Below are 144,179 nucleotides of genomic sequence, written 5' to 3'. Positions count from 1 at the left end.
GGTTCATGAGGGGTGTAATACACCCCATTCTAGAGGCTTCAAGAAGGGGCAAGAGCCCACTTGAAAAACTATATAAGGAGGCCTCTAGGAGGGGAGAAAGTTGTTCAATTGCTTGAGAGGAAGGCTCTCCCACTCTTAGAGGTTCGGCCACCTTGAGAGAAGAGAAGAGAAGAAGGATAGGCGCAAGGAAGAAGAAGAAGAAGGGTTGAAGGAAGTTCAAGACAAGCAAGCTAGAAGAGAAGGTGAGTTCAAATTGAGGGTTTGTGATTCAAAGATCTTTTGTAATAAATCATTTGTAGTTTCATTCTCTTTTGATTTGAATTCAGTTTCTTTATATATTTTCTTTCTTCTTTCTCCTTGTTTCCATTCTTCCTTGATGTATTTCAGCTTGTAAAATTTCAGTTCAGCAATCTAATTCTTTTGGATTCATTCAAATGGTCATGTATTGTACTTGAAGTTTCTTGAATAAGGGTGTGATTGTAGATCAATTCGGCCAACTAACCTTCAAAACTCAGATCTGAATTCTCAGATCTGAATTGCTTGAAAAAGAATTCAGATCTGAAATTTTTAGATTGGCCGAATTAATCTACAGCTTGGAATTTCTAGAGTGCTTGAGAGAGACTCTAGGAATTCAGATCTACTATTCAAGAACTGAATTGAGTGCAAGGTTAGAGATAACTTGCACAATTCAGTTGGTGATCAATTCAGATTTGAATTGATGCCTTAGAAGTGTTTGAAGAAATGCATGCATGGGGATTAGATTCTTGCTAGAGATAGAAGAACCGTCACTCATGCATAGGATGAACATGCGCTTGAGAGAGGCTGTTCATGACCTTGGGGTTTCACCAAACCAAGGCTCAATCATGATTCATTCGAATGATCCAAATTGATAGATTGCTGAATTCTAAGATTGACATTTACTGCTTATTCTTCTAACCTGAATTGAAGGCAATTGGACCAATGATTTAGATAGATTTTAATTTAGGATTTCTTAGCTTTCATTAGAGTTTAGATTTATTTGTTGATCAGATAAGAAGTGCTTAATTTAGTATTGGTAATTGTTTCCTAAATCCTCGTGGGAACGATACTTCACTCTCTACTTTATTACTTGAACGACTAGTGCACTTGCTAGTGTCACAATGAGCAACAGGAATCTTTGAATGTACTACCAATAATCTGATAGTTAATGTAGAATGTTTTATTCGAGCTACACGATTTTCCAGCACACTATGCACATACGCCCTATGGCATAAACACTATGTAAACTGCACTACACAGCCGCACAACACTCATCGCACAACACATGCGTAGCTCAGAACAACTCACTAACTTGATTGATCTTCGAACGTCCCGAGCCCACGACGCGTAGCTCGGCTATGTATTGCCGACCAACTTTACTTGGTTGTCCACGGCCCGAGCCTAAGGTGGAGAAGAAATGCCCCCGCCCATTAAGGCCAGAGGACGGTCATTAAACTCCACTCACTCACTGACTAACAATCGGCCAGAGCTAGCCGAGGAATGACCAACCCTCGAAGGGCACCAAAGGCTCTGAAGACCAGAAACTGAGCATCCCGGAGATGAGAGCTCGGAATATACTCCGGCTCCACTAGCCGAAGATTGAAGATCTCGGCCAACCCTAAACCTCAGCCAAAGCAAGGTCGAGGAGCCAAAAAAAAATTGATGTATGTATGCACACAAGCTTAGAACAAAAAGTTTTATTAAGTTAAACAGTCAGTACATTAGATGAAAGCTCAACATATCGAGCCATTACAAGTACAAGAAAAATAAAGGAACCTACAGCTCTCCAATCCTCGATAGGGTGATCAGTGGTCACGCCACTGCCCTCACCATCTTTACCATCCTTGTCCCCGTCAGATTCCTCATCAATAAGATTATCCGAAGCAGGTGGAGTGTCAAAGTCATATGCCTCCCAAGTCCGTGCAATCTCGCTTAGCTTTGGGCAGTGACGCAGAACCGCATACTGGTCCATCTCTTGTCGAATTTCCACCGAGGCCTTGTACCGATCTACCGTTACCTTGGCGGCCTCCTACCTTAGCCACTCCTCCACCTTCAGCTCAGCGATCCCTTGCCTCAAACCATGGACTATGTTCGCCTGCTCAGCCAACTGGGCCTTCAACTTCACCACCACCTTCTCCAACATGGCTGAGCGCTCCCCTGCCACCCGAAGCTTGGCCAACTGAGCCTTCTATCGCAAGTACTCTGAGTGCTCTATCTCCTACATTCTCCACAAGTGCCAAAGATGGTCAACCATAGCTATTGTCGAGCACGCGTTCTGTGAACATCAGAAGCATCCTTAGCATGAAAAAATCTACTTAAAAGCAACAAGAGTGAGTACGAGCTTACCTGAGTCACTGCTTGAATGAGTGAGCATTCCAAGGCGCTGCTCCCAGTATCCCTAGCCTCCATGATGTATCCTGTAATCATCCCATGAAGCAATTGCTTAGGAACCCCAAGGGTCTTTAGCCCAACCCAGCTACAGATCGACCAGCGCGACACATGGATGTTCGAGCTACTGCTCCCCACCTCAGTCTGCAAGGGAAAGGTAGCTCAATGAACCTCTTCGGGATCCATGACAACAATGTCCTCATCATCATTTCCCTGCCGCCAAACTCTTTTCTGCCAACAGGATGCCCTCTCAGAAGACCTCAAAGAAGGAACTGCCTCGGACGGACTTCTTGTTGTATGCTAGCCTGGTTCTGCCTCTTCCGGTTCGCCCTCATCTGACATACAATCTCCTCCTTGCTCGCCATTTCTACACCTACACTGCGAAAACATGACAATGAGTACATGATCAGAGAAGCAAAGAATATATAAGTAAACAAAGCAACGGAAAGGATAGACCGGCCACCCTACGCATCAACCCGGCGAGCATCAACATCTCCAAGCATGTGTATACAAGTACGTCTATCTCATAAATCATGATCAGAGCCGACCTCTCCTCCCAGGTGAGTGCAGACCATAGAGGTTGTGGCACTCTCATCCTCTTCTCTTGTAGCACAGTCGAGAAGAGGAAGCCCCTAGGACAATGCACAAAGAAGAAACTCTCCTTTCAATGCTTCACAAAGGAAGGGGCTCCGACCAACACCTTGACATTCTTCCTAGTTGAGAAGTAGTAATAACTCTAATGGTTAGGTTTCAATTGGAGGAGGAAGCTCACCATACCCAAGGTCAATTTGATGTCACGAACCGCATAACAAGACATGAGGTCAAACAAAAACCTAAAGGAGTTCAGCATCAACTGCATCGCTAATACTCGGTACCACCCAAGCACCCCGGCGATCCCTTCATTTAAAGTAAACCTCCGCCCAGCTTCTGAACTGTTCTCATACACACATATCCCGTTGGGCCAAGCATCTGTTGCCAACTCGCCGGGCTGCGAGCACCTCATCCAAAATTCCTTGGGGATGTCATACATAGCTCGGATCCAATCCATACCCCCAGGGGTCAAGACGTAGGGTGTGGTCCCAAACCGATGACTAGCTCACAAGGGAAGCTCTACTTCTACCCTCGAAGGACCAACCTTGGCCTCTTTAACCTCGGTAGCCTAGAAATTGCTAACCCCTGACTCATAGTCAGAGTCCCTAGAACCCGAAGAAGAACTAGAACTAGAAGAAGAGTGGGGGAATGAGGAAGGCATCTTATCGAGCTAAAGAACAAGAAATTAGAGCAAAAGCCAAGCAATGCCAACAACACCTCGCTAAGAAATCCAACCAACTCCTTTTGCAAATGACGAAGGAGAAATGCCCGTCCACTCCTTCTTATAACCTCTGGGAACGCGAATCAACGCCAAATCAATAGTAGGGATCGAGTGCCACTTTGAAGAAGCTTGGTAAGACCAATTGACGCGACAGTCACAACACGCGTATAGCCTCGAGAACCGAAGTGACAACCTTGACATGCAACATTCAAAACATTAATTTCCTTGATTCGCCCTTCAACACCGGTCCAACCAACGCCACGGATGCCCAGGGTTCACCCAGGACCACCGGTCCAATTAACTCCTCGGGTCTCCTTAGGACACCTAGCAGTAGACACCGACCAAAGGAAGACGCGTCGCGCCTCAACTGGGCACCCCACTCTTCAACTTTGGAACTAGGAGAGTGGTGTTCGAATTCCAAAATTTCAAGTACAAGTTCCTCAGACAAAGTGCAGAGACTCCAACTTTGTAGCTCGGCACCTCTAAGGCCCCCAACGTCGGAGCTCGACACACCATGGCCAAGCATCACATTGGCCCCAACTCCAAAGCTCGGCCTCCCACCAGCATAAGAAAGCCCTTCCTCGGCACCCGACCGAGCTAAGCCTTTGACTTTAGAGCTCAGCACACCATGGCCGATCATCATAGTGGCCTCAACACCAAAGCTCGGCCTTCCACCGGCATCAAAAAGCCCTTCCTCGGAACCCAGCCGAGCTAAGCCCCCAACTTCGGAGCTCGAGACACCATGGCCGAGCATCACAGTGGCCTCAACACTAAAGCTCGACCTCCACTAGGAATCAGAAGCCCTTCATCGACACCCAGCCGAGCTAAGCGACCATGCACAGTCAAGGAACGAAGATCCCTTCCTCGGCTCCACCAGGAAGGCAAACCTCGAAACTCAGCTCGACACCTCGGCATCCTGCCGAGCTACACGACCATGCAACACTTCGGCTGAGCACTCCTCCTCCTCGGCTCTAGAACTCAGGGAGTGGTGTCCGGATTCTAAAGTTGGAATTCTTGTAGTTGTGTAGTCGACGATTGAAGGACTCCCCGACAACAGCCCACATTGCGCAAACCTCACATTCTTGCAAACACCGAGGAACATCAAGTGGACTAGACACTCAACCAGACTTTAACTTGGAGTTCCTCAACCGAGGAACAAGGCATCCAGCCGTGCTACACCTCGGCCGAATACTTCTTGCCTCAACTTCAGAACTAGGGGAGTGGTGTTCGGGTCATGGCTGAGCTGGTCCTGAGAGACATGTGGCCACCCAGTCATCATCCAGTCAGCCCGGCCACGTCGGCTTAGCTCAGCCAGCTTCACGACATGCATGGCCTCTGCGACATAGGTTGGGCTACGCTATTACTGTGGCCCCCCATCTTATCCTCTCAGCCACATCAGCTACACGTCACAAAGATAACTCCGCCGAGGAATAGGACTTTATCCCAAATACCTCAGCATCCAACCTCATCCCAACAACCCCAGAAGCCTAATCCAACCAAGACACGGACCTTCGGCTATAAAGAGATACTCCATGCTCAAGGTAAAAGATTCCAACTTCTGACACCCATACTACTATTCTACTCAGACCAGCATCCCTATAGCTCGGTCCAGCCATCCATCACCTCCTACTGACTTGAGCATTAGAGTACCTATCCGGGGATAAGTCCTTGGGCGTCTAACTTCTCCTTTCTTGATCACAGGTCTTGAAACACAGCCTCATCCTTGTAGCTTGGCACCACCCTGTTGGCAAGGACTATCTGGTTGCTTTCCTCAGTTCGTGCACCACCTCAGATTGAGCAACATCGGAATTAAACATTTTTAATTAATATTATCTATCAAATTTACTATTTCAAACATAAAATATAATAAACATTATAAAAAATAGGAAATTTTGGTAAAATAATTGGTTCAGGTCTAAATCGGCTTGGTACAAGCAATTACCAGAGCCAACCCAACTATTAATCAATACAAAATTATGGAACCATAATCAACATATAATCAGTTCGGTTCAATTTGGGCGGTCGGGAAAACCCAACCCATTTACAACCCTAGATGACATCTATGTCTATTTGTATGCAAGTATGAATCAAATACAAATTTTGCACTTGATTCAGTTTTGCATCTATTGGTATGTAATTATTTGCATTCATTGACAATGCAAATTTTTGCATTTTAAAAGACTTAAGCACACCCTAATCACCCCTGTGGTTTTAAAATCTCTTTTACTTTTTATTTTCTTTCAATTTTTCAAAAAGAATCATGTTTCTTCACTAAACATGTAGAAAAACATGTTATTGGGTGGTGGGTATTAGCTAATACAATGATGTAAAGCCCGTCTCTAAACATGTAGAAAAACATAGAAATTCTTAAAGAGTGATGTTGACTTACCTTCCATCTCTAGATTCTCTACCAACTCCCATGTCGACAAAACTGAAAATTGAAGAGGGGTTCCAAGTTTTGTGAAAACTTCTCCCAGTTTAATTAGACCAACTTCCAACATTCTCCCACTTTGGTCTAAACGAGGGTTTATTTTTTAAAATATTTTGAAAACAAATCTCTTGGATTGTCAACTTTAAAAATAACTGTTGATTGCGCACTCCAATTTAGAAAAACATTCACTCATTGTGAGAAATAATATAACTGATGGAATTCCAGAATACAAGCAAGAAAATTACTACACCATCTAATTGGCGTAGGACCGGTTACAATGTCAATACACCTAATTCTCAGGGATTGGATCAGATTCAAATTAAAGTATATTCGAATCCAATCTGACACTATTTGTGTCGGACTCCATACGATCGGATCTGATAAGATTTTATTTGATTCGGTCCGACTTATTTTATTTAAAATTTAATAAATTATTAAAAAAACTAATTTAAATAAAATAAAAACAAAAAAACAAGTATTTTTTAATTATTTTCATCGGGATGATCCATATTCGACCAAATAGGAATTAATCCATCCCTACCAACTCAAGTTCAAATGCCACTGTATAGCTAGAATTTTAAATATATTAATCATGCCATGCATGGGTCCAAACCATGTCTTATAATAGGACACAATCGTCATTATTTCCATACACATGTACGTGCACCAATGCGGATAAAGAAAAATGAATAAGAATAATTAATTATAAATTAATGTGATCATAACAAGTGTCAAAACTAAGTCATAAACATCCTTCAACTAGTCAAGAAAATCAAAGTTATCCTCTCTCCTACAATAAGATATATAATCTATGTGCTTTAACACTTTTTTTTTCAAGGTTTTTAAAACCAATCACGACAACGAACCGGTCAGGGGTCTGGTTCCCGGATCGAACGATCGGACCATTCTCACAAATAAATAAATAAAAAATAATCAAAATCGTTGAATGGTTCAAATGGTTCAACTGCCTGGGTCAGTGGTTTGCTGACCAAATAAATATTTTTTGACAAAAAATCCGATTTTAAGAAAAAATAGATCCAATCACCCCGGTTTTCCCAGTCCAACTGTCCGGTCCAATCCGGTTTTGAAAACCATGTTTTCTCCCTTTGGTTTGCATACTTGATTTGTGTCTGATTCTATTATTTTACACTTTTTCCTAGATTTCTTGTGCTTGATATACCCTATTTTTGACTCTTAAATTGCCAGATGTGCTCCCTCAGGTTTGTTATGTTGGATCAATTCTCTCCTCCTCTTGGGAACACATGCTGATAAACTCTGTCATCTTCTACTTCTCTTTCTAAACATTAAAAGTAGTCTTGAAGATGTCAAATTGCTTAAGCAGAGATGTGATGATGAAATGGATCATAAAGGAGTCATTGGCTTCCATGTCTAGGGTCTTTAATTGGCTTACAATGTTTGACATCTTCATAATATGCTCTTGCACACCACTGTGTTCATCATACTTCATGGTTACCAATTGAGTCATCAGAATGCTAGCCAATGATTTGGTAGATGATGTAAAGTTCTATTTAATTGTTTTAAGATATACTCTTTGGCTAATAAATAAAGATTTCTCTTAATATACATCAGGCCAAGCCTATTTACATTTCTCATGAATCATATTCTTTCTTCTCCTCTACACCACTGTTCTCAATGGGCTTTGGAGGTGCATCCCAAAAGCCCAAATCCAAAGTAGCAATGCCAAAGTCAAACATGATTTCATCTTTCCAATCCAAGAAATTTGATCTACTTAAGGTCCTCACTTTGTTAGATAAAATTCCAAGTGCCATAAGCCACAAAATAAACAATTTAATTGATGGGGATATCAATTAAACTTATCTAACAATCTCTCCTTTGGGCTAACATTACCACATGTAAATCTCTCACTAGTGAAAGAATTATCACATTTGGACTGACTAGTTATAGATGATCTAATTTTCAAAGCATCTACACCTTTGGGCATAAGATACTTCTCAATCAGATTATCTATATTAACCATCTCAATCCACCTAATTGGACAATCTCAACGACTCACCTTCGAGCTTTATCATTGTTTGTCTCAATCAAATGCCAAACCACAATACCTTATCTTTAATAACTATCACTTGCACTTAAAACTACAAGATACTCCATGGATGTGTCACTTTAGAATCTGTTTGGCATCAATGTTGTTGCTAACAGTGACACATCAGCACCACATTAGAAGAAATGGTGCTCTAAGTCACTCTTTGGAAATCGAGAACTTGTGGTTTGGAGCAACGTCGAATTTGGCATTTTCTCATATCACGGTTCATTACTGCCAATGAGGACATGATGTAGACTTCTTATAATGAGTTCTAGTGCTGGAAACAAACATGTAGTACTGATACCAAACAGAAAGTGTTGTTGTTGCTCCACAAAACATTCAACCTGACAACAATGTTTCCAAACAGAACAAAAAAAAAAAAAAAACACATCAGCAACAAAACGATGTTGTATCTGCAGCATCGATGCCAAACATATACTTAGTGATTAGACACCCACTCAAACTCAAAATAGCTACAGTAATGGGGCTTGTCAAAAGATATATTTATACATTGCCAAAACTAGCAAAAACAGTGAACCGATGCCCAAGACAATTAAAAAATCCATGATATTTTATCAGAACATAAAACACATTGTTAGAAATCTGTGGGAAAATTTGGGGTCAAAATAGATTCAAGAAGTTCCTGAACCGACTAGTCAAAGATTTGAATTTTAATAAACCAGGCTGTTCCAGTGTAAATTAAAGTGTGGGTCCCACAAAGATAAATTAAAAAAAAAAACAAAAGTCAAACATACTTTTGTCCCTTAATGTTGATCAAAACGTTTAGAAACATATGCATATTAAAATTCAAACTTAAATATCTTTATCAAATATGCTGTAATGTAACCGAACGTCGGTTTTTTTAATGATAAGAGCAAGGGGCGGCTCTAACATGATTTGAAAAAAATGACCGGGAAACGGAACCGTTTAGGCCATTAGTTTTTGGGTCAATGGTTTGATCGTTCGGATCAAATGGATGGCTCATTCTAACAATAAAAATTAAAAAAATAATTAAAAATAAAAAAAAAACGGCTAAAAATTGTTGAATGAGTCGATGGTTTAATTGTGTGTCCAGATTAGCAGGTCATTGATCAATTCAACCGTTTTTTGCCAGGGACTGGGTTTGAGATAAAACGGAACTGGTTGTCTGGATGGTTCCCGAACTGAATAGTCCGACCTTCCGGATCAACAGCAATTGAAAAAGTATGGGCTCTAATACCAATTGTTAGCTAATAAAATGGCATAAAGCTCATCTCCTAACATGAAGAAAAACATAGAAACGATTAAAGAGAATGATGGAGACTTACCTTCCATTGCTACCCAGTCCCATGCAAGGTTCAAAGTATCTATATGTATCATATCGAGAGCTTCCCGATATGCCCCTATAGAGGGTGTATTGGAGTTTTGACCGGTTCAGGGGTGGACAGACCTTAAACTGACCCCTATGAACCAGATTTAAAAAAAAAATACCTATACACCTCTACCGGCTTATGAGACGTATCAATATTTTGAACCTTAGACCCCTTTGAGAAGGGGTCTTCAAGTCTCTTCACTGCTCTCTCTTGCGCTGAGTGATGGGTTCTCTCTTGCTATGCCAAACTTGCGGGGAAGAGTTGGGACCCTTCCCCATTTATAGAGATAGAAGAATCCATCAAGAATTCCTCTTCTCACTAGAATTAGGACTTTGGGCTCTGGGTTGCTCACTTTGAATGGAGCAATCTAAGTTTTGTGAAAACCTCTAGTTTAGACCATCTTCCAACAGTGGGCATATTGGAGTGCATCTCCTCTCAGCTCAATGTCCTCCTCCAGCCATCAGCAGATGCAACATCTTGGTAATAAGTGGTCACCGCCAAAATACCGCTCATGGTTCCCAACATTGGTTTGCAGTTACAAATCTGATTAAGATAGTTGTTCAACAAGCTCCAGAGACTACCATGTTGAGTCCCAAGAAAAAAATAGTAAATGATGTAGGCGCATTTGGCTCGCCTATACAAGGTTCACACGTGTCAAAAATAGAGGGCACTAGTATAGGCTCACCATGAGGACACTTAAGTTTACTCGACACGGACCAGGCGGACCCAATCACAGGGCGTCGCCTGGCTCTGGCAGAACATCTTGTCAAGCCCTTGTACAGCTCGCATCTGGACCATTCAAGCCTAATTATCCCCTGGCAGCTCCGACTATAAATGCAAGGCACCCCCCACAAGGTAGGGGATTCGAAACCTTTGTGATCTCTAGAGATCTCTCTCCTCTAAGGACTTAGCGCTATCTAAGACCTCGTCTAGACCCCTCGGATCCAGACTCATTGCTTACCTTGGACACGTACTAACTTGACCGTCGGGGTCCTCTTCTCGGGTTATCACCCGAGGCCTCTGACATCTCCTCCCTTGCAAGTTCACTACTGCGAGAACTACACTTTGTCGCCCTTCTCAGTACTAGCCCTCGGCTTCTACAATATTCGAATGAGCGATTCGCCTCGGCCTCGACTCGTCTCCCCTAGACTTTCAAAGCCTTTGGCCTTCCTTTAAAGCTTGGGAGTGAATTTACTTTGTTGCACTCGGCCAAACCGAGCATCAACAATTGGCATCGTCTATGGGAACTGATGCTAAGGCAATCCCCTAAAACACTACAAGCTCAAGATCTCCTAAGCTTCAGACACCATGCTAGGAAGAGCCAAGAACTCACAAAACCTGGTCACAAATGAACAGTTTCAGGTGGTCCTCGACGGCCTAGAATACCTCGCACAGCGCGCGGAGCAAGTTTTCCCCCAGGCAGGAGGTCCCTCTCGAGGCAACTGCCCCACTGGAGTGCCAGACCACCAGGGCCGAGGTGAGCATGTCGAGCCCCCAACACTCGGCCTAGACGACCCCCAACGGGTCGAGACCACCAAGTCCGGCATTAGCTGACCTGCCAGCCCAACACAAAGAAATGCAAGACATCCCAACCGAAGAGAGGAAGAGCCAGCATGGTCCAAAAATAGCTGCAACCTTCTGAACAACACCACCGCCGCAAGAGGGAGAACCCCCAGGATGAAGGCGGGAACCTCGGCCATCATAGCACCCACTCATGGGCCGAGGGTCAATGTCGTGCCTCTCCCACGCCAGTCTCAGACCTCCATGATGTCTTGAACAACCGTCGCGCCAGACGGGAGGCGTGCGGTCCTGCCTCGGGGCATTTTGGAGTTCGTGCCGACCCTCACCCTGCCCACGAAGACAGAAACGAGTGCAAGCTCCAACCAACCCTCAGACTGCTGAGCTGCAAGATGAACTCGAGGCCGTCAAGGATGAGGTCTCCCTCTTTGTAATGCCTCTATTTTACCCTCGAGTTGTAGTAGTGAGCCACCCGTTGTTGATAGGCAGCCACCCTTACTTGTGCTTGCTCTCAGGCTTCTTCCAGTAGGTCTAGGTTTGCTCTGAGTGCTTCAATGTTCTCGGCTTTGTCATATGCTTCAATTTAGAGAGCTGTCTGGCCAATCTCTACTGGAATAATGGCTTTTATACCGTAGGTCAGGCCGAACGGGGTTTCTCCCATGGTCGTCCAAGGTGTGGTCCGGTCTGCCCAAAGCACACTGCTTCACTCGTCAGCCCATAGGCCCTTAGCTCGATCGAGTCTAGTCTTCAATCCATCCAGTATAGTTCTATTGGTGACCTCACCTAGGCCATTTGTTTGGGGGTAGCCCACTGAGGTGTACTGTTGCTTGATGGCGAGAGAGGCGCACCATTCCCGGAACTTCGCGTCGTCAAATTGCTTATCGTTGTCGGTGGATAGCATGTGGGGGAAGCCAAAGCGGCAAATAATGTTCTTACAAAAGAAGCTATGAATTGCTCGAGCTGTGATGGTAGCCAGGGGTTCAGCTTCTACCCACTTAGTGAAGTAGTCCATGGCGACGATGAGGTACTTCCTAGCCCCCGTTGCTTGAGGAGGTCCATCCCCCATTTGGTGAAGAGCTAGGGGCTGCTGGGGGCCGAGAGGGTTGTGGCTGGCTAATGGCATAAGTTGGCAAGTCTCTGGCATTGGTCACACTTCCGTACCAGATCGGCTACGTCTTTGTGGAGGGTCAGCCAAAAGTACCCCTTCCTGAGTGTTTTTTGGGCTAGGATTCGGCCATCGAGGCGGTTACTGTAGATGCCTTCGTGAATTTCTCGGAGCACGTACTCGCCCTCCTACTGATGATGGCATTGGAGGTAAGGCAAGGTGATGGATCTTCTATACAACTTCCCTTCCAACAAGGTGTAGTGGGTTGCTAACGCCAGAGTCGCCTGGCTTCATCCCTGTCATCAGGCAATCGTTCTATCAATAAGAAGTTGATGATGGGGTCCATCCATGATGGCTCGACCTCCACCGGGAGTACTTGGGCTTTTTCTATGGAGGGTCGAGGTAGCTTTTCCACGCGGACAGTGTGGCCGAGGGTTGCATCCAAAGTGCTTGCCAACCTAGAGAGGGTGTCGACTCTTATGTTCTTGGCTCGTAGAACTTGTTGCAGGGAAAAGTGTTGGAAGTGGTGGGCTAGTTCTTGAACTTTGGCGAGGTACTTGGACATGCTTTGCTCTCTGGCCTCGTACTCGCCGTTAACTTGGTTCACCACCAGTTGTGAGTCGCTAAAGGATACAATGTGTCCAGAGCTGAGGTCCTTGGAAAACTACAATCCAGAGAGGAGGGCCTTGTACTTAGTTTCTTTGTTAGATGTCAGGAAGTAGAACCTTAGTGCATACTCTGTGACCGCATTATCTGGGGTGAAAAGAATAAGGCCCGATCTGCTTCCTTTGGCGTTGGACGAACCATCATCAAAGAGTTTCCACTTGGGGTATTCCTCCTCGGTCGGGTAGTCCCCTTCAGCATTTTCGGGGCTCGACAGAGGGTTTAGCAAAAGGTGCATTCTACTACGAAGTCAGCTAGGGCTTGTGCTTTAATGTGGGCCTCGGCTAATACTATATGTCAAATTCAGACTGCTTAAGGCGCCTTCGTTGGATGAGCGACTCTATCTCATTCTTCAGGTCATAGCAGTTCTCTGTGTGGTGGCCAATGCCGCGGTGGTACTTGTAGTACTTCTTGGGATATCCCATTCTAGGGTTCCTTTTCATCTTCTCAGGCCATTTCATGAACTTCTCCTCCTCTATCTACATCAGTATCTACATCCGGGCGGAGTTGAGTGGTGTGTATTGGTTGTAAGCCAGGGCCGAGGCCAATGGCTTCTTGTTGTCCTTCCTGCTGTTGTTGTTGTGGTGGTGGTCTAAACCCCTAGCTACCATCACAGCTGGATCAATTCAGAGCTTCTTTTGGAAGAACATTATTTTTTGCTTCGGCTTCCCCCACATGCTAGTCACCGACAACGGGAAGAAATTTGACGATGCCAAGTTTCGGGAGTGGTGCGCCTCCCTCAGTATCAAACAGCAGTACACCTCGGTAGGCTACCCCCAAACAAGTGGCCTAGCCAAGATCACCAACAGAACTACTTTATATGGACTAAAGACCATACTCGACCGAGCTAAGGGCCTATGGGCTGTTGAGCTAAGTAGTGTGCTTTGGGCATACCAAACCACACCTCAGATGGCCATGGGAGAAATCCTGTTCGGCCTGACCTACGGTATGGAAATCGTTATCCCAAGAGGGATCAGCCAGCCGACGCTCCAAATTGAAGCTTACGACGAATCCGAGAATAATGAAGCACTCAGAGATAACGTAGACCTTCTAGAAGAAGCTCGAGAGCAAGCACAAGTAAGGGTGGCTGCCTATCAACAATGGGTGGCCCGCTACTACAACTCAAGGGCAAAAGAGAGGCACTACAAAGAGGGAGACTTCGTCCTCAAGAAAGTCATGGTCCCCGAGCCAGGTGTGGGTAAACTTGGTCCCAACTGGGAAGGCCCCTACAGAATCAAGAACGTCATCGGCCCTAGCACCTTCCACTTCGAACACTTAGGTGGAAGACTCGTCCCTTGGAAGTGGAACTCGGAGAACCTCCAAATGAAGCGTACAACCTCTCCCGAGGACCATGCACTCGAGCTAGACCGTCACCAAGGCACATAGCTAGCAGTGAATACCCTAACTTAGCACCTCGCCAAACTAAAATGCATTAAGACGACTGAGACATCGCATGCCTCGGCGAAGGATGGCCTCTTGGTTGTATATACATTGCGAATTAAATAAACGACAGCTCCAACCAACTCGATGGTTCACCTCGGCCCGAGACCCCCGACCTCCCTGGAGCACCACCTCGGCCTCGTCGAAGTAATTTGGTAGACCACCTTGCCCTAGCCTAAGTAAACACTTGGGAGAAAAACAAGCCAGGCAAGTTGCACCTTGGTCGCAGACCTTTGCTTCGGCATCGGCCCCCTCAACAATCTAAAGCGAGCGTGTACCTAAAGTGAGCCATTACAAGCCATTTTTTTAATTGTGATCTCTTTGTTGGGAGGGGCAGAGGCCTCTCGAAAGAGAGAGAGAGAGAGAGAGAGAGAGAGAGAGAGAGAGAGAGAGAGAAAGAAGGAGAGAACACCATACAAAAATTGCTCTGAGTTCATTCATTCATCTTGTAAAGCATTTATAGAAAAATCTTTTCTATGGCCTCAACGGTAGAGCACATTTACATCATAAAAAAGAATAAACAAAAATAGGAAGAACCCCCACTAAGCTTCGTCGCCATCCGGGGGGAGGGTAGAGTCGTCAGTAGCCTAAGTCTCTTCAGGGGAGCTAGGAATCTCCTTCAGCCCCTCGACGTCAAAATCAGGCGTCACCTGCAAGAGGGCCTTCTTGGTGTCCTCGATGCCATCCAGGTACAATGTGGAGGCATACTCCACGAGGGCCTACTGGTATTCGAGCAACTTCTTAAAGGCCTCCACCGCCTTAGTCGCTACCTTAGCCACCCGCTTTTCCATCTTGTTCGATGCCTTAGCAACCCTCTTCTCTACCTCGGTCGCTCGCTTCTCGGCCTCGATAGCCCACCCTTTGGCTTGGATTGCTCGCCGTTGAGCCTCTATGACAATGCTGTCATGGTGAACTCTCTCATCTTGCTCCTCGACAAGGTGGGCCCGCATTTCCTTCAGGTCGGCCTCCATCTTTGTCCGGAGTAGCTACTTATCCTTGTAGGCCTTCCTAAACGTGTCTCGCTTGCCCTCAATAGTGGTGACAGCCGCCTGGAGCTTCTCCTTCTCCTTCTCAAGCCTGCCCAGGTGCCCCAAAGTAAGGCTCCTCCAGTCTTCCAAACCGAAGAAATGGAGATAGACCTGCAACAAGAATCATCAGTAAGGACTACAACAAAGAAAGAACCAAAAGACGAAGCATGAAGACAAAAGCTTACCTTGGCCAAGTGATATAGCCCCGTGCCGTGGACAAATTGAGGCTCACTCTACATCATCCAAAAGTGATCCCTCGAGAGGATCGCCCCGCTCACCAGGGCCTGGCCGACCCCATCTTCAGTTATCGAGTCCCCCTTGCGATTCGACCACCGAGGAAGGAAAACTTTGGAGGGTTGGTCGGCTTCTCCAGCAAGCTCCTATGCAAACGCGAGGACGGATAAGGGCCCGCAGGGTACCCCTTGGTGGGAGGCTTCTTTGTCGCGGCACCCCCGGCAGGACATTCACCGTGGGCCGCCTTCTTCGATGGCTGCTCTCTTAGGGACTCCTTGGCAAGCCACTTCTTACCCGCCTCAGCCACCTCAACAGGCTTCATCATCTTAATCGGCTTCTTGGCCCCCTCAGCTGGCCTTGTTCCCTTGTCTCCTCGGCCTATGGGTACTTGTTGTTGAGTGCCCCCTTGACGGGGACTTGTTGTTAAGTAGCCCCTTTCGTGGGGACCGATGCCCCCTCACGGGCACGACCTCGGCAGGCCTTCTCGGCATCTGCCTCCTACTTTCTTGCTCACATGGGCCTTCTGCTTGGTGCAAGCACTCTCCAGTGGCAACTTCTTGGTGTCCATCGGCACCTCAACAAAAGGAAGACAACGAATCAGTACCACCAGACGAGGAAAAATGGAACGTGTAAAAAAGCTACGAAACCTCTCCTACCGTGGGGGGCAAAACTGAGCCCCGTGAACACTAGGGGAAGCTCCTCCTCCACCAAAAGGCTTGGCCTTTACTGTCTCCAGCATGATTAGGTGAGCCATAGCTATAGCCTCTTTGTCCTGAAGCGGAGGGGGACACTTCTCAACTATCATGCAGACCTCTCCCCACTTCAACCTAAACGACCAACCTTCGGGGCAAGAGATGAAAAAGAATTTGCCGTTCCAGTTGTGGACTAACATGGGGTTATCGACAGGTCTCCCCCTCCGTGGCTGAAGATAATACATGTTGGCCTCGGAAGAGTGTTTTCTCTGCACAAACATGGCATGGAATAATTTTGGGGTCAACTCCACGTCCAAAAGCCGAGCCCAACCAACATGGCTACTATGGTCCTAATGGCATTGGGAACGAGCTGACTGATCGTGATGTCGTATCACTTCAGCAGCTCAGAGATTAAAGGATGAAGAGGGAACATAAGGCTAGACTTGGTCCTAATGGCATTTTGAACTTTTCAAAAAACTCAGACTTGTGTCTCATTAGGTACACGTAACCATATCGTGAAAAATCATTTGTAAAGGTGATGAAATACACGTGTTGATTTCGTGTCCTAACACTCAGGGGAACACATACATCAGTATGTATCAGGTCAAGTGTGCCTGCAGATCTTTCAGGTTTATCGTCAAATGGCCGCGTAGTCATCTTACCTTGGAGGCAAGGTTCACAAGTGGGAAGATCTTCTACAGTTAGAAAATCCAAAGGATCATTCAACACCGATATGGCCAAGTCGATAATGCCAGAAGCATGTGGGATTTACTGTATCATGAGTCCTTTTCTTGGGATTTTCAACCGACGTAGTTTTGGTTAAGTTAGTTTCCAGAGAATGATGTAGAACATAGAGACCATTCTCCAGTTCCCCGCTGCGATGAATTGGTTATCCCGTTTAACAGTATTCATATTACTAAAATAAACAGTATATCCATCAGCACACAGTTTAGAAACAAAAATTAAATTTCTTCTTAAGTTTTGTATATAAAGACAACATTTAAGTGCAAACACTCCTTCTCTAAAGACTAATTCTATGGTTTCTATTTCCAGAGCTGCAACACTTGTAGTCGTTCCCAAAAATAGGGTCACTTCATCTTCAGTCAATCTTCTACTAACTTTGAACCCCTGCAGTGAGTTACACGCATGAGTTGAAGCCCCGGAGTCAACACACCAAGACACAGAACTAACTAACATATTAGTTTCTATGACACAAGTTTCGATGTTACCTTTCTTAAATTGCAGGTAGGTAGGACAGTTCCTCTTCCAGTGGCCAGTCTGCTTGTAGAAGTGACAGACATCAGATGCCTTGTTCTTCTTATACTTCTTAGGCTTGACAGCTTTCTTCTGGGGCTTCTTTGCCTTTCTCTTTTTCTTGCCTGATTTGTTAGCTTCAGCAAGCATAACCACAGGCTCATCCTTCTTGAGTAGATCCTCGGCCCTCTGCAACATATTGCTGAGTTCCTAGACGCTGACATTCAGTATATTCATGTTGTAATTCATTGTGAATGCATTGAAGGAAGAGGGCAAAGAATTTAGGATGGCATCCACTTGCGTGCCAAGATCTAGCCCGGACCCAAGGGCTTTGAGTTCGTTAATATAGCCCATCATCTAAAGACAATGGTCATGAACTTTCTTCCCTTTAGACATCTGCGCGGTCATGAACAGTTTCAGGACCTTCTATCGAGTAGAACGGTTCTGCTCTTCATACATTGTCTTTAGACTGTCCAATATGTCCTTGGCTAGTTCGATCTGATCGAACTGCCTCTATATTGAATTGTCCAGTGAGGCAATGACAAAGCAACAGGCTAGAGAGTTCTTATCCTCCCAATCTTTGTAGTCCCTCTTACGGGCCTCAGAAGCCCAATCATCCGAACGCTCCGGGGTAGGATTTTTCACTACCTTATCTAACTTTTTGTAAGTTAGGACCAGCATAAGATTTATGTACCAGTCGGCATAGTTTGGGCTCTTAAGCTTGTTATCGTCTACAAGCTTTGCGAATTGACCGTTTTCCATTTTCTAATAAAACAGCAAAGATGTTACTCCACAACCTTAGTTTGATTCATGTTACCTACGTAGATATGGTTTTTAATCTATGTTATATTCCCATTTATTCATCTTTGAGATTTCCCTCCTTCCTCAATGACATAAATGATGAAATGTCTCTGGAAATGTGGAAAATCACATGGGGTGCGTGAAGCCAACTGTTTCAGCTACATAACCCCACCACCTTTCTGTGACGGATCATATCCACTCATCGAATGAGTTTTCCTTTGGCCTCTATCAGACAAGGTTCAGAGCCATTTTCAGGTAAACATTTCTGTCCAGTGAGTGCTCACCCATCATATTCAGGTTACGCCAAGGTACCGTGAGAGAGTTCCCATTTTCTGGTGAAGCCCCTCCCACATCGGTCTATGACGCCCCTATCATCTTATGAAACACTCTGACAGATCCAATAGCAAATGGATAGCCCAATTTTATGGTGTGTTTCCTCATTACTGAAGGACCCATTATTATGCTAATGACGGAAGGCCTTTAGAGAGTCCATCATATGGATCTCCCTATCACATGCACTCATATTTGCTGGAGGGAACAAAATTACGCCCTAGTTCTAATTTTAGGTCAAACCAGAGTGGCTCCCACTGACTTTCTTAAAGTCAGATTTTTTGTGGGCCTTAAGCGGCTAAGGTTTCCATGCGCATCCCTTTCAGGATTGTGGGGCCCACCAAGTTAGGAGGGGTCATCCAATGACCTTAAGGGACACCATGGTAATGATGTGCATTCAGCCATGGTGTACGCAAGAGCCACTAACCAGTCATCATAGGCCAAGTGCTTATGGCCCATGGTCGCAGCACATCAAACATCCAAACATCACATGTAAAGGAAGAATTGATCCAATCAATTAATTGTTGTAAAGCCCATTGAACATCCCATTTAAAATTCCATAACATTAACAATTAATGTCGACTAGGTATATGGGCTGAATCGCAGTTAGCAGTTCGTCCCATACAACTTTTCTCAAAAGTGTGGGCTTTTATAGTTTTAACCATTTAAAACTGGGCTTTATAGGTGGCCGAACTAATCCCTGTAATTGAACATCAGATTTGGAACAGAAAGTGTGAGAAAAATGGACTGAAAATAGTCCCCTTCGAACCTTAGATTCGGTCCAAACAGTTTTGGTCCAATCTAGTCCGAAATAGTCCGAAACTGATTTTCAATTCAAGAGTTAATCCATGAAAGATCTTAAATTAATTAAATTTGATTTTAAATAATCACAAATCAAATATAGACTGTTCGCACCACCTACAAAACAGAGGTTAATCACTAAGGTTGCAGTTTCACAAACTGCAAATCGCAGAAAGCGATTTCTCCATCTGCAAATTTCTAGCGCCGCCTTCTTCTTCTTCTTCTTTAATCAAGAAAATAAAAGAAACAAAAATCCTATTTCTATTAATTAATTACATTCTTGATCAAACCCTATACATTCAGTCTAGAAAATAAAAAAATATATTTACAAACCAAATAAAATAAATGAATAAAAAGGAAAAAAGGGTGCTCAGACCATCTGCACCAAATCTACACTGTGATCTCCAGGTTCGAATAGTCCATTAAATCAAAATAAATAAAGAACAGTTCTAAATAAATTTTGGATTTAACAAAAATTAATTTGAGATCAATCGCCCTTAACAAGAAACAGTTTCTTGAAATAAAGAAAACAATCTGCACAAATCTTGGCAGAACATCTTTTATCCATCTGCGCAGGTTCAAATCTGATTTTCTTTTGGTTCAAGATTCGAACATGTGGCTCTGATACCACTAAAAGAATGGTAGGATCCATCTAATGGATGCCATAAAGATTGCAGAATGGGTGGGCGAATTTCAAAAAATTTTCTTACCTTCTCTCAGCTGGGAATCGTATTCCCTAAATTTAGAATACAATATTCAAAGATCTTACTTGAACCATAATCGAACCAGATCTGAACCAAAAGGGAATGGATGAATTATACATAATCCAGATAAGCAGTATCTCCCAAAATTGGTGTTCACGCCCAAAGAGGACACCAAGATCCGTTCCTGTTGAAGATGACACATCTGTATATGGAACGGAACCAGCGGAGTGCGTCCTACACACTAGATCATTCTCAAGAATCCTCTAGAAACTCTGAGCACCAAACCTTTTTCAGTATTTTCTACAAGACTGATGTCAAGAATTGATTTCTTGATTTCTTTCTTCTTCAAAGATCGAATCTTCCCAAAAAGAATGGCAGCGGTTGGAGGAGAACTCTTGGGACGAAGATGGCTGAATTGCTTCTATTCTCTTCTCTCTGGAGTGTGTATGAGATCTAATCTTAGTTTGCAGGATGATTTCTTGCTAACAACCCTAGGTTCAAAATTTGATTATTATCTCTTAGGGTTTCTCCTCTCTTTTCTTCTTGATTAAGAAACCTCCTAATTAGGAGTTATCCCAATCCAAATCATTATTTGGATAGGGGATGAGGTCAAAGGCCCAATCCTTTTGCTAACTCTAATCCCAGATTCGCCCCATAGATGGGTAATCACATCAGCCCAGCTCGAAATGGGCTTTTGGCCCATTTAGTGTTCAGTGCTTAACTAGTTTCCAATCTGTTGCCCAGTTGGGCTTCTTTGTATGGCGTGGGACCCAAGCATTGATCTACACACCAGCCACATGGGTTCGACCCAGTCTTTATTACAAGGCCCAGCCGAATTCACTGAAAAAGCTCAGAGAACCCCTGAGCCCATCACAAGGACCCTATGGGCCCAACACTTACATTCAGTGGTCCCTAGGTCAAGCCATCTTATAAAAACCCAAGAACTGTGGGCAGGTGCAAGATTAGCCCATCAAGTATTATCCTAAATGGTCTTACACTTAACCTCTCAGCCCTTAATGATCAAGCACTGCCCGACAAGAGAGGACATCTCCCTCGGCTGCAAGGAACAGTGTCACACTCTCCACTCACATGGATCCCGGGAATTAAAACCATTTGCAAACATTTTGAAACCGCGTACAAATATATATATATATATATATATTAATTTTGCAAAACAAAATTCCAACGATTCAAATCAGCTGCCGGCAGTTTGGTTTCCATCAGAGAGAGTGTCTTCCCGATCATTACCTTTGTCCGACAAAGGGGCTGATCCTGTCACTATGATCACCCACTCAGATGAATTCTCAGACTATCCCAACATACCCAGGTTTTGATCCCCGCTAAGGATCTCGCTTATTGGCATATCAAAGACAGCCTCATCCGACACCTAGTGAAGTGTCATAATCGAGTCTAGGGGTCAGGTGTAACTTTCTAGTTTTGCCCATCTGTCTCCAAGGTCCAAGGCAATACTAGAAATCTAGTCCGGTTCAAGGATTCGAGTAATCCCATACTGCATGTGCCTTGGGTCTTACCCTGGTGGTCGAGACAGGCCATCCCAACACTTGGTGGCACACCAGTATCAGCCTTGGCAGGATAAATCTCCCCAGACTTATCCAATGGCTGTAAACATTTAAAACTAACACGAGTCTCTATAAGTGTCTAGTTTTAGGGTCTTATACAGAATTATACCAAACAACATGAATCAAACATGCACTTTATTTATTTACATTAAAAATCAAAAGTACATCAAATCGGATTGAAGCTAAGGGCATACAAAACTGTCTAACACTAAGTAGGTTGTAACTACTAACTAGGAACTAACTACTAACTACTAAGTCGGTTCGGTTCGGGTCGGTCTCGATTTTCACATATGAAAACCGAAACCAACCCGAACCATCGGTTTATGATTTTTTACAACCCAAAACCGACCGGTGTTGAAGAAAACCCGGCCGACTCGGGTTGGGTCGGTCCGGGTTGGTCGGTTTGGTCGGTTGGGTCTTCTTATGAACAACCCTATTGCTTCCTACCTTGCTCTTTCCAAGCAAATAACTTTGCCTCCATTCTTTTTCTTTTTTATTTTTTGAGAATACTTCCATTCTTTTTCTTTTTTTTCTTTTTTGAGCATACTTCCATTCTTTTTCATATGTACTAGTAAACATGAACGTGAATTTGCACGTGACAGTATCTCTAAGACAAAACTATTTATAATTCATGGACAGTTTTTGAACAATTATAAGTGGGCATTTTTTAGACAGTTATAAATGAACAGTTTCTGGATAGTTATAAATGGACAGCTTCTAAAATGAGAGTAAAGGAAGGGTAGAGACATTGCAACTTAAAAATGCCCACTTCCATGTAACTGACATGTTACCCATTTTGGTCTTCTCAGATAAAAATATACTTAAAAAGACTTGCCAAACAACCCCTCTTAACCCTTTAAGAAGACAATTTCCAAAAAAAAAAAAAAAGCCATAAAATTTTGGTATGATTTGAGCCCAAAACCCCAAACCCATTTAATGAGAAGGAATGGATCCGGAATATGTCTAGAGACATTGCAACTTTGCAAGGTGCCACCTAGCTGGTTGGTAAGGTCTCCTATGATCGTAGCGGTGATTTGGGATCGAATCCCACCTGCACCTGGGTTGGGGGATGGGCTACCCCATTGTGTAGCCCTTCAGACGATATATATAAAAAAAAAATGTCTAGTGACATTATTTTGAGCGCATATAAGCTTAAATGTCACACTAGAGTTTGCATAGTTGTAATATTCAGGGTACACCACAAATTCACGAAACAATATGATGGCCTGAAGGCCTCATTTGCAGTGCGAATTTCATTTACACGGGCTTAATTTGGGAAGAGAATAAATACAAAAATGTACATTGTAAAACCTTGTATCTTGTATTTTTAAACTTTGTATTTACACTATGCATATTTGCATTTGTATTCTGTTCAAATAGAAGTAGAAGGAAATTGGTGTACATTTTGCATTAGTTTTAGGATGCAAAACTTGTACAGCCAATAAATGCAAATTAGACAAAAGAGTAATTTTTGTATCAAGTAGGAGGGTAAATCATAGTTACAAATAAACGAATGTAAAACTGAAGTGGAGGCTAAATTTGCACTGCAAACAGAGCAAAAATTAAGTCATTTGTGCTACAAAATTTAGTCATTTTGGATTCATGAATCCTGAAGCAAGTGGGTGGTGTTTCTTATATTTATCCAGATGGTTCATACTTTATATAAGCTATTAAAATATATGCTTTTATCCTTAACTTATTTATAGCCATATGACTCGTGTGAGCTTTAGATTTAGTGTTATTGATGTATTAGTGGGATTTAAGGATGTTGAAGGATCGGGTTCCGTATGGGTTTGCCTCAACCCTAACCCAACCTTCCAATGTTCCCACCAAACCTAACCTGACCCGGCTAACTAACATATAGTTTCCAAACCCACCCCAACCTTATAGGGCTATAGGGTTCAACATGATACCAACTTGACTTAATCCACAGCCTTTCAATTGTACTTTTTATAACACATTTTGAAAATTTAAAAGCCTTTAATTTAAGTTTGAATGTGGTTTATGGGCTCTAAGGTGTCATTTCATAGTGAAAGAATAAAGCATGAAAATAAATCCTAGACTTTTAAGGCTATAGAATAGAAGCCATAGAAAATTACAAGAATGCCCATATATGTAAGCGTATAATGATCCAACGGGTCGGGTCAGCCAAACCTAACCCAACTCAAACCCTTGGGTTAAAAAAATTAAATCCCTAACCTAATCCTGCATTTGAATAAACTTAAACCTAACCCGACTTTATAGGGTCTGGTCAAGCCGGGTTTACCATTTAACCCAATTAACTGACCTGGGATTAATGAATTTCTTTGTTGTATCCATACATATCTTATCATTGTAGCAATTTTGAATATTCTTTAGTAATAACAATACTTCAAACATTTACTTCCACTGTTGAGCTATTTTCCAAATTAAAGACTAAAGAGTGAGTGTCTATAACGCTCTCTTCCTCTAGACATGTCTAGGAAGTACAAGGCAAACTCTGCAATTTCCGAGTTAAATAGTTCTGGTAGTGACTGGTGAGATTTCCAACGACGAGCAGAATTGTAACTGATGTTCGGTTTATATACGAGTGTTTCTATCGTTGTTATAGTGTGCTGAACAGACTGAAGCAGGGAAACCACTTGGCATACTTACTGGGTTAATTCTTAATCGCCTTTCATCTAGCATGGAGAACGGACAACTGTTTGCTCAAAATACTCATATTGTTTGAACTTTGAAGGGCTTGAGAATGATTTCGATTTTCACTTTCTTCCAAATTTGTTTTTAAATTTTGGCTTAAACCAGTGGCAATGAACTTTTAGGCTGTGTTTGGTTTGAAGGAGTAGGTTTACCTTTTCTTTCAAACAAAACACAGCCCTTACTGAAAGTGGGTATGAATTTGTGAGGAAAAGGGAGAAGCATATCTTCACCAAGAGAATGACTGTAGTGGAAAGATACTCTTATGTTGAAATTCTTTGCAAGGTTGAGTGGACAGATTTTTCCAAAAAGTGGTATCAGAGGCCCAGAGCCTAACCCATTTGAAATTATGAATAAGCAGATCTGCGGATGACCCATTTGAGATTCTAAACTGGAAGCTTTAATTAACAAACATGAGAACAGAATAATATACCTTCCTCAACTAATCAACAAACCCAAACAAGCCTGAACATAGGGCTCAGATTTTCACGGAATGAACAAACAAGGTAATGAAATTGGCCATCTCACTATTTCATTTGGACTAATAAAACACCACATGAAGAGGCCACAAACGTCCACATACATTCATTCCTCACCTTTAAATAGTGCATCTAGACAGGCCCACCATGTTTCATCTACCTGGAAAAAAGGATTATGGTTTCTTACAAGTTTCATTGGATTTTCTATTCTCTGGCCCAAAATCAGCTCAATTTCAAAGAGTAAGGAGGGGGGAGGGGGGAAGACAGGAGGAAAGGGAAAAAAGAAAAACAAAAACAAGAAACGCTTCCTAGACTCAACAAAGATTACAAAATTTTTCAATTACCTTTTGCAGAAAGAATCACCCTGTAACCTCCAAAATAGCCCCCGTAAATGCTATCTGTATAAATTTCAACGTGAACAGGGAGAAATTTTATCTAAACTATCAGCACCCAAACTCCATTGTTAAGTGGTTGAACCTCCAACAGTGTCTCAACCTCTATATCCTAGAGCCTGGGCTTGAAGGTTCTGATTGTCCTCCAATAGGCGGTCATATTCAAGAAGTAGGTCCTCGGCTTGTTTCTGGAGTGCAGTGACATGAGCTTCTGCAGATTGTACTTGTTTATCCTTCTCTTCACATTCTAATTTTAGCTTCTTTATATTTTCTGTCAGACTAGAGATTTCCTCCTGAAGCAACTTTATTTCCTCGGAAGCTTTCACTTCTTTCTCTTTGAGCTGCAGGTGGTCTTTATGAAGCTTCTCAACTTCCTGTTTGGAATACCGAGCTGTGGTCCTCAACCCTCCGAGCTTTTGAAGATAGTGATGTAAGCGATCAATTACAAATCCAAGAAATAGGGAGTAGCCTACAAGATAAAAGTTCAGCATTTAGAGCTACATGATTTAGCTAAAACTTAAGAAAAATCTCAGCCAGAAAAGAATAGTTATGACCACCCATAGGCTTTAAAGATGGGTCTTCTGAGCTCTCCAGCTACATGCTTGCATGCAAATGTCTTGCAGGCTTTTTAACATTATCATATAGGCTAGACTAGACCCAGAATGAGGCTCATATGAATCACACAATCCTCATTAAAATTCTATGAAATAAAATACCATTATCTTTTTATACACAAAACAACAGGGAGCATAAAGAGAACATATTGAAACTGCAAAATCCCAAGACACATGCTCACAGCATGAAAACAAACAATACAGAGAGCCAGCTGATCAATAGCTAGAAGATGGTACCATGGAACCAAAGGAAATTAACCAACAGGACATAAAACTGGAATGCTCAGTGGGTCACGGTTTTACTGGTTAACAGGGTGGTTGGCCCATTCAAACCATGGTTAACCAGGATCCAGGGAGGTCACTGGGTCACCAACAGGTCACTGTTCAACCATCCAGTCCAGTCCAAGTCCTACAACACTGAAATTAAGCTTCAACCCAATCAGCATTTGCTAATTTGTTTATGTACTTTGGTCTTTAAAAACAGTAGACTTTTTTTTCAATATTTGCCCAAAGTCCATATGCATGGAAAACTTTACATATTGAGGCATTGAGGATAAACAGATCTGGAGCACATCATTCCACCTAAGTGGTAGAGAATTCGTCATTTTGAGGGTAGATGAATCTAACACCAGTACTATAATGACTACCGTTGGTGGTGCAATGCATACTAGCACATTTCACTTCCTATATCTGAGTAAAACAGAAAATTTAATTTAAGAAACATAAAATAATACCTTAACATATTTAGTTGCCACAAGTCAGCAGAACAAATTGTATTTATTATGGACAAAGAAAGGAGAGAAAAGCTTTCAAACAACATTCAGAAGTTATCTAGCAAAAGATTTTTTTTGATAATAAAGAAATTTTTTCATTAAAATAAAAAGAGAATACAACAAATAGTGATAAGAAATCACCAGGGAGGGCAAAATATACTAGAACACTAACAATCCAATCCAAATAAGGAGTCATTCAGTAACACCAAATGCTCCTCTGAAGCTGAAAAGGTTAAATTCCAGCAGTTAAGGGCTGTTCGGCAAAGCCTCCCAATGCTACCCCCTCCCCCAATCACCAATATTTCCTCTGACTGATTCTGCGAAATGGGTGCCTCTGAATTTGACTGGAGGTTTTTAATGAAAATTTTGGACATTAGTGCCTAAATATATTACCATATTCTTTCTGTTAGACCTTGTATATCAAACAATTAACACCCTTCTCTGTTATCTCTCCCCCTTGTACATTGGCAGTGAATGAACTCAAACCAGATCATCAGCAACCAAAAGTTTCTTTCTCTTTGAGTTAATATTTAAATCCCCCTCTCTTCCTCTTCTCTTCTACTTTCTGCAGCTCCTACCTTCTTTCACATTTGAGAAATATCTTTTTTTTTTTATATCTTTTGAAGGGCTACACAACGGCGGGGTTGCCCATCCCCCAACCCAAGTGCAGGCGGGATTCGATCCCAAGTCTCCACTACGACCACCAGGAGACCTTACCAACTAGCTGATTGGCACTTCGCTTCACATTTATCCACTTGAACCAGCAGAGGATTAATCAAGCTCTAATCAATCAAACAATCTAATGATTAAAGCTCTCCTTTTTTACCATTAATTCACAAAAACACTCCTTGTTTAGTATATTTTTATCTTATTGCCATACATAATATTTTTTTAAATAATTTTTATTGAAATTTTATTTTTATAATTTTTTTAGTGTTCTTATTGATTATTTGTTTAATTTGCTGTGCTTTTTAATATTTTTATTAATTTTTAACATATTTTCTTTTATTACAATTAATATTTTTATTTAACTTTGTATTTTATAACATTTTTTATTAGTTGTTTGTATTTTGTAATGGTCAACGATAATAGCATCTAGGATGAATTCATTCTGAGTAAAATTGTAAAATAAACATTTCTCAGAGGTCAAAGCATTTAGATCACCAAACAACTTCACTGCATTCAGAAAAGCAGAAAAGTAAATTTACCTAGGTTTGAGCTAAGAGCTTTTCCAGAGATTTTCTTACTTTCCAATGATTAGAGCTCAGATTTACTGAGACTCCTCAAGGCCACCCTACCTGCCTATCTACCTCTCAAACCCATGAAGCAAGAATAATCCAATATCACAAGGACAACCCCCCCCCTCCCGCTAACATGGTAAATAAAGACCAACAATCCCTTTTTGACCCCCTAAGACCTCATATTCTGCATCTTCCCCTTCAAACACATGATCATTTCTACGTCATAACTCCTTCAGATTGTAGTCATAACATCCTATATCACTTTAAATTTCTCTCCTCCCTTGTCATGCCTCCATTTTTTTTATTGGTGTTATTATACCTACATTCACTTCCTTTATATACCTCCATCCACTATTCAACATCAAAAGGTTAATTAAAGTTTTGGTAAGAAACGCAATTTTGCAACATAAACTGCATAGTACTAAAAAAATTCTTAGGTATAAGAATATGTCATTTGAGTGGTTTCTTCAATAGCAAGCCCCTGACATATTTGTGGTTTTAAGTAAAAAGCCCTTGCAATTTAAATGGTTGATACCAGGAATTAAAGAACACAACAGAAGAAAACCAAACAGAATAACTCACTACTGGACTTGTTACTACTAAAAATAAGTAACTAGGCTAAATGAGATTTGATGCACTTTTTTTTTTTTTGCTCCATGGGGCTACACAACAGGGGTTGCCCATCCCCCAACCATAACCTCCCAAACCCTGGTGCAGGTTCGATCCCAAGCCTCTTCTACAACCAGCAAGAGGCCTTACCTACCAGTCAGTTGGCACCTTGCGAGATTTAGTGCACTTTTCACATAAGCTATTTAACTTAATCATTTCTTAAAGACCTGGTTTCTAAAATTGAACCATCCTCAACATGCCTATAATAAAATGCAAACAATCAAACTCTTTTTTAATCAGCAAACAATCAAACATACGACATTGATAAAAAAAAACAATCAAACATACGACCACACTTTTTTCACACTCAAACTGGCTGGTTTGAGAAGAGTTGAAGAATATCAAGTATTCACCAGTGTAAGCTTGGCATCCACATTAAATACTGCATCTAATGGTTCCTGAGATCAGCCAATTGGCTGATTCTGTGGATGGTTGTCTAACTAGAACCGGGATAGGATATTTTGATCTTTATAGGGGATTTACATCTGGATTAACTTCTGCCAGTATTTTCTCAACTTGTGTTGACAGGTTAGCCTATTTTGGCCTGTTATTATTTTATATTTATGTTTGTCTTTCTTATTGGGCTTAAGCCTTATTATTTTAACTTTATGTTTTATAGTTGTAAGTTGTCATATGGTGGCATTGACATAAATTGCCTCTCATTGATTTTGAATATAAAAGTGAGGAACTAACTATGTCCACAATCTGTTCTCTCCCATTCTTCTTCTTTCTCCTGTTTCTCTACTTCACTCTCGTTTCTCCTCTCATATGCTGCCGTAAACCCTTCTTTTAACTTAAATACACAAGATTATTAATCGGAAGAGTTATTACTGACTGACAACCTCTTAAGTTGCCAGTTATTGACATTCTTAGTTCCACTCATTTTATATCTAAGGTGGGATGTACTCTCCATCATGTCTTATTTTAATAATTTTGCAACTATGTATCCCAAGAAGAAAAAAAAAGGAATAACGATATCAACCATTGCCAGTTAATTATTCTGAATATCCTGGACCATCATACTCAAGGTATGTCTCCAAGTAAGCAAATTGAATACTCAAACCATATTCCTGTTCCCTCTTTTCAAATCATTCATTTGGGTAGTAATAGTTAACATTTTAAAAGCTGACCTTATTTCCTACCCTTTTGTTGCAGATATTTGGCTTTATTTTTTTTCTTTGTTTGGGTGCAGGTGGACTTTACAAATGGAGCTTAATATGCTATTTGATCCATCCCTGTTTACTAGGTCAAATGAAGGATAATGCGGAGATGTGTCCGAACAGCCATGATTGGACAATCTGGGAAGAGAAGAATGCAAGAATTTTTCTCAAACAAGAAATCAGGATTTCTGTGATGGTTAGGGTGAACCACTGGATCAAAAGACTTAGGAACTATTTTCCCACTTTTCTTTTGATGATATTTGGAGAAATTTGGAAGCAATTGCTAAAAAGGTCTAATAGAAAGGACAGAGTGGAGGTTGTTTGGGTACCACCAATTGAAGGCTTTGTTAAACTGAACTTTGATGGGAGTAGCCAAGGTAATCTGGGTCCTTCTGAAATAGGAGGGATTTTGAGAGATGGAGAAGGTAAACTTATAGCACTCTTTTCTGGCCCTGCGGGTATGGATGACTCCCTCAAAACGGAACTACTTGCTGCAATTCAAGAGATGTAGATTGTTTTTTTTTTTTTGATAAATGAGAGTAGTTTTATTAATTCAAAAATTAGCATTACATTCAGCCTAGGAAGAGGCACGAGGTGTTACCTCCCCCTAGGATTAAGTCATAAACACTAAACAAACACAAACCTGAAACACAGTTACAAAGTGGCCCAAAACAGATCTCCCCTTGACACCCCTTGCTTGGCCAAAGAATCAGCCATTGCGTTTGCTGATCTGCTGCTGACCCACTGAAACCTGACTGACATATTCCTTGTCAGCCATTTAACTTTCTTTAACAGATCCCTGTAGCCCCAACAAGCTGTCTTTGGACTTGTCAACCAGCCCACTACTACCTTGGAATCCCCTTCTACTATCAAATTATTCACTCCAAGTTGACTGGCCATCTGTATACCATGTACCGCTGCTAGTATCTCTGCCCTTACAGAATCACCAACACCCACTGGTCCTGAAAAGAAAGACAACATGTTGCTATCTTTGTCTCTCAGAATCCCTCCTATTCCAGATGGGCCTGGGTTACCTTGGCAGCTACCATCAAAATTCAGTTTTAGCACTCCATCCGGTGGGGATTCCCATTCAGCTTGTGATTTGTTCTTTGTGGAGATTGTAGAAGCCACTGCTGCCCAGTTTCTCCTCAAGTCATCAAAGGAGTAACCCACCAACAAATGTGAAGATTTCAGCCACGAGACTGTCCTTGCCATTATGCATTCCTTAATTTCAGCAAGACTTCTTTCCTTTTCTTGAAATATTCTAGCATTTCTCTCCTCCCATAAAGTCCACAAGGTAGCGGCTTTGATACATTTCCACAATAGCTTCCCTCTTTTTGTCAATCTCCCAAAGGCAGCCGGAATGAACAGCAGCTTTACTTCGGAGGGCAAGTTCCACCTGCACCCAAATAGTGAAATAACCCAGTTCCAAATATTGGCAGCAAAAGAGCACGATATCAGTAAATGGTTACAGTCCTCACCCTTCACTTTACACAAGAAGCACCAATTTGGGGACAAACACAAGTAAGGTTTCTTCTTTTGCAAGTTTTCCACTGTATTGATCTTACCCAAGTAGGCTTTCCAACAGAACACTGCTATTTTAGGAGGAATGGCCCTTGACAAAACCTCTTTAACAGGGAACACCTAAGAGGAGGGGTTGGAGCAGAGGGCTTTAAAGAAAGAAGCACAAGTGAAGGAGCCAACCAGGGTTAGAGACCAAACCCTTTTATCCGGGTTAGGGGGTCCAGGCACACTGAGTCTAGAAGCAACAAGAGCTCTGAAACACAAAGAAGTTCTTCATCCTTCAACCCTCTTCAAAACCCAAAATTCCAGTTTAAATCCAAAGGGCGAACCGGGGGGAAAGGAACCATGAAATTGATTTCTTTTTAAAGAGGGAGATGGAATAGAGAGAAGGAAAGCGGTCTTTTAGGGGTTGAGTTCTCACCCAAATATCTTCCCAAAAAAGAATGGAGTTTCCAGAACAAGCATCATACCTTATAAATCTGAGGAACTTTGGGAAAATGGTTAATGAATCCAGAGTCTATAATTTGGTGCTACAGGAGTGAAATGAAAAACTTACATGACTAATCAGGAATATGAATTTGAGGATACAATGGGTGAGGAGATCAGAAAATGGGATGGCAATGCTTTGGCTAAGCAAGGGCTGAATAGGTCTTTTTTATCCAAGGCATAATTGCAATTTTCTTTATTTCCCGTGCCTCTCTAAGGGATGCTTGTAAAGATATTATATTAAGTCTGTTAATAAAATTTAAGTTACTTATCAAAAAATAAAAATAAAAAAGAAATGATATGCATCATCACTGCCCTATCTCAGTTCAACAAGAAACATGAATCTCACATCCATAAAAAATGCTTCACATAGCTGGAACCAACATTGAGTGCTGGCCCTTTTTCACTGTTTAGGTGTAAATCCCAAGACAACTAATTCTTGCACAGAACTCTTTCTTCCTTTTTCTTCTCTCTTTTCTTTCTTCCATTGTTATCTTCCTCTTTTTACTCTCAAACATCAAGATCAACAAATGCAGCTTGACAATGGAACTATAAAAACAACTGGGCTGATCAAACAGGGGTTGTGATCTGTCAGAAAGACTGTTGACATCATTGTCCATACAGGTGAAGTCAGCAGCCATACAGATGAATTGGTGAAGACGAAAGAGGAACCCTACATCTTGATGAAGATCAATTTTGGATTTTTAAGTGGTGGTTTCAAGGCAATCTGAATCAATCTAATCGTTATTTTTTCAGTTTTTTATGCAAAAAAAATACAGGAAATGCAGTCTCTTAATGTATCAGTACATTCTCGTTGTTGATTTATTTTTGGGGAATGGCTCCTACAAATATTGCTTCACCTGATATTTATTTATGGTTGAACAAGACAATTCTTGTATTTTTCTAACAGGCCAGTGTAGTGTACTTAGGTGGCATTTGATAACACTTTTCAGACCTCTGAGGTCTGAAAAAGTTGCTTTTCAGATATTATGGACATTTGGAATCCGGTCTGAATATGGGTCTGAAACTCCATTTCAGATCTGAAATCAAAAGAGGTAGGCCAGCCTCTTAACGCGGCTGGCGTTTGATACCCCCGCAATTCCCCGCAACCATCTGTTCAATGATAAGGAAGAAGACGAACAACAATCTGGGCGTTTGGAAGAAGAAGAAGAAGAAGAAGAAGAAGAAGAAGAAGAAGAAGGGGAGAAAGGGGAAACAAAGAGAGTTTAGAGGGAGAATAACCGGAGAGAGGACAGGGGGAATACCGCCACCCCTATTCAGCCTTCGCAACGAGAACGATGATCAACAATGCCCAAAACCGATCCGCCTCAGCTTAGAACGTCCTCCCATGCAGGTGCGATTCCGGGAAGAGCAAACTGGTGTTGCTGGGATCGGCCAATAGAAGTAAACTGATTAAAACTACCGCCGCAGTTCCCCGCCACTCTCTGTTCGGTGATAAGAGGAAGAAGACGAACAACAGATCTGGGCGTTTGGAGGAAGAAGAACCAAAGAGAGAGAGAGAGAGAAAGAGAGTATAGAGGGAAAATAACCAGAGAGAGGAGGGGGAATAGGAATACCGCAACCCTTGTTCGGCCTTCACAACAAGAACAATGATGAATAGTGCCCAAAAGGCCAAAACCGATTAATTTTTTTTTATTATTCATTTGTTATCTTTTTTAACCTTAATTGTGTTATTTTATAATTATTAATTTTTAATTAGTAATTATTTTAAGTTTTATTTGTGTAAATTATTAATTATTAATTATTTTTTAGTCATTAATTATTTTTTTAATTTTAATTGTGTTATTTTTAATTATTAATTATTTTAATTTTCATTAGTATTAATTACCTTAATAGTTTTTATTAATCATCAATTATTTTTAATAATTTTAAATGTGTTATTTATTAATTTTTTATTTTTTATTTGTATTATTTTGAATTTCATAAATTATTTAATATGAAATAGTACAAAGTGAACTCAAAATTATAAGATAGTCTGTTTTGGGGGTAAAATAGTAAAAGCATTGAATTTCAGATGCTGAATGGTTCATCCAACACAAACAACCTTACCTATTCAGAACATCTAAAATGTAGAAAAGCATCATAGCTCTTATCATTAAGAACAAGGAATACCTGTGTGTGCATAGGCTAAAGAACCATTGCCTGAGGGAGTAGAAGTTGTAGTAGCAGACTCTAAGTGGCTAACGATACGACCACACTTCTCATACTCTACTCTAGCAGTTGTAGCCTACAAGTTGTTCCCCCACAAACTTCTCATCACAAGGCCCTTTCTCAATCTCAGATGAGGTGGCTACATTAGCATTGCCACTTTTCCCGCTCCTATTCTTCTTGGCATTATTATTATTCTTTAGTCAGGGAGGCCAAAGCTCTAGATGTAGCTCCCAACAAGTGTCCTTCCTTAAGCTTCTAACAGTACTCACATGCAACATCTTTCTTCTCAATGGAACTCTTTGGCTTCTCATCTCGACATTGGCGAAGTCATTGACCAAGGCTTCTGCAATCTGAACCTACTCCTACTCTCCTCACTACTAACCATAGCATAAGCTTGAGATAGGGCCACCTCATCCTTTGCTAGAATGTTTTGTCTAATAATATTGTATTTGGGGCTGAGTGCAGTAAGGAACTCAAAGACCCAATTCCTCTCCATCAACTTCCTATGAGTCTCAGCATCTTTAGTGCATCCCTACACAATAGTCTTCATCAAATCAATCTCTTGCCAAAGAGATTTCAGCATTGAAAAGCATATGTCTAAGGTCTTCCCCTGTCTTAAATTATTCACATCATTCTTTAGTTTGTAGGCCCTACACCCTAGCAACATTCAACTTCTTAGAACAAGACTCTCCTCACTACTAACCATAGCATAAGCTTGAGATAGGGCCACCTCATCCTTTGCTAGAATGTTTTGTCTAATAATATTGTATTTGGGGCTGAGTGCAGTAAGGAACTCAAAGACCCAATTCCTCTCCACCAACTTCCTATGAGTCTCAGCATCTTTAGTGCATCCCTACACAATAGTCTTCATCAAATCAATATCTTGCCAAAGAGATTTCAGCATTGAAAAGCATATGTCTAAGGTCTTCCCCCTGTCTTAAATTATTCACATCATTCTTTAGTTTGTAGGCCCTACACCCTAGCAACATTCAACTTCTTAGAACAAGACTCCATAACACTATCCCACACTTTCTTTGCAATATCCATCCATATGTAGTGTTAGCTTATATGAGGTAGCATGGAATTTACTAACCAATTTACAACTATGTAGTTTTCCCACATCCATCTCTCATAGGCAGAGCCATCCTCCGTGGGTTGCTTCTTACTCCCAGTGATGTACCCCCATTTCCCTCTACTACAGACATGGATCCTAATTGACTGAGACCATGCCAGACAATTGGTTCAATCTAACTTCATTGTGGATGCTACCCCTAACAGAGCCTCCACAGAACCTCCCTAGCCAAACCCAAGAGTCTGTAGCTTGTTTTGTCTCACCTCTAGTTTGCTTCATTACCTAAACGAAAACAAACAAAACCTAGGGTTTCACAAAATCTAACAACCTAGGAGAAAGGGAGAAAGTCTAGCCACTCCTACTAGGAACTCCAAAATCCTTCCCAAATTAAATAGATCTCAATAGAAATCAAGGAACTTCTCTTCAAGCCCCAAGTGCCAGCTCCAAACTGTCTCTAGAACCTTTAATTCAATTTCTCCAGTTAGCTAGAATTTTTGGGAAAATCTTTAAGAATCTGTCTTGATCCTCAAACTTTGATTGTATTCTTCTCCAAAAGCCTCCTCCAACTGGACTGCATAAGCTATCAATCAATCAGCCAATCAATTCTCCATACACACTATGTATGGGCCTAAAGGAAGAAACCTAAAAGGTGGGACCTTGCTCCAATACCAAGTTGTAAATCACACCTGTAATGAATTTAAAAATAAACCAGAAGAAAAGAAGGTGGAAAAAGAGAGAGTTCATAAGGAGAAGAGAATGGAAGAGGAAGAACGAAGACAGCAGATCAATCCTCTCTTCAGTCCCCTAAAAGACTTCTATTAAACCCAATTGTAATTCAGGTACAATTACAAGGGTGGCCTCAGTGGGGCAACTCAATAAGATAATAAAAGAAAACAAACTGGCCCATAAACCAAGGCCCACTAACTAAACAAAACACATCATTAAATGCACAAATAAAATAAAAATATTAAGACCCATTTAGCCCATTATCTCTACAACCACCATGCTTCCATAGCCAATGTCTCGCAGCTTCACACTAGGCAGCTCTCACTCTAATAGCAGGAAGCCCTCTCCACAATGGCTCATACTTTGGTGGGAAGTAGCCCTTTCTGTGACAGCTTTAACTCTGCACCAGATAGCCCTCTCTGTTATTTGAACTTGAGAGTTGAGATATGGTGGTAGGCTTTGATACCATTTGTTACGTACTTGACCAATACACCGAAAGTCTTAAGACTATTTAAACACATTAAACTAAGTCATTTAACCTTTTAGGAATGTAACAGACACTAAGCAGACCAAGGTTGGAGTTTATAGCAAGCATGCTAGAATTATAGGATATATACTTTCCAACTTGAGGGGGAGTGTTAAGAGTGGTTGATTGGCAGTCGATATGTCTTCTCTATTTTATGTTATTACCTTTTTCTTTATTTACCCTTTATGTATTAGTTCTATTTATCCTCTTTGGTAAGTGTACCTTCGGGACATGGACAATTAAGTCGTTTATAATTGTAATATAGGTAAGGGCTAGATTAGTCAATTTATGTAATATCACCAAAGTAGGGTACAAATGTAATGCATGTCGAAGAATTCAGAAACAATTAATCAGAGAAAAACAAAATTTATAGAAAAGAGTGAAGAGAAAATCAAATCATGGTGCTAATGATGAGCCCCCCCCCAACCCCCTCTTACATAGTTGTTGGAAATATGTTAAAGTTACAAAAGTGCCCTACTAAGGCCGCAGTAACAAAAGACCAATAAAAAAACTAAAATAGGCCCATGGCCCAACAACTAACTAAGAAACATAAGAAAGACAAAACAACTAAAACAGCCAATAATCCAATTTCTATTACTACTTTGAACACTCCCCCTCAAGCTAGAATTGCCTGAAAAGAAACTTGTAGCCTTTCAGAAATTTGTTTGATATGCTTTTTTTATCACCAAAAGAGAATTTAGTTTTTTATTAAACTGAAAAACAGATTACAGTTTTTTTATCTACTCTGCACTCCAGAGTATTACAATATACAAATAAACCCAGATTATGTAGCTCAACATCCCACTGTTGCAATACAGCCAGCTACAATTTAGCCCAAAATAGAGTAGCTCTATCAACTCCCTGCTTTGCTAGAGTATCTGCCAGTCCATTTCCTGTCCTTTTAACCCATCCAAAAGTAGAGTCATATCTCTTAGCAAGAGAATCGATCTCCCTGAATGCAAATCTGTACTTCCATTGTTCTGCTAATTTCTCTGGCTTCTATTTGATCGGCTAATTTCAGGCCTTGTAGAAGTGCCACTGTCTCTGCCTGAACCGAGTCTCCATACCCAATTGGTCCTGAGAACAAAGCTACAATTTCCCCATTGTGATTTTGGAACACTCCCCCTATTCCCGCTCTCCCAGGGTTTCCTAGGGAGCTGCCATCAAAGTTCAGCTTCAGTTTATGTGGTTTTAACCCATCCTAGTAATCTCATTATGTATTCCCATCTGTGTCACTTCCATCCATTTTCTCATTATATCATTTATTGACATTTCTTTGAATATGTCAATAGTTTTTACCCAGTGTGCAGATCTGATTTTGATTGTTTACTTCCTCTCTTGACCAGTTCTTCTCATTGAAAATCCTTTCATTTCTTTCTTCCCAGATGGTCCAAACTACAGCTGCTCTTGTTACCTTACATAAGCATTTCGCCCTTTTTTTCTGCAGCCGCATAGAGTTAGAGTTGAATAAGCTAACCACATCTTGTGGGGTTCCCATCAACAGCCAAAGAGTGAGGAAAAATAGTCCCAAATGCAAGATACAAAAGAGCAAGAGATTAGTAGATGAGGTAGGGTCTCACCACTAGCCAAACAGAGGATACAAACATGAGTAGAGAGGCACTTAACTGGCCTTCTTTTCTGTAGCAAGTCACAGGTACCAACCTTTCCAAGGAACACTTCCCAACACAAGGTTTGCACTTTAAGAGAGATTGGCTTGCACCAAATTTCTCTTACCGGGAAAGTCTCCCCCAAGAGATCTGAATGGGTAAGGGTGTTGAAAAAGGAGGCACAAGAGAAGTGACCATCTGCGGATGGAGACGAAACTCTCATGTCCATAGAATTTTGATCCAAGAAGACTTGTTCCAAATTTGAAAGCAAAAGGACTAGGGATTCACATTTGTTGTCCCTCAAAACCCTTCTAAAGTAGAGGTGTAAAGCGGGTCGGACCGTGTCGCCCATGGCCCACAGGCTAGCACGGCCCATATCTATCTATTTATATAATATTATATATATATAAACAATCGTATACATCAAAATTCATATATCATAAAAATTTTAAGATTTTTTTCAATTTTTTTTAAAATAAATAGCTTTGACCCGGTCCACGACCTGGTCGGGCCTAAAGGCTTGGCCCACGGACCAGCCCGGCCTGTGGCACGGCACAGCACGGGCCCGTGCAGGCTCGAGCCAGGCTAACCCCCCAAAATATCCCAGGAGAGGGAGGCACAACCCGAAATGGCCCACAGGTCGTGCCGTGCCGGCCCAGCACAACCCGTTTTACACCTCTATTCTAAAGCCAAAGTCCCAGTTTAAACCAATCTCTAAGAGTAATCCAAACATAGCAACAGCCTCAGTCTTATAGCTTGACAAAGTATAAAGAGAAAGGAATTGTTGTTTAAGGGGTGAGTCCCCTAGCCAAAGGTCTTCCCAAAAAAGGACTTTGTTTCCACACCCCACATCATACCGAATATAATTAAGGAAAGAAGCTAAAAAATTGTTTTCCAAGGGAAAAAAGAAGTTGTCTAAGGTGCTAGTTTTGCATCCCAGCCATTGTTCGCTACACCATGGATGCTTTCAATTACCTAGTTCCACAACCTTTCACTTTCCAGAAGAAATTTCCAAAGCCATTTTCCCAAGAGAGTCGTATTCCTCTTAACCAGATTTCATACGCCAAGTCCTCCTTGGTCCTTGCCTTTACATACTCGTTCCCACTTTACCCAATGGTCTTTCTTTTCATCTCTTGGCTCCCACAAATAATCTCTCATTATTTTTTCCAATTGCTTTACAATTTTTACCGGGATTCTAAAGGTGAACCGGTAATAGGTGGGAAGGTTGGCTAGAGTGAAATTTGTTTGATATGTTTTGAAGGGCTATACAAGGGGGGATAGCCCATCCCCCAAACCAAGTGAAAGCAGGATTTTTTCCCAAGTCTCCACTATAATTAGTAGGAGATCTTACCAACTAGTTGGTTGGCACCTTGCATAGCCTTTCGGAAATTTCATCGAACACGTGTAATGTATAAATCATCTTCATGTTGTAAACACTTGAACAAGTCCGCAACATGCACCATTAAGTATCTTCAACTGAAACAAATCAATTTATGATGAAAGAATTGTTAGACAATTTTTGTATGCCCTTAGCTTCAATCTGATTTGATGTACTTTTGTTATTTACTGGAAATAAATAAAGTGCATGTTTGATTCATGTTGTTTGGTTTAATTCTGTGTAAAACCCTAAAACTGGACATTTATAGAGACTCGTGTTAGTTTTAAATGTTCACAGCCGTTGGATAAGTCTGGGGAGATTTATCCTGCCAAGGCTGATACTGGTGTGCCACCAAGTGTTGGGATGGCCTGTCTCAGCCACCAGGGTAAGACCCGAGGCACATGCAGTGTGGGATTACTTGAATCCTTGAACCGGACCAGATTTCCAGTATTGCCCTGGACCTTGGAGATAGATGGGCAAAACTGGAAAATTACACCTGACCCTTAGACTCGATTCTGACACTTCACTAGGTGTTGGATCAGGCTGCCTTTGATATGCCAATCAGTGAGATCCTTAGCGGGGATCAAAACCTGGGTATGTTGGGGCAGTTTGAGAATTCATCTGAGTGGGTGATCATAGTGACAGAATCAGCCACTTTGTCGGACAAAGGGTAATGATCGGGAATGCACTCTCTCTGATGGAAACCAAACTGCCTACAGTTGATTTCAATCGTTGGAATTTTGTTTTGCAAAATTAATATATTTATATATATATGTACGGTTTCGAATTGTTTGCAAATGGTTTTAATTCCCGGGATCCATGTGAGAGGAGAGTGTGGCACTGTTCCTTGCAGCCGAGGGAGAGGTCCTCTCGTGTCGGGCAGTGCTTGATCATTAAGGGTTGAGAGGTTAAGTGTAAGACCATTGAGAATAATACCTGATGGGCTAATCTTGCACCTGCCCACAGTCCCTGGGTTTTTATAAGATGGCTTGGCCCAGGGACCACTTAATGTAAGTGTTGGGCCCATAGGGTCCATATGATGGACTCAAGGGGTTCATTGAGTTTTTCAGTGAATTCGGTTGGGCCTTGTAATAAAGGCTGGGCCAAACCCATGTGGTTGGTGTGTAGATCAATGCTTGGGTCCCACGCCATACAAAGAAGCCCAACTGGGCAGCAGATTGGAATGTAATTAGACACTGAACACTTAATGGGCCAGAAGCCCATTTCGAGGTGGGCTGATATGATCACCCATCCTTGGGGCGAATCTGAGATTAATGTTAGTAAAAGGATTGGGCCTTTAGCCTTATCCACTCTTGGAGATCAAATTCAAATTAGATTTGAATCTGGTAACCTCCTGATAAGATCAGGAGTAAGCTAACTTTATCTGCAGATAGGATTAAGATTATCCCCTATCCAAATACTGATTTGGATTGGGATAGCTCCTAATTAGGAGGATTCTTAATCAAGAAGAAAGGAGGAGAAACCCTAACCAAGAAAGAGAAATATCAGATTTCGAACCACCTTGAAGAGATATAGGATATCTCCTGCGAATTGAGATAGGATCTCATTCATACTCAAGAAAAAGAAAAAAAGGCAGTTCAGCCTTTTCGCTTTTAGAGTTCTCCTCCTGCCGCCGCCATCTGTTTTTTGCAAGATTAGATCTTTGCAGAAAAAGAAAATCAAGAAATCTGTTCTTGACATTAGTCTTGCAACAAAGACTAAAAGGATTCAGTGTTTAGTGTTTCCAGAGGATTCTTGTGAAGGATCCACTGTGTAGGACACACCCTACTGGTTCTGTTCCATCCACAGCTGTGTCATCTTCAGCAGGAACGGATCTTGGAGCATTCTTTGGGCGTGAACACCAACTTTGGGAGATACTGCTTCTCCGGATCAGGTATATTCCTCCCATTTATCTTTTGGTACAGATCTGGTTTGATTACGGTTCAAGTATGATCCTTGAATATTGTATTCTAAATTTAGGGAATATGATTCCCAATTGGGAGAAGGTAGGAAATTTTTTAAATTCGCCCACCCATTCCGCAACCTTTATGGCGTCCATTAGATGGATCCTACCATTCTTTCAAGAATCACTCTCACTCCCCGTCTTGTAATTGTTGGATCTGATGCTCCTCCAGCCATCAACTAAATGTATGAACTCTTACCAATAAAAGGAAAAAACAATAGTCCCCGCAAACACTCCAAAGGCTCAGGAAACTTCAAGATTCAATATCCCTCATTCTAAAATGGTTGGAGCAGACCAGAAATACCTATGCACCACAGCAGATTCCACCCAATAAATTGAACAAAAAACTCTTTGATTCTCCTTGATTTTTTTAGCCGAGTTTCACGACTTCTCTCTTGAGACTAACCAACCTTCAATTAGTTTTCCAAATGTTTTAATGGTTCAGACAAGTTCTGTTCTGAGAGAGAGAATAAGTTGTCGAACTAGAGAGATTAACTCTACTAGTTGACCATAATCTCTATTATATTATAATTAGGGTACAAGGTCAAATATGCCCCTACTTAAGTATGGGGCAAGTAAACTAAAAGAGCCAAAACAGAATTTACCATATTATCACATAACTTAAAACATAATGAAAAGACTAATCTACCCTTACTCGACCAACTCTAACACTCACTCTCAAGCTAGAGAATATATGTCATATAATCCTAGCTTGTTACATATATAGTTCGCTCTCCCTGAACTCAAAAACAAACTTGCCCATTGATCACCTGAACTCACGTGTTCTATGCTTATCTCTCCAGTAAGGACTTTCTCCCTCACAAAATGGCAATCAACCTCTGTGTTTTGTTCTTTAATGGAAAACTAGATTAGATAAGATGCGGATTGTAGCTTGGTTGTCACAGTACAATCTCATAGGTTTGCTCATTGAGAATCCAACCTCTTGCAGAAGATTTTTCAGCCATACTAACTCACATGTAGTGTGTGTCATGGCCTTGTATTCAGCTTCAGCACTACTCCTTACCACAACAGACTGCTTCTTACTCTTCCATGTCACCAGATTTCCTCCAAGAAACGTGCAACCTATAGTAGATCTCGTGTCAGACACCGAGCCTACCCAATCAGCATCTGTATACCCAACTATCTCAAGTCTTCCTCCTGGTTTGTACAATACCCCACAACCTGGAGCTCCCTTCAGGTACTGTACAATTCTAAGAACTGCATCCCAGTGAGGTACTCGGGGATTGGGCATAAGCTGGCTCACCACACTAATAGCAAAGGAGATGTCTGGTCTTGTAATGGTTAAGTAGTTCAACTTCTCCACTAACCGTCTATATCTTCCAAGGTCATCAAATATTTCACTTGCATCGCTACTCAACTTAGCACTTGGTTCCGTGGATGTTTCAATTGGTTTCGCACCTAACAATCCAGTTTCATCCAACAGATCAAGAACAAATTTTCTTTGGCACAAGTTAGCACCTTGTTTCAACTTGGCAACTTCAATGCCCAAGAAATACTTTAACTTCCCAAGATCTTTTGTTTGAAAATGGTCTTGCAAAAAGGCCTTTAGTTTGTCAGTCCCTAATCTATCACTGCTAGTTATGACTATATCATCCAAAAAAACCACTAATAAAATCTTTTCGGTTTCAGAATCATAGTTGAATACTGAGCGATTGACCTGGCATTGTTTCATTCGAAAATTTTTCACCATTTCACTAAACTTCCCAAACCAAGCACAAGGAGATTGTTTCAGCCCATAAATTGCCTTTTTTCAAACTACACACCTTACCATCCTCCCTCTAAGCAACAAACCCTAGTGGTTGCTCCATATATACCTCCTCCACAAGGTCACCATGGAGGAAGGCATTTTTAATGTCAAGCTGAAACAAAGACCAATCATACATAATTGCCAAAGAAATTAAGACACAAACTGAACCAATCTTAGCCATAGGGGAGAAGGTTTCCATATAGTCCACCCCATATAACTGAGAATAACCTTTAGCAACTAGTCAGGCCTTCAACCACTCCACACTACCATTTGGTAAATATTTAACAATATACACCCATTTACAACCTACAACATACTTACTCGGAGGAAGAGTGGTGAGCTCCCATGTGTGATTGTGTTGAAGAGTAGAGAGTTCCTCCTCTATTGCACGACGCCACCCGGGTGAAGTAAGGGCCTCCTAGACATCCTTGGGTATAAATATAGAGGACAACAGAGAAACAAACTGACAATGTAAAGTGGAAAGGTGAGAGCCAAAAACATAATTGGAAATGGGATGTAGAGTACAACTACGTTTACATTTACGTAAAGCAATGGGAAGATCAAGTTCAAAAGGTTCTGGGACAGGAGCAACTACAGGATCCGCAAACGAGGTGGAAGTCGGAGGAGGTGTCGGTGTCTATCGATGAGCATACAACTACGTTTACCTTTCCGTAAAGCAATGGGAAGATCAAGTTCAAAAGGTTCTGGGACAGGAGCAACTACAGGATCCGCAAACGAGGTGGAAGTCGGAGGAGGTGTCGGTATCTATCGATGAGTATACACGTGCCGGATCGGTGGTCGTTCAATAGGAATATGCACTGGAGGAGGTGAAGGTTCAGACATAACAAGAACAATTGGAACGGGATCACCAACTAGAAGAGAAAGAGGGATCAATGGTGGAGAGGACGGTACATCAGGCCCCAAGAATAACAGTACGGACCCAAAAAAAGTGACATCAGGGTAGACAAAAGACTTTTGAATGATAGAATTGTAACACTTATACTCTTCCTGGGTCCGAGAATAGCTAAGAAAGATACACTTAATAGAGTGTGCATCCAACTTGTCTAAACCAGGGCTCAGATTGTGAACAAAGCACACACACCCAAAGACCTAAGGAGTTAATGGAAAGGGAGACAAAGTGGGGAACAAAATAGAAAAGGGAGATTGTGTTAGACAGTTTTGTATGCCCTTAGCTTCAATCAGAATAATGTACTTTATGAGTTTATTGTAAATGAATAAAAGTGCATATTTGATTCATGTTCCCTTGGTATGTTTTTGTGTAGTACCCTTAAACTGGACACTTAATGAGACTCGTTTAGTTTAGAATGTTCACAGCCAGTGGGTCGGTCTGGGGAGACCTATCCTGACAAGGCTGACACTGTGGCGCCACCAAGTCAGTTGGGGTGGCCTGTCTCAGCTACCAGGGTGAGACCCTAGGCACATACAATGTAGGATTAATTGAATCTATGAACTGGACCAGATTTACAGTATTGCCCTAGACCTTGGAGATTGATGGGCAAAACTGGAAAGTTACACCCGACCCCTAGACTCGATTATGATACTGCACTAGGTGTCGGATTGGATTGTCTTTGATATACCAATCAATGAGATCCTTAGCGGGGGTCAAAACCTGGGTATGTTGGGACAGTCTGAGAATTCATCTGAGTGGGTGATCATAGTGATAGGATCCACCCCTTTGTCGGACAAAGGTAATGATCGGAGATGCACTCTCACTGATGGAAACCTAGACTGCCGGCAGCCGATTTCAACCGTTGAGATTTGTTTTGCAAAATATATTTTATATGAGATATAAAAGTATATATATTATGGTTTCGAAATGATTTGCAAGAAGGTTTTAATTCCCGGGATCCATATAAGCAGAGAAAACAACACTGTTCCTTGCAGCCGAGGGAGAGGTCCTCTCTTGTCGGGCAGTGTATGATCATTATGGGCTGAGAAGTTAAGTGTAAGACCATTGAGGATAATACCTGATGGGCTAATCTTGCATCTACCCACAGTCCCTAGGTGTTACAAGGTGGCTTGGCCCAAGGACCACTTAGGGTAAGTGTTGGGCCCATAGAGCCCATGAGATGGGTTTCAGGGGGTGCACTGTCCATAACAGTGTATTCGGCCAGGCCTTGTAACAAAGGTTGGGCTGAACCCATGTGGCTGATGTGTAGATCAATGTTTAGGTCCCATGCCATACAAGGAAGCCCAACTGGGTAGCAGTTTGGAAGGCTAAGTGAATACATAACCTTAAATGGGCCTTAAGCCCATTTCGAACTGGGCTAATTTGATTAGTCACTTAAATGGGCGAATTTTGAGATGGATCATCTGATAGGATTGGGCCCAGACCCTATCCACTTAGAGAGTCCAAGATCTAAATAAGATTTAGATCTGGAAGCCTCCTAATTAGATTAGGAGATGGTTGATCTGATCTGCAGATATGATTTGGATCACCAACTCCTAATGGGATTAGGAGCTAATCCCTTTAAGATTATAAAAGGAGGAGGGGGCGGCAGCCTTTTGATATGCAACCAACACATTCTTGTCTTCAAAGCTGAGATCACAAGAAGAGAGAATTTTGCACCCTGCGAATACTCTCTTGCCACCTCCTTCCTGCAGCCGCCGCCTCCAGCAGTTTGATCTCCTACTTTCTATAGAAGTAATCAAGATTTGATCTTGATATCAATCTTTTGGGGAAAAAATTGATTGGAGCTGTATTCACAAGCCATCCTATTGATTCTTGCGAAGGGTCAAGTTCTTTTGGAAGAACACTGTTGATTCTGCTCCACCCTACACTACGCCATCTTCAGTGGGAGCAGATTTTGGATCCTTCATTGAGCGTGAACACCTCCACTGGGAGATATTGTTTCTTTGTATCAGGTACATCCTCCCTCTTACTCCTTTTGGTTCAGATCTGATTCAGTTTATGGTTCAAGAATGATCCTTGAAAATATGATTTTCTAAATAGGGAATGCGATTCCCAGTTGAAGGGAGAGGAAAAATTTTTGAAATTCGCCCCCTTATTCCGCAATTTTTGGGCGTCCATGTGATGGATATCCTATCCCTTCAGACTGACCATGAAGGATGAAGGAGGGCATCCAATTAATAAGGAAACAAACAGTAAACACATCACTCCAAAAACGTTTAGGAACGTTCATATGATGAAGAATAGACCGAGCAGTCTCAAGAAGATGATGGTTCTTTCGTTCAACCACCCCATTTTGTTGAGGGGTGGATGCACACAAAATCTGATGAATGATGCCATGTTGTTCCAAATATTGTTGAAATGAAGTAAGAAAGTATTCGCGACCACTATCTGAACGAAGAACTTTTATTGGAATGCCAAATTGTGTATGTATTTCAGCATGGAATTTTTGAAAAATAAAAAACAATTCACTCATTTCTTTCATTAAATAAATCCATGTCATCCTTGAACAATCATCAATAAAAATGACAAAACACTTGTAACCATTATAGGACACCATGTCATGATTTGGGCATCTTCTTGTTCCTAGTCATCAAACCCTGGAGATTCGGGTGATGGTTTATCCTCCTTCACATGTTTCACCTTCCTCTTCGCCTTGAGAAAAGCTTCCACTGACTTGGCCCATGGCACATGATTTTCACCATTAAGTTTAATTGATGTCATTTGCACACCTAGATAGTCTGAGGGAATCATCACACCAAATTTCTTATCACTACCACCATCTCCAGTTGCTGCCATTGTGTTCCCCAATACAATTTCTAATTCTAAATTATCAACCACTAAAAATATACTACTGTCAAGTCAACACTACAGCAGTCTCCACATCACTTACAGCAATCTCTCAACCAGCCACAATCAAAGAGCTTGATGTAAACCACCATTCAGACACATTCGGCCACTCTTTTAGCGCCACCCCCCCCCCAAAAAAAAAAAAAAAATTCACACCGCTACTGATAACTAACCACCATTACTGTTACTCAGCAACCACCAAGAACCCTCTTGAAACTGCTTAGTAGAGGATCTAGAACACCACAAACACCAACCACTAGGGCTGTCACTCATGGTGACAGTAGTATTAGAACTACTAACCTAGGGCTGCCGCACCTTCCTAACACCTGTAATGAAGATTGCGGCAGTCCTGGATTACCAAAAATAACTTTCCGCAGCCTTCTACCTGTGCACCTTAGATCGCAGCCCAAAAAATAAGAAAAGAAGAAGAGGAGATCGCAGGTCCAAGTACTTGAAACCGCAGCCTTCTTCTCCTGTATTTAGTGCTCTAATACCATGTTTTAATGGTTCAGACAAGTTCTGTTCTGAGAGAGAGAGAAGAAGAAGAAGAAGAAGCTGTCGAACTAGAGAGATTAGCCCTACTAGTCGACCATAATCTCTATTACATTATAATTAGGGTACAAGGTCAAATATGCCCCTACTTAAGTATGGGACAAGTAAACTAAAAGAGCTAAAACAGAATTGCCACATCATCACATAACTTAAAACATAATGAAAAGACTAATCTACCCTTACTCGACCAACTCTAACACCAAAAAATTCTCTAAAACCAGGCAATTCAAGAATGAATAATATCTCCACCAATTATCAGCCAACAAACTAGGAACTCACACCCCCAAAACACTGTATGGATAGTCCTATATGAGTCAACACTAAATAGAGAGAGGGGATAGGTGTTTGCCCCCTACTTTACAAAAAGTCTTACCACTTTATACTTCTGTAGAAATATGCAGGTGACTAAACAATGCTAAATCACCATATAGAAAATAATCTCCAGTGACCATAAAGCAGATCTCTGATTTTCCTTTGATTTTTGGACAATATCTCTAAGAAACAATCCTAGGCATCAAAAATTTCTAAAACAAATCTCAAAAAAAATCTTCTAAAAATCAGGCAACTTAATGATGACAGATGATTACTTTTTTTTATCAGCAACACAGAAATGATTCATTAAACTAAAAAATCAAGTACAACAAGTTGTGGGAAGACGAAAAGTCAACAGAAAACCCACTAATTACAACAAGCCCCAAAAATAGCCCAAAGGAAAACCCACTAACTATAACATAGCCCAGAACATAAATTGTCTTTGTAAATTACTATTTTAGGATACTAATAGTAATTTACAAATTAATTATTTATAGTAATTCCCATAATTACTATTCATAGTAGAATTGTGACATGCTATTTGTAGTAAAAACCAGATCTAAGAACATGAGAGCAAAAGGACGAAGATATAGAATAGGGAGATCAAACTAACAGGTCTAATAAGAGGAGATCAGAGGCACCAATGAAACTAAACAAAAATTAACAATGAACAGAAAAAAAGAAAGAAAAAATACCAAAAGAACCTAACAATTCAGATCAGACCAAAAAAAACTTTAGATCTAATCAGTATCAACATATTCATCATCATCAGTTTTCTTTTTCCTTGCGCTGATACCATCTTGTTGAATAATTCAGACACAATTAATCAAAGAAATAAATAAAATCTGGTGTTAAAAGAAGAGAATAGAAAAAAGAGAAGAATAAGGGGAAAATGAAGAGAAGAGTGAAGAGAAAATAAGATCATGGTGCTCATAATGACCCCCTCCCCACTCTCTAATAAGTTGCTGGAAATATATTATAGTTACAACTTACAAAAGTGCCCCTAATTAGGTGGCAGTAACAATTAAAGAATGACCTATAAAAAATTAAACATGGCCCAATGACAATATGTCTATAAACTAAATAAGAAGCATGAGAGAAAAAATGGCTAATAAATCCACTTCTAGTACTACTTTTAGCAATAATTATTTTTATTTCTTATAAGATTAGTAACAAAAGAAGTCTCGCCAACTGAGAAATCACTTCTTTTCTCCCATTTGGCAGTTGGGAGTTGGGATTTCTTATTTTCTGCTATTCCTTCTCTCATCTTTGCTTACAGAATCAAAGGAATCAGGCCTGTTGCACAGAAACTAAAAGTTTTAGTTTCAAAAGAAAAACATTTTTGGCTCAAAATTCATTCAAATAATGACTCTTGGAACAGAATGTTAACCAAGCATAGTCTTTGTTTCTCAAAGCTAGTCTATCGCACTGTTGTAAGACTCAGACTGGACTGGATTTTCAGACCATAAAACCTGGGAACCAGAAGGCATTCTGGTTTTTACCAGTAAAAAACTGGCAAAACCATTGAAAATCAACCGGACCTAGACAGTTTTCACAACCCACATGGATAACTAAATCACTGGATGCCTTAAATTCCAATTGAAAGATTTAAACTCATGACCTCTTGGCTCTCTCTCTTTGTACCCTTACCACTTACATTAAAAATCAAGGCTAACCATCTAGCAACCACTTTCATGTGATATATATATATATATATATAAAATCCGCAGTCAAGCCATATCCCAACAAGAATTCCGGTTTTGTGTTTGGTCTGAGTCTTACAACACTGATCTGTCCTTTTTTAATGGATTAAAGAAAGTATGTCCTTAAGGCTTGCTTTACTGAAAGAGAAAAAGGTTAGGCTCTAGACCGATAGAGAAACCCATTGAGCCTAATCATAAATTAAATTCAAATGAAAGTGAATTATTAGAAGGCAAATGAAAGCTTCAAGGCAAGTGGGGAAACTGTTGTAACTATCACTAACCAGGCTGGGTATAACTTATGTAGTAATGCTGAAAGGATGTTGAGGTACAAGAAATCTTCGCCTAGAAAAGGCCTACTCTTTGCCAATCATGGTAAGTTTCGGGTATAAGTATATATGGATGTAGATTGGGCAGGTATGTTAGATGATAGAAGATCAATCATCAATATTTGGTTATTGTATCATTATTTGGTCACATGAAGTAAGAAGCAGACTATTGTAGCCAAATCTAAGGCTTTAGCACATTGAGTATCAAAATTACTTTGAAGATTTTGTTGGCAAAGATGGAAGTATTTATGGATGTCGAATGAGATTATACTGTGACAAAAAGACACAGATCAATATAGCACATAACCCAGTCCAACATGATTGTACCAAGCATGTTGAGGCATATATGGGTGTCAATCCCAAGATAAATCATCGCACACACAACTTTCAGTCTCCCTTTCTCTTCTCTGATCGTTTTTTTTCCATTGTTTCCTTCTTTTTACTCTCAAACCTAATCATTGCAATTGGCAGTCCAGTATTCATTTTCTTGTATAAACTGCAAGCAGATGGGTGGCCAGATCCCAGTTTCCTAAGTCAACTTACATGGCCAGACTGATTTTTATAACCATGGGTCAACAGCCTTGAGACGCATCACACAAATAGGCACAGAACAGACATGCCACTTAGAAATTTGTGCATGTGTGTATGTGGAGGCAAGATAGGAGGGAAGGAAAGAAAATGACTCTGACTTCCAGAACCTCGTTCTGATTCAGCACAACTACATCTGCCACCAGCAAAACAGATCACCCTCAACCACTTGATACAAGAAATGTAGGTTCCTGGAACTAAGCCAAGTTTTCATTGCACATTGATTCATTGGACCCCCTTCAAGACAAATTATCTCAACTAGCAGAAAGATAGATGTGTTGCTTGCCCATCCATAAAACTGTGACTCAAAATGTACTTCAACCACATATTGTTAGAGGTTATGCCTTGATGTTACCCAAGATTTGATCTTTAAGGTCAAAGCACAGATCATTCTTTTATATTCATGTTTCTGTTTTTTTTACGTTTCTTTTATATTCGCATTGCTGTGTTATTCGAAAAAAAATGCTTCTTTTGACATTTGGTTAACTTATACAGGCTTGATGGAGCAAACCTGTTCAGCTGATCTCTGAGGACACAGCATGTTTATTCCCAGCAGTGATTACTCAATGTAAAGGATATTACATTTCTTGGATCAATGACAGATCAACACTAGCCTCATTAAGATATTGAAAAACAGATAAATACAAAGAAGCTTCAGTGGATATTGCATCACCAAAAATAGGACCGGAGCTGACACGTCACTTAAAGTGGAAGGGGGAAGAAAGAAAAGAAGAGAATGATTCTAACTTCCAAAACCTCCTTTCAATTCAGCACCAGCTTCCACCAGCAAGCAAGATCAGCTTTAGCAGCTTTTCTTTCAAGTTTATAAGATGAATTATCCTAACTAACAAAATTATAGATGCATTGTGCACCACAGTATTCTTAAAACCATGACTAACAATGGACTTCAACTGAAAATTACTCGGACGTTATAACTTGACTTACCAAAGAAAGATGTCATAACTTGATGATATCCAAGATATTGACGTTTAAGACAATTCCAAGGTGCCGTTGTACAATGAAGACAAATCGTAGACCAAATTATGATTGCTAATTAGTGTGTAGAGAAGAGTAGTAAGAAAGGATTGGTGTGTAAGCTACACTTAGAGACAGCTTATGATATGGTGGATTGGTTGGTTCTAGTGGAGAGGTATTGAGTTAGTTTGGGTTTGGTGTGAGATGGTGTAGATGGATAGCAGGATGTATCAAGAGTTGTCATTATTCAATTTTGGTGAATGGAGTTATAAGATATTTTTTTCCAGCTATAAGAGGATTGAGGCAAGGGGACCCTCTGTCCCCTTTCTTGCTTACCTTGATAGCAAATGTGTTCAGTAGGTTTTTTTTTTTTTTGATAAATACATTCAGTAGGTTATTCAACAAAACGAATAGTGGTAACTTGATCGGAGGGAGGGTAGGTAGGCAAGAGGTGGTCATAACATATTTACAATTTGCATATGACATAATCCTTTTCTGGGAAGGGGGAAGTGAGGAGGAAATACCAAACTTCATAGGAGTTAATCAAAAGCTTCGAGCAGATGACTCTTTTAAAAGTAATTTTAGGGAAGAGTTGTATGGCTGGGGTTCATATAAATGAAGGTGATTTGAGATAAATTGCAGGCTTGTTAGGGTTTGAGATAAAAGGGTAGCCAATGACATATTTGGGGGCTCCCCTTGGGGAGCAATCCCAATGCTGATGACTTTTGGAAACCTGTTTTGGACAGATTTACTAAATTTTAGTTAGCCATATGGAAGAGAAGTTATATTTTATTAGAGGGAGGACTACACTAATTAGATCCACAAATGCTAATTTGCCAATTTACTTTCTCTCAACTTTTCATATTCTTGTGAAGATTGCAAGAAGTATCAAAAAAATCATGAGGGGCTTTTTGTGGGAGCCAAGAGAATCCAAAAATGATCACTTAGGAGTAAGGACATGTGTGAGCTAGGAACTGGAAATCTTTTTTTTATCAGCATAGGAATTGGAAACCTTATCCAAAGAAATACTGCTTTGTTGGGAAAATGGCTTTGGAAATTGTTAATAGAAGTGTTATGTTCTCGGGGCCAGTTGGAGAAGGAGACTCCCTGAGAGCAGAAGTGTTAACAGCAGTCGAAGGCATTCAAAAGGCAAAGCTAATGAACATTCAAAAGCTATTTGTGGAAGGAGACCCCAAACTGGTGATTAGCTGGTTACAAGATTGGGGGGGGGGGGGTTGGGGGGGTTAACAGCGGCTTTTCAACAATAAAAGGAAAAAGATCAGGTGGCTAACCATAGATATGGAAATAATTGTGTTGGGTGGGTTAAGAAATCTACTAATTCTGTAGCAGATGCCTTAGCTAAACAAGGGGTGGAGAGAGATTCATTATTCTGGGCACAACTGTAAGGGATCTGATTGTATGGGGGAGAGATAAGAGGTTTTATCTCTCACAGTCTGACTGTATTTAATGTTGTTAAAGTTTGACCTGCCCTAGAATTCTGTCTTGTTCGTTGAATGTAAAGTAAAGTAGGAGAAGAAAGAAGAAGAGAGAAAGATAAGGAAAGAGAAAAAGGTTGGTTCAAATTAGAGAAAGATTCATCTTCCTAGATTCGGCCAGACCTGTTATTATATTATTAACTAAATGGAAAAGACTTAAGTGCCCTCCTTTAAGTAAGAAGCACTCGAACTAACATAACAATACACATCAACCTTCTCAACAAGTACAAAGACCAAAATACCCCTTCACTAACACCACTAACACTCCCCCTCAAGCTGGTGAGTAACACTCCCCCTCAAGCTGGTGAGTAACACTCCCCCTCAAGCTGGTGAGTATATATCATATAATCCCAGCTTGTTACATATGTAGTCCACTCTCCCCCGACTCAAACCTTTTGTAAACAAGTCTGCCCACTGGTTTCCCGTACTAACATATGCAGTTTCTATCACCCCATTCAGCACATTCTCTCTCACAAAATGACAGTCAACTTCGATGTGCTTGGTTCTTTCATGAAACACTGGATTGGAAGAGATATGAATTGCTGCCTGATTGTTACAATAGAGCTTCATTGGAGTACTGATGTCATATCCTATCTCCTGTAGAAGGTTCCTCAACCACACTAATTCACAAGCAGTATGTGCCATGGCCCTATATTCTGCTTCTGCACTGCTTCTTGCCACAACTGTTTGCTTCTTACTTTTCCACGTTACCAGGTTACCCCCCAGAAAGGTGCAATAGCCTGTGGTGGATCGTCTATCAGACATAGAACCTGCCCAATCAGCATTGGTGTATCCTTCTACTACCAGTTTTCCACCACTCCTGTACAGCAAACCACGACCAGGAGCTCCTTTCAGATACCTCACAATCCTTAGCACTGCATTCCAATGTGGTACCAAAGGTTTCTGCATGAACTGACTCACCACACTATCCGCAAATGAAATATCTAACCGAGTAATGGTTAGATAGTTTAGTTTGCCTACAAGTCGTCGATATCTGCCAGGGTCTTCAAATACTTCACCTATATCACTGCTTAGCCTCGTATTTGTTTCCATAGGTGTCTCAGCCGGTTTAATACCCAACAATCATGTTTCTTCCAATAAATCGAGCACATATTTCCTCTTACACAAATTAATGCCATGCTTAGATCTTGCTACCTCTATGCCCAAAAAGTATTTCAACTTGCCAAGGTCCTTTGTTTGAAAGTGTTCCTATAGGAATGCCTTCAATCTGTCAATGCCCATTTTGTCATTCCCAGTCACAATGATATCATCCACATACACCACCAATATTATTTTGCCTGCTGAAGAGTTAAAACTGAAGACAGAGTGATCAACTTGGCACTGTTTCATACCAAACTTCTGTGCCAAGACCCTCTTTTGAGAGCGGATTGCTAAATGAGGCTCAACGCTTGGATGATAAGGGGAAAACGGAACCTTGGAAAGAGGAGCACCAAACCAGAACTTGAACATTGGGCATGGGATCAATGTGACGAAAGTGGTCGATCACTAGTCTCCAAACCAGGATACTTTAGGAGGGGGAAAACGACAGAGCTCCAGAAGTATTAGTGAGTGTGAATCAAGCCTAGGTTGCTCCTTGCAAAACCCCACTCTATTGTCGAATTGTGAAACCCAGCTATTTGTCGAGTTTCCTTCTTCTTCAATTCCAAGTACGCTTGTGCTTTCAGGTTTTGGTACTAACCTTTGCTCTGCCCCTGATGTTTGTCTTTCAGGTCCTAGACCTACATCCTCGCTGCTTGCCCATATTCCTGAAGGTGACAGAGTAAGTAGTACAAGGGAATCACAGGAGGAAATTGAGAGAGAGGAAAGGGTATGGAAGATAATAATGGAAGAGTGGAATGAGCTGACTGGAGTAGAACTAGAGAAGGAAAAGGAGAATCAAAACAAGGAAAGCTGGTTTAAAGTAGCTGAAGAAGAGGTGGAGCATGAGATGTTGAAGGAGAAGCACGGAGAGGAGAACAGAGAGAGAACTGGAGAGGAAAATAGAGAGGAAAATAGAGAGGAAACAGAAGTAGGAGAAGAAAAAGAAGAATCTCTAGCTGAGTTTATAGGAAAGTTAGGGTGTAAATTAAAAAATCCAAATGAGCTGAAGGGGACAAAGAGTTTAGTGAAGTTGAGAGGTTGAAACTGGATGTAGAAGGGGACAGAGTTTAGTGAAAGGAAGGGTAGGGGAAGAAGAGGAGGAAGATAGGGTAGAAGGTCTTAGGGGGATGGGGGCAACTTAATTTGAAGTAATGAAGATTGTAAGTTGGAATGTGAGAGGCTTGGGGAACGCAAGAAATAGAGCATTAATAAGGAGGTAATAAGGAGAGAAAATCCAGATATTTTCTTAATCCAGGAATTTAAGCTCATGACCTTTGATAGGAGGTGGGATAGAAATGCGTGGAGAGCAAATGGCCTTAGATGGGCAATGAGCCCCTCTTGGGGCTCCTCCGAAGAGATAGTTACTCTATGGAAGGATGAAGTTGCGGAGGGGTTGAAGAATTAATCGGCAGATTCTCAGTTTCTGTCAAATTCAAACAAGTGGAAGATGGGGTTGAATGGGTCCTAATTAATGTTCATAGCCCTAACAGTTACAGACAGAGAACTGAGTTATGAGAAGAACTGTGAGCCATTAGAGGATTGTGGGAAGGGCCCTGGTGTGTAGTGAAGGGATGAGAGATCCATCATATGGATGGCCAAACCCTACAAGAAGGTTGGGAGAAATTTCAAAATTTTCTCTCTCTCCCATCTAGGAATCACATTCCCTATTTTAGAAAACTGCATTTTCAATGATCAATCTTGAACCAAACCGGAACAGATCTGAAACCAAAAGGAGGAGAGGGATATACTTAATACAGAGTAACAGTAACTCCCAATGAAAGTGTTCACGCCCAAGGAGAAAACCAAAAACTGCTCCCACTGAAAATGACACAGTGTGAGGTGAAGCAAAATCAACAGGATGGCTCTTCAGCAAGAATGTAGTGGAGGGTTGGTGAGCACAACTTCAGATTGCCTCTTCTAGCAAGAAGCAATATCAAGAACGGTTCTTGATCACTCCCACAAGTGGAGATCGAACTGGGCAGGGGCGGCAAGAGCAGGGGAGAAAAGTGCAGAAGACAAAAGTAGTCAAACTGTGTAGTCTTCTCTCTATATTCAGCGAACTGTATGTCTAGAGGTCCCCCCTGCTCTCCTATTTATAGCCTTAAAAAGAGAATCTCCTAAGGGTTGCCATCTTTGCTATATTCAGCGAAAGAGAGTTTGAGTTGGAAGAAATAAGGGTTGCCATCTTTGCTATGGATAGATCTAAAGCTCCGGGTCCCGATGGTTTTACAATGGCCTTTTATCAAGATTGTTGGGAGATACTTAAGGAGGATACCCAAAGAGTTTTCTCTGAATTTTTCTATAGAGGGGTGATTAATCCAAGTCTGAATTCTACTTTTCTTGCATTAATTCCAAAAAAGGAAGGAGTCTGCCACACAAGAGTTCAGACCCATCAGTTTTGTGAATAGTCACTAAAAATCATCACCAAGGTCTTATCTTGAAGAATTAAAGAGGTTCTCCCTGCAATCATTTCTCCTAATCAAGGTGCTTTTGTGAAGAATAGACAAATTGTGGACCAAATCTTAATATCAAATGAGAGTGTGGAAGATTTAAAAAGAAGCAGGAAGAAAGGGCTGGTGTGTAAATTGGATCTAGAAAAGGCTTATGACTTGGTAGATTAGTCATGTTTATTGGAAGTCCTTGAGTGCTTTGGTTTTGGACAAAGGTGGTGTAAGTGGGTGAAAGGGTGTATAAGGACTTGCCTTTACTCCACTCTAGTGAATCGTAAGGTGATAGACCACCTTCCAACCACTAGGGGCATTAGGCAAGGGGACCCCCTTCCCCCTTCCTATTTACCTTGATTGTTGAAGTCGTGGGAAGACTTATTGAAAGGGAAAATTCTATGAGCGTGGTGAGAGGTTGGAGAGTTGGAAGAGATAATGTGCCAATCACACAATTTGCGGATGATACAATTCTTTTTTGTGGTGGGGACAAGATTAGGTGGGTCAGTAATCTCAAGCAGGTGATCAAGGTGTTTGAACAAGTGACTAACCTTAAAGTGAATCTTGATAAAAGTTGTGTGATTGGTATCAATATGAATTTTAGAGAAGTGGAAGAAAGGGCTCAACTTTTCGGGTGTGAGATCGCACAATGGCCATTTAAGTATTTGGGGCTTCCACTAGGGGATAATCCAACCAAAAGGAGATTTTGGAATCCGGTGATTGATAGATTCACAAAAAGGTTAGCGTCTTGGAAGAAAAACTACCTATCTTTGGGTGGTAGGATAACTCTGATTAAGTCCACATTGGCTAATCTCCCAGCTTACTTCCTGTCTGTGTTTAAAATTCCTATGGGAGTGTGCGAAGTTTTGGAAAAATTAATGAGGGACTTCCTATGGGGACCAGGGGAGGAAAAAAGGGACCATAGAGTTAGGTGGGATATTGTTACCAAAGCCAATAGTGATGGAGGGCTCGAATTGGGTAATTTACAAAAAAAAATGAAGCTTTATTGGGGAAATGGCTATGGAGATTGACAAACAAAAGGGATAATATGCGGGCTCAAGTAATTCTAAGTATCCATGGGCAAGTAGTGGACGGATGGGATGCGAGAGTCTCATCTAGAGCTACAAGAGCTTCCCCTTGGAAGTCCATTCATGCTATTTTATCTTCATTCCTTCCACTCATCAAGTATGGCGTTTGTTGTAGTAATTATGTGAAATTTTGGGAACATACTTGGGTAGGAAACTCACCTTCCGGAAGAGCAATTTCCAGCTTTGTTCTCCCTATCAAATTTTAAAAATGAGCCTGTTTCCACCTTTCTATCCCCTACTTTGTCTGCTCCTGATTGGAACCTAGGTTTTAGAAGGGCTCTTAGAGATTCCGAGTTGAACACCATTTCTGATTTGCTTAAGATCTTAGACGAGGTGGTTATTGATCCCTCTAGAAGGGATAATAGGATTTGGGTTCCTTCCTCCTCGAGTGTATTTACTTGCTCTTCCTTTTTCAAAGAACTAACCCAGTCTCAACTGGCTTTCAAACACCCTTTCCCAATCTTGGAAATTTGGGGTAAACCAATTCCTCCTAGAGTGGGTGCTTTCTGCTGGGAAGCATTCTTGTTAAAGTGTAACACTTGCGACTTACTTCAAAGGAAATGGCCAAATAGGTGTTTGTCCCCGCACTGGTGTATCCTATGTAAGGAGAATGGTGAAAGCTGCTATCACTTAATGGTTTTCTGTCCTTTTGTATCAGAAATCTGGTGCTGGTTTTTTCTCTCTTAGGTTGCAGGTGGTTCTCTCCTCCAAGTGTGCAAAGCTTGTTTAACATTTAGTTAGTGAGAGGGTTAAAAAAGAGAGGAAGTTTCTATGGATGTGTAAGAGCAGCAATATGTTGAACACAGTGGGAGGAAAGAAATCAAAGAATCTTCCTTGAAAAAGAAAGAAATAAGGACGCTATCATTAAGGTAGTTTCCATTAGGGTGGCTCATTAGGTTAAGACCTTGAAACTCTTTAAAGATTACACAGAACGAGATATCATTCAGAACTGGAAGGAAGTGGCTTGGTTAGCTCCCTTGAGAACTGCCCCTTCTCCAGTTTGGGTTCCTCCATCCTTGGGTTACACTAAGTTGAGTTGAACTTTGATGGAAGCAGCGAAGGAAACCCAGGTCCTTAAGGTATAGCCTTCAGGGATGAAGAAGGTCAAATTATTGCAATGTATTCGGGGACTTGGATGGGGGGATTCTCTGAGGGCTGAAATACTGGCAGTCTTGGAAGGGATTAAAAGAGCATGGCAGTTGAATATCAGAAAACTGGTGGTGGTAGGTGATTCGAGCCTGGTTATTAGGTGGTTGCAGAAGGAAGACTTCAGCTTGTGGAAACACCTAAATGAGAAAAAGAGAATTAAACATTTGATTCAAAACATGGAAGTTCAGTTTCAGTGGAATAAAAGGTGTGCCAATTCCTTGGCAGACTCTTTGGCTAAGCAAGGGGTGGGAAGAGCTATTCTTTTCTGGGCATCTTTGTAATCTGAAGTGAACTTTTAGGGAGGGTTAAAGATATTTTACCCCTCCCTCCTGTTGTATCCTCCTTTCTAATCTCTTATTAATAAAAGTTTCTGTTATCTATCAAAAAAAAAAAAAAAACAAGCACAAGGTGGTTGTGAGCATTCATGGACTCGCAAGAAATGTGTGGGATGCCAAAGTCTCACCTTATGTGTGTCTTGCTTCACCTTGGAAGTCCATCAGTAGCATCCTTCCTTTCTTAGTCATATTAGATATGATGTGGGTAAATGGCCAAATAACTTTTTTGGGAGGATTTGTGGATTGGGGATGCTTCTTTGAAAGACATTCATTCTCTTTTTTTACATTCTCTTCCTAAAAGTTGAAACCTGCTCCAAATTCTGGGTTAAGTCTTCCAGTGGGGTGCAGAGATTTTAGGTTTAGGAGAGGCCTTAGGGAGGGAGAGTGCATTGAGTTGGTGGACCTTCTTGCTTCTCTGGAGTCAGTCAGTCAATCAGTCTGGGTAACTCTTGTTTAGATGATCAGCTGGGATGCATCATCCACAGGGTTGTTCTGTTGTTCCTCCTTTTTCAACTTGTTATTACATTCTGCTTCCTCTTCAGCTGCTCCTTTTCCTGGAAAGAGGTGTGGTGCAAGCCAATTCCCCTAAGATTCAAGCCATTTGTTGGGAGGTTGTGCATGATAAGATTAATACATGTGCATACTCCAAAAAAGGAGACCCAGCAGCTGCCTTTCTCCCCATATATGCATCCTGTGCAATGCTAATGATGAGACGGTTCCCCATCTACTAATCCCCTGCTCATTTTTGTCTTATGTTTGGATGCACTTTCACTCTCTTTGGCTGCAGATGGAATCCTCATATGAAATATCAAATAGCTAATCTCTTCAACCCAAGTTTCATAATTGTACCTAAAAGAAGAGGAAAGATGATCTGGAAAGCAACAAGAGACTGTTTATAATAAACAGTAAAGTTAAACTTTGCAAAATCTAATAGAAGGAATTAATTTGAAGGTGGTTCATTGGATGAAGACATTGGAGACCTTTAATGACTTTCAATTGGAAGATTTCATGAGAGGTTAGGAGCTGATAGCAGCCTCATCCACATTGAAAATGATTATGCAAGAACAGCAGACTCCTCCAGGAAATAATAGAATTAAACTGAATTTAAGGTTTAAGACTAGCTAGGCAGCTCGATCATAGACAAACTGAAGTTTAAGACTAGCAAAGCAGCAATAGAAGTCGAAGCCACCTTCAGATGGGTCAACAGATCTGAAAATTCTTTGGCAGACTCACTGTAGCTGAAAACAGACTTACCAGCAGCCCCAAGATAATAGTATAATAGTTAACTAATTTTAAAATACCCCCAGTAGATGAATGTAAAGGAGATTCCTTGAGCCTTGTTATACTTCATAATTTTTTTTTTGACCATCAACTACAACCAAAAAAGCTGATTCAAGCGTACCATTTTTAGTGCATAAGTTGGACTCAACAGTCTTATCCCATCTATTTGGGTAGGTTTGTTAATAAGTTGTACCACAACACATATTTCCATTATAACAAATACTTCTCAGTCACTTCCTAAATTGCTAGGTGACAGGTGAATGACAAATTAGTTCCCACTGATATGCTTCACTAATGAATTCCCTTTGGTACAATGAACACAGAAACTTCAAAAATCCTGTTCAACCAATTACACTTAGTAACATGTGGGTTTATTCATAATGAGCTTTTATTAAAACTGCTCCATATAAAGAATCTTAACCTAAATATAATCATGTAAATTTTTACCAATGCATAAAAAGTAAACAAAATAATAAGGGTGTATTAATATTTATAAGATATGTTATACATATTTTATATTCAATCACACGCATAAAGCAGCAACTAAGACTCACTACTATCTTATCATTGATAAAGCAATATATATGAACTAAAACAACCAGAATTATTGACTAGAAAATCCTATCCATGTTCTTAACGTTACCATTTCCTAATTTGACATCCAAATCCAAGCTTACACCATATTCTTCTGCATGTTACTCCTTCCCTCTTACAGGGTAACAAGAACTTACTAGATTAATTCCAAAGCTATAACTAGTTCTAGAGAAGTTCTCACCTTTACAAGTTTACATCTTTGATAATTCAAGGGAATGAACCTACTAAAGAACATCTTGTCACCCTCACCTGCAAACCTAGTAACTAGTAATCCCCACTTATCCAGCACAAAAGCTATGAACCTTCCACACAAGATGTCTCCCTACTCCACATGTGGTAATGTTTATAAGGCAAGTGCAAATTATAAAATATAACAGAATACGCAAACAATATTTACCTAAAACCAACAAATATCAAGACAATAATGAAATACCATCAACAAGCCGGTTATATTATTAAACTCTACTACATATTATGTTGGAGTTTTGTACAAGCCTATACGAGCTCCATTGGCCTGCCTTATGTCAAACCTGATACTCCTCACAATCACAATTGATACTTTCCCATTCTACTTAATGCACCAGCTACACCATTAAAGCAGTAGCAGATGCTGCTTACCTTAGAAAGAGAAATAAAATACCCATTAACGTCAATTTCCAAGACAAATAATTAATTGGAATAACTTTATCAATGATACGTCGATAAGATCATTTTTATTGCATAAAATACCAAGACCAAAAAGCCCTATTGAATGAATGATGATATAGAATTTTGCACTCTTAACCAAAGTAAAAATATGTCTTTGTGCCTTTATGCTTCTGAAATACAATTTAGCAGCTGTTAAATACTACTGGCCACTAGGAAGTAGCAAGCTTTTGCATCCAGAGTGACACCATGAAAACTGATAAAAGCGAAAAGAAGAAGAAGCCCCTATCAGATGAGCGAGACAATACCCATGAGCGAAGCCTCTAGTAGGTGAGTTCTCCAAAGGACCTGATCCATAGGTGTCACTGTACCGAGCTTTGTTCCCCTGTTCTGGATCTTAAGGAGGCTAGTAATGCTAGATGCAAGGATGACCGACATCGTGCCAGCAATGGTTTTTACAGTGGCTGGGCCCTTTCCTGTCTTCAGCTGGTCGAGGGCCTTCATTACCAACTCTCTCAACGGCCCGATCTTCACCATGAGAAGAAATGCCACAATGCCTTCGGCAAAAAGAACCAGGAACAGTAACTGAATCATCTCTGCGCGAAACGAACTTCACTACTAGCAGTAAAAGTTCTGAAGTCTCCTAGGAATGGAGCTCAATCGTCATTGTTCCCACGCAGAGACAATAAAGAAATAAAGAAGACCCACTTCTCAAAACTCACTTTTACTTCTAAATATAAGGATTAAGGACAAAGATAGGCAGATTTAGCAACAAATCAAAAGCTACAAGCTTTTCTACAGAAAACCCATTTCTCCTTTTCATAGGCTTTCTCTAAGTACCTTGGAGTTTTCTGGGCAGATAGATAAATTTGCAGGTGGGTTCAAAAGCAGGAAAATGGCTCAAGGACAGAAGGGTGTGAGTGAAAGTCTGAAAGAGATTACGGTGTTTATCGATACATTAATCGAGTGTGGCAAATGGGAGAGATGATGACTGAAGTAGAGCACAGCAACAGTGTCCTTTTTCTCTTCCTAAAATTGGCTTTTGCTTTGTCCTTTTCTACCCTTGGAATTAATTTAATATCTGCTAGTACTAAATCAATGCCCCTGAATCCCTGATCAAATAGTACTTCCTTATTCCCATGTATTATTTGTGGGGAAGCGTGGACAAGCATTGATGATACTAATGCAAATTTCCTATTTGGAGAGGGGAAAGTAATTTGTAATGTAGGGTCACTTGGACCATAATTCAACTGTAGATTTATAATAATTCAAAATTTCAAATAACTCTACCTATAACATCAATACCTACCCCAATTATACAGTAAATATAAGATTTGTTGGATGGGCAGTACGATAAAAAACCCAGAAAAATGATTGATAGTATATATTGTCTTGTCACCTGATTGCTTAAATTGGCATTTAGGGTTCAAAATAATTTTTTTTTATAAATAAGCTAATAATATAATAATATATTGGGCATGAGTCACATTGATGTGCACCATTATATTTAAATTCTTCTTGGTTAATAATTGGATTTACAAGTTCGATTGCATAAATCTTTTCATATATATGCGTTTGTGATTGGTTGTAGTTCCATACCTTGAAGTGACGCAAGCCGAGATGTCATAAGTTAGGTTAGGGTGCAAGTCAGGTTGGGTTTGGGTTGGATCAATTTCTCTATTTTTTTTTTCAAAATATTTTTGTTTTTCGTATTTAAGATAGTGGATTAACATCAACTCACATCACCATTATTATATACTAGAAGGGACCCAAGGTATAATACTTAGCATATTTTGCAATGCCAATGATATTGTTTTTATGTGCCATTTGTGAGAGAACATTGATAATCTTAGAAGAAAAAAAAAAAAGTTTTCATTAACTAGTGACAAGAAGTGCCAACTTTTTGTAGGGAAATCAATAAAGTTGCTAATAACTTTAGCATGGTTCACAAGTAACCCTCCATGCACTTGGTTGATTGGTATATTAGTTGGAAATTTTGATTTTTGCAACCATGAACTTTGGGGAGTGGTCATGTGGTGTTGTGCTATTCAAACGGCCCCTATGAGGGATTTGGGCATATCACCAAAAATACCCCAAAAAAAAGTACTTGATTGATGGATCCCGGTAGATATATAGCAATGAAATTTGACAATATAAAGCTTTAAAGTTTTAGGACCTAATGGCATTCATAATTTTCAATTTTTTTGGGATGTGTAAAGAATGATATTGTGGATTATGTCAAGGGTTTTGTTGTTTATAAGAAATTCCTTAGGAGATTTCATTGTACTTTTATCATGTTAGAAGAATAATTGTTAATAAGATGAAATTTTACACCTATTAGTTTATGTAATGTTGCTTATAAAGTTTTTTTTTTCAAAAATTTAACTAATCACTTGAAAAGCCTCTTTTGGATAAGTATATTTCACACTATGAAAATGTGTTTGTTCCTAATAGGCAAATGACAAATAATGCTATTATTCATGAAATTTTGCATTTTATGAAGCATGGCAGAGAGGGAGTGGTCAGGTAGTAGCAATAAAAGTTGATATGGGATATGGATAGAGGTTCTAATTGAATAGATACCAACTCCTATTTTATATTGTTGTTTTATTCATAGTTTGGCCTTGATTTTGTTGGTGTTTAAGAAATTTTAGTGTTTTAAAGAGGCAATGACAAATAGCCCATATAAGCCTTTCTTTTGGTCTCAAAACATTTTTTATCCATAAACAAAGTTGTTTTTCTTAGGAAGTGTTCTATAACATAATTTTTTTTTTTTTTTTGCATTTGTTTTTGAAATTGCCAAATTCGGAAAAAACATGTTTTTGTTTTGAAAATCAGAAAAATAAGTTCATGTGGTTTGAAAAAAAAATCATATTTTTTAAACCATCATTAAAACAAAAGCAAATATATGGACATGATATTAGAATAGGTGAGAACATGTTCTTTAAATTAGAAAATCAAGAATATGTTTTTAGTTCCAGTTTTGAAAATGGAAAGAAAAAAAAAAAAAAAAACTCATTTGTTACAAATAATTTTTTCTATGTTTTTATTTTAGGCATTGATATGGCTAAAAAAATATATCAAAACTAGATGTAGAACTAATTTTTTTTATAATATGGTATATATTTGATCAATTAGGTATACTCAATATGCTCATTTTGCAAACTTTAAGACACCTCAAGGAAACCCAGTTTTGGTGTAGTTAATGAAGAGACAACTTACAATTCCATAGCAACAGTCTTATGTGATGCAAATTTGGTACTGAAAAAACAACTTACAATTCATAGCAACTCATATCCTAGTTATGAAGACTTGTAGATAAAAGGAAAAGAAGAAAACTAGAAAATTTACCCTCCAAAGCCTTTTCATTTATCTTCTATATAAGAATAATGTGAGTTTGGCCATTTCAAATGATCTCAATCTATTATGATTGATATTGTAAGAACAATTTGATCTAAATCCCCTCGTTGTATCTATCTTTCTACCATATCTTTCTCCAATATCCATCAAAAGGGTAAGATTGTGCTTTTTGATTAATAGAAAATATTCTAACATATAATTTTGATGTCTTTGATGTATTCTAATTAAAAAGGTTCAATTATATCTCTTATGTTTCCATTAATAAATTTCATTTACTACATTTTGCTGATATTTCATTTAATATAATAGCTTCCTTTTATGTACTTATTCACTTTTTTATTGAGATAATTAATTATTTCATTAATTTTCTATCACATTTGAGCATAAATAAGGAAAACATCAACATTGACAAATCTTTAATATAATTTTAGTAAAACTTAAATTTAAAATGTCATCCAATGTTCTGCAACACAAATTATATGCTCATTGATAAAGGTTAACTCAACATGGACTGCATCAATTTTCAACTATTAATAAAATTCCTACATACATAAAATAAATAAATAAACAACAAAAGGAATGCAAGAAGCTAATGGTTTGAATGGTACTTGACCACTCCCTCCAAGAATTAATGAACAAAAATGTAGTAGTTTAGAATGTCATCTATTATAATGGCAATTGGCAAGTTTACAAGTGCCTTCCAATCAAGGATCTACATAATTAAAGATAAACTACAAAATATTTTGTCAAATATAAGAATTTGAATATGATATATAATCGATAGTTTCTTGATACGTATCATTATTTAAAAGAAAAATAATAACAACAACCAAGAAAAGAGAATGTAATGTAGGATGAATATCTATTACTCAATGGTGACCCTTTTAGAGTCTATCAAAACAAATATTCAATATGATTAGAATAACTCCACTAAGTAATAATTTATTGTAATTATATGGACAAAAAAAAAGTGTTACAATTCTAAATTTACATTACAGCTAGATGCTTGAAAAATATTCATTTATAAGTTGGTTTTTGACACATTCAATCTTCTAGTGTGATCCATTAAATTAGGGTCTTAACCCTTGATAACATGGTTCGTAGATTGAGTATTTTAAAAATATTATTTTTTGTTAACCAACATTTTAGAAAATACAACTCCAAATTTGACACTAAAAGACAACCTTTGTGATCATTGGATAAGATTTTACATCATATTTCATTTTTATTGTTTGTTGTTTTGGTTTTGGGTACATGTAGCAATGTTAATTTCTTAATGGTCATAACTTTTTTAATCTAAAAAGATATATATCTAAATATAATTTATCTTATAAAAGCACTTGTTACTAATAACAACTACCAATCTCTTACATGCATGTGTAGGTGCCATTCTGCAAAGAAACCAACCTAGATCATTGAACCAAATAGCACATACAAATGGAGTTAAATCCCAACTTCACCACTAGACTCTTATGCCTCATTATCTTTTCCTTTTCCTGCACTTCTTTGGCCAATGCCTTTGTCTTCCCAAAAAAGCCATTCCCACCAAAAGTGAATACCTATGAATCAATTTGAAGTCTAGTTCTGGCATGTACTATGCATTTTATAAAGTGCAAAGTCCATTTTTAATTTTGTCTTAGACACCTCTATGCATTTGGATCCAAGGTGGCTCAAGTTGCACTTCCTTGCTTGGCAACTTTTATGAAATCAACCCTTGGATCATGGATTTTGAACACCCCAGTGAGGAAGACTTCTTGCAATTTAACCTAAATTTGAAACCAAATCCTAGTGCTTGGAATTGTAAATTTGGCTTACATTTTCTTGGCAATCCAACTGGAATTAGTTATAGTATTGATTCAACACCTTAAAAAAGACCAAGGATACGAATACTATTGTCGACCATCTTTTCATTGCATTCAATGCATTTATGTCATTAAACCCATTTTTAAGTCACCCAATTTATATCACCGGTGAGAGCTATGTTGGAAAGTATATTCCTGCAATTGGGTCTAATATTCTATGATGAAATTCTCTTGTATTTATTCTCCACAAATTGAATTTAAAGGGAGTTGCAACTGGTAATGGGTGTTCTGACTTTATAACCCAATTGGCTACAATTCCCACAATTGTATATTTCTCGAGTTTAATTAATGAAAAACAAAAGATCAAGCTTGAAGAACTTCAAGTTGAGGCTACAAGACTAGCCCAAGAGCGAAAATATAGCAACTAAGGCAAATAAGGATTTCATGCACCAGTTAAAGGAAATGAAAGGTTTAGCTACTCTTTTTTACCTTATGAGGAAATATCGCTATTTAACTGAGTGGGTTAATGAATTTCTTGTTGAATAAGAGGTAATGACGGCTTTGGGTGCAAAGAGTTTGATTCAAAAAGCATGCAATAATGATGTAAGTAAAGCTTTGATAGAAGATCATATGAAGAACGGAATATCCATGATGGAGGAATTGGTAAATAAGAGTAAGGTCTTGCAATACCAAGAACAATTTGATTTAAAAGCTAGAGTGGTTGACAATAAAGCATGGATAAATCAATTGAAATGGGATGATCAAGAGAAATTCCTAATGGCTAGGAGAAAGGTTTGGAATGTAAATAGATCATTCACGGGTCATGTGTAGTAATGGGCGAGCTTGACTCATGTTGTTGTTTTAAATGTTGGGCACATGGTCCCTATTAATCAGCATGTGAGTGCTCAATAAATTATTAGAGTGCAGTATTTTCGCAAATTAGAATCTAGCATAAAGAAGTCCAAATTTGTAGGATTCTCATTAAATTATAGTCATGTTTGTTTGTATGCAAATTGTACTATATGAAGAAATATTTTATAATCTTCTATCATAAAAGCACTATATGTTATAAATATTGTACACCTTGTGTGTGTGATGATAGTGGTCTTAGCTTGCAGTATAATCTATAAACTCATTATGTAAGTACTATAATTTCTAGTTCTTTATAAAAAAATTAAAGAAATGTTTAGATAGGTACTAGCATGACAAAAAATTACCTGTCATATATTGGGGAGACATTGTATCATATACCGATTTTATAGTTCCACGATTAATGAGTTAAGATGATTGATTTTGTGTAGTTTTTGAGATGGTTATCACTTATGAATGGTAGCTAGGACTTGAAAGCCAACTTGCTTTCTAATTCAATTTTATCACCTTGGATGCTCGCAATTTTTTTTCCATTTTGCAATAATAATAGGGATAAATTACTTACATATACACTAAGGTTTGTGCTAAATGCTTTCATATAACTTGTGTTTATTTATATAACCTATCAAAACCTTCTACTATTAAATATTGGTTGAACAAGTTAAAGGACAAAAATGCCCTTAGTTATTCTCTAAAAATTCAAAATAGTTGTAATGCTTAAAAATTTCAAAGAACTAGATCCCATTTTTAAATATTCAGTTCTTCACTCCCTCCCCCATAAAAGAGACAAAAAAAGAATTAATAAAATTTAAATAATGAATAATGTGCTACATTGGCTAGGAGGTGGTTGTTTCATGAAGATGTGCTAGCTGATAAATGCCTAAGTATTGTCATAATATGCCTTGTTATATGGATGCTTGTATTGCCTGAGTGTGATATTGATTATGAGTGGTAGAGAATGGAGGTTTGCCTTGGTGATGGTGGCCCTAGGTATTGACTAGGTGTTTAAGGAATAGGAACTTTCCTTATTAGTTGCTTTGTTAGGTGAAAAACTTTATTAAGAAATGCTAAAAATGACCTTTGATTCAAAATCTAAATTATTTTTATGGAGATTATTCAAAAAGTTTAAAGGAATTAAGATCTATTATGAGGGAGAAAAGGTTTGATGTTGATGTTAGTTGTGTCTTTTGTGAGAGTAATGATGAATCTATTGAACATATATTCTTATATTATAAGTTCGCTAGGGTTGTTTGATTTGGTTCACCTTGGGGTTTATGTGGTTAGCTAAACGGAAGTTCTTTTCTTGATTTTGTATCAAGAATGTTAGATAGCTTAAGTAATAAACTTGATAGATCTATTCTTTTTTTTTGTTTAGTTAGTTGTGAGAAAATTAAGCTTATTAGACTTGACATTATAATTTCTAATATTGTTAAAGGTATGCTATCTAATATTGTTGATTTGCCATGTTCCAAAAAGTTATTCTTATCAGTAGACCTGTTCATGGACCAAGTAGCCCAATGAGCCATCCCATTACAAGATAGGCTTGGACATGAATTTAGGCCCTTGGGCTTGGGCTTGGGGCCAAAACAACTAGCCCAACTTTTTTCAGGCCAGGCTCAAGCTTTCTCAAAAAAGCCTAGCCTCAGCTCGACCTCGACTTGATAACATATTATATAACAAAAAATGTATTATATATATATATAATATGTCTTTTCTTTGTTTCTCAACTATTTTTCAATTCATAGTAAGATCTTTAATTATTTTAGGTCTTGAGTTCTTTTAATATAAATAAAATAAAATTTATTGAAAAAAATCCCAATTTTCTAGTAAGATTTTAGGCTTAAGCTCAAGACCTAGGTCCAATGGTTAGATTGGGCTTAGGCCCAGGCTTGAATGTGTTATATTAATACAGAGACAAGCCCAATCCAAACCCAACCCAGCTTGACCCATGAACAAGTCTATTTATGAGATGAGTTGTGATATAGTTTAAAATAGTGCTATAATTTTCAACTATGATAATGGAATGATGACTAATAGATTAGTAATTATGCATTTGTATGTTCAACTATGACTTTCAATTTTCTGGCTATTGCAAAGAGGTCATGTCCTTCTAGGGAAGGAGTATTTGAATCAATTTAAACATTTAGTTGTGCTCATCAAACCTTTTCACTCAAATCTGAACTTAAATGAATATTGCTTGTTGTTGTTGGAGTTGAGAGAGATAAGTTAGAAGAGATGAAGATATCAAGATTTATACAAGTTCGATTATTCCCAAGCCTACATCCTGTTCTTAAGGCTAACTCATTAAGAGTTTCAATCCACTACTTAATTGGTTTTCATGATGCCAACAAAACCATATTCATCATAATGGATAGCCTTTATAGGTTCTACCCAAACCCTTTCTCTCACAACCAAGCCTTTGCCTTTCCACCAAGATGACTCGATGCTTTGTCTTTTCTTTCAACTTAAAATACTTGACATACATTTTTTTTGTTCCCCCTTTTTTCAACTTTCTTGATTGTTGATGAAATTTTATACATGCATGAGATGTCCCCATTGGATAGAATACACCAATACAACTCAAAACTAATAAACTCAAAGATGAAGATAGACTATTTGCTTGCAACATGCATGGGGTGACCTTACTTAACCAGGGGATTACAGTTATGTGAGAAAAAGATTTATTATTAATGAGATGCCAATTTGAGTCTTCTCTTCTCTTCCAAAAGTTTTCTTCACTTTTCCCCCTTTTTTTAATTTTAATACATCAATGTAAGCTCTTAACTTTTTGCTTTGAGAGACAACTCAATGTTCAACCTTTTTGGCATTTCCCTAATGATTAAGAGAGAAGTCTCTTTCTCTCTATGTCTATAATGCCTTGGAAATTCTTATTTCCTTGTCTTCTTTAGACTAGACAAAGTTATACACTTTAGGAGTCTAACAGTTGTTTTAGGAGTTACTTTTGTTCTTTCACAAAAATGGTAAATAGCTTGATGCTTGAACTCCAAACTTTCCCAATAATAGAATATTTACTTTTTATCTTGGAGGATATCCATTTTCTTGTTGGAGAAAGGCAACTTTTTATTTTTTTTTTTCATGTAAGAAAATAAAAAGTGAGATCTTTTTAACCTTTCACAAAAATGGCAATAGGGCTGCAAATGAATCAAATCAAATTGGATATTGGTAATATCCAAATTTGATATGTAAGCAATCAAAATTGAATTGGATCATATTCATCTAATTCAGATCATAATTGGATATAATAGTATAAATAAATTAAACTAAAAAATATCAAAGTATTATATATTATTAATAACATGACTGATATTATACTTTATGAACAAAATTAATTGAAAATTACTTGTCCAAAAACTACAGTTTAGTGAAAAATATAGCATTCAGACAAACTTTATTGACAGATACAATATGAATTTTAAGTATATATGAGCACATATATTTTAGTTGAATCAAAATAGTTTATATCAAATCAAATAGGGTGGATCCATATTTGATCCAGTTACAAATGGATCAAATTTGAATCACCCATAATAGGATCGAATTTTAATTCAAATTCTAACAATTGGATATCATTTGTAGCCCCAAATGGCAACCTTGCCTTTTTCTTCCATTCATTGGTCTTAAATATTAATTAGTTTATATTTATGTAACATAAATAATTTATATTATTCTCAAGTGAACCTAGATTAATTAATTAAATTATAGTTTTTATATTCTTTAACCTAATTAATTTAACAATTTTATTAATTTTCTTATATTTTCATTATTTTTGTACTCTTAATATTTTACTAACAACCTTCCTTAGAATATATTTATTTTCATTTTTATGATTTTTACTTTTTTGGTATGCAACTTTTATGATTTTTTTTATTTACAAAAATGTTATTTTAATGTAAGCAAAAGAACAATAATAAGAAAACCTTATATTTTCAAAATAATATAATAATACCAACAAAAGTAATCATTACTCTCTTTCATTTTCATTTATTACTATCTTTTGTCATTCTCTTCCCCTTCCACTCTCTCTCTCTCTCTCCCCCCCGCCAAGTTTTAATGTTGGAATATTTTTCGTCTAAAAGCTTTCCCTCTCTCTTGTCAAGATATATGATGACAACTTATTTAATTAATATCAACCAACTAATTTATATTTATGTAGCATAATTAATTTATACTTTTTAATATTATTCTTTAACATAATTAATGTAATAACTTTATAATCATTTTGTTCTTCTATTTATTATTATACCAACAACCTTATTTATTACTTTAAATTAAAATTATAAATATTGTTATTAAAAAATACAGTTAATAAATTTAGTAACCCAATTTTAATAATTACTGATTATTACAGTAATTTAATAAATATATAATTAGTGATTATAATTAATAATTACTGTTATTATAAATATTGTTAATAATTAGATATATAATTAGTGATTATAATTAATAATTACGGTTCAATCATCCGGTTCCAATAGACAGTCCGTTTTGACAACAAAAATTATAGGAAAAATTTTGAGTTTGAGAGGTCCATTAAGTAGTATCATATGTGTTATGTCATTTGAGTGTGTGACTCATATGACCCAAAAATAGAACTGTTTTTGCCACCGGTTTTTGGATCGACGGTTTGGTCATTCGGTTCGAACAGATAGCCTGTTCTGACAACAAAAAATTATGAGCAAAAAATTATGAAACCGTTTTGATCACCGGTTTTCAGGTCAGCGGTTCGATCGTCTGGTTTGAACGGATAGTCCATTATGACAACAAAAATTACAAGCAAAAAATTGAGTGTGTGAGGTCCATTGAGCAATATCATACATGTTATGTCATTCGAGCGTGTGACTCATATGACCCAAAAATGGAACCATTATGGCCACCGGTTTTTGGGTCGATGATTTGACTGTCCAGTTCAAAAGGACGACCCATTCTAACAACAAAATTTGAAAAAAAAAAGCCAAAAACCACTGAGCGGGTCAACAAGTTGACGGTTCCACCACTCAGGTCAATGGGTTGTTGACCGATTCAATGGTTTTTGGCCAGGGACCAGGATTGGGGTAAAATGGAATTGGTTGCCTTAACAGTTTCCAATTAAGAAAAAAAAACGGACAAACCATTCTCACAACAAAAATTACATGCAAAAAATTGATTGTGTGAGGTCCATTAAGCATTACCATACGTGTTATGAAATTCGAGCATGTGACTTATACAACTTGAAAATGGAACCGTTCTGGCCACCATTTTTTGGGTAACAGTTCGATTGTTCAGTTTGAACGGATGGCCCGTTCTGACAATAAAAATTAAAAAAAGTAAAAAATGACCAAAAATCATTGAACGAGTCAATGGTTCAACCACCTGGGTCAATGGGTCGTTGATTGATTCAACGATTTTTAGCTATGGATCGAGATTAGGATAAAACAGAACCGATTGCCTAGATGGCTAATTAAAAATATAAAAAAAAACAGCCAAAACCATTGAACAGTTCCATTCAATGATTTTTTGCCAACGGATCAATTATTCGACAGCTTAGATCATTGGGTTATTGACTGATTCAATGATTTTTTGCCAAAAGACCAGTCAACGGGTCCATAGATCAACAGTTCCATTCCAACCCCTACAAATCAGGACCCCTCTGCTATTATATAAAGGAATAGGGGTGGTCTCCCCTTTCACCAAATGGCAACCCTTTTGACAGCAAAAGACTCATTTTGACAACAAAAATTACAAGCAAAAAATTACAAAACCATTTTGGCCATCGATTTTTGGGTCGATGGTTCGACCAGATGACTCGTTCTGACCACAAAAATTACAGGGAAAAATTGAGTGTGTGAGGTCCATTAAGCAGTACCATACGTGCTATGTCATTCGAGTATGTGACTCATAGGACCCGAAAAATGGAACTGTTCTGGCCATCGCTTTTTGAGTCGACGGTTTGATTATCCGGTTCAAATGACAGACGACCCAATCTGACAACAACAATTTAAAAAATAAATAAATGGCAAAAAACCATTGAACGGCTCGGCAGTTCGACTGCTCGAGTCAATGGGTCATTGATCGATTCAACGGTTTTTCACCAAGAACTGGGATTGGGGGTAAAATGGAACCGATTCCCTAAACAATTCCCAATTAAAAAAAAAAGGTGGTTCTACCGTCATGTTCAAATAGATAGCCCATTCTGCAATTGAGTGTGTGAGGTCCATTAAGTAGTATCATACGTGTTATGTCATTTGAGCGCGTGACTCATACGACCTGAAAACAGAACCGTTCTGGCCACCAGTTTTCGGGTCGACGGTTCAACCATCCGATTCAAGCAAATGGCCCATTCTCACAACAAAAAAAGTGGCCAAAAACCATTGAATGGGTCAATGGGCCGACCGTTCGACCACTCAGGTCAATGGGTCATTGACCGATTCAATGGTTTTTGGCCAAGGACCAGGACTGGGATATAATGGAATCGGTTGCTTGGATGGTTCCCTATTAAAAAATAAAAAAATGGTAAAAAACCATTGAACAGGTCAATGGGTCGACAGTTTGATCACCCGGGTCAATGGGTCATTGATCGGTTCAACAATTTTTGGCCAAGGACTAGGATTGGGGTAAAATGGGACTAGTTGCTTGGACAATTCCCAGGCCAAAATGTCCATCCATTCGGGTCAATGGCGGTTTGAAAACCCTGGTTTTTTGTGCTTTTGGATTTTACTATTCAAAGGTTTCTTATACTATGGGCTTTATTTGAGCATGTGTAGTATGTTCCATTTTTTTTTCATTTTTTGCTTTTATTTTTTATTTTGTGTTTGGTCTTCTTCTTCTTCAAGATCCTCTAAAACGATCTAGGGTTTACCACAATTTTATTTCTTCCCTTTTGTTTTTTCTTTGGGTTTTCTTGTGCAATTTTTTTTTTCTTACAAGACGATATGCTTTGCCTCTTTCTATTGCATGTATGTTTTTCTCCGTCTCAAAGCAAAACTTCGGACTTGATTTTTTTTATTTTTTTCCTCTCTCTCTCTCTCTCTCCATTCTTATCCATGTTTCGCCCAACTAGAATGGACCTTTGGCATTAAAGTCTAAACTAGCGGAGGGCCCCTTCGAACATTGCTATTTGCTATATTAAAAAAGATTATGGTTTTTTAATAAGAAACTTGCAATTATAAGTACCCAAGTCTTGAAACTCATATAAAGACTTAAAAAAGATCTTCATGTGCTCATTTTTTAAATATTGTTTTATCGAAGCATCTCATATAAAAGAATACGATCATACATTGATAGTTCTAAGTTCTACTCCATAGTTGTCATTTGTTTCACATTGAGAACTCCTACTTGACCCAGACAGTAGGACCATTCGACTCGTGAACTGTCTAGGCAACTGATTCTGTTTTGCCCCAAACCTGGTCCCTAGCAAAAAATCGTTGAATCAGTCAATGACCCATTGACCCAGGCGGTCAACCTGTTCAACAGTTTTGGCCATTTTTTATTTTTTAATTTTTGTTGTCAAAACGGGCCATCCATTTGAACCGGACAGTCAAACTGTCGACATGAAAATCGGTAGCTAGAACGGTTCCATTTTTGGGTCATTTTTTCTAGATGTCAATAATTAGATGAAAAATTTTGCAGTCATAGTCATGAGAAGGGTGGACATTGCAAAGGATTCCAAAACCTTAAAAGATAAAATCCAAAGTGACCTTAAACACAGAAAAAAAGGCAATAAATCGACCAAACTGGAGAGGAGCTATGCTAGACCTTGTGGGGCTCAATGTCATGAGAGGGAGAGGTTGTGTGGGACTCAATGATAGAATTGGGGTGGAGAGAGAGGATTATGTGAAACCTGGTGGAGCTGAGTAGGGGTGATCAAGAAAACCGAACCAAAACGAGGGTATTGAATCAATTAATTTGGTTTTCTTTTGGTATTTTCAAAAAAGCTGAAACTATTGGTTTGGTTTCAGTTCACCAATATAAAAAACTACGAATTAACCGAACAAACCAATATATATATATATATATATATATAAATTATATAAATGAATATATGCATGCATATATATATATTTATAATATATTTTATAAAAACCAAAAACTCGATGAACCAAACCAACAGTTAATCGAACCGATCAATCAATTAATAGTCGGTTTCAATTACTGGTTTTCCAAAAACTTGTACTTCTAGTTTAGTTTGGAAATTTGGCCCACAATTCAATTAAACAAACAGTTGGCACCCTTGGGCTAAGTGGAGAGAGAGGGAGAGAGAGAAAGAAACAAGTTGTGTGGGACCTAATGTCATAGTTGGGGGGAGAAAGGAGAGGTGAGAGAAAGAGGTTGTGTAGGGCTTGATTGGGCTGGTGTTAGGGGGGAAGAGAGAGAGAGAGAGTTGTGTAGGACCTGGTGGGGACCTAATAGGGCCCCAATATTACAAGAGAGAGAGAGGTTGTTGGGATTTTATTTTTAAAAATTTCAATATCTTAATTTTAAATAAGACAACTTATTTTATTTTTTCTAACAAAATATATTAAATAAACAATTCAAGTAACCGATATTATCATTATTGCTATTTATAGCAGGGTCTCCTACTATTATTATTACTAAAAAGAAGCAACCCACATTCATATTTATCTAGTTAAAATGTTAAGAGTGAAAATTAAATTAGTTCATTAATGAGTATTTTCCTTGGTAGAGATACTCTCTATATAATGGTCTTTAGGTTTTGTATTTTCCTTTCTAATAAATGTTCTTTGTTATCAATTAAAGGGAAAAGAAAAGAACCAAAGGAAAGCTAATCTTTACAAAAATAACAAAGCTTGAATGATTTGGTAGATGGATAATTAGAGAAGATAAAGATGCCCTTGTTGCATAACAAAGTAAAACTTTTACATTTTTATTTTTCAAATGTTTGATAATTTTTTTTAATCTCATTGAACAATATTTATAAAATAAAGGGTAAAATACAAAAACCTCCCCTATAGTTTAACTTTAGCAAAAACCACCCTTCTATTTTCAAAAAAATCGTTAAAAACCTCCATTCCGTCAATGACCAAGACAGAAAACGTTAAACTGATGATAATTTTTTTTAAATACCTATTTTGGCCCTATATGAGTTATTTTATACCTATTTTTACTAAAATACCCTTTGCCCTTTGTACTGATTGTAAAACTATGTTCTTGTAGTTGCTTGAAAATGACAATGCGTTGGCTTGAGTGCGAGAGCCAGCAAGTGCAGTAGCCAAACCGCCTTCGTTAGGTTTAATAACTCTCCATAGAAATTGGTTCTTGGGTGGTTTCCAACCATAATTGGGGTGAACAATAAGAGGTACTTCTTAGGGCAACACTTGCTGAACAGGCAAGTAGGCTCAGCCGGGTCCATGGCTTTCATATCTCAAAACTGGGAGAAGCAGTCTCATCGGAATTGGTCGGGGTTGAGAAGCGAGGAAAGGTTTCCATCCATGTAGAATGTCTCGTTGTCGAATCCATGGAAGATTTTCCTAAACATATAAGACTCCAGTGCGTACTTGGTGTGGAGCTCCAACAATAGCGCTGGTATAGTCTTCGATGGCGTTGGGATTGGTGGTGGCTTCAATGGATCGCACGACAATGGTGTGAAGGGATAGGAAATCCATCACATAAACGCCCAAAGATTGCGGAATAAGGGGGCGAATTTCAAAACTTTTTCCTCTCCCTTCAACTAGGAATCGAATTCCCCATTTAGAAAATCATATTTTCAAAGATCATTCTTGAACCATAAACTGAACCAAATCTGAACCAAAAGGAGTAGGGAGGGATAATACCTGATACAAAGAAGAAGTATCTCCCAATGGAGGTGTTCACGCGCAAGGAAGGATCCAAAATCTACTCCTACTGAAAATGGCACAGTGCAGGATGGAGCAGAATCAGCAGTCTTCTTCCAAAAGAACTTGACCCTTCGCAAAAATCAACTGGACGGCTTGTGAATACAACTCCCACCAATCTTTTCTCCAAAAGATTGGTATCAAGATCAAATCTTGATTTCTCCTAAGAACTGGACATCGGACTGCTGTAGGCGGCAGCTGTAGGAAGGAGGCGGCAAGAGAGTATTTGCAGGGTGCAGAATTCTCTCTTCTTGTAATCTCAGCTTTGAAGACAAGAGTGTGTAGTTTGCATGTCTAAAGGCTGTCGCCCCCTCTTCCTTTTATAGACTTAAAGGGATCAGCTGCTAATCCCATTAGGAGCTGTTAACCCAAATCATATTTGGATTAGAAGTCCTTTTAAGTGATAAGGGATAACCCTTATCTTATCAGTAGATTAGATCAGCCATCTCCTAATCTAATTAGGAGGTTTCCATATCTAAATCTCATTTAGATCTTGGACTCTCTAAGTGTCCCATTAGGAGCTGTTAACCCAAATCATATTTGGATTAGAAGTCCTTTTAAGTGATAAGGGATAACCCTTATCTTATCAGTAGATTAGATCAGCCATCTCCTAATCTAATTAGGAGGTTTCCATATCTAAATCTCATTTAGATCTTGGACTCTCTAAGTGGATAGGGTCTGTGCCCAATCCTATCAGCAGATCCATCTCAGAATTCGCCCCTTCAGTGACTAATCAAATTAGCCCAAATCGAAATGGGCTTAAGGCCCATTTAAGGTTATGTATTCACTTAACCTTCCAAACTGCTGCCCAGTTGGGCTTCCTTGTATGGCGTGGGACCCAAACATTGATCTACACATCAGCCACATGGGTTCGGCCCAGCCTTTGTTACAAGGCCTGGCCGAATACCCTATTATGGACAGTGCACCCCCTAAAACCCATCAGATGGGCTCTATGGGCCCAACACTTACCCTAAGTGGTCCCTAAGCCAAGCCACCTTATAACACCCATGGACTGTGGGAAAATGCAAGATTAGCCCATCAGGTATTATCCTCAATGGCCTTATACTTAACCTCTCAGCCCATAATGATCATACACTGCCCGACAAGAGAAGACCTCTCGCTCGGCTGCAAGGAACAGTGTTGCAGTCTCTCTTGTATGGATCCCGGGAATTAAAACCTTCTTGCAAATCATTTCGAAACCATAATGTATATACTTTTATATCTCATATAAAACTTATTTTGCAAAAACAAATCTCAACGATTGAAATCGACTGCCGGCAGTCTTGGTTTCCATCAGTGAGAGTGCATCCCCGATCATTACCTTTGTCCGACAAAGGGGCTGATCCTGTCACTATGATCACCCACTCAGATGAATTCTCAGACTATCCCAACATACCCAGGTTTTGACCCCCGCTAAGGATCTCACTGATTGGTACATCAAAGACAGTCCAATCCGACACTTAGTGCAGTATCATAATTGAGTCTAAGGGTCGGGTGTAACTTTCCTGTTTTGCCCATCAATCTCCAAGGTGTAGGGCAATACTGGAAATCTGGTCCATTTCAAGGATTCAATTAATCCTACATTGTAAGTGCCTAGGGTAAGTGCCTAGGGCCTCACCCCGGCAACTGAGACAAGTCACCCCAACCAACTTGGTAGCACCACAATGTCAGCCTTGTCAGGATAGGTCTCCCCAGACCGACCCACTGGCTGTGAACATTCTAAATTAACACGAGTCTCATTAAGTGTCCAGTTTAAGGGTATTACGCAGAAACATACCAAGGGAACATGAATCAAATATTCACTTTTATTCATTTATGATAAACTCACAAAATGCATCATTTTTATTGAAACTAAGGGCATGCAAAACTTTCTAACATGGTGATGTCCCAGTGAGCAAATCGCATGAGCGAGAGAGAAGCAGAGTTGTGAAAGATTTACTGGTTTTTTGACCTGATTCATCATTTCTTTGAACAGTTCCGGTGCAAGCGTTGCCACAACTGGATAATGGGTTACGAGCGGATGTGTGTGAGTCGTCATGAGTTGAGACCAACCCCACCTCTTTCGCTTTCACCTCTTTCTTAAGCTCCCCTATTGGCTCCTCGTACGACGCCACTGCGTCCCTCAACGAGACCAACCCAAGTGATTATCCTTTTTCGGCTCCAATAAACCTCCTCCAGAACTTGTCTTTCAGATAGACCAGTTGCCTCAACTCTGTCACCACCGCAACGTCGGCAGCACTCATCTTCTACGAATCCCAAGAACAATGTGTTTTGATATGCATATCATATATAATGTACCTTATCTTAACCTAGCATAGCTCATAGTTAGTTAGAGAGTTAGTTTTTAGCTAATGAGCTGTCCATATTCTAGAATTATTCCCTGCATGAGCTGGCAGGTTAGTTACAACAGTTTTCTGTATATAAGGATTTGTACAATAGAAATATTTGATGAATGAGAATGAAGTTTCTTCTCATCTTCAACCTTTCTTATTTGGCTTGGTTTTAATCCAAGTTTGTTCATGGTATCAAAGCGCTCGATCTGATATTGATTTCTTTCTTTTCAAGTTTTTTTTTTACTTACTGGTGGTAAAGAACGATGGAAGAGGCGGAAGAAATTACTCTTATTCCTGTGGCTCGGGTCGCAAATACTACTGCTGGAGCTACAAGGGAGTTCTTATATGGCAACAATGGAGATCCACTCGTGTTGCAAAGTTTGGATCATCCATGAATGGTCCTGGTAACTGCTTTGTTAAATGGAAATAATTATCTTGCATGGAACAAGTCGATGAAGATAGCATTGGGTGCAAAGCTTAAACTGGGTTTTATAACAGGGAAATGTGTTAAACCTGAAAAAGAAGCATCAGAATTAGCTCAGTGGAATAGAGTGAACTGCATGGTAACTTCATGGATACTTACTTCCATCTCTAAAGAAATTGTTGAAGCCTTCTTATACACCACAACAACAAAGGAACTTTGGGAAGTAATCGAAGAGAGATTTGGAGAATCAAATGGGCCATTATCAGATTAAAAGGGAAATCAACACAATCTCTCAAGGTACTATGTCTATCGTGAAATATTATACTAAGTTACATAAGATATGGGATGAATTAGCATGCCTTATGCCATTTCCTATATGCACCTGTGGAGCTAAAGATCTGTTTCTGATATTAATGATTTTAATAAACTGATGCAATTCTTAATGGGTTTAAACGATACCTATGATAATATCAGAAATCATATTTTAGTTATGGATCCACTTCCTTCTATGTAACAAAGCTTATTCAATGGTCTTACGTGTTGAAAAACAAAGGGAATTTCATGGTTCTTATAATAACAATATTGAATCAAATGTTTTGTTGGCTAAAACTCAATTCTACAAGAAAGAAGAGATGGAATCTGTTAAGAAAGAAGAGGGCAATGCGAGAGGGAACAGTAAAGAGTAGACAAGGCCAATAAGCATTGTTGTCACTATAACATGAATGGTCATGTTAAGGAAACTTGTTTTAAATTACATGATTACCCGGATTGGTATAAGGATTTGAAAGGAGGGAAAGGGTCAGGTAGAAATGTGGTTAACATGGTGGATAATCCACTAGATATTGAGGATGACAGTGAGGATGAAAAATCAGACAAATAGATTTCTATTGCTAATCTGGTACAATAAGAACTAATGAAATTGTTGAATGCAAAATGACAACAGAAAGTGGAGTACATGTCAATTTTGCTCATCTCAATGGTTTTGTAGGTAACACTTTTTTCTTATGAATTTGCCTTGGCTTCTGCTTTTAATGCTAACTTAATATTGAAATTTGGAACCTAGATTATAGACATAGGTGCTTCAAACCACATGTGCATTAATATCAAATTGATTGAAAACCCCAAACCAGTAAAACAAATCATACCTGTTAATTACCAGATGGAACCATTCAATTTATTAAACATATTGGAAATGTGCTTTTGAAATCCAGATTGAACTTAACAGAAGTTTTACATATTCCAACCTTCAAGTTCAACTTGCTTTCTGTTAACAAGCTTGCTAAATCAACAAATATCAAATTCATTTTTAAGCCTAACTAGTGTATATTGCAGGACCGATGGACTGAGAAGATCCTGGTTGTAGACAAGCTAGTAGGAAACCTATATATTCAAGACAAGTTTTGTTTTAATCATTTTGAAGATCATTGTAAACCAAAGACAATTTCTGTTTTGCAGACTGAAACTAAGATTCCTAAACATGATGTATTTGACAATTCTGGTTCTTTATTTGCTAATACATCATCTTGTTTACCTTTATCTCTCTGGCACAAAGGGCTTGGGCATGCATCAGTTGTTGCTTTAAAACATCTAGATCAGTATAAGAAAACCATGAATCATCAGTTACCTGTGTGTGATATTTGCTACAAATCAAAACAACATAGACTTCCTTTTAATCTTAGCAGTATTCACACATCAACACCTTTTGAGTTAATACATTTGGATTTATGGGGACCTTATAGACAACCTTTCTTATCTGGTGCACACTATGTACTAACAATTGTAGATGATTTCAATAGGGCAGTATGGACCTATTTATTGCCAAATAAAATGCACACACTCATTGTTTTTATTAATTTTCATACTATGTTTATCACTCAATTTGAGAAAAGAATAAAGTCTATAAGGACAGACAATGGCACGGAATTTGTTAACAAAGAATTTCAAAAGGTTTTACTTGATAATGGGATTTTGCATCAAAAGAGTTGTGAATATACACCCCAACAGAATGTGATAGTAGAAAGAAAGCACAAACATTTACTTCAAGTGGCACGCTCTTTGATGTTTTAATCAAATTTGCTCAAGAAATTTTGGGGCCATTCAATTTTAATGGCTACATACATCATAAATAGACTTCCTAGTTCTATTTTAGGATGGAAAACACCTTTTCAGAATTTACATTATGAGAAACCGGATTATAAACACTTAAGAGTGTTTGGATGTTTGTGTTATGTAGTAAATACTTCTCCTCATAAGGATAAATTTGGAATAAGGAGTTTCAAATGTACTTTTATTGGTTACAGTCAAGGTCAAAAGGCTTTTCAAGCATATGATGTTGAGTCACATAAAGTCTATGTAACTAGGAACATTGTCATTCATGAATCTATATTCCCTTTTTGCAAGTCTTTAGAACACACTGAAGCATTACCCATTCCAATTGTGACAGAAACAGAAGATATACCTAATATTCCTCAGCTTGATCAACCCACAGAACGAAAAATTCAACTAAATGATATCACTCCTAAAATTTCAGAACAAAATGATATTGAGCCAATTCCACCTTCTCCTATTGCACCAGATCAAAGCCCTACCCAATCAACCTTGGTTCGTAGGCGTAGCAGTAGGCCTAAACAGAAACCAATTTGGCTCAATGACTTTGTAACAAATATGGCTACTGCTAGCACATTGCCTATTCTCATAATTTATCCCTTTTAGCTAACGTGTCTAGCATCCAAGAGCCAAGACCATATAGGGAAGCTAGTATAAATGCAGATTGGGTTAAGGCAATGAATAGGGAATTGCAAGCTCTTGAGCAAAATCAAACTTGGGAAATAACAGAACTACCACCAGGAAAGAAGGCTATAGGATCCAAATGGGTTTACAAAACTAAATTGAATGCTGATGGAAGTGTTGAGAGGTTTAAATCTAGGCTAGTTGCAAAGGGATATGATCAAGTGGAAGTGATTGACTGTTTTTCACCAATAGCTAAACTGGTTAGTGCTAGAATTTTTCTTCCTATTTCTATAGCAAAGAATTGGCTAATTCATCAACTTGATATTAACAATGCATTCCTACATGGGCATCTTGATGAAGAAGTATATATGGTGCCTCCTCAAGGATATTCTAAAGCTGCAAATGGGAAGGTTTGTAAGCTTAAAAGATCTCTATACTGGTTAAAACAGGCCTCAAGACAGTGGAATTCAGAGTTTTGTGCTCATTTGAAATGGTATGGTTTTGTTCAATCAACCTCTGATCTCTGTTTGTTTATTCTATTTACTAATTCTTATTTCCTGGCACTCATTGTTTATGTGGACGATGTCCTTATTACTGGAACATGTGAAGATAAAATTCTTGGTGTCAAAAGTTTCCTAGATGTTGCTTTTACCATCAAGGACTTGGGACATGCCAAGTATTTCCTTGGACTTGAAATTGAAAGAGGAAATACTGGCACTTACATCTGTCAATGAAAATATATTTTGGATATCATAACTGATGCAGGATTACTTAGTTTAAAGCCAACTTCCACTCCATTTCCTAAAGACCAAAAATTATTTGCTGATAAAGGGACACCACTTGCTGAACCTGACAAGTATTGAAGACTAGTTGGTCGACTACTTTATTTAAGCCTCAGTAGGCCAGACATCACCTTTGATGTACAACAACTTGGTCAACACGTTAATTCTCCATGTCAACCTCACTAGGATGCTGCCATTCATCTTATTCGATACTTAAAGAGATGTCCATCAATAGGTCATTTTTATCTAGCAAATAACTCTCTTGTTGTGGAAGCATATTCAAATTCAGATTGGGCTTCTTGTCCACAAAGCAGAAAATCACTTACTGGATACTGCATCTATCTAGGTTCTGCCTAAATATCGTGGAAAACAAAGAAGCAAACCACAGTATCTCGATCATCAGCAGAGGCGGAGTATCATAGCTTGGTCTCCACTATCTGTGAATTGCTTTGGATTTCATACATTCTTGCTGATTTTCGTATTTCTCTTCAGCTGCAAATCACTCTCTGGTGTGATAACCAAGCTGCCATGCATATTGCAGCAAACCCTGTCTTCCACGAACGGACCAAACATCTCGATATTGACTGCCACTTAGTCCAAGATAACTTCAAGAAGGGTTTTATCAGTCTTCAACATGTTTCAACAAAGCACCAGGAGCTGACATCTTTACTAAAGGCCTCTCCAGTCCACAATTTTCTTATTTGCTATCCAAGTTGGGCTTGGTTGATTTTCACCAAGTACCAACTTGAGGGCGGGATGTTATGATATGTATATTGTATATGATGTACCTTATCTTAGCCTAGCATAGCTCATAGTTAGTTAGAGAGTTAGTTTTTAGCTAATGAGCTATCCATATTCTAGAATTATTCCCTGCATGAGCTGGCAGGTTACAACAGTTTTTTGTATATAAGGATTTCTACAGCAAAAATATTCGACGAATGAGAATGAAGTTTCTTCTCATCTTCAACCTTTCTTATTTGGCTTGGTTTTAATCCAAGTTTATTCACAATGCACCTCCTGCAAGCCAACATGTGCCCTCTTCACCGCCGACACCGCTTCAAATACCTCCTCCATTAACACCTCCATTTCCCTCACCTTCTCCACGCTCACCAGCTTTTTCTTCTCTTCCCAAACCTTGTATCCCTCTTCTTCATCCTTGTACTCTTCGCCAAACTGTTCAACCTTGGCATCTTCATATTTGGTTCGGTCTTCCAAGTTTTCTCTTGTGTCACGCCTTCGTGAGAGTGGATACAACAAGCAAGAAGCTGTTACTCATTGAATTAGATGGGAGAAATTGGAGACCCTAGTGGCCATTTCAAGTTTCCTTTTGAGTTTGATCTCTTCATTTCAGTGAAAAGAAAATTAAGCGAAAAGAAGATGCATAAAATATAAAAATAATTTTATTCATTTTTAGTTAATAACAGTAAGAGCCGATAGTATATATATGCTATTCTGTAACTTAGCTTGTGCTTAGATCGTAACGAGAATCTGGATGGGTTGTCCGTCGACTTACTGTAAAAAGGAATTAAATGTAGAAGTTGTTGATCTTTGATTTCCATTTTGGGTTTCCTCCGGTCGACCTTCTTTTGCCTGTAAAAACAGAAAACCACCGTTACAGGAAGTCGATCAACCTTGTCATTTTCAGGCAATCGGAGGAACATAGTTACACTCTCAGTAAAGAGGGCAAAGGGTATTTTAGTAAAAATAAGTATATAATAACTTATACAGAGGTAAAATAGGTATTTAAAAAAATTATCATTGGTTTAACGTTTTATATCTTGGTCATTGATGGAATGGAGGTTTTTGTTGTTTTTTTTTTAATAAAAGGGAGGTTTTTGTTGTTTTTTTTAATAAAAGGGATGTTTTTGTTGTTGTTGTTTTTTTTAATAAAAGGGAGGTTTTTGCTAAAGCCAAACTACAGGGGAGGTTCAATCGGGCACGAACCAGCCACAACATGACCTATGGGTGCATCAAAAGTCCCCCAAACCTCATATTGCGATATTTTTCCCTTAGAAGTTTTCCTCCTTCCACCGATCCCTCCATTAGCAACGACAAGGATAGCTTCGGTGGCAAGGAAGTTTTCATCTTGATGGAAAATTTCCTTCATTATTCACTATCATGAAAACCCACAATGAAAATCTCTCCCTCTCTCTAAATTTTCATCACGATCCCTTCAATGAAAGAAATTTTCAAAAGAAAAAAGAGAAAAAGTGATAGAGCACTTCTTTGCAAAAGAAGTTATTCTGCAAAAGAGACCTCTACCATGTATATGATTTGTTTAAGTTGTAGGCTATGTGTTAATTACATGCTTAGTACTCTTCACTCTTGACTTGATGCAGTCACATTGTATCATACTCTTGATGCATCTTTCATCTTTCAAACCAATGTCCTGAGGCTGAGGTTTTAAGCAAAGAAGACCCTGAAAACCTTATGAGTGTGCTAATCAAAAGACAAAGAGAAAAGACAAGGAACACTTGGAAACCCACAATAAATATCAATGAGAACTGTGAATACCTGGAAGGAAAACAAGAGAAAAAAGAGGGATGGAAGGTGGTTGCAACATTGACATGACCAAACCAACAACTAAGAGAGAATAATTTTTGAAAGAGAGTTAGAATAGAAATAGCTGCAGTCATAGATTCAAACCAAAACTGAGCAAATCTTGGGATGTGCATCTCAAATTTCCTCTCTTCTATGATGTATATCAGATTTCAGTATGGAGGGCATGAGGTGGGAAGCCACGACAAGACTTTAGGGGGGATCTGGCAATTCAAAGGATTTGGAGCTACAACACTGTAAATAGACATGGACATGCTACTTGTGCAAGAATCGCTTCCACCCACCATGCTACCAGTTTTAACGTCCTTTCTTTCTTTGTCTTCACCAGGAAAATAGTGGAAAGTAGGGTTAATAAAAGATGGTGCAACTAGAACTACAATGCTCCAAATGATGAGTGACGCTGCAACAATCCCTCCAAACACCTACCCGTGACCTCTTGCAAGTGAGATAGTAAACGGAGATGATTTCGTTGAGGAAGATGAAATAGTGACCTCCTATAACAATCCCTCCAAACATGGCTGGGTTTGTTCTTCGACCCAGGTGGTCGGCTTTTCGATTTTCGAACAAGTTCCACCATCGACCCAGCATCTCCCTCGGTTGAACCACCAAACCCATGTTAATGTGCATTTGACCGTTAACGTTTGGATGGATGACGTGGTAGAAGACGATTGGCGGGTTCACACGTCCAGTGCACCCATGGATGCACAGAATGAGTTCAAATCTGCACCCCATGAGGGGGCACCCCACAACGTCCCACAACGCATCCCCGCCTTGTATTGGGAACATCTCCCGATGATGACATCATTAGGTCTGGTAGTATCATCGGGAGATGTTCCCAATACACGACAGGGATGCATTGTGGGACATTGTGGGGCGCACCCTTGTGGGGGCGCAAATGTGAACTCGCATTGAATGCGGACTGCTATTTAGTGATTCTTACCATATTTTATATCTCAACCAGCAATAAAGTGCATTTAACGAGATATTGATTGAAAAATATATAGCTTAAATGATAGTGATATCAAGTATGGAGTTATTGATTTAGGGCTACTATGTCAACCATTGTTCTATTATTTTTAAAAAATAACTAATTTTGGATGGATGAAGAATAGAGTTTTCAACTAAGTAATATATTTATAAAAGAACTATGTTAGGACTAAAAGAATGAGAATTTGGATAACTTAGGAGCCTTTTGATATTCTTTGACAATTTGAACATTATTTTCATGTAATAATATAATTTAATGATAAAAATATTATTTCAATCTTTATTTATTGGGGTTTTATTGTTTAGTCCACCCTAGAAATCTGAGCCCCACAGTACAGGTGGGATGAATCCTGAGCATGGGTACATGTCAAATCCACGGCCAGGATGCGATTTATAGGGGGCTACTAATAGACTAGGAGGGGGCTATAATTTCAGATTTCTGAGGTGGATTGCGGTCTACTTATCCCTTATTTATTTGGTTTGATACCTTTATCATATATTTAATTGTTTGGTGCTGCTATTGATTAGTTGTTTTTTGGTACAAGATACATATTATTAAATAGAATATAGGTTGTAATATATGATGCATAAATCTAGTATTAGGGGAAAACCTCTACAGGTTACATACGTTTTAGCACAATTTGATTATGATTCTTTTTATAATTCAATTGTACTATTTTAAAAGATGAAGTTATCTCATTTCTTGGTAAAATATTACTTTTTAATATACTATTAAATATAGATACATGGTACATAAATTAATGCATCAAACAAGAATATTTATAAAATTTTAATCACTTAGAGCCATGCAAGATAAAAGTCTCATGCACGGTTTTGAATGTGAGAAACAAGTTAGGAATCTTGTTTTCATCTCTCACTCTCCCAATCTAGTCGTTGCTTTTCTTTCTGTTTTCGAAAATAGATGTTATAGCTTCAAACACTCAAATTTTCAATATTCTTTTTTATTTCTCATCAAATGAATGCCAGATTCTTCTCGAAATCTTAGCTATTCTTACCATGATATTGGAGAATCTCATTGCTATTACTTAAACAAGCATGAAATATATCCTTGCATATTCATCCATAGGTCAAATTAGAGATGTAATTATTGGAATAATTGTTGAAAACTCAAATTATGGATATGCAAGCATGATAACTTGTATGATGTTCTACATCTCTATGATTCTAGGAATTTTTTGCTTGCATTATATCATTTCGTATTTAAAAAGTTGGTCGTACAATTCTAAAACATGAAGAATTACCTAATGAAGAATAGTATTTTTTTTAATATCGAAGAGGATTTTTTAAAGTTTATGAGAAAATCAAAGAGCTCAATTTTTTCTTTAATCTTAAAGAAGCTTGTCTACAATTCACAAATAAGAAAACTAGATAACTTTTTTGTGATCAACGATATGAACGTTGACCAAAAGCAAGGTACTTTTAGCACATTTGGGTTTTTAGCAGAGAGGAGAGAATGGGTGGGAATGTGTGTTTTGTGGGTGATTGAAAATAGGGATAAAAAATAGATATTTTGTTTTGGAAAAGGGTCATTACTAAAACACCCCATTATAGTTTTATGGATTTACTAAAATTTGTCTTACAATTTGTGTTTTACTAAAACATCCACTATAGTTTGCAAGCAACTTACTTAATCGACCTTCCATTAGATAAAAGTGGAAAGTGGCAGTTTTATCCCTAGCATCCATTCAAATAAATTTAATCAAAAGAAAGTAAAAAATAAAATACCATTTTTTGCCCATACTAAGACATGGTTGCGCTTTGGTCAATTTGCTTTCTATACAAAAAAAAATGTTATGAGTACTTTTGGAATAAACAACCATGGATTCATACCCTTGAACATTTTTCACTCAGTTCATGGGTACTTTTGGAATAAACAACCATGGGTCCATGCCTTTGAACACTTTCTACTTATTTTTGGTAACCATGTTATCATGTTTTAGATGGAAAAACAAATAATTATTAATGAAAGATCAATTAAGTAAATAGGTTGCAAACTATAAGAGGGATTTTAGTAAAATAAAAACTATAGGGTAGGTTTAAGTAAATCCGTGAAACTATAAAGCACGTTTCCTTGAACATTTTCTACTTAGTTTCAGTGATCATGTTATCATTTTTATATGGAAAAATAAATAATTCTTAATGAAAGATCGATAAAGTAAATAGGTTGCAAAATATAAGGGAGGTTATAGTAAAATAAAAAACTATAGGGTAGATTTGAGTAAATCCACGAAACTACAAGGTGTGTTTTAGTAAATGACCCTTGGAAAAATAACATGTAGCTCAAGTTAAGGTGTTGGATTATTGAAAAAAGTTAAATCTCTTGTAACATGGGTATGGACAAATGGAGTAGTTCAATTTGGTTAATAGTGCTTTCAAAATAAATTAGGTTAATAGGAAATCTGATTTGCAATTCATGAGGGTGGTTTGACCATAATCAAATTTGGTCATCACCAGAGCATCCACACACCATCCTTAGTCTTTTGCAGTTGTACTTGGGAACATCTACGTTCTCGTATGTTTATTTCCATGAGGAGATATTCCCAATGCATGGTTGCAAGGACTATGTATCTGATTTCATTTAATTGGTCAAAACTCTTACCATACCATGTCTTTTTGGCATCCTACTTGCGAGCTCACATTGTCTGCATCTTGGTTGCAGAAAAAACTCAGCAACCACCAATGAAAATTTAACACGTCATTGGTTAGTAAAGGAAGTGTGGAAGGCTGAAACTAATGACCATTTTTTATTTTATTATTTTTACTATGTTTTAAAAAACCCGCCAGTCTTTTTTTAGTGCTTCCTTTCTGCCCCCTCTTTCTTTCTCCTACCCTTCCTCCTACTCAAGAGTTCACATCGTCTGCTCAGCAATCCCTTTTCTCGCCCTCCCTGTTCTACACCTACCACCAGCGATGGTTGCGCCACCGAACACCAACCATGATGATGGTTACTCCTCTCTCTCTCTCTCTCCCCTAGTTTTCTTGTTTCCTCTTCTTCTCTCTTCCTCCAAATCAACAACCCAACACTATGTTCGGGCCACCGTTGCAGTCCTCGATGCTACTGCAACCATCGAGCATTGGACAAAGCATGAACAACATCTTAAAATGTTAACCTTTAATGATTTTGAATCATAAAACCTAGCTAATGTTTATTGTTTCCGATGTTAGTTATTTGCTACAATAATTAAGGGATCAAGATTTTTTGCTTTTTTCTAACAGTTTTACTTCTCTATATTGAACCATTATACCTGAACAGTATCTTTTTTTTTTGCTTCACTATATGCATACCTGATTTTAGTTGTTCAATGTTCATCCCAATCGTCTTCCCACTAATGTGTTACATCAAACCTGATGAGGGCAGATTTGGCCCTCTAGTGAAATTGCGATACGTGGCACTTTGTGACAACTAGGCAAACACCCAAGCAACAACTTACCAAGTTGGATACCTGGGCACCGGTCTAGCCGACCTGGCGTGGCCTGGCACTGCCTGCGCGCGTCCTGCGCGACCTGGCCAGATCAGCCTGGCACATGATCCAACCTAGCCGACCTAGTCATCCATAAGACTCCCACTGATGAACCACAACGGCTTACCCCGCGAGCTCGGTAACTCACCAAAGAGCTCGCCAAGGAGCTAGGCAACTCTCCAAGGAGCTCACCACCAAGGAGCCAGGCAGCTCGACAAAGCTCGCCATAAGCAGCTCGACATAGCTCCCCCGGGCAGCTCGCCACTTGTAGGGTAGCTCGGTACAGAAGAGTAGTTTGGCGTATCGCAGGAAGATCTCCTGCCTAGCAACCTGGCCCAGACACCGACCCGCCGACTGACATAGGCGCCGACCTGACAACCTAGCCCAGACACCGACCCGTCGACTGACACAGGCGCTGTCCCGACAACCTGGCCCAGCCATTGACCCGCCGACTGACATAGGCGCCGACCTGGCCGCCTAACACAAGTGCCAACCTGACAACCTCGAGGAGTTCACCACCGTACCCCGGTTCTGACGGTATATGACAAGTCTTATCGTTTGAAGGCTTTTCACCCACATAACCCACGTTGACACCACTATATAAGGACTCTAACCCCCAAAGCCAAGAGGGGGAAAAAAAGGATGGTAACCCCTGCCCTCTAGCTCTCACATTTCTCTCCAAGCTCTTTGTAATTAGAATGCTAACTTAGGCATCAGAGAGTCCCCGCCGAGAAAATACCCCCGGGTCCTATGATTCAGTTCTCGTAGGTCCCTTAGCTCCCGCCGCCTACAAAGGAGAGGAAATCACCTCATGCAGAGGGCAATCAGGTTGCGCTGCACCAGGGAGCTCCACTATCCTCTGAGTTGCAGGCCGCCTAGGAGCAGGTCAAATGAGGAGTCCACCAGGCAATTCTCCCCTAGGTAGTTCGCCACCAGGGAGTTTTCCACCAGGTAGTTTGCCACCTGGCAGTTCTCCCCCAGGGAGTTCACCACCAAGTAGCTCTCCACCAGGGAGCTCACCACCAAGCAGTTCGCCACCAGGGAGCTCACCACTAAGCAGTTCTCCACCAGGGAGTTCGCCACCAAGCAGTTCGTCACCAAGTAGCTCTCCACCAGGGAGCTCACCACTAAGCAGTTCTCCACCAGGGAGTTCGCCACCAAGCAGTTCGTCACCAAGTAGCTCTCCACCAGGGAGCTCGCCACCAGGTAGTTCTCTGCCAGGGAGTTTGCCACCAAGTAGCTCATCACCAAGGCACGTCACAAAAAATTGGTACATGACCAGAAAAACCCTTATTCCTTCTTATTCCACTCATACCAATAATATTTCTCTATGATTTTTAAAAGAATTACAGTAAAAGAAGTTGGTTGAAATCTGGGATTTGGGAGGGCTGCTTCATGCTAGGGTTTGGGTTGAATGATGGTTGAGTGCACCCATCTTATTCTTTCTTTAGTTTCATACTAATGACATGTTATATACTCCTCTAATCTCAACTGTAAATTCATTTTTGTTGAATCCTTTATAGAGGTAGTTGAATTCAAGGGAAACAATAATCTTTGATTTGTTTTTTTCTAAAGTTTCCATTACCTTTTAATATACATATATATATATATATATATTAAAGTTTGCCACCCGTTTAATATATATATATATATATTAAATATATATAATATGAATTTAATATATGCCTCCAGTTTCGAGTCGATGTTCGACCGTTCGGTTTAAAAGAATGGCTTGTTTTGACAACAAAAATTATGGAATTGTTCTGGCCACTGGTTTCGGGTTGATAGTTCGAATGTCAGGTTCGAACGGAGGACCCATTTTGACAACAAAAATTACAAGAAAAAATTGAGTGTGTGAGGTCTATTAAGCAGTACCATACGTGTTATGTCATTCGAGCGTGTGACTCATATGACTCGAAAAAGGGAACCGTTTTGTCCACTGATTTTTTGTCGATGGTTCGACCATCCGGCTCAAACAGGTCAATGGTTCGACCACTTGGTTCAATGGGTCATTGACCAATTCAACGTTTTTTTGAAATGGACCAGAATTAGGGTAAAATGAAACCGGTTGCCTAGACAGTTTCCAATTAAACAAAATGGCGGTTCGACCGTATGGTTCGGACGAACGACCCATTTTGACAACAAAAATTACAGGAAAAAAATTGAGTGTGTGAAGTCAATTAAGCAATATCATACATGTTATGTCATTCGAGTCTGTGACTCGTACAACTCGAAAACATAACTTTTTTGGCCACCGGTTTTTGGGTCAACAGTTCAACCACCTGGTTCGAATGAACGACATGTTCTGACAACAAAAATTAAAAAAAAAAAATTGGCCAAAAACGATTGAATGGGTCAACATGTCGATGGTTTGACCACTCGGGTCAATGGTTCATTGACTGACTCAACGGTTTTTTTGCCAGGGACCGGAATTGAGATAAAATGGAACCAGTTGCCTAGACGGTTCCCAATAAAAAATGGTAGAAAACCATTGAACAAGTCAACAGGTCGATAGTTCAACCACTCGGGTCAATGGGTCGTAGATTGATTCAACGGTTTTTGTTGCGGGATTGAGATTGATTCTACTGTTGGCTTTATTCGAGTATGTGTGGTATGTTCTTTTATTTTTTGCATTTCATATTCTTCTTCAAGATCCTCCAAAATTAGGGTTTACCATCATTTTATTTATTCCTTTTTGTTTTTTTCTTTGAGTTTTCTTGTGCAATACTTTTTTCCTTTTTTTTTTTTTATTTTCTTACAAGATTATCTGCTTTGTTTATTTCTTTGATTGTATGTATGTTTAGCTTGGCCTCAAAGTGGAAATTTGAAATCAATTTTTTGATTTTTTTCATTGGTTTTTTCTAGTTTGGTGTCTTTACCACTATTTTTTTGTGTTTAAGATCATTTTGGATTTATCTTTCAAGGTTTTGAAATCCCTTGCAATATCGACCCTTCCCATGATTATGACTATAAAGTTATTTCATATAATTATTAGCATAGAAAAAACAACTCGGAAATGGAACTGTTCTGATCATCGGTTTCTAGAACGGATGGCCCATTCTGACAAAAAAAAAAGTAAAAATAATTAAAAAATAAAAATGGCCTAAAATCGTTGATGAGGTTGACGACTTGGGTCAACAGGTTGTTGACTGATTCAACGATTTTTGGGTGGTTCTCAAGTTGAACCGTTCTCACTGTCTGAATCAATTAAGAGTTCTCAATGTGAAACAAAGGACAATTATGAAGTAGAACACATAATCATATTCTTTTAAAAGAGATGTTTTGTTAAAATAATATTTAAATGATATTTTTTAAACCTTTATATGAATTTTACGATTTGAATACTTATAATTGCCGGTATTATTCAGAAACCACCGTCTTTTTTGACATAGCCAATAACAATATTACAATTCCATTCCATTTTGTGTATATAAAAAAAAAATTCCATTCCATTTCGCATAGGCACTCCGCTGGTCCCTCTTTACACGCGAACCGGATTTCGAACGTTGTATGACGCAACGCCACTTTGTATTAATCCAAGTTAAATGATTTAATCCAACGATTAAAAGTTTAAAACCCTTTCAAAGCCCTTGGGACAAGGGGGAAGAAAGGGGAAGAACCAGAAGGGAGAAGGGATTGATGGAAAGGAAGCACGGAGCAGATGAGTTACTCAACACTCTTGGAGACTTCACGAGCAAAGAGAACTGGGACAAATTCTTCAGTATCAGAGGGAGTGATGACTCCTTCGAGTGGTACGCCGAGTGGCCATGTCTCCGGTATCCTCTCATTTCGGAGCTCTCCAGCTTCGACGCCCAAACACAAGATGTTGCCGGAACTCCATCGGCGGCGACTGCAGCATCTTCGCTGCAGATATTGGTTCCCGGGTGTGGCAACTCTCGGCTTTCGGAACACTTATATGATGCCGGGTTCCGTGGCATCACCAACATTGATTTCTCGAAAGTTGTCATCTCCGACATGTTGCGTCGTAATGTTCGGTCTCGGCCCGATATGCGGTGGCGCGTCATGGACATGACCCAGATGCAGGTTCCTTTGCAAACCATACAATCCAGCTATTTTCTGGTTTCCCTTTATTTGTTTGCCATTTCATTTTATCTCTTTTAGTTTTTGGGTGGTGAAGAACCTTAGCGTGGTCTGTAAGGTTACGGTCAATTTGGGTACAGACTTATTGGTTCCTCTTTGGAATTCGGAGTCCAATTGTGAGTTAGAGTGCAGCTAAGGTGCTGTTGCTCATTTGTCCAGGTTCTTGGGTCCAAGCTGCGTAATGAGTTGCAATTGCATGACCAGATAAAATCTGTTATTGAATTAGGCTTGTATAAGAAGTTCTTTAAGAAAATATTAATGCTACTTCTTAGGTTTTTTTTTTTTTTTGTCTATTCGAAATTTATGCAAGCTATAGATGGAGTGTCCGGAAAAGGGATGCCAATGACTGTCTCAACTTGGTGAGAAGTGCAAGGGCCTCTAGTGTCCAGTAGTGAACTTCTCTGGGCTGTATTGTAACAATGGCTATGTTTTTGGGATCAATATTCTGGTTTTGTTTAGCCCTACTGTGTTGAGGTGGAGTAGGATCCTATGGAGACGTACAAGAGCAACAGTGGTCTGGACGGGTTCGGGAAAAAGAAATACTAGAATTTTTGGGGAGAAAGGAGAGGAGACGGTGAATAGAGACCATTGCCCTTAGAATTGCTCGCTTCACTGGGTTAAGACCTTGAAACTCTTCTCGGATTTCAAGGTGAACTTTTTTAGGAGTTGGTTGGCTATAGCTGACTCTTCCTCTAGGAAACAAAAAATCTTAGAGGTTTGGCCACCTCCAGGAGAAGGATGGTTGAAACTGAATATGGTAGCGGTGTGGATAGCCTAGGTCCCTCAGGAATTCTTTGGAATACTTAGAGATGAGGATGGTGCTATTTGTGCCTTGTTGTCAGGCCCAATTGAGCAGGTGATTCAGCAGGAGCAGATTTCCTAGCAACACTCTTTGGGATTGAGAAAGCTAAGGAAATGGGAGTTGGTAGGCTGATCATTGAAGGTGCATTGATTTAAAAGACACGCCTAAGGCGCTCAAGTGAGGTGCATTTTAAGGTATGTGCCTTGCCGAGGCCCCAAGGTCAACACTTTCAAAAGGTGTGCTCCTGGTGCGCCTTGCGCTTCAGCCCAGGCATGTTTCTTTTTTATTTTTATTTTATTTTTTGTGCTTTTTGTTCTTTTTTGAACCTAGCGGCTGGGCTAGGGGCTCCGCCCCTAGGACCCTGGCCAAGCCCCCTTGAGGCAAGCCCAAACAAGTCCATGTTAGGATCTTAAATTCTTAATCATTACACAAAAAATTATTTTATAATTTTAATTGCCTTTTAAGAAGATATTTTATTAAAATGAATGAATCAACAACATTAGCAAATAGGGGGTTGTACTCCCCTTGGGTGCAAGTTGCCCCTTGCGTTTTTTTTTTTTTGCACATTGTACTTTTAAAACACTGTGAAGGTGGCTTGAAGATTGTAGTGGGTTGGCTGAAAAAAGGTGTAGGGGTGACTTGGCAGTTGAGAAATGAGTTCCAACACTTTAAATGGCTTTCAGAAGATATGAATGTTCAAATTAGATGGATAAGAAGATCAGCTAATGGCTTGCAGACAGTCTTGCTAAGCAGGGTTGTTCAGAGACAGCAGTTGTTTTGGGCACTTGTAATTCAGTTGGGGGGTTGATTCTGTAAAGGGTTTGCCTTTTCTCACTTCTTGTTGTATTCTGTTGTTTGTTATCCTTAATAAAATTCAGTTTTTGTGTTGCTGATAAAAAAGACACCCCTTGTAGTTTTACGTATTTACTGAAACATACCCTACAGTTTGCATATAACTAAATCGCTCCCTATAGTTTGCAACTGCTTTACTGAATTGACTTTCTATAAAAAATGATTGGATTTTCACCTGGTAATGGTTAGATGGCTGATAACCTCATAAAAGGAGTGGAAAATGTGAAAAAGGCATGGGTTCAGAATTTTTTATTCCAAAAATACCCCTAGCAAATTCTCATATCACATTGTTAGTAGAATTTTTTTAGTATAATTTCTCACATAACATAATTCACCCAATTAGACTAATAATTGGGTTTTTTTTTTTGTTATTTGGGTAAGCCCCATTTAGGAAATCACATAGATATTCCCTTAATTACATCTCTGCTAGGGGTAGAGAAAACCTTTTGATTCTGATTCAGGAGTACAAACGAATAGACTAAACTAAGTATCATTTTTGTACAGAATTTTCCTTTGAAAATTCTGGTATATATTCCCTCTTTGTTTGAGAGAAAACAAACAAATAAATAAACAAACTTTTTATACATAACAAGTAAATAGGTATCATAAATAGTCATATTTCATCAATAAGGCTGCAAATGGCCTTTAAATTGTAATTATGTGCATTTATCATGGTGTGAGGAATTATAATCAACCAAGTTTCATGAACAAGGTTGTAGATGATTTTCCCCCTCAATAGGTTAATAGGTTGTGAGGAACCATAACCAACCAAGTTTCATGAATAAGGCTGTAGATGGTTGTCTCCCTCACATATGATTAAAATGAGACAAGGAGAAGAAAAAAATGAAATAATAACAACAAAGAAGGAAAGTGTGTGAAAGGAGTAGAAGGAAAGACATAAGTCTAATAAAGGAAGTTGTAGGAGTATCATAATGAAGAGGTGGAGGAATACTGCAACCCCTACATTCTTCTTTCTCCTCTTCTCCCTTTTCTTCCACACCACAATCTTTTCTTCTTTCTCCTTTGGTTTGTCTCTTATTGCTGTAAATTCTATCAGCTAAATAAAATTAGCCAACAAAGAGGCATTAACCCCTTCTCCTTGTAGGAGGGGGGTTTATATAGAGGAGGGAGATGGTTAAGTAACTTCCCACTCCTCTCTTCTTAGAGTGCGAAGTGCCACCCCACTTAAAATGGGTTAAAGAGGGAAAATAAGACTTTTCCTTCCTAAGGTGACAACTGTCCCCCCCACTTAAAGTGGGTAAAGGAGGGAGAAGAAAATTCTCTCCCCTAGGATGACATGTGTCCCCCCACAGAAAATAAATCCTTTTTCCTAGGGTGACATGTGTCCGCCCATTTAAAGTGGTTAGAGGAGGCAAAATAACTCTCTCCCCTAAGGTGACTTGTGTTCCCCCACTTCAAGTGGTTAAAGGAGGAAAAATAGCCTTCTTGTTAGAATAGGACAAGTGGCATCCCCTTATAAATAAATGGGACACCTCACAATTAATTAATTAATGTGGATTTATTTTTTTAGGGCTTGTTGTTCCATTAAATGGACTTTACTATAGGCCCATTAAATGCTTATTGCATTACAAACAAACCCAATTAACTTGAGGCCTGTTGTTCACTAAACTAGATTACATGCCCCTTTCTTTATTAAAATGTTTCAGCCCACCAATAGGACTGACAGGGCTTATAAGAAAGCCCTTTTTCTTCTTTATTATTATTTTTTTAAGTTGTGTCTGGGAGTATCTTAATAACCTGCTCCCAATCCAACAAATTCAAGGACTTAACACACGTGTACTCCAAGTTCTTCAGACCAAGGGTTTTGTTTCTAAAATGTTGATGTGAGAACTACTAGGGGTATTTTTGAAATAAGAAACCTTGAGCCCATGCCCTTTCACATTTCCACTTGTTTTAAAAGGTCATTTGACCATTTCTATATGAAATATAAATAGTTCCTTATAGAAGGTCAAATAAGTTAAGGGGTTGCACACTTTGTGGATGTTTTAGTAATATGCAAACTAGAGGATAGGTTTTAGTAAATACGTGAAACTATAGGGGGTGTCTAAGTAAATGAACCTAAAATAGAAAATTATTAAAAGAAAAAAAAAGTGGATGTGTACAAGGAATATACAGGCTTTGTGGCCCAAGTGCCTTACATAGAGAACCCATAAATTCCATTAATACTACAGTAGGAAAGAGCTAAAGGACATAAAAAATCAGAGAAACAGAGTAAAAACATAAAACAGAAGACTGAAAACAGCACTTGTCATGGATGATCCCTAATTTCTGGTCTTTCCCCTCTAGTATTACCTCCTTGAAAAGTAGGCTTAATTCCTTGGATTCATTTAAAAAGTGTTTTTTTGGCACTTTTACCTCTATCTTTTCAAATTTGTATTTATCCCTTGTTTATAACTTACTTGAATAAGTACTGCTGCTTTAGTAATGGTGAAAAGAAGATAAATATAATGGTGATCCCAATATCATAAAAATCAGGAACAATTATGTTAATATCATTCCAGAATTTGTAATTTCAACCTTGCTATTATTATCACTGTCTCCATCATTATTGCCATAATCAGGTATCAACCCTCAAGTAGGACAGTGGTTTCAACTTTTAGGCTGTGTTTGGTTTGAAGGAAAAAGTAGGGAAAGGAAGGGAAAGGCAGGGAAAACTATACAAGGTTTGTAAAGGTTTCCCTACATTTCCCTAACTTTTCCTTCAAACCAAACATAGCCTTAAGGAAAGTTTTATTTTAGTATTGCAGTATTGCAGTCTAGGATACCCCCTGCCAAACACACAAAAACAACAACAACAACGAAAAAAAAGAAGACCTCTTGCTTTATTAAACACTTAAACTTGATTTTAATTAGAATTAGGTGATATATCCTACTTGGCGAAGAGCAAATGTGAATGGCTCTATTTTTAGCTTAGGCTCATTATACAATGGTTGCTTTCTTGCAAGTCATACTCTTTTCCCTTACGGGGACTTGTGTCTTTCTAGGCAATTAGCTAGTTATTTATTTTTTGGAAGATCTGATCTCCTTTTTTCTTTTTATTTGATCAGTAAGTAAATTCCTTTAATTAATTATAAGTTACTCTGAAAGTATAAAGCAAATCATCTTTAAATGACCCAGGTTACAACATATTACAAAGTTGCCCAAAATAAAGTCGGTCTATCAGCTGCTTTGCTAGAGTATCTGCCAAGTTATTTGCTTCCCTTTTAACCAACTAAAACTGGAATTGATTTTTTTTTGCAAGTAGGTTAATTTGTCTGAAGATCTCCTTTTTTCATCTCTTCTTCCTTGGACGGTGTATCAGTGTGGTGAAAGTGGTTTCAAGGTTTCTATCATTACACACTGATTGACAAATACAGAATTTGCCATCTGGATGTCTCAAGAAGTTTTTGTTTTCAATAGTGATATTTAGCAGTTCATTCTTTTCATGTAGAACTGTATATCTATTATCTATTTCATTTATGCCAAATGATTCATAGTTGGATAAGTGGTATAGCTTTTTTGTATTTATGACTTCTTCTGTTTTCTTATCTTCCAATAGATAAAGAATGGGCAGATAGATTAGTATAGTAAGAGAAAAGGTGAGCTAGCTTCTAACATGCTTAGTTGTGAAGAAAAGGGTGGTTTATAGGTTCCTGCATTTCCCCGTCTTTTCTTAATGTCTAATGTCATGCTTTTGTTCTATACCTTTTTTGAATAGTGTTTCTGTGTACAATATCTTTTTTTCTCTCACCACTTTTACTGTACCAGTTCTTAGATGGGAGTTTTGATGCTGTTCTTGATAAAGGAGGCTTGGATGCTCTAATGGAGCCGGAGCTTGGGACTAAGCTCGGGAGTCGATATTTATCAGAGGTCCCTTGGACTTGAATCTTGAGTATATGCATTTATCTTATTGATAAAAAAAAGTATATGCATTTATCTTTTTCATGTTCTCATAAAATGAATTCAAGACCTACAGTGTCTACAAATATTTCTGTTGGATTCATATGGTGGACTACACTTTTGCCAGGTGAAGAGAGTTTTGAAATCAGGAGGGAAGTTTGTTTGTCTCACCTTGGCAGAATCTCATGTTTTAGGTATTGTTTTGCCTCCTTTATTTGAACCATGGAACTCAACATCATCTGTATGTTGTTTGTCTCACCTCACTTTGGTAGAATCTCATGTTTTAGGTATTGTTTCCCTCCTTTACTTGAACCATGGGACTCAACATAATCTATATTTTATGTACAATGCCTATCTTTTTTCAGCAATCTTATGTTAGGAACATAGTTTTCAAGGCGCCAAGGCGAGGCTAGGCGACCATGGGGCGCCCAGGTGCCTAGGCGGGTGCCTAGCCCTCGCCTAGGCGATGGAATTTAAAACTAAGGCTTGCCGATGATTTCTACCCCTTTTGAACTAGTTTTTATTGGTTTTATGAGTTGCAACTTACAAGTTAGAAGTTAGAACTTGAAAGAACTGAAGGGGGTAGAGCTCCTATTTTAGATCAACAATACATAGGGAACAAATACTAAAATAAAAGAAGAAAATGAAAAAGAAAAGTAGGGGGCGGAGCCCCTGTTCTAGACCCAGCAAATCTTGTGAAAAAATATTAAAACAAAAGAAGAAATATGACGAAGAAAAGAAGGGATGGAGCCCTTGTTTCAGAAACCAATGATGAGAACAAAAAAAAGATGAAAAAAATGGAAGAATTTAAGAACAAAAGAAGGGGGCGGAGCCCCTGTTCTAGACCCAGAAAAACTGGTGAAAAATACAAAATGGGGCGTAACCACTGTTAACCAGGAAACTGATTAACTCACCTTGACTTTAGAGTACTGTGTGGGAATGATGGAGGCTGTTGTTCTCTCATCTTCCTCGGTTCGATACTTCGATTCTATTGTCAATGTGAAAGTATGAAACCCTCGAAGATTAACCTTTTTTTTACTTTCCTCAAAACAAAAGCATGATAACATGCAATAGGTTCTATTATAAAAACTAAAACAACCAATAAAATATTATATATTATATATATTTTTTATTTAATAAATATTTATATAATATATATTTGCTTCAGCCCACTAAGCATGCGCCTAACATAGTTGGCGTTTGGGCGAGGCGTTCTTTGAAAAGAACCTAGTCGCCTAGGTGACGCCTCACCTTGACAGCTATGATTAGGAAATAATGAACTATAGTTATCTTGTTTCTGATGAAGATAGTATACAAATGAAACAGTATCCTTCCAGTTTCTTTTGGTGCCTGCGCCTAGTATACCTAGGGTCAATTGCTTTGTGATTAGTGAAGATGGATGGGTTATGACCTTTTATGTTACTTCACAGGTTTGCTTTTCTCCAAGTTCAGATTTGGGTGGAAGGCAAATCTTCATGCTATACCACTTGAACAACCTAGCAAGTGTAGCTTTCGGACCTTCATGGTGGTTTTTGAGAAAGAAAAATCTACTAACTCTTATCAGATTATATCATCATTTGATCATTCTTCTCTTGATTGTAATGAGAATCAGGTAGTAAAATTCTCCTTGTTGCTTTAGATGGATTTCCTTTTGACAGTCGATTCATAGAATTTCTTTAACATACATCCCTATGAGGGCTGTTTGAAGCACTTGAGTCATTAATTGCAGAGTCGAGGGCTGTTTGAAACACTTGAGGAAGAGAACAAATTGCGAAGTGAATGCTCCAATGGTGTTGATATTCTGTACACTCTTGAAGATCTGCAGCTAGGAGCAAAAGGAGATTTGAAGGAACTTCTCCCAGGTCGCAGAATCCAGCTTACTTTGGGTGAAGTGGGAAATTCCCATTTCAGTTATAAAGCTGTGCTTTTGGATGCTAAACAACAGTATGATCCATTCTTATATCACTGTGGTGTTTTTCTTGTGCCTAAGGTCAGTATGCTTTATTTTTAACGTCCCTTTTGCTTTTCTGCACGAACCATGCAGTCCAACAATCTGATCCATTCTTGTATGACTCTGGTCTTGATATGGTTTTGAAGCTTCAGTTTGGAAGTATTATCTTCAATTGCTTGGGGCAAGGATGTATGGATTCCTAGAACTTTTTTTTTGATCAGTACATTTCTAGAATAAAATTAAGCTAGATTTCACCTTGTTATTCCTTGTCGTTGATTATTATATTTCTTGGGAAGACAGACCCCCCATTCCAGAGCGCGTTGGATTGTCCTGACTACTCCCATCAAAGTTCATCTTTAGTGAGCCTTCAGGCGGTCGAGTCCATCCTTGTAACTGCCTTGGTCTTCCTAGACGAGCACCTTGCTACTGTTGACCAATTTCTCCATATATCTGAATAGGATAAATGATGGAATAGTTCTTAGGTCTTTAACCAATGAATTACCCTATTCAACACACACTCCTTTACATCTTGGCTACTCCTCTCTTTCTCTTTGAAAATTCTGGTGTTCCTTTCTTCCCAGATTGTCCATAGCAAGGCTGCTCTAGCACATCTCCACATAATTCTCTCTCTTTTTTTGGGCCAACTGAAGGTAGAAAGGTTAAAGATCATGCACACTTCTGCTGGCATGTTCCACCTGCACCCAACCGACAAAAAACTCCAATCCCATTATTCTGCAGAAAAAAGGACAAGACATCAGTATGGGTGAAATACAAAGGAAATGTCTTCTCTTTTGTAGGTTTATCTAAAGTGTTCACTTTCCCATGATACACTTCCCAACAAAAAGCCATTATCTTTTAAGGGGAACTGGCCTGCACCAATTTTTGCTTTGAAGGGAAAATTTGTTAAGAGGAAAATTGACAAAGGGACTTAAGAAAAGAAGCATAAGTGAAGGTCCATTTGGGCCTGGGAACCCAGATCTTGTTGTCTGGCATAGAAGGATCTAAAACAAAGCAAATCAGAAAGAGAATCAATTTCCTCATCCCTTAACCCCTTGCGAAAGCCAAAATCCCAATTTGGAGCCAAGGGAGTTCCCTTAAGTGAGATAAGGTTTGAAATAAGCTCATTCTTATACAAAGAGATAGAGAAAAGTGAGGGGAAAAGGTCATTCCTGACATACCTGAGAAACTGAGGAAGAACACTGTGAATGGTTTTTCAAGGTGTAAGTAGCCCACCTTGATACACTAACATCCCACCCATTCTCTGAATTGCCATGAATGCTTCTGACCACTTCATGCCATAACCTCTCTCTCCAAAGGCTAATGTCATAACCACTTCCCCACTATGCTAGATTTTTCTGAATCACCTTTCCTGAAGTAAAAAAACTGCAGGAATAGAAGGGAAATCATTTAAAGAAAAGGGGAATGAAACAGAGAAGGGGGAATTGCTCTGCTGGATAGAAGCTAAAGGACAATGCCTCAGAACTTTAACCGACAAAATCACATACCAAAAATACATATACAAATAGCATTACGTCCTACTGGGATTTTTAAATTTTAAATACTAAAAATTCTTCAAAATTTTAAATACAAAGTCAGAAGTTCTCTGATTGTGTATATTTTTATTGTGGCTTGAAGTCATCCTCAAATTGGTTATCTATCTTATGGCCATCTGCTTGAGATATGTAACTCAACTATTAATTGCAGAACCGGGCTCATGAATGGCTCTTCTCTTCCGAAGAAGGACAATGGGTGGTAGTTGAAAGCTCAAAATCTGCTCGTCTTATCATGGTATCTCTTATACAGCTGAACTATAAGATATGCTCTGAAGTTTCTCTGTTATGATATTATGCATTGCAGCACTTGAGTAACTTTTCTAATTTTTAATTAAGGTTTTGTTAGATGCCAGGCACTCTAATGCCAGCATGGATGATATCCAGGTGATGTTTTTCTTCTGCATAAAAGCACAAATCTTGTATCTACTGCCATTATTATAGAGACTATTCTGATTTGTTGAGCTTAACTTTTTGTTCAGAAGGATCTATCTCCACTGATTAAAATCTTGGCACCTAGAACACAAGACAATGGAGCTCAAATTCCGTAAATTTACTTTTCCTCTGTAGTTTTTGTTTCTCTGCCTTTCCTTCCATTCCCCCATGATTGGTCATATTAGATGTTTCATGAATATTTCAAAATAGTGAGTTGTATCTTGTACCTTTTAGCTACTAAAATATCTGTATGCCAAAAGTTAGCGGCATCTCTCATTCTCTTCTATTTGACATATATACAGTACCGTGTATATATGATTAAACAATAATAAAAGGTATAAGCCTATCCTATTAAAGTTTTTGTGTGAGAGGTAGCACTTGTGCCTCTCCATGGGAAGCTTGTAATGCCTGTTCTCATTGAGATTCAATAAATACTTTGTTTACTTATCTAAAAAAAAAAAGAATAAGCTGTGATCATTCTCAACTCTCCCACTCAAGCTGGGCATATATGTCTATTGTGCTCCAAAGTACTAGCCCTATACAAGAGGCATACTGCAAACTACTCCTAACTTTTCAAGTAGTGAGCACAACCACAATGGTTCTAAAAGACCATGTGTCATAGCCAATGATTAAAGTATCAGTATTGGGTATCATATCTGACAACTTGGATACAGATATGCTTGGGAAACGCATGGATACACATGAAAAATATGGAAACGCTTGGATACAGTAGGAAAATGCATACAAATTCCATAAATATTATTAACAATAAGTTTATTATTAAAATAACTATAAATAATGTATAAATACATAGGAATGGTATATATGAAAAAATATATTACAATTAATACAATGTGATGCATAGATATTATATAATTTTATTGATAATGCATCAATCAAGAGTCCAAGACACAAATTATATGGAGTTTTACAAATTAATACATGTAAAAATCCATTATTACTTTATTTTCTATTAAAGCCCAAGGCACAAAACATATGCAACTATTACATTTGAATTATTATATCAATTTGTTTCTATTTTACTATTTTTAATTTTTAACATTAACAAAAAATCAACTCAAAAATTAATTCTCAAATGTTTGGTAAACAATATTTTCATTTTTGTAAACAATAAATATGTTATTATAAAATGTAAATTAAAATATCATTTAATAATTTATAAAAACAAATAATCTTAACTTAAAATATGTCAAACCTATTAAAATTTTGAAGATGCATATGATAGGAAAGTTCACAAATTTTAATTACTAAAATAGTTATTCCATTATTAATATTTTTATTTTTATAGATTTTATTAAATAAAAAAATATTTTTCTATATAAATGTAGATTAGTGGTTTTGACAGATTCAATTTATATTATATTCTCAAATACTTTGTAAATAATATTTTTATTTTTGTAAATAATAAATACAATGTTATTTAATGCAAATTAAAATATTAATTAATAATTTATAATCATATCATGTGCCAATTTATAACATTTAATTATTAAAATAATTATTTTATTATTAATGTTTTTATTTGTATAAATTTCAAGTTAAAAATCATTTTTTGATATTTGTGGATTTGATAAATTATTTATTATATTGATTTATAAAATACTAATTTTAAATATTTTTTCTTTTAGTTTGTAATTGGAGTTATTGAATATAAGTGTTTGTTACATGTTTAGATTGCATATTTGCATGTAGTCATTAATGGTAATAAATCTTGATTTATTTCTATCATTGACATGAAGTAAAAGATGGCTTAATGGTTCAGGAGAATGTTCTTGTAGGTGATGCCGTGTTGGAAAACCAGTGTTCAAATCACGCGAGGTGCTTATTTTTTATAATGATTCACTGTTACCTTTGTTGTCAAAGTCTGGTTCGATACGCTTTCATATCGGACCTCATAGGCCGATACTATACGATACGTGATGATACGGTGGCATATTGGGCCGATACGCACGAGTAGAAGGATACGCCTCTAGTTGTAGCGTATCCCGTATCGGTTTGGTTCGACACCGATACGATACACAATACGCCTTGTATTGGGTGTATCGTGTCGATATTTTAATCCTTGGTCATAGTCGTACCATGCCTTAACACTAGAATGTGCAACAACAAACTGTTCATTACTCTTCCAAGAGACAATATTACCTCCAACAAAAGTACAAATCTCAGAAATAGATCTCCTTTTATATAATGATCTTGCTCAATCTTGTAAAGACCTTCACTTTCATCTTATCATGCTTAGAATATACAAGGAGGCAACCGTACAAGTAGACAGGAACCCTGTGAACAGTGGCACGAGGGGAGTGCATATATTAGCTGACAACACTTACTGAGTATGTGATGCTTTATATACATGTATGTATGTATGGAAGCCTTCCAACTAGCCTTCGATACATTCTGTGATCCTGAAGAGGCTCCTGCTCAATGGCACTAGTATTGAGATTTGGGTAAATAGGAGTATCTATAGGTTTCACTCATAACTAACTTGTGTCCTGAAGAAGTTTGGAATATACTTCCTTTGAGAAATATATATACCATGTTGAGATTGAGCTACCTCTATCCCTAGAAAACATCTATTTTCTCCAAGATCTTTGATCTCAAATTTTGCCCTTAGAAACTTCTTTTTATTGACAGTTTCCATGCATCATTACCTGTGAGTGCAATATAATGTACATAGACTATAAGAATGGTAGTTAGCTCTCTCTTCCTCTTGACAAACGATGTGCAAATAGACTGGGATTAAGCAAATCCCTTGCATTCACAAAATGATCAAACCAAGAACAAAGAGATTGTTTTAGCTCATTTAAAGATTCCTTGAGCTTACACACTCTCCCCCTCAATACATCAATGTGAAAACCAGGTGGTAGTGCGATATAAACTTTGTGTAGTTCACCATTTAGGATTCACATTGAGGCAATAAAGTAGCCAAGAGTAATGAGAGGCAAATAACAACAACACTTTGACCAAGGTTATCTTTGCTATAGGGGAGGTCTCCTTGTAGTCTATGCTACAAGTTAGAGTGTAGAGCATGGCAACCTGCCTTGCCTTGTATCTTTCTAGGATTTCATTGCTTTGTACTTGCATGCTCTTTTTTTATCATTAACTTTAAATCTCTCTTTGATTTTTGAAAAAGAATAGATCATATACAAACATGTCACGTGACCCATACAAAAGTAGGCTTGGCCTCCCCGCCCAACATAACTATTATCATTATGTTTGTGCCCAAAACAACCAATTGTCTTTCACCCATTGCTTAGCTTATGCATCAGCCAGGCTGTTGGCTGACCTTGGCACCCAAACGAAGCTAGCTTCCAACTCTGACGCTAGTTGTTGTATCTCCTTCAAAACATGTCTATACTCTATACTGCTGTAGTCCTTGGCTGTTGCCTTTTATCCATCGCACCGCTATTTTTGAATGATCGAGTCCTCTTCCACTATCACATTTTTATACCCCATGGACTTATGCAAACACAATCCATATAGCGATGTTATCAATTCAACTCTAAGGGAGTCTTCATAATTGACTACCACATTTTTTTACCCCACGGTCCTGAGTACTTTTTTCTCTTTTGATTGGTAACTGTTACTCTTTATCTATTTTCTAAAGAGAATAATATATATTTCTACAGCATGCCTAGTATCCCTTGACATAGGCTGGGAAACAACCTGATGCAGTTACATAGCACGTGACATAGATGCCCAAAAAATTGTTCCCTATTGATCATTGTTTGGCTAAAGTATTATTTAATCCATTTGCCATCCTTTTCACCCACATAAAGGTTGCTTCCAGCCCCCTTGCCATCCTTTAATCAGCTGACAAGATGCTTGGCTAGTCTCATGCCATGCTGATATTTCTGTACTTAATGAGTCTCCAACTCCAATTGGTCTTGAATAGAATGCTAATGTAATACCATTATTATCTCTAAACACCCCCAATCCCTGAAGGCCTTGGATTGTCAAGGGAGCTTTCATGAAAGTTTAGTTTGACTGTATTATAATCTGGTGGGACCCATCTCTAAGCTGCTTGAAGATGCTGCTGTCACATTCCAGCCACAGTATCATCCACTAAGAATGAAGGTTCAAAGTGTTGATATGATATGCTCTGTATCAGGTACATCACAGCGTATTGATGGGTCACCAAAACGCCATATTTTGAGATTTCACATGCTTTATTTGTTTATCATGATAAAGCATGATAAGGCGTGTCTACTGACAAGCTGAATAAAAAAAGGACTTGTCTACTGACAAGAGATCAGAAAAAAAGAGTTTCAGTAGAATGGATCTCTCGATATGTAAATTTCATTCTGCTCACATGTTTCATTCATAAAAAAAACTCTTGATACGCAAATTTTGTATATCGGAAGTATCAATTCAATACTTCTTAAGTGATTTAATGGATAAAGTAAAAGAAGAAGAGAGAGGAAGAAGAAAGAAAGAAGAGAAATGGATGAGAGGCTAAAACTTGGGGCTGATGCCAACCTCCTTAGGCTTTGATTTATTATAAAGAATGAAATTACAAAAAACATCCCTGATTAGTGAATGACAAATAAACCCCTCTTGAAACACCTGAATATCTCAACAAAAATTTCTGCATGTTTTTGTCAAACTTCCTTTTAATTTTCTTGGTTTAGCATTCAGAGGCAATCATCTAACAAAAGAATTTGCAAGTTTAATTAGTTTACACACTTCTCCATGTTAAGCATTCAAATTTGTTTTTATGGACTCCAAGAAAACTCTTACTATATGTTATTTTTCCCATGATGGCACTATATAATTTTAGTGATTTAATGGTACTTCTTCTCATTTTTGGGTTTCTATGTGCAGTTTCATGATGGCCAATGATGGTGTCAAGCAACGGCACATTGTTCAACAGGTTCAGTAATCAAAGATACTACTTTTGTTTTCAACTGCTGACATTGACGTTATGGCTGTCCATGAAACTTGATCACTTTTCTAGTTCTTCACTTACTAGCCTTTTATGCCATATAGGTCACATCCACCCTAACTGGACCAATAGTTGTTGAAGATGTAATTTATGAAAATGGTGATGGTGATGGAAATGGCCCCATTGCATCAAAACATTCAGTGTTTCGTTGTCTTACTTTCCAAAGAAGCCTGGGTTTAGTGCAATCTGAAGCTTTGATAACAAGAGGACACTCCCAGAAAATTCCAGCTGAAGCAGAGAGGAAGAAAGTCAGCTCATCCAAATCTCGGAAAAAAGGGAGCCTGAGAAAAAATGATTGCCGTATGTCATTAATTGATGGTAACTAGTTCACTCCTTATTACCATTTTATGTTTTAAGGCATTGCTGCACAAAGGTGTGATTCTTTTCTCTTTTCCTACATGAAGGTGTAAACTTCTCTCTTTCTTTCTCTTCCCCCTCACTCTCACATCCTACCTGGCTCTGTCTCTCTCTCTCTGTCTCTCTCTCTCTCTCTCTTTTGTTCTTCTATTTATTTATTTATTTTTTGATAACTTTTGTTCTTTTATTTTGGGAAGTGCAACTTAGGATAATTTAGGATTTTGGAGAAATTTGGGGGGGGGGATTTCATTGGTTTTGATGCGACTTTTATGAATTTTGGACGAATTGGTTTCATATTTTGTGGATTCTGAAATGACTTCTACAATTTGATTTTCTGAAGTTCACATCTTCATTAATATCTTTTGTTGTAGGAAACCCAGGAAATTCCAGAACTGGAGGGTTTTTGGAAATAATGAGGTTGAATATTTGATGGTGTATTCTAGGAGTTATTATTGTTGCAAAGAGCGATACCATATTTCTACTTGGGACAAATGAATCTTGAATTGGAAAGGATTCCAAAGTGGTGGTAGAGTGGATGGAAGCTAGGTAAGGCCTGTAAGATGTAGACAATTGATTAGGGAGGTGATATCTCTTGCCTCTAGGCTGAGGCTGTGCACTTGGGTAAGAAGATTTGCAAATGATATGGTGGGGGCTTTTTGAACCAGGGACCAGGTCCTTTGGGCACAGGTTAATGGTATATGTTTATGTTTACTGGATTCAGGGCTTAGTCTCCTCTCGATGAGGGAGTGTATGTCTGTATCCAACCTTTTATCTCAATTGATAAATGCTATCTAATCCAATGTTCTAAAAAGGTGCGTCTCAGGTGTTCTTAGGGACACAAGTGAGCACATTTTAAGGCATTCATCTCACTTCAGTGCAGACACAACCCCTTTCAGGCATGTGCCTTGTCCTAGGGGACCTTTTATAAATTATTTTTGGTTATTTTTTTAGTACATTCTTGCGTGTTTTACATGTTTATGGTAGTCTATTAACTTTTAAATTACCTTTTATTGGTGCTTGTGCACTAGTAATGGTCTATTAACTTAAAAAAAATCAAAAATCAAAGAGCTATTGAATACCTGAAGCCCTACTTGTTGCGGATAAGATCTCAGATAGAAAAATTTCAACTAAGGAAGCAACAATGGTAGAACTGATCTTTGATCCCTAAACTTCAAATTGAGTGGACTCTGTCCAAAATCATAAAACCAACCCCCTTATATATACAAGCTAAAGGTTCTGGTTGGTAGACTTGGGATTGTTTGGAGTTTACTAGAAGATAGGCAAACACATTGGGAGTTTACATGCTTGAATTGTTGAATGCTTGAAGCACTTTGCTAAACTACTAAACCCCCCATGTGTGTTTTCTTTTACTTTTACTCTGGAATGTTTTCAGGAGAAAGAGAGAAAGAGGAAGAAAAGAGAGGAGAGCAGAGGTGAATCATCTCTTTCTCTCTCTCTCTCTCTCTCTATATATATATATCCCTCAATCAATTTGTATATGCTGAATATTAAAAGGTCTAGAATTACATGGGTGCCCCTAGTTAGGTGGTTGACCCAAAGAACATAAGAAACATTAAGTATTGTGGCCCATAAAGAATGCCCACTATAGCTGAAATAAAAACTATTGAATAGATAAACAAAACTAAGGCCCATTTGGCCCAACCTCTCTACACTCACCCTCAAGCTGAGCATAGATGTCAATAATGCCCAATTTGCTTACATAGTGTTGGAACTTTGCCTTAGGAACTCCCTTGGTCAAAATATCTACTAACTGTTCCTCTGAAGAAATGAAAGGAAGACGCATTTCCCCTGGGGCCACTTTCTCATATGAAGTGTCTGTCTACCTCAATGTGCTTAGTTTTATCATGTTGAACCGGTTTATGAGCAATGTTAACGGCGGTCTAATTATCACAATACAACATCAATGGCCTATCATAAGCAATGCCTATCTCTTCTAGGAGAGATTTAAATCATAACGTTTCAGAAACCCCATGGGCAATTGCCCTATACTCTGCCTCAACTGAAGATCGAGCAACCATAGATTGTTTCTTACTCCTCCAGGAGACAATATTTTCAGGTACCATGGTACAATAACCCAATGTGGATCTTCTGTCATCTATACTACCTGCCCAATCAACATTTGTGTAGGCCTGGAACTTCATATGGCCATTCTTGGCAGTGTATACCCTTCCCAAGAGTTCCTTTAAGATAACATAGCACCCTTTCTGCTGCAGCCATACGTGTGTCTCTAGGGGCATCCTTCAATTGGCCAACACTCACAACATAAGAAATGTCTGGCCGTGTCATACAAAGGTATTGAAGCTTCTCCAACAATCTTGGAAACACTCACCTGTCAATTAAGAGCTCTTCATCATCAGCCAAGAGCTTATGATTCACATCATTAGGAGTGGAGACTTATTTGGCACCAAGCTTCCTAGTCTCAATGAGAAGATCCAACACATACTCAGAGTTAAGGAAGAATTTGAGGTCATGAATTTCCTGTGTATCACTACCTATAGCAACAATGTCATCTACATATACAATGAGGAAGATGACTTGAGAAGCTTTTCTCTTCATAAACAGAGTATGGTCAGACTGAGTTTGAGCATAACCAATTGAATAAGAGCAGTCTGGAATCTATCAAACCAAGCACGAGGGGATTTTTTTAGTCCATAGAGTTTTCTTCAATTTACATACCTTATCTTACATCTCCTTACCATACATTCTAGGTAGAAGGGACATATACACCTCTTCAGTCAAATCACCATTCAAGAAGGCATTTTTGACATCAAATTGATAAAGGGGCCAGTCCTAGCTCACTATTAAAGACAAGAAAAATCTCATAGATGTCATCTTAATCTTTATTCTTCTCTAGAAATCTCCCCCAACTGGGCAACATCAATTTTCAGTTGATCAGCAACTTAATTTTCCATACACACTGTGTATGGGCCTAAAAGAGAAAAGCAAGAAGTGGGAGCTTGCTTTGATACCAAGAAGAAATATAATCCAGCAATAATCTTGATTTTAGAGAAGAAAATAAAGAAGAAAAAGAAGGAAGAAAATGATGTTCAGGAGAGAGAGAAAGAGTATAAAAAGAGAGGAGAGGGGATCTGAATTGCGTCGTTCTCTATCCCAAAATCAATTTATATATGGTGAATATTAAAAGGTGCAGAATTACATGGGTGCCCCTAGTTAGGTGGCTGAACCAAAGAACATAAGAAACATTAAGTATTCTGGCCCATAAGGAAGACCCACTAAGGCTGCAATAAAAATTACTGAATAGATAAACAAAACTAAGGCCCATTCAGCCCAACCTCTCTACATTATTTATTTTTTAAAATTTAAAAAACTCATGCCTTACTTTGTCTGGCATGTCTTGCCTTGTGCCTTCGGTGTTAGAAGGTCCTTGTGCTTTTCTTTCACCTCCTGCTTTTAAAACACTGATCTAACCTTATAGTGACCAAAACTGCAGAATGTAAAGAGTTTCTGGTTGTCAATGATTGTGGAAGCATATGCAAATGTCTTCCCTGTCATAGAGATAGGGGCTCCTCCTGTTAGGTAACACTCATATATTGACAATTTCAACTTGTATGTCTGACAAAATCATAGATTAATGTAAATCAAGAAGGTTACATACGAAAGGAAGAAGATGCCAACAATTAATATTATGTTTGGGTCAAATTGAACTGGCGGTGCAAAATTACAAAGACAAATTGGACATAAGGAACAATAGTTATTGCAGAACGGGACCAAATCTTATTAATGGCATATGAAAATGGAACTACCCTTCACCCTCAAGCTTTTCAGGTCATGTGATTTGGTGAATGACAAAGGACAGGCTATATGAATCTTCTTCCAACTGTTGAACTCTATCAAAAGTCAATCAAGTTTTGGCTTTACATCCTTCACATCATTTTTCACTAGCCTGACCATGTACTTTTGGCCTTCCCCTTGCTCTCTTAGAGACTTCTATTTGCGTCAAGTCATTTCTCTAGGTGCAGTTGTTGGCCCTCTTTACACATGGACAAACCCTTTCAGTTGATTTTCCCTCAGATGCATTTGTTTAATTTACACACACACACACACACACCAATCTTGCCCCTCCAAATTGGCATCCTCATCTTTCTGTTTTTTTAGAGAATGGTAAAGTATTTCATTAAATAAACTAAACCTGTATACAGACCTTGCCCAGTAAGGCACTGGACAAGGCAAGTATTAAATTTGTACATCACAAAAACAAAAAACCACTATTCCCCAAATCATACAAAAATACTGCTATGATCAGAAAAAAGAGCTAAAAGGAAGATTTTTGAATGACTTGTGTGTTGTCACCCATGAATATATCCTACCTCAATTGCCTTTTAGAACTATCTCTTCTGAACTAAACTTGTCTTCAAAAAGGCTCCTGTTTTTCTCTTTCAAATTGTCCACAGCACTGCTGCTGGTACAACTTTCCAAACAATCCTTCCTTTCCTTGACAAGCCACCCACCTTCCTGCTCTCTAGCAAAGCCATCAAATCCCTTGGTAAACACAGCTGAGTTCCAATCCCCTCAGAGATTTCATCCATATCTCCCAAGTGAAGCTACAGTGCAAAAAAATGCTCCACCTCCTTATAGTTGTTGCCACTCAGCACACATCTACTGGGTTCTACCATGAAACTTCTCTTTGATAATTTGTCATCTGTTAGGCACTTCCTCAAAACTGTCACCCACACAGATTTTGAGGGGAGCAGCTGATCTCCAGACCTTATCTTCAGTGAAAGAATCCTCCTCACCATTATACTGTCTGTTATAAAAAAGATTTGACTGAAATTTCCTGACTTCTCCCCTAACCAAATTCTCTTATCCCTCCTTGCATTGTCCACCCTAACTGTATTAAGGATCTGCATCAATTCTTCCCATTGCTCCACTTCCCAATCGTTTAGGTTCCTTCAAAAAATTGGATTCCAAATTCTCACACCTCCTTCCTGTGAGAACACCTCTGATACCAAACATTCCTTGTTGAGAGAAACTAAAATTCCAAACTTTCCTTGTTGATAAAGTTGGAAATCTGTCCATGAGAGGGCTACCCCCACACCATATCTCTTGCCAGAAACCAACTCTTGACCCATCCACACTATACTCCCACACCTCCTTCCTGAGAAATTCTCCAATCAAAAGCTGGTGAATTTTGATTGGATATCAATGAAATTTGGGATTCAAGGAATGGAGATTTGGTGGAATTGGGATTTGAGAGATTGTCAGGGGGCATTTTGACTTTATGGCTTGTGGGATATAGGGCAAGGTTGGTTTTACAAGGGAGCTGCTTAATTCCAGTGGTGCTGGAGAATGTAGGTTCAAAGACAAAAGTGAGGCTTCATCCTGGATCATCAAAATAAAATTCTTAGGAGCTGCATTCCTTTTGCTATTTGTTGGGAGTTATGGAAGGAAAGAAATAGAAGAATTTTTTAGGGGAAGGTGAAGAGCAAGGTAAAAATAGTGGTGGTCATCAGTTCAAGGCTTGTGGATTTGGTTTTTTCTTCCAAAATTTTTGGCTGCAAATTGGAAGATTTTGGTTCAAAATTTTGGTCTTCTCTATCGGTTTATCGTGTGGGGTTTGAGTTTTACGGATTTTAGTTAGTTTTTTTTTTTTTTGGAGTTTTATCTTTTGTATGGCTGGGTGGTGACTCCTTGTCACCCTTGACAATTAAACCTTTTTTTCATTAATAATTTTTCTTTCTAATTTATCTTCAAAAAAAAAAAAAAGAAACCACTCTTGAACCATCGCCTACTTCCAGCTTTATCCCATTTGAAATCCCTTGCTGCTTTCTGTATGCCCCTCCACGCTGCACATCCATAAACTGTGTTCCATATTTTATTTCTGGTCATTTGATGTAATGACCATAATTTTTATACCAGTAACTGTGATCATTGTTCTATTAAAGTATTACCAATAGAAATAAAGAAGGCACAGAGATAACATTACATGTAGATATCAGTGGGTGGGTAGGGAGGCAAAAGCTTTGGCTGATTATCTTGCTCAAAAGGGGTCTACTAGGGATTGTTTATTATGGGCAGCCTTGTAATCTTTATTTCTGATCACTTGTAATGTTTAGGGGAGGCTGCATCTCGTGCCTCTCCAAGGAACCTTGTAAAGTTTTATTCCTCTTGATTAATGAAATCATTTTCAACTATCCAAAAAAAAAAAGAGCTAGCCCATTAATCTCCCTACATTTTCTATCAGAACAAAGTACAAAAGAAAAACCTTAACCCAGAAGACAAGTACCCCAGTTAGAGACTTTCTTCTGACTCCCTCTGTCTAGGGAATTGGCAAGAGAGTTTATGCTGATTGTTCGGTCCAGAAGAATCTTGCTTCAGGTGAATGCCAAGGTTTAGCCTCCCTGATCTGATGTTTTAGATATCAGGGAACTGTAGATCCATTTCTCAGCCAACTAAATATTGTCTTTGAGTACCTTTTCATTGTCAGATTCTCATACCTATGGACCTTTGCAATCATATGCCTAGTATAGTAGTATTGCTTCCCTTATTGAGTTATTTGAGTCTTCAATACCTATGGAGCCTGAGAAAATCACTCAAAACCAGAATAGGTAGAAAACCATTGTTTAGGAACCAGTGTTTAGGAAATAGGACCAGGCCCAGCAGTCGAACAAGTTGAACCGTGACTGGTCATATGTCTGGTTTGGTTGCACCCTAGAAACCGAAATAGGTAGAAAACCACTCAAAACCAGTTGACTGGCCGGTTTAACTGGAAAACTGGTGAACCGGTCCCTGTTTCCTAAAACCGCTTGGGTCTCAAATGTATGGAATTTTCAAAATGTAAATAACAAGATATGGTTGCATGTTGGGGGACATCTCAGGTGTAACTCTTCTGTTCCTTCTAGTTGAGGCTGATGCGACTATTTATTATTCTCTAAGGATATCATTGATATTGAACATGGTGAGTTCCTCCAAAGTCTTTTCCCAATGAATGGCTAATGGAGATAAGTCAAGTCTAGGGACTTAGATTTAATGGAGAATGCTCTTGCATTCTGCTATTCCCAAATTGTCCTAAAAGTGGCTGCTCTTGTGCATTTCCAAAATATTTTTGTCCTTTTTTTCTTGGGATTTGGGAAAAAGGATGGTCAGCATAGTGTGTCTATACATTGACTAGTAAAACACCTAACACCAAACAGCAAAAAGAAAGAAGGAAATGTACCCAATGCTAACAACAAATGGATAGGCGATTAGCAAATGTTGGTGGTCTCACAGCTTCCCTTGTAAAAAAGCACAAATGGGGTGAGACGGTTCAAGGACTTCTTCCTTGGAATGGACCTCAAAGAATTATATTCTACTCTATTATATCTTATTAGCATAGATTTCAGTTGTTTCCTTCCATTCATGCATATACTGTGGCACATGTTAATTATTTCCTTATAATGGTGGGGAAGCTTGCCATGGTATTTGGTTTCATTTCCTATCCATATAGCTTCTCTCTCTCTCTCGTGGCATTTGGTGTATTTGCAAAATTTTGATTGGTCTTGTGATGCTGTTACTCAGTTTTCCAATGTTTTAGAATCCAGGAGCAATCTCAAAGTTGATCATAACTACCTGGCTAGCTCTTATCATATTGGGATCATTTCTGGGTTTACGTTGATTGCATCAAATCTGGAAAGTGCAATATCATCGGGAAAAATGGTAAGTTGTTTTGTTGATTTTCACTTGTTTTTTTGTGGTGTTTGGAATTCTTTCGCAGTGGGAATATTTTTAGTTACGTTTGCTTTATGAATCTTGATTGCAGTGATGGGTTGGTTTGTTCTCTGAATCTTTTAACCTCTTCTGGCATTTAGCTTTCATTTTACATTTATTGGTACACCTAAAATGTTTAGTATTTCACAGGTTAAAGCAGTTATTATTGGTCTAGGAGCTGGCCTTCTTCCCATGTTTCTGCGAGCATGCATGCCGTTTCTGGACATTGAGGTAATACTGAGTCTGCATTTTATTTTTCCACAAGTATTTTTCACAATTGTTTAGTATTTGGAACTCATCTGATCCATTCATACAGGTGGTGGAATTAGATCCTGTAATTTCAGATCTAGCAAGGGACCATTTTGGCTTCACTGAGGATAAGCAGTTGAAGGTGGTACCTGAAATTCCTTAAATGGTTTCTTTTAGTTAACGTATCAGTCAACTATCCTTGTCTTTTCTTATCAGTGACTAACCATTGTATTAACTATCTTGGAAATTGTTTCTATGGCTCAGTTTGGAAAGAGTACAAATACAAGTATGTACAGTGCAAATACATACAAAATAATACAAAATGGAGGGTTTTGCACTGTCCATATTTGTATTTGTACTCCTTCCAAACTGAGCCTATGTTCCATCATTATTTTTCTCGAGGATATATGTAGATTTTGAGAAAGAATTAAATGTATTTTTACAAGATTGTTAATGTGCCAAGCCCCCAAGTGGTGTCTTAACTCCTTTTTATCAGTCCTCCCAAGCTTTGAAACCATGTTATAATCATGATCCATGGGAAATTAATCCCCAAAACAGTTGGTTTCTGTGCACCCCTTGCCTAACTAGTGCATTAGATATCCCATTGGTAGATCTCTTCACCCAGTTGAAACTTGTACACATTTCTCCAGCCAGCTGTGTTGCCTCTCTTTTAATGCATCTGTACATCCAAGAGCATTCCTTGGTGTTCTCCTTCCAGCTCACCGCTCCCTACCACCTTAGAGTCACCTTCCACCACTAGATTTCTGAAGTTCAATGATCTGACCAACCTCAATCCTTGCGGTAATGCATGTGGTTCAGTCCTAGTGAGGTCTCCATCCCCTATGGGTCCTGAAAACATCTTGAGTATACCGTTCAACTGTCTCTAGTTCAGTCCTACAACCATCAAAATTCAACTTTATGTGTCCTCTTGTCAGTGGTATCCAGTTGAAAGTCACTCTTGGCCGAGGAAGATGATGCAGTCTTGTTCCAGCACCTAAAAAAAGTTAAATGAGAAGTGCACTAATGCTGGCCTAATTTTTACTGATTTCAATTTATGACTTCGATGGAGATGCTTTCAATGACTTGCCTCTTTTGAATGATATTTGTGTGAAATATTCTTAAGTTTCTTGCTTCCCAAATTGTTCAAAGCACTGCAGCCCTAGTACATCTCCACAAAGTTTTTCCTCTCTTTTTGGTGCAGACAAAAAAGGAGGTCTTGGAAATCTCTTCCAAACACAATGGAGGATAGGGGTGCTCACGGTTCGGTTAATCAAACTGTGGGCTACTTTTTAAAATTGAACTGATACTACCGGTTTTTGCAATTCCTCGAACCAAAACCAAACTGGTACCACCAGTTAATCACAATCTTCAGTTTGGGTTTTCGGTTTTTTTTGAGCACCCGTAATGGGGGAATCCACTTGCATCAAAAGAGAGAAGAAAAATTCTCAAATACCTAGCACAAAAGAACAGGAGATTAACAAATAGTAAGGGGACTCACAACTAGCTTTGAATAGAAAAGCACATATTAGGTGGAGGGCACCAATAAGGTCTCCTTTGGAGAGAGTCACAAGTATTGATCTTCACATGAAAAGTCTCCTAGTAAAAGGCCCTTTTTTAGGCCGTACCTGAACTCTCCATATAGTCTTTACTGGAAACTTCCAAAGAGACCTTGGACTCCTCAACAAAGCCATGAAGAAAGCTACAAGAAAAAGAACCAAAGGGCACATTTATAAAAAAAAAGGAGCCAGAAGGGCATGCAGTCCAACTCTTGGAGTCTAGTTTAGAAGGGTCTAGGACAAAACCCTCTAGCAAGGAAATGAGTGATAAGATATTGGCCACTTTGTCATCCCTCAGCCCTTCTCAGACCAAGGTCCCAAACAAGTCCATTGATGGAAAGACACAAAGGGCAATAAAACAAAACTTTTTCAAGAATAAAGAGAATAATCTAGGAAACTTGTCTCTTAAAAGTTTGCTCCCCCTCACCATAAGTCAGTCTAAAACAAATTATAGAACCACAGCAAGCATCATCCTTTATGTATCACAAGAAAAGTATAGCAAATTGCTTTCCAAGGAAGGGAAAAGGAGGTTCTTGCATGTAAGCTCGCATCCCAACCACTTAACAACAACCTATGGATACTTATAATGGAGTTCCACAAACTACTACTATCGTTAGGAAAGCTACCCAACCTGGACCCTCTTCTACCTTAGATTTACAGTCTCCCACTTAATCATTATGCCTACTTTTTTTTTATAAACAAGTACATGCACTTGCAACCCAGTTTTGGCCATTATGATTGTATATAGAGCTAAAATAAGGCTCTTAAACCCTGTGCTTGCATGTGGTTGAACCATGGAGGTCATAAATATTTGTCATTTAAGTTGTATTTAAATAATTTCTTGATTTATTATGTGGTTTAATAGTTTCTAATTAAAATGTAGCTACATAATATTTTGGAATTAGTTATTTATAAATACATTGTACATGTATATATTACATATCTGGGACAGACATTGTTAATGACCATTTTATTGTAATATATGTATATGGTTATTTATTTTTATTACCTAAACAACACCGGTTGTTGCAGAGCAATTGGCTTGCTTTGCTAGGGTAAAGCATCTAGATGTTGCCTGGTTGTTGCAACTACACTTATTTCTTATCAGGGGTTGCTTCTGGAAGAACATTAAAGTCAGGAAGGTTTAGACCACTTCCCAGTTTATCTCCTGGGAGATAAGTCTGATCTTTGAGTGCTCTTGTACTATATTGGTCTTATCCTAAATTAGAAAAAATATATGCAAGGGGTGCAGACAGGTTTATGGATCAATATATCAGATGATTAAGATCATTTGACTTGGCTGATATTTTTTGACTTATTAAATAGTTGACAAGGTTGTTCTTTTTTGACATATTAACTAATGGTGAATCCCAATGTCCTTATCATATTGCATGTCCACCATTTTATCACAGTGCTGGGGAACATTTTATATGAATACATTCAATCTTCTAAATCCTTCTGAATTGTTATAGGTACTAATTGCTGATGGAGTCGAGTTTGTTAGAAAGGTGGCAATTGGGGCATCTTCTAAGGTGAATGCTGATATTGAAAATTCTGATGCTCTTTCAAAAGAACGTCCTACTTTTCCTAATGGGAGTCCAACTAAGTCACCTGCATGTGGCAAGAGCAGTCATAAAATTGACATTCTAGTTGTTGATGCCGACTCTTCAGACTCAAGGTAATAGTAGTTGTTGAACGTATTTTCAAATCACTTTCTCAATCAATAAGCAATTGTTTTTGATGTGCTATTTCTTGTTTTCTTATGTGCAGCTCTGGAATAACCTGTCCCCCTGCTGATTTTGTGGAAGAGTCTTTTCTTTTATCTGTGAAGGAATCCCTTTCTGAAGGAGGTCTCTTTGTTATTAATTTGGTTTCAAGGTCCCCGACCATTAGAGAGATGGTTGTTTCAAGGATGAAAGTGGTAAGAATAAAACTAATCCCCAACAATAAGGTATCAACAATTTGAGCAACGAGCTCAATTGGGTAGTACACACCATGACTTTAAGTGTTTTTCTCCTACTTGTCCACCCAAGGAAAGAAAAGGGAGGGAGGGAATCATTGTGCCAATTTTTCCTAAAATATTTCCTTTGCCAAATTATAATCAGTTGAGCTTTTGTACCCAACTGATAGAGCTTTTTCTAGCTGACTATAATGTTTTCCATCTGTCTGGAAGAATATATATAGAGCTTTGTTTTTAATTTTATTTATTTATTATTGAAGATCCACATGAAACCTCTACCACTTGATGGGTTGCACCTTCTTTTTGGGCATGAATGGTTAATACCTAATTGGTTAGGGTGGGCTTTACAGGACCTCTTGTTATGAAGAAAAATCCTGTGTGAGGACTGAGGTAGTGATGATGCTTCAGGCCCGAACAATAAGTTTCCTTAAGTTGCTGGCTAAGTTATAAGTTAGCCAAGTGGTCAGCTACTTATTTATTCTCTCTATGTATATTTGAACCAACAACATAATTCTACCCATTCATTTTTGATTCTCCAATTGAATTCTGTAGTGTTAAAGTGATTTTACAAAACAGATGAAAATTACACCTACAGTAATTCAGATAATGCAAGAAAAGAGAGAAAGAGAAAGAAGAAGAAAATAAGTTTCAGCAATAGGTTGTGGAAGAAGAAAAGAAGGGAAGAGAGAAAAGAAAAATTCAAACCTCTCTCTCTAGCCCCCTTTCATCACTTTTATTAGTAGTTCTAAGTCTGAGTACAATTACTTGGATGCCCACACTAAAGAAATAGTTAAAGAAGGTCCATAACTAAGAAACATAACTTTTAAACACTACTTAAAGGAAATAAAGAACACTAGGATCCATTCGACCCATTCTCACACTCACTACTCCCCCTCAAGCTGAGCATAGATGTCAATCATGCCCAACTTGCTTACATAATGTTGAAGCTTTGCCTTTGGGACGCCCTTAGAAGATTTTCTAAATGCTCTTTTGATGCAATTGAAGGTAGGCACATCTCGCCTGAAGCCACTCTCTCCCGTATAAAGTGTTTGTCTACCTCAATGTGCTTAGTTCTATTGTGTTGAGCTGGGTTGTGAGCAATGTTAATAGCAGCTTGGTTATCACAATACAACATTAGTGGCTCGTCACATGAAACACTCATCTCATTAAGGAGAGATCTAAGCCATAACAACTCAGAAATACCATGGGCCATAAGCTCTATACTCAGCCTCAGTTGAAGATCTAACAACCACTGATTGCTTTTTGCTTCTCCAGGAAACAATATTTCTGGCTACATAGCACAATAACATAATGTGGATCTCCTGTCATCCACATTTCCTGCCATTCAGCATCTGTATATGCTTCTACCTTCACGTGTCCATGTTTAGCAAATAATATACCCTTCTCGGGGGTTCCCTTAAGGTAGCATAACACCCTTTTTGCAACAGCCATATGTATGTCTCTGGGAAGCATGCATGAATTGGCTGATGACACTCACAGCATATGAAATGTCTGGATGAGTCATACATAAATAAAGAAGTTTCCCCAGTAATCTCTGAAACACTCTCCTGTCAGTTAAAAGTTCTCCATCACTAGCTGAGAGTTTATGATTCACATCAATAGGGGTAGAGGCAGGTTTAGCTTCAAATTTTCTAGTCTCAGTAAGAAGGTCTAGCATATACTTCCGTTGAGAAATAAAGATACCTTCTTTGGACCTAGCAACCTCAATGCCTAGAAAATACCGCAACTCCCCTAAATATTTAATTTCAAATTCAGAATTGAGAGACTTCTTGAGAGCACTAACTTCTTCTGTATCACTGCCAGTAACCACAATATCATCTACATAAACTATAATGAATGTCACTAGAGTGCCTTTTCTCTTAATAAAAAGAGGGTATGATTTGATTGAGTCTGTGTAGTCGAACTGAACAAGAGCAGCCCTAAACTTGTCTAACCAAGCACATGGAGATTGTTTCAGGCCATTAAGTGATTTCTTCAATCTACACACCTTACCCTGCATTTCCTTGCCATAGATGCCAAGAGGAAGGAACATATATACCTCTTAAGTGAGATCACCATTCAGGAATGCATTCTCAACATCAAATTGATACTAAGGCCAATTAGGATAAAAGAACTCTTACTGAAGTCATCTTAGTAACTGGAGAAAAGGTCTTAGTGTAGTCTATCCATATACCTGGGTATATCCCTTGGCAACAAGCTGAGCCTTATACCTCTCAATTATCCCATTTGCATGATACTTGGTGGTGAAAGCTCACTTGCACCCAATAGGTTCCTTCCCAGCTGGCAAGTCAACAATATCCCAGGTATTGTTTTTATGAAGGGCTTCTATTTCAGACTCATAGCATCCCTGGCTAAGGCTTTTGAAATAGACTTTGGGATGGATTGAGAGGAAATGTAGGGTAGAAAGGCATAGTAGGATGGGGACAACAAGCTGTAGGAAAGGTGTTTGGAAATACAATGAGCTGTACATTTCCTCTTACCTTTTCTCAAAGCAATGGGTAGGTCAACATTAGGAAAGAGGACTGCAAAGGGAGATTTTGACCCACAGACTCGAGAAGGCATGCAATTAATAAGGTAGGTAGCTGTTAAAACTGCATCACCCAAACTTCATAGGAACATGGGTAGCAAAAAGAATGCTCCTTGCAACTTCCACAATGTGTTTGTTTTTCCTTTTCGCTACTCCATTTTGTTGTGGAGTGCGTTACAAGAATTTTGATGAATAACCCCAAACTTCTCAAGATAGGAGGTAGTAAGGTCCTTCTCAAAATATTCCTTAGCACTGTCTGACCAGAATATTTTGATGTGGGTATTAAACTGAGTGAGCATGTGTTCATGGAACTGTTGCATAAGTTTAGGTACTTCGGCTCAGGAGCGCATAAGGTAAATCCAAGTACATCGTGAAAAGTCATCATTAAATAGGATGGAATATTTATACCCACCCATACATGGTAAATGGTAAGGCCCCCACACATCAGAGTGAACAATATTAAAATGAATAGTTGATCTTTTATTACTTGAAGGATAAGTGTTCTTACAATGCTTTGAGAACTCACAAGACTCACAATGAAGACTCGATAGACTAATTCCTTTAAATAACTCTGGAAACAACTTAATCAATGAAGAAAAGGACAAATGACCCAAACAACTATGACATAACATAATACGACTAGTGGACTCTGAAACAAATGCAGTTCTCTTAGGTTGTACTTGACTTTGCTCAAACATGTCTAATAGATAAATCCCATTTGCCTCATGGCCACTCCTAATCACCTTCTGAGATTCCATGTTCTGAAAAACACAACATGAAGGAAAAAGGGTCACACTGCAATTAAGGGATTTAGTCAAATTACTAACTGAAAGCAAATTGGTATTAAGTTTCCGTACACGAAGAACAAATGATAAGGTTAGGGCATTAAAGGTTTTAATGTCTCCCTTTCCCGTGATAGGGGCTAGAGAGCCATCGACAAGGGATATCTTATCTCGACCAAAAAGAAGTTGGTAAGAGGTGAATAGTTGTGAAACACTGGTCATATGGTTAGAAGCACTAGAATCAATTGTGCAAGGGGTTTTATGAGTACCTGAGATAGAAGCATGATGTGCAGTGGCATGAATGCCTAAGTGGGCATATGTAGAGGAAGGAACAATCTTTGAAGGAGCTATAGCAGTGGACTCCAAGTGACTGATGATTCGGCCATACTTCTCATATTCAGCTGACTCTCTCCACCCTATCCTTGTTCATCTTGCGAAGAGGTGGCTGCATTTGCATTTTCACCTTTTCCAGTTTCAACCCTTTTCCCACCTTTTTCTTTCTTGAATCTTGTAGGAACGAGATCTGGATGCAACTTCTAATATGTGTCTTTAGTATGTTTAGGCATTTTGCAGTATTCACAGGTAACATCTTTCTTCCCAGTGCTAACCTTCGGCTTCATCCCCGCATTAGCATAGTGATCAACCTACGGCTCAACAGACTGAATCTATCTTCTGCTCTCCTCACTACTCACCATAGCATATGCCTAAGATAAAGTCACCCCATCCTTTGCTAAAACATTCTGCCTCACAATATCATACTCTGAGTTGAGTCTGGTGAGGAACTCAAAGGCCCGATTTCTCTCCACCAACCTCCTATATGTTTTTGCATCCTTTGTGCAACTCCAAACAATTTGTGCAACCCCAAAGAGATTTCAGCATAGAGAAGTAGATTGCTAAGGGCTTCCCCCCTTGTCTAAGATTATTCACATCATGCTTCAATTTGTAGGCCCAAGCAACATTAAGCTTTTGGGAATAGGTCTTTGTGACACTTCCACACTTCTTTTGTAATTGCCATCCATAGGTAATGTTAACTAATATGTGGTTGCATAGAATTCACTAACCAACTCACAACTGTGCAATTTTCTTGCATCCACCTTTCATAGGTAGGATCATCCTCCTCCGGTTTCTTCTTGCTCCCGGTAATATAACCCCATTTTCCTCTATTACACACATGTATCTTAATAGATTGACTCCAAGCTAGATAATTGATTCCATCTAGCTTCACAGTAGTCATAACTCCAAAAAGATTCTTCAATGACCCCCATGTCCAAACCCAGAATTTGTGGAATATTTGGTCGCTTCTCCAGTTTGCTCCATTGAGTAAACAGATGCAAACGAAAATCAAATTATGGTTTTACTAGGCTAGATTTACTGTTCTAAGCAAAGAACAACCTCTCAACCCCCAAAATTAGGGTTTCACAGGGTCCTACGGGATGGAGAGAAAGGTAGAAACTTCAACTGCCCCTTCCAGAAGTTCCAGAATTCAATCCAACCAAAACCACCCCTAATAGAAATCAAAAGGCTTACCTCTGAACCCCAAGTGCCTGGTTCAAACTATCTCTATGACTTGTAACAAGGTTTCTCCAATTATTTAGGGCTTTTGGGAAAAATCTTCAAGAACCTACCTTGGGCTTCAACTAAGGATGAAAAATCTCCACAAAACTCTCCAAAAGCCTTCCTAACTGGGCTGCATAAGTAGCTGATTGATCAACCGATCAGTTCTCCATGCACACTATGTATGGGCAAAGAATGGAAAAAAAGTTGAAAGTGAGAACCCGCTCTGACACCAAGTTGAAAATTACATCTACAATAATTCAGATAATGCAAGAAAAGAAGAAAAGAGAGAAAGAGAAAGAAGAGGAAAAGATGTTTCAGCAATAGGTTGTGGAAGAAGAAAAGAAGGGAAGAAAGAAAAGAAGAATTCCAACCTCTCTCTCTAGCCTCCTTTCATCACTTTTATTAATAATTCCAAGTCAAAGTACAATTACTTGGATGCACTTAATGGGGTGGCCAACACTAAAGAAATAATTAAAGAAAATAAAAGAAGGCTCATAAGGCCCATAACTAAGAAACATAACTTTTAAACACTACTTTAAGGAATTAAAGAACACTAGGTACCATTCGACCCATTCTCACTACAAAAACAATCACTTTGGAATGAATGATATTAAGTTTTTGACCCATTGACAACAGCTTTGAATTCCACAATGGAGGTCTCTTATGACCTTGGAAGCAATGTTTTAAAAGCGTAAGGCGCAAAAAAGGCATAGGGGTCAATTTGTGCCTGAGGTGCAAGGTGCAAGGCGAGGCACGTGCCTTTTTGAAGCAAGGCACAAAATTATAAAAAAAAAGAGAATGTCAGAAAATTCAAAAAATGCCAAAAAATTCAAAAAAAAAAAAGAAAAATATTAAACATAATATTAATAAAAAATATAAACTTAAATTTTAAAATAATGTTTTAAAAAACCTATTATCTAAAATTAAAATACATAAACATAAGATGTAAAGCATATTCAAATGAGAATTTAAAAATAAAATCAAACATATAAAACATTTTTCAAGCATTTAAAACCTCTAATCTCTTTTTTCATTCAATTGCATTACTTCACGTAGCTAATGTAATGTAAAACATATTACATTCCTGATTCTACGAGTCGCCTTTGTGCCACACTTCTCGAGGCAAGGCTAAACAAGTCCATGTTAGGTCTTAAATTCTTAGTTTTCACACAAAAAATAATGATTTTATAGTTTTAATTGCTTTTTAATAAGATGTTTTATTAGGATGAATGAATGAACAACACTACCAAATTGTGGGTTCTCGAGGGGTGTGGCATGGGGGTCCGGGGGTAGAGCCACTGACCCAACCGCTATGTTCAAAAAGAGCAAAAAAGCTTTAAGTTTTTAAAAGGTGCATGCCTGGGCTGAGGCGCAAGGGCGTGCACCTTTTGAAAGGGCTGCACCTAGGAAGGGCGCCTTTTAAATCATTGCTTGGAAGCTACCCAAATCACATATGTTGTACCCATTTGCATCCCTTATTGCACCTCCACCATCCCACAACCACTGATGCCTAGTTTTTTTTTTTTGATCAATAACAAGAAACTTTATTAAAGATATGAAACTATGTGAAGCTTAGGTACAAAGGGGAGGTAAAAAGACTTAACTCCCCATCAAAGAGTTCAAGGAAAAAAATAAAAAAATTAGCCCAAAAAATCGAATCCCTATTCACCCCTTGCTTTGCTAACACATCAACAAAGGAATTAGCAGTCCTCTTCACCCAGTTGTAATGAACCACCATATCCCTAGTCAGCCATTTAAATTTATTCTTCTTATTGCTATAACTTTATAAGCCGCTGTCTCCCCCTTTTAGCCACCTAATCACCACCTCTGAGTCACTTTTAAGGACCAAACATCTGATGTTCAGCTCCCTTGCTCTTTGGATGCCTTCCAGGGCTGTGAGGATCTCAGCCCTAAGAGAGTCTCCTTCCCCAATTGGGCCTGAAAATATAGCAATAATAGCCCCCACCTCATTCCTGAAAACTCCCCCAATCCCAGAAGGCCATGGGTTCCTTAAACAACTGTCATCAAAATTCAGTTTTATGAACCCAGAAGGAGGGGACCACAAAGGACTACAGCTCCTCTTACAGAGGGTAGAGGAAGCTATCTCCTTCCAATTTCTCACCAAATCAGCCACAGAATAATCTGAGAACAGTTCCATAGTTTTCAACCAATGTGCCACCCTTAACAGAATTAGATCTAATAAGTTTCCGATGGTTCTTTCCTTATCTGAAAATATTCGTGAGTTTCTTTCTTCCCATAGAGTCCAACACATTGCAGCCTTGATGCTTCTCCACATAGTCTTCCTTCTCTTCTTCGGCCATTTGAAAAAGGAGGGAGAGAACAAGCTTTGGACACTCCCAGGGGGTATCCAAATACACCCAAAAAGGGAAAAGACCCACTCCCAAACTGATTTAGCAACCAAACAAGTAACCATAAGGTGGTAACCAGTTTTCCCCATCAGCTTTACAGAGAGTACATCTATTAGGAAGTAAACAAGAGTTGGGTCTCTTCTTCTGAAGTAGGTCATTTGTGTTAATTCTTTCTAGAAAAGTTTCCCAGCAAAAACTACCAACCCGAGGAGGAATGGGTTTACTCCAAATTTCTTTAACTGGGAAAGACAACCCAATGGGATCAGAAGGTTGAGTTGAAGTCTCAAAAAATGAGGCACAAGAGAAAACACCTGAAGAGGAGGGAACCCAAAATCTGGTGTCCTCCTTATTGGGATCCAAGAAAACATTTTCAAGGATAGCTAACAAAGACAAAAGGTGGTCCAAGTTTGCATCCCTAATTGCCCTTCTCAGACCTAGGTTCCACCGAAACCCTGAAGGAGAGTATGAGGGGCTTAAGAAGGAAGAAATGGGTTCATTTTTCAAATCAGAAAAAGCATACAAAGAGGGAAGTTGGTCCATCAGAGGTGAGTCCCCGACCCAAAACTAAATTGACAGAGTTACCTGGTTTCAATTGAGGGTTGTAGGAAAGGGGTAGAGGAGGGTGGTTGGTTTTCAAACCCTGTGAAGAACAATTGGAGCTTTCTGTCTCCTCAAGTTGGAGGGAAATATTCCCCGTTACATGGTTTACACAAATGCCTTTTTCTTTACCCGGTTGTCCACCTCTCTATGATGTACCCTATTGAGCAAAAGAAGAAGAAGAAGAAGAAGAAGAAGAAGAAGAAGAGAGAAGAGGCTGCAGACTTAAGGCCTCAAAAGAACTTCTTCATACGAGTGAAGCATTTGTATTTATACTATATTGGTCGTACAACACGAGAGGCCTACAAAATTACAAAAATACCCCTACGGGCACTAAACCTGCGTACAATACATATAATACACCTGTCAACACTCCCCCTCAAGTTGGGGCATAGATATCAATCATGCCCAACTTGTCACAGAGACCTTGGTGTCTGGAATGGTTTAGCCCTTTTGTAAAGATGTCTGCTAGTTGGTCTTCAGAGCTGATGTATGGAGTGCATACTTCGCCTGTGATGATTTCCTCTCTGATAAAGTGCTTGTCAACTTCAATGTGCTTTGTTCTATCATGTAGTACCGGGTTGGCAACAATACTTGTAGCTGCCTTGTTGTCACAGAGTAGAGTCATGGGTTTGTCAACTGGAAAATCCAACTCCCCCAAAAGATTCTTTATGCACATACATTCGGCTACTCCGTGTGCCATTGCATGGTACTCAGCTTCAGCACTGGATCTAGCTACCACGGTTTGCTTCTTACTCCTCCAAGTAACAAGGTTCCCTCCTACAAAGGTGCAGTAACCACTAGTAGACCTTTTCTCACTTTGAGATCCAGCCCAATCCGCATCTGTGTAAATTTCAACTCTCAAATGTCCATGTTTCTGGAATAATAAGCCAGCACCCGGGAACTTCTTAAGATACCGCAATATTCTCTCCGCTGCTTCAAGATGAGTGGACCTAGGTGCATGCATGAACTGGCTGAGGACACCAACAACATATGATATGTCTGGATGAGTCATAGAGAGGTATAACAATCTTCCTACAAGCCTCTGAAATTGCTTCACATCCTTGAGAGGTTCACCTTGGTTGTCACTTAACTTATGGTTGGGGTCAATGGGAGAGTCAGCTGGTTTAACCCCAATCTTTCCAGTGTCCTTAAGCAAGTCTAGGAAATATTTCCTTTGGGAGATGAAGATAACCCTTTTTTGATTGAGCAACCTCAATTCCAAGGAAGTATGTGGCGGGTCCTAGATCTTTCACTTCGAACTGAGTGGCAAGGAAGCCCTTCAAACTTTGAATTTCATCCTTCCAGTCACCAGTAACAATTATGTCATCCACATATACTATTAGGGCAGCCATTTTACCTTCTACCCTTTTTACAAACAGTGTGTGATCTGACTGACATTGCTTGTATCCCCTCTGCTGAACTGCAGTATGAAATCTGCTAAACCAAGCTCTTGGTGATTGTTTCAGCCCATATAAAGACTTCTTTAACTTGCACACTTTCTGTTCACTTCCTTGAGCCAAAAAACCGGGGGGTTGAACCATATAAACTTCCTCTTCCAGGTCACCATTCAAGAAGGCATTCTTGATGTCGAGCTGATGTAGATCCCAATTCAGATTTGCAGCAAGAGAGAAAATTACTCTAATAGAGTTCATTTTGGCAACAGGGGCAAAGGTTTCTGCATAATCAACTTCATATACTTGAGTAAAACCCTTTGCCACTAAACGAGTTTTATACCTCTCCACAGTTCCATCAGCCCCATGCTTAACAGTGAACACCCATTTACATCCAACTGGATTCTTTCCTTTAGGGAGATCAACAAGTTCCCACGTGCCATTCTTATGAAGAGCATCAATTTCTTCCTTCATGGCATTTGTCCATTCTGGTACTGAGAGAGCTTCTGCCACATTCTTGGGAATAGGGATACTGTCAATGGAGGTAAGGAAGGCATGAAATGAAGGTGAGATGTTCTCATAGGAAACAAAGTTGGAAATGGGGTGTGTAGTGGTGCACAACCTAACATCTTTCCTGTGGGCAATTGGAAGGTCAAGATCATTAGCAACAGGGAGGTCAGGACCATCATTGGGAGTCAAGTTACCTGAGTGAGTATGATCTTCCCCCGAGGAGTTTGATGGCACTTGAGGTACAACTTTTGGATTCTCCACAACTCTTGAACTTGGTTGGCCTTTACGACGACGAGAAAAAACACGGAAAGGTGGAGGATCAGGAAGAGAAGGGGGAGAAGGAGAAGGATTAGGAAGAGGAGGAAGATGGACCGGTTTCTTCTCATGCCTACACTCCCCCTGAGGAGAAACAGGAAAGAAGGGCTCATCTTCAAAGAAGGTAACATCCATGGAGACATAGAATCTCCGAAAAACAGGATCAAAGCAACGATACCCTTTCTGAGAGAATGAGTAGTCAAGAAATATGCACGGGATAGCACGGGAGTCCAATTTCCCCTGGGTGGGAGATAGGTTTTGGACAAAGCATCGACAACCAAAAACACGAGGAGGGATAGAAAGAAGAGGGGCCTTAGGAAAGAGAAGCTGATGTGGGGCTTTGTACTCTAACCAACGAGAGGGCATTCGGTTAATGAGGTATGTAGAACAAAGGACAACCTCAAGCCAAAATTGTTTGGGAACATTCGTGTGGAGTAGTAAACCCCGTGTTACTTCAAGGAGGTGTCGGTTCTTCCATTCAACCACACCATTTTGTTGTGGCGTACGGGCATAAGAGCTCCGATGAAGAGAGCCATGTGAAGCAAAGAACTCCGTGAGGTCACTATGAAAAATCTCTTTTGCATTGTCTGACTGAAATATTTGAATCTCGGTTTGAAATTGGGTGAAGACCATCCGCTGAAAATCTTGATAATTTTTGGTACTTCCTCACGGGTTCGCATTGGATATACCCAAGTGTATCTGGAATAATCGTCAATGAAGGTAATGAAGTACTTATAGCCACTCTCAGAAGGTAAAGTAATAGGGCCCCACACATCATAATGCACAATGTGAAAAGGAAACTCAGATTTACTATTTCTTTAAGGAAATTGAGTTCTACAATGCTTGCTTAATTGACACGTTTGACAAGAAAAATTAGAAACAGGCACTGACTTACACAGTTCTAGGAAAACAACTTTCAAGGTCTCAAAAGACAAATGACCCAGACGATAGTGCCACAAATACATTTTACTCTTTTTGAACTGACTCATAGACTTTGTATCATGAAGGCCAGCCGTATTCTCCAGCATGTAGAGTCCATCAACCATACGTCCCCTACCAATCATCCTACCCGAGGCCAGATTCTGAATCACACAATAGATAGGGAAAAAAGTCACAGAACAGTTTAAGGAATTTGTAACACTACTGACTGAGAACAAATTCATATGGAATTTTGGAACATGAAGAACATCAGAAAGAGTAAGGCTGAGGGGAAGAGAGAGAGTTCCTTGACCAGCTATGGAAGTGTATGATCCATCAGCTAGTCTCACCTTATCTCTTCCGGAAAGAGGGTGATAAGTTTGAAAGTAAGAGGACATACCAGTCATGTGTTTTGACGCTCTAGAATCAATGATCCATGGAGAGTCAAGGTTGTGAGAAGCAACATGGAAAGCTGTGGCAGGATTACCTGATATGGATGCAAAAGAGGTGGTGGGAGGAGCATCCATTTGGCGAATTGCTCTACCATCTATCTCCAAATGGTCACGGAAGGAGTTTATAATATCTTGCCTTGGGTCAGATCCAGAGTAGCTATGTTGGCCATGTGGTGTTTGAGTCACAATAGAAGTGGAGGGCTGATTCTCCCGAGTAACCATGTTGGCCATGTGGTGTTTCTTGGTACCTTGTTGTCCAGGCTTTCTAATTACATCTAAGCCTTGCTTCTTAGGTAGATCCTGAGCCCACTTTGGTTTCCCATGGAGATCCCAACAAGTATTTTTGGTGTGCCGAGGCTTCTGACAATTAGTGCACCACAATTTTTTCTTATTCATGATTCTAGGTTTAGAAGTATTCAAAACCAAAGGCACACTGCCTTATAGAGCTGCTATAGTCCACAACTAGGCACTTGCTGATTTTTGGTTTCACAAAGAACCAAACACAAACATTGCAGCTGCAGTACTAGATTGTATGACTTACCCTTTGTAGAAGTCCACGGAACAATATACGAACACTGCACTTGCAGTGTAACCAGGTCTAAATGACCGACAATTTTACAACTTTCATGCAGCTTCTCAGTACGAACAGCAATACAAGTGGTGGTTCACCACACCTAATCGGCTGATATCCACTTTCCAGGGCAGCCGAACAGTCACTTAGGGTTTAGGGTTCTACAACAGTCCCTTAGAGAGCTGAATAGAGCAACACACAATCGGAGGAGGGGAAAAAATAGCCGAACAGTCCCTACTCAGATTTTAGGACATTAACAGTCCATCGAAAGAGTGCAAGAAGAGAACCATAAACAGAGAAACTTCAGTTCAGTACCCAGGTCACCCGAACTGTGAATAGGCAGTACACTCATGGACCCAATCTTCTCTGCAGGCCAGAACTCTTCTTCGTACATCTGGGATGGTTTTCTACAGTCTTCTTAGCCGAGCAACCCCAGAAAACATGTAGCAGAACCCTTTTCTGCACTAGGAAGTTGAACAGTCAGCTTTCTTGTAGCAGAACCCAACTTGGCAGTGGAGACCAACAGTCAGCTTTCTTCCTTGTCTTCGAGCATCAGGACTATAGCTTCTACGCAGCAGCGGAGAGACACCTCAACTGGTTGTTTTCCAGGCCTAGTCGGTCCTGCTCTGATACCATATTGAGCAAAAGAAGAAGGAAGGAAGAAGAAGAGAGAAGAGGCTGCAGACTTAAGGCCTCAAAAGAACTTCTTCATGCGAGTGAAGCATTTGTATTTATACTATACTGGCCGTACAACACAAGAGGCCTACAAAATTACAAAAATACCCCTGCAGGCACTAAACCTGCATACAGTACATATAATACACCTGTCAACATACTCTTGTTCAGATCTGGGTTAGCGTGATCAAACACCTTAATGACTATTTGCAAGGGGCTAAACCTTGGTAAAGGCTTGTCCGAAATTTAGCCTTGGTCTACCTTGTAAAAGTTTACTGGAGTCTCCAAATCTGTCTTCTGTACGCCCATCGGATTTTCAAGAAAGAGCTGCTCTAGATTTAACTCCTCTCTGATCTGTCCTGCCTGGTGACCTTCTGCCGAGCCATCCAAACTTGCAGTCTACTGAACTCCCCTATTCATCACTCTCCGTGCTGCAACTTATCCATCCTTTGTCCTCCTCCTCTCTCTCTTCTAATTTACCCCTACAGTAACACGGGTTTGGGCGATCATCAACACTGGAAATCTGCTTGCCACAGTTCGGACGAAAGTTCCAGCGAAGGGGATGCTTTCCTCCACCTGTTCGCGTTTTTTGATAGCCATGAGAACCAAACTGATCAGCCTCCTCTTTTTTGGAAGAAGATACACAGACATTTTCCGTCTACAAACTTTTTGAGCTTGTCCTGCCCCACGTGACAACACGTCACGTGGCCCACTAACGGTGGTGATTGGACCAAAAATTGGTTCGGCCATTCTAACACCCGGTTCAGAAGTGGTGGCCCTGTTAAGACGCGCCGAGTTGCAAACTCTTTTGGCCACATCAGCATAGGAATGGCCATCTAAAACTCTTGAATTAATTAAAAAAAAATGAATTAATTGCTTTTAAAGGAGGGCTTCGAGAGGTGGAAAAACCCTGCGACTGTTCATTTTCTCCATTTACTCTGTCATGCGCAGCAGGTTGCTTCTCTAATCCTTGGGTGCCATGTGTACTCCAGCCAACTGCCACACCATCATCCCCTACCTCTGGTCGTCTCTCCCAAAGAGACGCCTCAACTTCCGTCGCCAGCCAAACCTTATACCAGGCTCCCTCTGAAAGAATTTCGAGAGCACGAGGCAGGTTCTCAGGCTTCAGCCCTGCAACTCTGATCTCCTCTGCACGCAAACTTCTCAAGTTCAGCTCCAGAAGGACACCCCCTAAGTCTCTAACATTTCTTCCTAAGGTCTGTTCATTCCAGAGATTAAAAGGTAGTCCAAGGAGTTTGGTCCAGAAGCTGCAGTCCTTTAGCACAACTTCGTTGCATAATGGAACCCAGTTTTGTATTTGTATCAGTCCTCCATCTACTTGGACTGTATTGAAACTCAGTTTTTCGTCACTTGTATTGAGGATGGCTTTCTTCTCATCAAACGGCAGAACTACTGCATCACCTTCTCAGCCCCGTCTTTCAGCAACTGTCTAAAACTTTCGTCCAATCCCTTACAGCCCTATCAGCCAGTAACACCATTCTGTGTTCCCATTTGCCTCCCCCTTCTTCAAGTGCTAACTTTTGGATTCCAAATGAACTTGCTATCAGTCTCTTGACAGCAGGGACTTTGCTTCTTGCTCTGCTCCGGGGTGCCACAGCTTGTTGGAGCATCTTCAACTGTTTTGTTATCCAATCTTTCTACCGCCTTCCTTTCAATTTCCAAGAGAAAGGCCTGGATATTATTGGCGAAAGAAGTCCAGCCTTGACCCCTCAGTCCTTCCGGTATGCATAATACTTGTTTCTTGTTAGTACCTCTTTTGACTGTTGTTACAGTAGTCCGAACAGGAAGAGGAGAAGAAGAAGAAGAAGAAGAAGAAGAAGAAGAAGAAGAAGAAGAAGGGTCTGTCGAAAATCTGATGGATTACCCATTCAGTCAACCCCCTTAATCTATATTAGGTTCTAATCATAGTTACAAAAACAGAAATGACCTTACTTAAGTGTGGGACAGAGTAACTCTAATAACACTGCCACATAAGCAAGTTACTTAATAAACAGAAGAAGACTAAACTACCCCTATTCGGCACCTCTTAACATTCCCCCTCAAGCTGGAGAATATATGTCATGTAATCCCAGCTTGTTACATAGATAGTTCACTTTCCCTGAGTTTAGAGCTTTTGTAAACAAATCTGCCCACTAGTCATTGGAGCCTACATGTTCTGTATTTATCTCTCTGGCAAGAACCTTCTCTCTCACAAAGTGGCAATCAACCTCTATGTGCTTTGTTCTCTCATGAAAGATAGGACTGGATGAGATATGTAGTGCAGCTTGGTTGTCACAGTACAATTTCATAGGTTTATCCATGTGAAATCCAATTTCTTGTAGGAGATTCCTCAGCCACACTAATTCACAGGTAGTGTGAGCCATGGCCCTATATTCAGCTTCAACACTGCTTTTGGCTACAACCGTCTGCTTTTTACTCTTCCATGTCACAAGATTTCCTCCCAGAAATGTGCAATAGCCTGTAGTAGATCTTCTGTCACTCACTGAGCCTGCCCAGTCTGCATCTGTATACCTTCAAGTTTTCCTCCTGGTTTATACAATAGCCCATGGCCTGGAGCACCTTTCAGATACCTCACAATTCTAAGGACTGCATCCCAGTGAGGTATACGAGGGTTCTGCATGAATTGGCTCACCACACTGACTGCAAAGGAGATGTCGGGTCTCGTGATAGTCAGATAGTTCAGCTTTCCCACTAGTTGTCTATACCTTCCAGGATCTTCAAATACTTCTCTTGTATCACTGCTCAACTTAACATTTGGTTCCATAGGGGTCTCAGCTTGTTTTGCACCTAACAGTCCTGTTTCTTCCAATAGATCAATGACATATTTCCTTTGGCACAGATTCACACCTTGTTTTGACCTGGCAACCTCTATTCCTAAGAAATACTTTAATGTTCCAAGGTCCTTTGTTTGAAAATGATTTTGCAAAAATACCTTTAGATCCCCAATTTATCACTACCAGTGATGACAATATCATCCACATAGACCACTAATAAAATCTTCCCAGATTCTGAGTCATAGCTGAACACTGAGTGATCAACCTGGCATTGTTTCATTCCAAAACTCTTCACCACTTCGTTGAACTTCCCAAACCAAGCACATGGAGATTGCTTCAACCCATAAATTGCTTTCTTCAGCCTGCACACCTTACCACCCTCTCCCTGAGCAACAAACCCAGGTGGTTGCTCCATATATACCTCCTCCACTAGATCACCATGGAGGAAGGCATTCTTTATGTCAAGTTGAAGGAGAGGCCAATCATACATAACTGCCAAGGAAATTAGGACACGAACGGAACCAATTTCAGCCACCGGTGAGAATGTCTCCATATAATCCACAACCATACACCTGTGAGTAACTTTTAGCAACAAGTCTGGCCTTTAGACGCTCCACACTACCATCTGGCAAGTATTTCACAGTATACACCCATTTACAGCCCACAACATGCTTCCCAGGTGGAAGAGTAGTAAGTTCCCACGTTTGAGTATGTTGAAGAGCAAAAAGTTCCTCCTCCATTGCCCGCCGCCATCCAGGTGAACTAAGAGCTTCTTGAACATTGTTAGGTAGGGAAATAGAAGACAAAAGTGAAACAACCTGGCGATGTGATGCAGAAAGACGAGATAATGAAACAAAATTGGAAATGGGATGGAGTGTAGAACTACATTTACCTTTCCGTAAGGCAATGGGTAGGTCAAGATCTGAAGGTTCAGCAATAGGAGCCATGGGAGGATCAACAACAACCTCTGGAACTGAATCACTGACAAGAAGAGGAGGAGGAGGTAAGGGTGAGGACAAGGGTGCTTCATGACTGGAGAAGAAGGGGACAAACTCAAAAAATGTGACATCAGGGCAGACATAGCACTTTCGGGCAATAGGATTGTAACACTTGTACCCTTTTTGAGTCCAAGAGTAGCCAAGGAAGACACATTTAATTGAGCGTGCATCTAGCTTGTCTATTCCAGGACTCAGATTATGAACAAAGCACACAACCAAAGACACGAGGAGTTAATGGAAACGGAGATAAAGTGGGAAACAAGATGGAGAAGGGGGACCGACCATGAAGAATAAAAGAGGGCATCCGATTAATGAGAAAACATGTAGTGAGTACAACATCACTCCAAAATCGTTTAGGAACATGCATGTGGTGAAGCATAGACCGAACAATTTCAAGAAGATGACGATTCTTCCGTTCAGCCACCCCATTTTGTTGAGGGGTGAAAGCACACGAGGTCTGATGAATAATGCCATGCTGTTTTAAATATTGTTGAAATGCAGTAAGAAAGTATTCACGACCATTATCTGAATAGAGAACTTTGATTGGAACACCAAATTGTGTGCGTATTTCAGCATGAAATTTTTGAAAAATAGAAAATAATTCATTTCTTTCTTTCATTAAGTAAATCCATGTCATTCTTGAACAATCATCAATAAAGGAGACAAAATACTTGTACCCATTATAAGACTATTTTGATCGGACCCCAAACATCCGAGTGAACCAACGAAAAAGGACTCAACATACAACTCTCAACTCTTGGACTGAAGGACACACGACGGTGTTTACCAAACTGACATGACTCACATTGTAAAACTGACAACTGACTCAATGATGGAACCAACATCTTGAGGACCTTGAGAGATGGATGTCCCAGTCGGCAATGCCATTGTAGAGGAGTAAGGGAAGTCTGAAGTGCAATTGAAGATCCACCACCGTCAAGGTAATACAATCCACCAGCTTCATGCCCCCCACCAATCTTCTTCCCCGTCTTGAGATCCTAAAAAATACAAGTGGAAGGAAAGAAGGTAACAGAACAGTTAAGAGCTTTGGTTATTTTACTAACAGACATAAGATTGAATGGAAACTTAGGTACGTATAAAACAGATGATAAAGGGACAGAAGCCAAGTCAACATTACCAACACCACAGATGGGAGATGATGACCCATTGGCAAGTGTAACAGTTTGTGGTGTGGAGGTTTCAGCAAGAGAAGAGAACACACCTGGAGTCCCGGTCATATGATTCAGGCTCTAGAGTCAATAATCTAGGAAGGAGTTTTAGATGACATGCAAGCGATACCTGATTGGGCATATGTGGCAGTGGTATGCTGTGAAGTAGTTTGAAGGAACTGTTCATACTCATTATGCGGAACACTCACCATCTCCCTCCCAGAAGTAGATGTAGATGTGGAAGGAGTTAGGTCTACCAGTTTACTATCACTAATAGCAACCTCGCCTGCTACAACATGATTAGCCCATTTAGAGGGAGGGCCATGTAGAGATCATAACAGAAATTCACAGTGTGTTCATCCCTACCACAATGAGTACATTTCTTTGTAGAGTTATTTTTTCCTCTGCCACGGCCTCCCCCCGAGTCATAGCCACCCCTACCAATCATGGGATTGCCACGGCCCCCTCTGGAATGACCTCCCCCTCTTGTACTATGTCCACCACCTCTTGCTGTCACAAGTGCTGATCTATCATACTGTGTGGGGTTCTTTGTCTGGCCCAAAGAAATTCTACGAAGTCTTGAGAATACTTCCTCAAGTGTAGGAAGAGTAGAGCCCCCAATATTTGAGCTCTAACTGGTTCATATTTCGACTTCAGTCCCACTAAAAATCTTGTAACATCTAGCTGCTCCCTTTGCTGTTGCTGAACTTGAATATCTGGAGTAAGGGGATGATAGACATTGAGTTCATTCCTTATATTCTTCATGCAGGCATAGTACTCTTCTAGTGTTTTGGTTCCTTGTTGTAAATCAAAGTACTCCTGATACAGCTGATATACTCTTGTTGTGTTATCTTGTCTAGAATATAGCTTCTTAGCATGCTCCCATATATCCTTAGCCGTATCAAGGAACATGAAGTTGGCACTGATTTTGGGTTCCATACTATTCCACAGCCAAGTCATGATTTGAGCATCTTCTTGTTCCCAATCATCAAACCTTGGAGAGTCAACCGGTGGCTTCTCATCTCTAACATGCTTTGCTTTCTTCTTTGCCTTGAGAAAAACTTCCACGAATTTAGCCCATGGAACATAGTTCTCCCCATTTAGCTTAATTGAGGTAATTTGTACTCCTAGGTAGTCGGAAGAAATTACTATACTAGGTTTCTGATCATTGTAGCCATCTCCTATTGCTGCCAGTGTACCTTTTCACGGTTGTCTTTAACTTTACTTCTTAGCTACAAGCTGATTGATGTTGTTCACAATTTGATATTTCAACCCCTATTGCAGCCTCTAAACACCACTGTTGACTTCACACACTTGTTCTTATTCACACTACTGCTGACTTCACACACTTATGTCCCACATAAGCATCAGTTTACCATTCACTAATCACAAGTAGAGGCCCTCTTACAACCACTCAAGCACCACAACACAGCCAAATCTGCTGCACCCAGTTCAGACTTATTTAACACACTTAAGAGGGCATTACACAACCACAAGGAGTTCGGCAAGGTCACTGCATTCTACCTTATACCACTCGGCTACCGCCCTACAACATCTCACTGCATTCTACCTTATACCGTATCAAGAGGGCATTACACAACAACTTACAGCAGCCCTACACATTCGGCTACTGCACACACAGCCCTTCCTAGGGCAACAATGAACCTAGTTTTCTAGGTTCTATTCAGTACAACAGCTTCTTGTAGGGTTTCTACCCAGAAATAGAAGTAACACTAGAAGAAGAAAGAACCGACCTTCCTTTGAGAATATCAATCAACCATTCACTACTGAAGTCACCTTCCTTGTTGAAGAAGGTTATACGCAGCAGAGAGACAAGCTGTACTGTTTCTGACCTAGGGCGAACTAGTTCTCTCCATCGACTGATCAGAAACGAAGGTGAAGAGTCACGAACAGTGCTGAGTTGCTTTACCAATTGACTTAGGTCAGGAGCATGGCTCTGATACCATGTTTCGACTGTTGCTACAGTAGTCCGAACAGGAAGAGGAGAAGAAGAAGAAGAAGAAGAGAAGAAGAAGGGTCTGTCGAAAATCTGATGGATTACCCATTCAGTCGACCCCCTTAATCTGTATTAGGTTCTAATCATAGTTACAAAGACAGAAATGACCTTACTTAAGTGTGGGGCAGAGTAACTCTAATAACACTGCCACATAAGCAAGTTACTTAATAAACAGAAGAAGACTAAACTACCCCTATTCAGCACCTCTTAACAGTACCAAAGTATTCTGTTACCATGATAAACCATCCTCTGCCATTCCTTCTCAGAACCGTTTCAAACCTTTTCCCACAACACACCACTGCATTTTTCCACCCTTCTTCCTTGATAGTTTTTACTGTTCCATCAACAAAGCCTTTCAGCCAGTAGCAAGCCACCTCTGGTAATAGTAATGTAGCCCTACTACCTTCACTGATTTTCAGATAAGCCTTGCCTCTTGTCCTTCCCTGTTCGAACAGGAAGTGTTTAGCTTCAATGCCCAGCTCCAACCTCCACTGATGCCTAGGTTTCCCCACTTGCATCCGTTCATGGTCACAAGGATTGTATAAGTACCAAAAGATGGTGCTTGAATCTTGGCTTCATCAGTATTAACCGTGCAATGGAGGACCTACCTTCCAAAACCCATTTTGTCAGGCTTGGATCAGACCATAGAGAGGGAATCAAAGTTGAAGTGGTTCTTGAGGTACCCAGTTCTTAGAAATGCTGACATGGTCAAAGTTCACTCAAAGTACCTCTATTTCAAAGTGTTAAACCTCACAATTTTTAATTTTTAAGCTACTTATCAAAAAAATGTTTAATTTTAAGCTTGTTTTGATGTAAATATGTTTGGGTGAGGATATGGAGTTTTTACTATTTTTTTTTCTGCTTTGACTTTTTTTTTCACATTTTTCATTTGAGTAAGGTGTTTGAACTGGATGGTCAAACCATTTGACCCATGACACTGGCCAAAACAAGCCAACAGTCAAGTTTGACGAGTGTCCAAAATAATGAAAATGAGAAAAGAGTGAAAATCATTAATTATTAATACATAATGTGCTTTCATTTTCAGGTCTTTGGTCATCTATTTTCTCTTCAGCTTGAGGAGGATGTCAATGAGGTTCTTTTTGCCCTTCCTAGAGAGACATGTATTGAAGAGAACTCCTTACTCAAAGCTGCTCCTCAACTTGAGAAGCTGTTAAAATTCACACAGACAGAGACTGGTCAAAATATCCTAGATACAGCAAGGAAGATCACATCTTTGAAATAAGATGCTGCTACTTTTGAGCAAGATACACATGGAGACAGTGAGACAGCTAGCCTTGGACTTTGTTCAGTGGAGGCCTCATTTTGTAGATTTGCCATGGTTTGTCTGTAACATTCAGGTATCAAGAGGGAACGGTTGGGACTCTGCATCCATTATTAAGTTGATACTTAGTTAGTTCCACTAGAAGAAAGGGCTGGTTGAACTTCACCTTAGGAATGATCAAATGAGGATTTCAGACAACTTCTCCAGTGATATGAATGATGGCACTGGGTGGACAGGACTAATGAGCTCAAACTCAAATCTTTGTCATCCTTCCGGCTCTCTAACGCAAGTCCACTTACATTCCGTGTATACACTTGTGGGTTTGAAGGTAGTCATTGAACAATTGTGCAGTGAGTGGTCTTAGGCTGTCATTATTGTGGTTTAAGGTAAAAGGTACTAGTCTTTTGCAAGTAATAACTGAATTTCATGGTCAGAAACAAAAGAAAAAGGTCCATAGGGATGTTTGTTACTTGCACTGAATGCTGAACTTTCTAAACGGCCCTTTCTAGGTAAGTTTTGGTTCACCTTTATTTTCTAAGGTTGGTCAGGGAGCTTTTTCTAATTGGGTGTTTAACCAGCAAATTTTATTATCTTGGGTAGTTAGCTTGTCATACAGCTTGTTGGAAGTCTTCTATTTCTGATGTTCATCCAGCTGAGAAAGGATTAGCTGAACGCAATAGCTGTTCAGCGGCTGTCGAATCAATGATAAGTCTCCACGCCAATAATAAAATACATGGAGTCCACACCTCTCACAGTGGGACCCATTAATTTATTACAAGCGTGGAGTAAACATCTTGGTTCCACAGCTCGCTGAACAACCATAGCATTAGATAATCCGAATTACATCAGCTAGATTTGATTTTAGCACTCAAAATGCTGAAGGTTTAGCCGACTAAGGATAAGTTTGCCAGATTTAGCTTATTTCCAGGGCTCAAAATCTGTGCCACAGAGTTCTAGAATGCAGTTGTAATAGACCTAATCAGAAAAGCATCTCAAATAAACAAATGGAAAATTTTTTAAACTACGTTTAGTAAATTGACTGATTTTACTCTTATTGTTTACATATTGTCTTAAATTTCCCTTACTGTTATTGACAATTGTCTAAATCTCTCTTATCATTAATTCACATTCCATTTACATGTCACATCACATGACTAATATTTTTTAAATTCCTAAAATACCCTTCCTGTGAACTGTTCATTGTCCTCAATCTTGAGATGAAGAGCAGTGTGGTAGTGACAAGAACCCCTTCTCCTTCCATCTATATCAGTGACAGAACGACTCGGGAGGGGCAACCTTAGATAATAGAGAATAATACGAAGAAGAGAGGAGGGAATCACAAATCGGGATCTAATCTTACTACAATGATGTGGAGAAGGGTTTCTTCTCAGTTGCAGACTGGTTTCATGGAAAGCCGCTGTGAAACTTGATCGATTTGTCATCAACGGAGAGATCTTAAGAAATCGGGCCCTCACTTCACCGTTGTCATCTGCACCATATCCGTTACAGAGACTTAGTGTTTTAATTACTGAGAATTGAGAAATATATGGTGAGCCCAAATAATTGGAAGCTATACCTTTTTATCCGCGATGGTTGGTTGGGTGGCGGGGTGGCTATCGATGTCCAAATCCAAGGATCTTGATCCCTTGCTTTTGTTACTGTTGTTGCCGTAAGTTTTTTATTTTTTTATTTGAAAGAAAACCAACGTTTTAAGGTCAACAGTCTGACTGTCCAGTTTGATTGGATGGCCTGGTTTGACAAATAAATAAAAAAATAAAAAAAAAACAATTAAAAAATAAAAAGGTCAAAAACCACTGAACGGGTTGATGATTTGACTGTCCGGATCAATGGGTTGTTGACTTTTTCAACGGTTTTTGGTCAAAGATTGAGTTTGGGGTAAAATAAAACCAGTTGCCTAGATGGTTCTTGAGCCGAATGGTCCGATCGTTCGGGTCAATGGCAGTTTGAATACTTTGTAGATAATACAATTTAAAACTTTGTAAAGTAGTTTTTAGCTTTTACAACCAATGGTCAAAGTATCAGTATCAAGTGTCATATTGGATAAGTCAGATATGGATATGCTTTGGAAACACATGGATACGAACGAAAAATATAGAAACGCTTGGATACGCTAGTGAAATGCATGCAAATCACATAAACACATTAATCATACTAAACCAAAAGCTGAATTATCTATGAATATGATATAAACACATGAGAAATGTATACTTCAATAGGTTTAATGAAGAGAAATATTACAATAAATAATACCGGGACTCTAGAACATTCAAACATTGTACAATATTCAATTTTAGAATTATAATTTTCAATTTTTATTAATTT

General features: G+C 39.0%; 3 protein-coding genes and 2 pseudogenes across 3 annotated transcripts; 3 read left to right on the top strand and 2 right to left on the bottom strand.

Annotated features, from left to right (window-relative positions):
• Window positions 1-13,761: 13,761 nt before the first annotated feature.
• On the top strand, window positions 13,762-14,238 carry LOC148874688 (uncharacterized). The gene has a single exon (XM_088962599.1). It carries the CDS (start codon window positions 13,762-13,764, stop codon window positions 14,236-14,238), a length of 477 nt encoding a protein of 158 aa, XP_088818725.1.
• Window positions 14,239-24,899: 10,661 nt separating this feature from the next.
• LOC148874687 (uncharacterized) lies at window positions 24,900-62,450 on the bottom strand. Its single transcript, XM_088965966.1, has 2 exons — window positions 61,618-62,450; window positions 24,900-25,732 (listed from the first exon to the last, which is right to left on the bottom strand). Exons 1-2 carry the CDS (start codon window positions 61,901-61,903, stop codon window positions 25,362-25,364), a joined length of 657 nt encoding a protein of 218 aa, XP_088822092.1. The 5' UTR covers window positions 61,904-62,450; the 3' UTR covers window positions 24,900-25,361.
• Window positions 62,451-66,106: 3,656 nt separating this feature from the next.
• LOC148874686 (serine carboxypeptidase-like 50) lies at window positions 66,107-67,497 on the top strand (annotated as a pseudogene).
• Window positions 67,498-79,040: 11,543 nt separating this feature from the next.
• LOC148874685 (protein GRAVITROPIC IN THE LIGHT 1-like) lies at window positions 79,041-84,772 on the bottom strand (annotated as a pseudogene).
• Window positions 84,773-94,051: 9,279 nt separating this feature from the next.
• Window positions 94,052-142,360, top strand: LOC148874684 (S-adenosyl-L-methionine-dependent methyltransferases superfamily protein). Its single transcript, XM_088964463.1, has 16 exons — window positions 94,052-94,530; window positions 100,010-100,111; window positions 100,269-100,335; window positions 101,572-101,753; window positions 101,871-102,131; window positions 103,797-103,880; window positions 103,982-104,029; window positions 104,125-104,189; window positions 108,920-108,968; window positions 109,085-109,358; window positions 116,950-117,071; window positions 117,273-117,353; window positions 117,439-117,513; window positions 120,400-120,605; window positions 120,698-120,848; window positions 141,600-142,360. Exons 1-16 carry the CDS (start codon window positions 94,126-94,128, stop codon window positions 141,795-141,797), a joined length of 2,370 nt encoding a protein of 789 aa, XP_088820589.1. The 5' UTR covers window positions 94,052-94,125; the 3' UTR covers window positions 141,798-142,360.
• The last annotated feature ends 1,819 nt before the right edge of the window (window positions 142,361-144,179 follow it).

This window comes from Nelumbo lutea, chromosome 1 (genome assembly GCF_056320005.1).
Source record: "Nelumbo lutea isolate HS-2025 chromosome 1, American lotus-T2T, whole genome shotgun sequence".
In the NCBI taxonomy this organism is placed as follows: Eukaryota; Viridiplantae; Streptophyta; class Magnoliopsida; order Proteales; family Nelumbonaceae; genus Nelumbo; species Nelumbo lutea.
The sequence above is the reverse complement of the archived record's forward strand: the minus strand, read 5'-3'. Positions and strand labels throughout refer to the sequence as shown.

Coding starts and splice junctions, on each gene's coding strand:
- LOC148874688 (XM_088962599.1), top strand. CDS start 13,762: ATGGCCATGGGAGAAATCCTGTTCGGCCTGACCTACGGTATGGAAATC.
- LOC148874687 (XM_088965966.1), bottom strand. CDS start 61,903: ATGATTCAGTTACTGTTCCTGGTTCTTTTTGCCGAAGGCATTGTGGCA. Junction 25,733..61,617: donor ACTAGAGGCTTCGCTCATGG/GTATTGTCTCGC, acceptor TTTATCTTGTAG/GCTACTCCCTATTTCTTGGA.
- LOC148874684 (XM_088964463.1), top strand. CDS start 94,126: ATGGAAAGGAAGCACGGAGCAGATGAGTTACTCAACACTCTTGGAGAC. Junction 104,030..104,124: donor CCAGCATGGATGATATCCAG/GTGATGTTTTTC, acceptor CTTTTTGTTCAG/AAGGATCTATCTCCACTGAT. Junction 109,359..116,949: donor CCGTATGTCATTAATTGATG/GTAACTAGTTCA, acceptor CCAATGTTTTAG/AATCCAGGAGCAATCTCAAA.